At 41.1% G+C, this 143,761-nt stretch overlaps 7 protein-coding genes across 12 annotated transcripts in view; 3 read left to right on the top strand and 4 right to left on the bottom strand.

Moving 5' to 3' along the window:
- The first annotated feature begins 7,477 nt into the window (after positions 1-7,477).
- PKD1L2 (polycystin 1 like 2) lies at positions 7,478-40,538 on the top strand. The gene is given in 43 exon segments (XM_042877276.1): positions 7,478-7,727; positions 8,280-8,444; positions 11,399-11,584; positions 11,745-11,855; positions 12,287-12,434; positions 12,649-12,878; positions 13,526-13,930; positions 14,564-14,662; positions 15,408-15,465; positions 15,581-15,687; positions 16,307-16,514; positions 17,221-17,341; positions 17,591-17,732; positions 18,211-18,411; positions 18,630-18,775; positions 19,487-19,681; positions 20,478-20,603; positions 21,902-22,084; positions 23,013-23,137; positions 23,948-24,074; positions 25,173-25,307; positions 25,941-26,166; positions 26,551-26,744; positions 27,151-27,381; positions 27,575-27,676; positions 27,873-28,051; positions 28,548-28,694; positions 29,199-29,398; positions 29,547-29,773; positions 30,369-30,585; positions 31,248-31,455; positions 32,229-32,460; positions 32,879-32,990; positions 33,310-33,450; positions 33,838-34,023; positions 34,860-35,187; positions 35,594-35,727; positions 36,113-36,240; positions 36,543-36,703; positions 37,105-37,315; positions 38,063-38,164; positions 39,234-39,365; positions 40,223-40,538. Coding segments are annotated over 43 exon segments (7,392 nt in total). The 3' UTR covers positions 40,349-40,538.
- A 327-nt stretch (positions 40,539-40,865) lies between these two features.
- GCSH (glycine cleavage system protein H) lies at positions 40,866-47,380 on the top strand. Its single transcript, XM_042877148.1, has 5 exons — positions 40,866-40,986; positions 43,738-43,817; positions 45,020-45,083; positions 46,535-46,666; positions 47,251-47,380. Exons 1-5 carry the CDS (start codon positions 40,866-40,868, stop codon positions 47,346-47,348), a joined length of 495 nt encoding a protein of 164 aa, XP_042733082.1. The 3' UTR covers positions 47,349-47,380.
- Positions 47,381-56,603: 9,223 nt separating this feature from the next.
- PPP1R3E (protein phosphatase 1 regulatory subunit 3E) lies at positions 56,604-58,187 on the bottom strand. The gene has a single exon (XM_042877147.1). It carries the CDS (start codon positions 58,185-58,187, stop codon positions 57,234-57,236), a length of 954 nt encoding a protein of 317 aa, XP_042733081.1. The 3' UTR covers positions 56,604-57,233.
- Positions 58,188-67,015: 8,828 nt separating this feature from the next.
- ATMIN (ATM interactor) lies at positions 67,016-81,057 on the bottom strand. 4 transcript variants are annotated; one of them, XR_006180195.1, is made up of 6 exons: positions 80,887-81,057; positions 76,255-76,380; positions 74,935-75,134; positions 71,996-73,966; positions 70,146-70,183; positions 67,016-67,752 (listed from the first exon to the last, which is right to left on the bottom strand). XR_006180195.1 is itself a non-coding variant. In XM_042877146.1 (4 exons), the coding sequence occupies exons 1-4, from the start codon at positions 80,914-80,916 to the stop codon at positions 72,136-72,138; spliced, it is 2,187 nt and encodes a 728-aa protein (XP_042733080.1). In that variant the 5' UTR covers positions 80,917-81,057; the 3' UTR covers positions 70,867-72,135. The 4 variants fall into 4 exon arrangements, 1 of the variants encoding a protein (XP_042733080.1); XR_006180194.1 differs by having other exon boundaries at positions 67,016-69,407; XR_006180193.1 differs by having other exon boundaries at positions 67,016-70,183.
- Positions 81,058-81,906: 849 nt separating this feature from the next.
- CENPN (centromere protein N) lies at positions 81,907-89,508 on the bottom strand. Of its 2 annotated transcripts, none has more exons than XM_042877144.1 (11): positions 89,471-89,508; positions 88,764-88,945; positions 88,379-88,424; positions 87,637-87,693; positions 87,239-87,315; positions 86,669-86,845; positions 85,935-86,036; positions 85,372-85,423; positions 84,809-84,921; positions 83,369-83,492; positions 81,907-83,094 (listed from the first exon to the last, which is right to left on the bottom strand). In XM_042877144.1, exons 2-11 carry the CDS (start codon positions 88,932-88,934, stop codon positions 82,979-82,981), a joined length of 1,035 nt encoding a protein of 344 aa, XP_042733078.1. In that variant the 5' UTR covers positions 88,935-88,945; positions 89,471-89,508; the 3' UTR covers positions 81,907-82,978. The 2 variants fall into 2 exon arrangements, with proteins under 2 accessions (XP_042733078.1, XP_042733076.1); XM_042877142.1 differs by having other exon boundaries at positions 89,463-89,508.
- Positions 89,509-89,645: 137 nt separating this feature from the next.
- On the top strand, positions 89,646-99,952 carry CMC2 (C-X9-C motif containing 2). 2 transcript variants are annotated; one of them, XM_042877294.1, is made up of 5 exons: positions 89,646-89,742; positions 93,140-93,269; positions 96,655-96,726; positions 97,518-97,634; positions 98,734-99,952. In XM_042877294.1, exons 2-5 carry the CDS (start codon positions 93,189-93,191, stop codon positions 98,806-98,808), a joined length of 345 nt encoding a protein of 114 aa, XP_042733228.1. In that variant the 5' UTR covers positions 89,646-89,742; positions 93,140-93,188; the 3' UTR covers positions 98,809-99,952. The 2 variants fall into 2 exon arrangements, with proteins under 2 accessions (XP_042733228.1, XP_042733230.1); XM_042877296.1 differs by lacking the exon at positions 97,518-97,634.
- Positions 99,953-135,056: 35,104 nt separating this feature from the next.
- CDYL2 (chromodomain Y like 2) overlaps positions 135,057-143,761 on the bottom strand; it is a 56,776-nt gene continuing 48,071 nt past the window's right edge. The window contains exons 5-7 of the mRNA XM_042876910.1: positions 141,981-142,191; positions 141,094-141,237; positions 135,057-139,427 (exon numbers count right to left, since the gene is read on the bottom strand). Of these exons, the coding sequence (XP_042732844.1) occupies positions 139,269-139,427; positions 141,094-141,237; positions 141,981-142,191 (514 nt within the window). The 3' untranslated portion in view covers positions 135,057-139,268. The remainder of the gene's footprint in view (positions 139,428-141,093; positions 141,238-141,980; positions 142,192-143,761) is intronic.

Below are 143,761 nucleotides of genomic sequence, written 5' to 3' on the forward strand. Positions count from 1 at the left end.
TAACCTGGGCTATTCTATTAACTCACAAAATATCGCTGCTGAACAACGATGAGGTTTTTTTCTTTAAGTACAAACAGTTCCAGAGCAAACTGAGCAGCACACCTTTGAATTAAACACCTGTTTACAAACAGACACTATTATACATTCTCCCATATGTGACCTGATTCCACCTGGTTGTCAGCTCCTTGAAGTCTCTGCGAAAGTATGGCAGGAATAATTAAGTAGAAGGGGGATTTTTAACTTCATGCATTTCTTTCAAGATAAGGTACTTAACTGAGTTCAATGTTGTTAATTTTAAAATCCTCTAGGAAAAGAATTATTTCAATATAAAGCATGTGATTGCGGAGGAAATCACAGGCTCCATTGAACATGAAGGATAAAAAGATTCTTTGCACAATCATATATTATGCAATTTTATATGAGGTTACCCTAAAATCCGATTTTTTTTCCTGCTAAATCACTGTTGTTCCCAAAATGTTTGAACATCCATTCCTAAGTCTAATAGATCACTTATAAATATCCACACTCGCTGTATTGAAAACACCATTTCTGCCACAGGTGACTGCTCAGACTCCTGTTATACACACACATTGCTCTTCTCATCCTTACCCCATGTCTGCCAATTTATCTTTACCTTGAGAAGTCACCAGGACAGCATGCCTTTGTCACCATTTGGAAAGCACTGATGGAAACAAGTGATAAAAAAATCAGAACTGCTAACTGTGCAATTTTCCTCTTTTTACACTATTGTATTAACATCCAAGTATTTATTTACAATTATAATGTGTAACCGCTGGAGGAAGGGGGTGTGGATGAGGTGACTTCTCTAATTTCATTGTTTCACAGTGTTCCTTCTCCCTTTGCAAAGATGTGTTTGATGGGAGAGCATGGAGGAGGTTACAGAAGTCCATGTTCTAGAGAGCATAGAAACCTTTTCCACTTCTCCTTATTCTCATCTATTTTGAACAAGAACAAAGAAGTTCAGTTCAACTATCAGAAGTTCAGTTCAACTTCCCTTAGAGCTGAAGTTCTTCGTCAGCACGAAACTGCATATCCTTATGATGAATCTGAGACTGTTTCCTATTAATATTTCCATGTCTGCTTTTTGGTTTTGGCTCAAAACTCCTATACAGAACAACAGAAAGAGGTTAGAAAGGGAGCTGCTGCCTTTAGGGGGCCTATAGAACTAGAAGCCCTCCTGGATTTTGGAGAGACTGCCTATCTCTGATGTTGGGCTTACCAGACACATGATAACTCACACACCCAGTATTTTCCAGACCATCATAACTGTGGGCAGACTGTGCTGTCTGCATGAAGAACAGATGGTTTTCTGTAGTGTGAGATTTTCGGCATGTTGCTGAAGCTGCTTAATGGAATAGTCTGCACTGAAGGAAAGAAGTGAGAAGAGGGTAGTGCTTACTTTCTGGCTGTATAAATAGTTGAACATTTGTACAGCTCAAATTGTTAGTTAATTAAGCTTCTTTTATAACAATAATGTAATTGCCACGTGTCTACCTTTGTACTTTTGGTTTGCTTACACAAGAAGCAAATCAGTGCCTTTTGAATCAGGGAGAGACCAATCCTATTCCTGATCTTGATATTGAAATGGAAGTACTTATTCAATTTACTTTAATCACAACCTTTTCATTATAAAATTCAGATTATAGTTAGAGCCCATTTACAAAGGTCAAATTACCTGACTACATCTTTAGGCTGTGCTAAGAACTTCCAACTAATAACTGTTATCTATTATTACCAAATAAAGGCTCCAGCAGTAAAGCTGATAGGAACTTAGGGCTGCTCTTGCTGAAATCATACTGGCTGCTATCTCACTGTACCAGGAGATGTAAGCTCCAACATTCATCTCTGTTAAATATTCTCTTATTGACATCATCTCATTTCAAAAGACGTATGGCCAGCACCACTGAGGAATATTCCTCTTGTACTGTCGAAGTCCAATTGCAATTAATATCGTTTGTGTCAAACAACAGTAGTTTCCATACATTGTTCAGACTGGGCTTTGTTTGGATCAAACTAATTATTTTTACTGGTTTTGGTGATTTTTTTTTTTTGTGAAACTTCAATACATTTTGTAATAAATAAAACATATATTTTTTTTTTACAATAGCATGTACAAATATTACCAGAAACACTGATTTAATCATTCAGATAAGAACATTCTGTAACTGAGCATTAAGACTCTTCAAGCACTGAGGCACAGAACTGCTGCCACAACCACACTCGTACCTAACCAGACTGAGCTCACCCACTTATTATAATGCTCAAATATTCAAATGCCCAAACATTTAAATGTGAGACATTCAAATAAGTAAAATATCACAATACCCACATAAACTTTCTCATCATGAGACTTTCATGACCCTACCTGCACTTATCATCATCCCAAGACTACCTACATGTTTTGTTATTTAAGGACACAGTTAAGCAATCTACACTCAGATGTCACCTGACTAAAACAAGAATGTAAAAATACATGTAAAAAGCTTTTTACTTGTTCAGCAACATGTTCTCAAGTGGGCCAACTGCCAGTGTGGAGGACAGCATTTTCATCTTTGACTGAAGCTGTAAAAATAGTGTTACAGGCATCCAAACTGAGAAATGTTAATGTTGCTGCACACTGTCCTACCTTTAACCTACTGCACATCTTTGGGACAACATCAAATCAAAAGTGAGAAAGAACTGGTTTCTGGTTTCAGTCAGGTGGCATTTATTTGAGTGCAGGCTGCTTAACACGAAAGCACTGTCCAAACAGCCTCTGGGACCTCTTCTCAACACGGGGACTGTGGGGCTGATCTCTTTGGTAAGGTTCTTTGAAATCTGCTGATGAGAAATGAAAATGTGTAACACAGCTTTTTTTCCATGTTCTTGTCCAATAAGCTCGGAAATATTTCGTGTCAAGACGGAGCAAAACAAACAGAAGATGGACGTAGGACTGCCTCAGAAATCTCTTGTGCTCACAGAAATCTGAAGAGATTGCAGAGATATGAGTGAAGTTGCAATGGCTGTAATTTATATCTAAGCCATTTTTTTGCCTGCTAAGTATATGTACTAGGAAAAGTTCAGCCTATTTGTATCTACCAGTGTTAATGTTTTACCCAGATAGGGTGCCTTTAATCACTATTTCTTGCATTAACACACACATCTAAATTGTGCCACTTATGATAGTAAGAACACATGAGATGTCAGCAGATGTTTCAGATAGCTCTGTTACTTTATATGTGAATTCAAGTCTAACCTTAGCTATCAATAGCCCTAGCCTGATTAATGTTCTTACGGGGCACACGTTTACTCTTCTTCCCAATAGTCCAGATTCTGCTGTGGACAGCAATAAAACATAGGAGCTATATGTGAGAGGGGGAGGTATACATGCATCAACTGCATGGCAAGCTAGGAAGCTGAGCTACTAGCCCTAAGGTAGCAGTACATGCTTCTATAAGGACACTTCTCAGAAGACCTCCAGGAACTTATCCAGACAACAGCTATGCCAGAAGGTAACCTGTAAACACAAATTATGTCCAACTCAGCAGCTCCTGAATGTAGTCCAGCTTATCTGCACTCTGACCCTATCATTCCAGGTATGCATATCTAAATTAATCATTGCACCCTATAAAGATAAGAATTATTTTCTGTTTTTCTTAACCAGATAAGATTACAATTGGCAAGACTCACTGGGAAGTTCACTGTTACCACATGGAAAATTAGACATTAGAACCACAGCAAAAACAAATCCCTTTGATTCAGCAAACAAATCAGGACACCCAGCCCAGAGATCAACAAGGAAGGAGGCCTGATTGTGACCCACCTTCTAAAAGCAGTTGATAGATGGACTCTTCTACAGCACTCTGCGGATATGGAAGATCTATGTGTCCATAAGTACTCTTCTCCGTACCTTTCCAGGCAGTCTGTTCCATACTCATTACTTCCTTCTTGGGTAATAATGAAACAGACCTTTTCAAGAAGCAGTTTGGCACACGGTGGAAGTGCATATGACACAAAGTCTAAACTCAAGTTAGTGATACCTGAAAATCATATTTTTTCCTACCTAAATGGCAGGGTAATGTAAAATGGTTTTCCATTTATATGATGTTCACAGAACAGAGATACATTTCTATTTCAGATAAAATCTATACATTACACCCAGTAACATTCAGGAATGTAAAGATGGGATGTCCTATGGAGAGTAAACTTGCTCTTCCTTCAGGCAAATGAACAATGGCCAAAACGAAGAAGGGTGTGATTTATCCTTTCTTACTGGCAGCTCTTCACTTCCTTAACTCTTCCAATCTAATTCTTTCTGGCCTGTGGGGGAGGATTGTCAGGCTGTCTTGCTGGGCTGCCGTGGTCCTTTGAAGCACAGGATGATGTGAGGCTGCACTGGGGTACAAATCAGGACCACCACAAAGTCAGTGTGGACACCACACCTCTCCTTGTCTGTGCACCAACAGCACAGTGATACTCTGGAGCTCATTTTCCTCAGAAAATCCCAGGGCTCGCTGTAACATTTCTGTGGAACATGAAAGGCTTATTCCAACATATGCAACAGAGCTCATAAAAAAAGGAGTTATGTACAGCTTTATCACAGCTTGGAGTGAGGGTGTGAAAATATTGAGAAAGCTTTGTCATTAATTTCTAGTCGAAGCTTGCAAAACACAACTGTTTTGTAAGCCTTATATTTGCTGGACAGTGTTTTAGTTGGAGCTGCTGGTATGTAATATGTGCTATAAAGGTACACAGCCTTTCAGGTGGACAGCTACAACTGAACAGAGATGAACAAATCTCAGCACAATGGGAAACTTCCACAGGGACTTCTGACATTAAGAAAACTCTATTTAAAAATGTACTTCTTTTGAAGCAGAATGCAAACAGCATGTTTCCTACAATATGAAAAAATCCAGGAGCAACGTTTATTTGAAATTAAGTCATTTTTTTAGTTAGGAGTGAAAAAGGCTTTCAGGATTTTTTTTCCTGAGGAACCTATTTGCTAATTTTGGTGCTATTAACAGATTTTTTCTTATTTGTAAAAGCTTTTCTCTTCTTTGTGGTAAGCAAAATAAATGGCCAGACGGATTTAATGACACTAAAATGCATGAAACCAAGACACTGCAAAAGAGACAAAACTTTCTTCCATTCCCCATCTGCTGCAGGCAGTTGAGGAGTCATTTACTGCTAGTGTAGGTTAGGAAAAAAAAATCATCAAGCTGTAGAAATTGCTAACAGTATGTTCACTTGAAGAGCTTGGCTTTATTTGTAGATATTTCCAAGCATTGCTCGTCCTTTCTGAGGCCTGTTTCAAAATCCATCAAAGTCAGAGACAAGATTTCCATTAACTTCAATTACTTTGGAGCAGATCCACAGGGGACAGCCTGTGGCACCTCTGGCATTTGTAGCAGCGTGTTCATGTATTCAAGTTTTCAGTTGCAGAGTCAGAACTGGATGATGCTACAGAATTAATCCATCACACATGTGAGTCAGTGGCACTTACTGGCAATGCGGTCTGTATCACTGAGTCAGACACATTTAAGGACAGTCTCCTTCTTCATCCTTACATTTCTCACCTATGAGACCAAAACAGAAGGGCTCTCTGTCAGCTTCTCCAAAGACAGGCAAGTCAGCATGGCCCAAGGAAAAGCAAGGACTCTAAAAGGGAATGTCATGAAAACATGCAGTGACATATTTCTCTTCTCTCCCAGGAAAAGGGATGTGTGGACAGTGACTGGGCCAGATACATCAGACAATTGGAGTACGGAGTGGCCATCCTCAGAGGTGGGAATCCCAGACTGAATATTCCATTCTCATCTGCCACAACAGCCCTCTTTATCAATCAGAGATTAATGTGGGATCTGGAGCAAGGGTTCCATAGCTGAGACAAATCTCAGTTTTCAATTGCAGTGGGAGAGGGGGCATCTCCCACTAAAGCTCAGTGATTATCCTTCCCCCGCACGACATTTTCTTTCCCTTTCCTCTCCTATTGTCTCATCCAGTAAACACTTTCCCGCAAACTTTCTCTTGAAAACCCTGACCATAATTCTGCTTTATCCAGCTGAGAAAGGTGACTGGAGTAAAGGTCAAGAAAGGTCTTCAGGCTAAAGACCATTCTTAAACATTTCTTGGATACAGTGCGCACACATTACTCTGCAAGAAAGCTGTAAGAGATAGAGCTGACTGGCACACTGCATTGCTTTTAGGGTGACAGTGCAGTGCAAATAGTATTTCTGCAATGTGGGAATTCAAACAGAGATCACTGCTTCCTGCACCTCTGTTACGTAGCTCCTAAGTCCAAAAATAAGCATGTGTTCTTTCACTGTCAGGCTATCATGGCATAAACTAATGTTAAGATCATCAAATTCAGTGGAGCTGATACCAAGGACAGAAGGATCACAGTAGCTACAGATCCTTATTTGTGCTGTGTTTCTGCTAATCCAGTGGCTTTATAAATCCAATGGGTATCTTTTGTAAGGAAGTTCAGAAGCACTGAGGGATTTCAGCTCTTAAATGTTGCTGAGCTGGCTTCACAAAGTCCATCAGCAGTCAGTGCAGTGTCCACATAAGGCTCCCAACTAGCTTTGGTGATAAAGGCAGTATTTACATTTTTCCAGATCACTATATCAACTTCCAGCTTTCTCTTCCACTTACCAGCAGGTATGAGGTAGCTCTGTATAGTTAAGCAGCTTAGCTTTTAAGGGCTGATGGGAGCATTTCATATGGGTGTGGAACTTTAAACAAACACAACAATTAGGTCTACTTGGAATAGCTGAGATTAACCCTGGTGTATGTAAACAGGTGGGCAGGATGAGTATGATACAATAATTACAGGCATCACATTAGTCTCCAAAAGAAGTACCTCAAACAATCACACTAAAAGAATAATAATTACTAAAAACAAAGCAATTCAAAACTATTAAATGTATCTAGAGGAACACAGTGTGTTTTCCCATCTAATGACTTCTTGTGTTTCGCATTTTCCTTATTCTTACTGTCGTGTCTCTGTTGTCATTGTAAAGACCTCTGGCTTTAATGCTCATACAATGATATCTTTGATGGATAAGCTTTATCTCACTTTCACATGTGTCCAGTAACAGTATACATCAACTTTATCTTCTCTGCTCAAGAAGAAAGCAATACTATCATATCCTCTCTTCAAACTGACTTTACATGGAATGACGTTTATACAACAGGCCTCACAATGGCCACTGCAGTGATTTAGTACCAACATTTGGTGTGTGTGTGCACAGACACAATCGCCATTATGTAGGCCATTTGTTCCATGTACTGCTGCAGCTGTTGTTGCAAACAAAATAGAGGAAGGAGGAATACTGATGACGTGACAACTCAAGCTTTTGAAAAAGGCAGCAAAAAGAGCGTTGATGTGATAAGCACAACCGGTGCCACACCGGGCACTAAGCTGAGAATGTGGCTTGGGATCACAGTTCTAATTTCTCTTGCTGTATGTTTGGCTATGGAGGAGGCAACTGAGGAAGAAATCCCTTGCTCAAAACATCAGCTAGCTTTCAACCACTCATGCTACGAGTTTGTTAGACTGCAACGTACATTCACAAGTGCCCAGAGGTGGTGTGAGAGAGGAGGGGGGCACCTTGTCTTTATTGAAAATGAGGAGACTCAAGAATTCTTGCAGAAACATATTGCTGAGGATCAGGAATGGTGGATAGGACTGATTTCAGACTCCTTGCTGAATGAAACTACTGACGGTAGGTGATTTTAAAACCTTGTCTTCTTTAGAACTATCAGCCTGTGATGCTTACCTACCGTGACAACAAATGCAATCTATCCTACTATAGATGTCTGCTGAAAAGCCACTGTCTTTTGTTGCTGTAACTTCAGATTTGTATTAAGATATTTTAACTGTCCGCTTCAATTCTCAGTTGTATGCTGTCACCATTTGCATTTGATCTTGCTCTTGTGTAAACACACATTAGATCAGCTTGCTGACCCAGTGAAAAATATGTGCTGGGTTGGTTTTCCAGTGGACAAGCAAGCTAAGCATCATGCTGGGAAATACTGCAAGATCTGATGCAAGGGAAATGGTGGAATCTTGAGGCTGAGAGTTTGGGTGGAAGCAGCAGTGTCTATTTTAGTGGTTATGTCAGATTTCATGTAAAACTAAATTGAAGATCTCTATTCAGACAAAACTGCCTTTCCTTCAGTAGGAGCGAGGATGCAGATTTGTTCTGCAGACTCTGACTCTTTAGTTGTTTTCCTGTGGGAAATAAACACTCAGGAAATGTATATTTTGTTGACAGGGTCAATTATTTGGCTGGACACCTCAAATGTAAGCTACAGTAACTGGTACAAGGATCAGCCATCTCCTTTCTCATCTGTGTGTGGATACATCCTGAAGAATGCCAAGTATCAGTGGGGTGTGACTGAAAACTGCAGCCAGGAATTTGACTTCATTTGTGAGTTTGGTAAGATGGAACTAAGAAGTGAGCTTACTCTATTCACAATTGTGCATAAATTGTCTTGCTTCTTTCAAAGTGGCTGAGCAACAACCTGAAGTTTATTAAAAGTGAGCAAGCAAAAAACCATACAAGCCCAATAGTGCTCTTTTTCCACTTCGTTGGAGATCTGACCTGAAGGAAAGAAGAATCCTAAAATCACCGGGTTTCAGAATGGTTACAAATATGAACTCACCTACCTATGTGATTGCTCTTAAATTCCTAATCATAAATATGGGCCAAAGCAAGCCCATCCAAATAATTTCCATTCATCACGGAAGCAAAAATACAGCCAGGCTTCCAGTGATACTTGTTCTAGCAGTCTGAAGTAAGCAAATGTGAGAGCAAGTTTTTCTTGTTTCCTCTCAGATCCTTCCATCAGTTGAAGTTCAAGGGCTTCCCTGGGCCAAGGATACAGACAAGAGCCTGTTCTTCCTTGTGCTCAGACTGAAAAAGTATGGTCATTGCATCCCTTAAACTGCTTGGAACAAACAGTCCTGGAAAGGAATGCTGGCAGTATTATCCCATTTGACATATAGATAAGAGGGGAATTTGTGTTTCTTGCATTTTGCACATAAACCAAGTACTTTAAACTGTAACTAGATGTAAGGTCACAAGCACTCGATGGCAAGTCTGGCTCTAGACTCAATTAATACAGTCTTCAAATCCAATATACAAGTACAGGTTACCACAAGCCATAGCAGGGCTATTGCAATGGTCTGACATAATTAACGAGTCATTCCATAAACAGCAAAATGAATAATGCTTTGTTTCCTGTCTTGATCTTCTGTTCCATATCCCCACCCCATCCTTCTCCCCAGTCCCCCTGCTCACTCCTATATCCCCAGCACTTCCTGTCTCTCCAAATACTTCTCCCTCTGTCCCCATGGCTCTGCAGCAGCTTCAAAGCATCAGCTGTACCTGCTGGCCCTCACCATAAATTGGGGTATAATTTCTACTCATAAGAGAGACACTGATGCAGTTCTTTCTCTTTCATCTAACTATTGGTTTTCGTGAATTTTTAGGGTTTATATCTATACATCAAATTTGGCTGAAGATGACTAACATTAAAAATGACTGGGGGAGTGGAAATTGGCAGGCAGTACAATTCCTTCAGCTGATTTTCCTTGCAAAAACAGATTACAATTATTTTTTTCCATTACAACCACGGTAGACAACTATCTGTTTTTAAGGAAGCTACCGTCTGTTACCATAGGATCTGACTTAAAGCCCATTAAGTTCAATGAGAGCTTGCATTATTGAGCAACAATGCCCTGCCCTACATCCATCTTTTCATTACCAAGGAAACTGAGAACAGATTGAGGTAATTACAGCCTTGTTTTCAGTATCTACAGCCTATGTCCATTAATGCACATACATGTTTCAATAATAATGTAGACTCCTCTTTTACTAGCTTTGCGTGCAAGGAATTTGAACCACAACCCTAAAGAAACTGGGACTACATTCTATCATTAATTCCTCTGGGTGCTGAATGTTCAGAAGTTTGTGCAGCCTCACTGCTTCAGTTTGCCTCTGTAAAATGGGCATAGTGATATTTAAGTCCCTCACACCCAGGTACGGTGAGGCTTGGTTCACACCAAGTATGAAACTTCATATGAAATGGGTAGGTAGCTCCTATAGTGGTATCACTATTTGAACTGAATCTCTCTGATTCCTTGTAACTATGCACATTTGATGACCTGAGATATATTTCTAAAAGCATCTAACCAGAGACAGCATTCTGCCTTCATTCTTTGACTCTGTTCTAGAACGATGTGTGCTTCTCAACTTAAGCAGAAGTTTTCCTAAGTTCAATTCACTGCTCTTATTATTTCACCCTACCAATTGGTGCTCTGTGAATTAGGAGTCTGCTGTAGTAAAAGTATACATATTGAACCAGCACAAAGGAACACACATCTGGTTCTATGCATTTTCATATGTAGATTTACTAGGACAGCAAATACTATGAGAACTCTCTATGCCAAGTAAAGAACAAATAAATGGAAGAGATAATAGCCTGTATTATAATTTAACAGCAAATTATTTTCCAAGCTTATTTAGAGAGCTCTAATCTGTAAACTGATCATGTTGCTATAACTACAGCCAGGCTTAGATTTAGCTTTAAATAACAGTAGCAACAATTACTGCAGTGTGCAAATACTGGCTCTGTTAATCAAGGTGCTTAAGGGGAATGATCAAAACAGCAATTGGAGGACAATGTCTTTAATCCTGAGACAGCTGAAACAAAAACATTCTTTTGCAACACTCTCATGTAAGAGCTTTTCATCCTCCTCTTCAGGTACTACATACCCTGATTGCTAAAGGATCCCAAGAAATCTGAAGGGTAATTAACTGCCACAGAATAACCCAAGAATGAGGTGTTTGCTTTTAGAAATATGACCTTGCTCATTTGAACAGTTCTGCTGAATGGAGTCCATTGAATATCAGAAAGGAATAAAGATGTCTTTGTGACAGAAATGGGATCAGGTCCTGTACTCTATATGCAAACACTTTTCTGATGCAATTACCTGAATATCATGCAAATCACACACTGCCACAAGGCTTTCTGAAGTAAGATGTGATCAGAAACCTGCCAGTACTGGAGGTCAAACAAATGCTATATGTTTTTCACAAATGTGTATTTACTCTTTTCAATGGCAATATTTTCTTTTATTAAATATTTTTTTTTATCATCAAATTTTTGTTTAAAGTGGTAAAAAGCATAAATCTATTCTTTTGGATTTTAAAAATGGAAAAGTGTTTGATGTTTTCTTCTTTTTTCCACTTTCAGTATTGCTTAATTTAAGAGGGAGAGAAGGAGAGAAAGAGAAACAAAGGGGGAAAAAAAGAATATGCAGGAGAACTCCATAAGATTTTGTTTTTGAAATTCAGAAAGTGAAATCAGATTTTTTTTTCCCTATTAGAAAATGGCCAGAGCATTGCTTGTGATAATTACAATGCCACCGTACAGTGTGGATCAGGAGAAGTTATTCAGATTGGAGAGTCATCCTATGGAAGGAAGACCCCTCACTACTGTGTATTGGAGACTCCTCCCCAGAATGACACGGAGGAAGAATGTAGCTGGATCAGTGTCAAAGAAGAAGTGGCAGGTAGTGTCTTATGGCATGGAGGTTTGCTGTGGGATTTTGTCTAGAACTCAGGAACAAGATACTAATGCATTTCTACCTTTGTTTCTGTGATTGTCTCTCACCTAAATTATGATGGCTACAGAGAAAAACACTAATCCATATAATATAAACTTCCTTCCAGGACAGTGTCATGGTCTCCAGGCCTGCCAGGTGGCAGCAGATGGCACTTTCTTTGGAGATCCGTGTCCAGCTTCTGGCAGCTACTTGTCCATTCAGTACCACTGCAAGGAGGGTAAGTGTGAGAGGGCTGTCAGTATCAGTACCTGCTCTTCACTAGGCTGTAGCACTATGAGTGTAATATTTTTCTCAAAAATCTCTGCTCCATCCTCCAGCCTGGAATGTTCTTCCTTAAACACTCAAAATATTGAAGACATAACAATGTAATTTCTCTGTTCTTACTGACAGCTCTAGAGGGTTTTTGATAGGATAAAAAGCCAGGAAATCCATACACATAAAATACACAAATAAAATTGTATTCCAACATGAATATTGACCAGCTGATATGGAGAAGAATCAGCTCCTGATCACTCCACTAATGCATTCAAATTGACAGCAGTGTCAACTCTGATTTGAAGAAGGCCAGTTCTCACCAATGCATGAAAATCAACTGACTTAAGCAAGAAATGTAGACAAAATGGCACTGAATTCTGTCGTGTTTTACAGGTCTGCAGCTGATTGTAACAGACACATGTTTTATCTTTGAAAGCATCACAATCACTTTGAACTGGCTGCTCTCTCCATACTCTGGCAACCTTTCCTGCATCATTAGCACTGGAGATGGTCACACTGTGGATCCTTACTACCCTCTAACGTAAGATATATCCTTTATGCATCATCAGACAAATTCCCTGGATAGAACAGAAAAATTAAGGGCGTTGTTTTAGTGTGAAGAGCCTCGTCCACCTCCTGAGTGCAGGAGACATGAGTCAGGTCAGAAATTTGACAGCTGTGACTACTGCTGCCACATAAGGCTGGAGACTTGCCAGGACAGTTTTCCACAAGTGGCCATTCTCTTTCTGTTCTAGACTGCTCAGCAATGTCACACATAGATATGCATCTCCTGGGGAGTTTGTTGTTTTTGTGGAATGCAGCACCAGCGAATGGCATGTGACAGCACAGAAGCGGGTGATGGTTCAGGACAAGATGGATGAACTAAGCATTACTGGCTGCTACAGCCACCACGAGTCTGGGAACGGCTCTCACTGCCGAACACTGTATGGAGAGTTGTTGTGGATTCAAGTTGAACTCAATGGAGGTAAGGGTAATTAGTCTGTGTGGTTTAAATAGCAACCTAGATACTAACCTAACCATGGAATGGAAGTAGGATTTTCATTACAGAAAACACTCTTTTTTTCCCCCTCTAATTGTTGCCTTTCTGCAACTGAACGCTCCAAGCTCTATTGGAGGGATTCTTTCCCAGAGGGATTACACCACTTTGAACATAAACATAAACCTTTTTCCCTCTCCACAAATCTAACAAAGCATGACCTCGACTTCAGTCACATGAATCGACATGGAGCCAGTAGTAATATTTCTGCATTTGAAGTTAGGAATCCACAGAAATGCCTCTCCAACTGAGGGTAAGAGGATTTCACACTAAGCAGGTCATATTTGGTATTGTATATTTTGTTCTCACGTTGGGCTCCTGGAATTTGCATGTTTAAAAAGTTAAATTCAGTAGCACTTGTATTCTCTTGACTGCCTTCATGCTCACAGCAGAAAATGTGACAGACTTCCATAGTGAGCCTAGATGGGCACAAAAACACTTGAAAGTGACTTTATCCAAAACAACTGCATTGCTGCAGTATTGTTATGACTCTAGAAATGCTTACATTTTGTATGAAACAGAATGGGATTGCCTATTATGCAAGCTGTGAGAAATTTCGATCTGTCTTTTTACAGGTAGCGGAGTGACCTACATTGTAATAGCAAATAACATGACTCTTATTGAGTCCAGGGCAGAGGAAGGAATTGCCCCTCACAACCTGACACTTGGCACTGCTGCTCAAGAGCTGCTAGGCCCTGGGGTACATCAGCTGGAAATCCGAGTGTCCAGCAACACAACTGCACCAGAGATCTCGGAGAGCATCGCTGTTCAGTTAATTGAGCCAGTGTCTGGTCTTCAGGCTGTATTAGCTTCTCACACGCTGCAGCTGGGGGAGAATTTGGAGATAAATGTCTCTGTGTCTCATGGTGCCCCAGCTAAGATGAGGTTTGAAGTGGTTGGATCAAATGAAACTCATGCTCACCAGGAAGACTGCCCTCAAGGAGAACCTCAAACATACATCATTCCCATGCACTCTGAAGGTACAGGATGCTGATTTATGTGTTTCTAAGATGCTCCTTTTTGTTCATATATATAACTTTGCAAGTTTATACCTCATTTCACACTATTGTGATAGAAATTCTGAGGAGTTCTTAGCACTCCTCAGAAGGAGAGGAGTGCTAAGAAAAAAAAAGGGAGCTCCATCCTCACCTGCACATCAGTCTCCAGCACATAGTTTTTATTGGACTTAGGAATCAGCTTTTTAGCATTTTTTCTTCCCATTATTAAACAATCAAAGCCTTTAAAACATGGGACTAGCAAGATTGTCTTTAAGAGATAACTCACTGGCAGAAGACAAAAAAAAAATCTCCTTCAATGAATTATTCAAATTCCATGCAAAAGCTGGCACACCAGAAGCCAATTATGATTTTGTTTTATGTTTTAAGATTTTCAACATTAGAAGCTTTCTTGGGCCTCCTTATACCCATTTGAACATCCCATCCCCTCAGGTAGAAAATCTCAAACAAGACAGCTGCTTTCCTAAGTGGAAAACTCATCAACAAACAAACAAAATTAACCAAGAGAAAATAATAGAATTTTCTTAATGAGCTTTATATCATAAACGTGATGGTCCGGTCCATTGACATACTAGTTTGGACATTTGTCTTTCCTAGGTACTTTCCTAGTGAAAGTGGTGGCCATGAATGCTTTCTCAAATGTGAGTCTGGATATTGGGTTCATCAATGTGCTGGCCAACAGTTCTCATAAAGAAGGTAATTGCACTAATCTGACAGTGCTGGTTTTGACCACACGTCTTTTTGCAATCAGAGCACTTCATGGAGTGTTTATGGTTTGCATCTAGTAATTTCTTCCTTTCCAGCAACAGTGCTGAAACTTTTGAGGAGGCTTCTTCCTGATGACAGCAAATTCCCAGGCTTTGAAGTGCTCATTAATTAGCACTACTCTCTATGTATTACACATTGCACATTTGCTGTTTGTCCTCAAGTTTAATTAGTGCAGTGCATGTCCTGGGATATACTTAGGAAATATCTGTATCACAGCAAATCACATCAGTTGCTGTCAGTAAACATTTCTAGATGGCAAGTCCTTACATTTACAAAAGCAGAATATAGCAGGAATAAAGTGACTTTAGAATTAATCCCATTGAAACCTTTCCAGTACTTTCCCTCATTTCTTCTTTGTACATCAGTTATATTTCATTACCTCATGTGAATTTCATCTACACCATTATGACTGAAGAATAGCAATGATCTTACTTACAGTATGTGACTATCTAGTTAGAGTTCCACCTACTGAAACTAAATTGCTTATCACAATGACTATTTTTTGTAACAGATCCTGCAAAAGAAAAAGACACCTCTAAAACAAATACCCGAATGACCAAAGTAAGTATTATTTGAAGATCTTTCTTTAAAATTGAAATGCATTACATAAGAGTTTGGGAATATTTAGCCACATGTCGTTCTTCTATGCCATCTGTTGCAATTCCTACAGCAGGTTCTCACACGCTACCACTGGTTAAGGGAAGAGCATTTAAACCACAGATGCACACAGAGTGATCCGGTGTCTAAATTTTCAGACCTTTTTCATTTATTTATGAAATAATGTATGTGTTTATTCATGCCATTGTCCTAGCTGGTATATTTACTTATTTTTTAGGGTCACCAAAGAAAAAACAAAATACATATTAAACCGAGTCGCCACGTGGATCCTTTCACAACTATTACTCTTGGCTGGCCAGATAACAATGATAATTCCAGTTTCCTCTGGTCCTGTGGTATGTGAATTTCCTGAAGTTTTTCCACCAATTTTTATTTCATGAGTGACAAACTTACTGTCAGGCCAGACCAAGTTGTGATACACTGACTGATGGCTTAGTTTCTGCCTGGCATTAAAAGTTTGCCATTCACTGTGCATGAAGAATGCCCCTGTACCTTATTCTGGCTTTAACACCCAACTAATCATGTTATATAATGCTGCATGGTACGCAGTTCTGTTTTTTTCCCAAAGATAGATCCGAGGTTTGAATTTGTCAGGATCTACCCATCCTAAGCCTTTACTCTCACAGCCAAGAGTTAATTCCAAATGACTTACATAGTCAGGTATTTGAAAGGTATATGTCTCAATAGAATAGCAATAGTTGGCATCAAACACGATGCAAAAACATTTATGGCTGAAAACTGGATTTAGAGCGCCCGTGTTCTGTCCTCACATTTTTCCTTGATCTCTTATATAGTTACAAATAAATCAGTCTGAACTTTGGTTACCCCCTCTATAAACTGGGTTAAGGAAACCTGTGGTTCTATAAAGGTCTTTGAAACCTGTACCAGGTAAGACCCTTATAAGTGACGTGGGATGTTATAACTGTTCAAGCTATAAAAGAAATGTTCATGCAGGAGCTTGCTGGCCTGAATGGGATGAATGTGTGCAGCACCGGATAATCCTTACCAGCCAACAAGAGGTGCAAATCCCCCCTTCCTGCCTTCCTCCTCCAAAGTCAGCAGTGACTGTGAGGGTCACAGTGCGAAGCCACGGGAATGAAGAGAGGCAGGACGAGCAGTGCCTCTATGTGACTGCAAAACAAGATCTACACCTAGAAATCAGGTCTGTTCTCAAACTTGAGCATTCACTACTTGATATCACTACACAAACCTAGTGCAGGACCACGTGTATCATTATTAATTACAATTATGATAATTTCTTGATTGTTATAAATTTATTTATTACCATCAAAGGAATTAAAGAAAATGGGCCTAGCTGCATTTTTCCAGGCTGTATTTCTGAACATAATCCCTTTATAAACTGAATAATATTCTTCCCAAAACCACTTTGGCATTTTAACCCCCTCTACCTTTTATCAGCTTTGGAGATTTCCATATGCAAACTTAATTGAAATGATGGAAATGAAAGTAAAAAATAGGTCTGAAATTCCTACTAGACACCCAGAGACACAATAATGCTTTAAAAAATCTGGTCTTTGGGAATCTGGGGCCTCACTGAAGATCAATGGCATTTCAATGATTTGTTAACATAATCCTTTCAGGAGGTTAAACAGAGCTAGGATTTACTTGAGAGCTTGAATGAACATAAAGAGAGTGTGGATTCTGCTCTTCAGTCAGTGCTGAAAATAAAAATGAAGGTTTCTAAAACTCTTGCTGCAAAATGAAGTATTTCACTATTTGTGAGTCACTTGTACATATATCATGGGGATTTTGCAGATGTTCATTAAACAAGGTTAAAACAACTGACATCGAGGACTGCGACTTCTCATCCAGTTACTACTTGTAGCTACTGTCTTACTTCCCTACAGGTGTGAGGCAAACTGCAAGCCAGTGAATGCTAGTGAGGAAGTTGTTTTGAGTGTGTCTGGACAGAAGGACTCCCAGGACATGTACTATAACTGGTACTTAGATAACACGTTCCAAAGCAAGGTGAGAGCAACAGATTTGTCAGAAATACTACCAATAAGCATCTATTAAGAGGAAAAGCCACACAGCCTCAGAGTGGTGCTTTATCATAGGGGAGCTTTGGAAATCAGGGAAGACCAAGGCGTGGTGGTGCCGTGTTTGGGAGCGGTTATAATAGCATCAAATTGCCACCCCACTTCTGCAGCCCAGCTGCAACAGAATCACAGCAAAGAGCCTCTCCTGTCATGTTTTCTTTTCTGTCTGGCTTTCCAGTCTACACCCCTCCCTCCAGCCTGCAGCCTGACTGGTTTCCGTCAGAACTCTTTGAATTTGCTTCAAAGCAACACATCCACGTTGATAATGAACAGCTCCTTCTTGCAGACGCATGGAGAAGCTTTTCAGATTAAAGTAACAGGTAGGGGCAAGCAGGGTTTGTTAGACTGCTTTGAGATAGTCTCTGCCACCATGACATCATACAGATGTTACATACAGGTAGCCTCGCTGACAAGCAATTCTACAAGTTTAGAGGTGTTACTTTACATATGGGTTCCTTAAAATAATTAAGTTTTTTCTGGGCTGTTACATGGCAGGACAAATTCCGTTCTCTCGCTCCAAGCTGTTAATAATTTTGTTAAGGCTCATCTGAAAATAACATTATGTTGAATACTTGATCAAATGATGGAATTTTAGTTACAATGCAAAAACTACTGTGCTCTTAACAGTTCTTCTCTTCTTATGGCTGATTCAGTAATGGGATTCCACTTCTGATTAGGCCCACTGTTAGGTTTGTGGAGCCTGAACAAACCACATCACTGCTGTGATAGGTAAGATGTCTGCAGATCAGTGCTGCCGCAGCACGATCACTGCTGACATTGTGCTCCCTCCCCTCCCAGCACTGACTCAGCGTGCTTACGGGGAACAAACCTACCTTGTCAGCACCGTGCCTCCGCCCCAGGTCCCCAGCTGTGCTGTGTCTCCCAAGCAGGGATCTGTGCTCACCGCTTTCACAGTCTCCTGCAGCACTCCATGCTCTGTGGATTCGTGCCAATCAAGTCATAGCACACAGCTCAACTACTGCTTCTATCTGAACTCAAGTAAGTCCTGAGGTGAACTGTTTGACTAAGTGCTTCTTCACATTTCTGGCAAGCACTGTTACTGCTGTTAGTAAGAGCAAAGGCACAGCCTGCTTCTGCTCTTTGTCTACATATAAGCCAGTCAGGTCTGCACGATGCAAACCCACAAAGCCCTGTTCTTAGATAGCAGGAGGTGTCTGTGTGATGTCTGTTAGGTAACAACATCTTTCCTATTTCAGATTCTCTCCTTCACTGTGGCCCAGACCCTGAACTCTTCCCAGTTTATCTCCCACTTGGAGAAGAGGAAAATAATTTCATTTTACACGTGACAATTACTATTAGCAACAGTTTTGGTGATACAGTTCACACCAATGCTTCGGTGAAGGTACACACAAGAAATACTTTATTTCAAGGTGTTCCAAGTTGATGTTAACCTGTGAATCGCTTTTGGAACTTCTTCCCATTTTGTATTTATTATATGTCTGTGACTGTACAATAATCGCCATGTCCCTGTCTAATTGAGGCTATTCTCAGTGGACTCAAAGCAGTTGAGACACTTCCACTGTTCTTTTTCCAGGACAGAGTTTTAAAAGATGACCTATTTGGACATTGGGTAACAAAAGCTGTATTTAGAGAGTCTGGAGTTATTCTCTAGTAGGTCCCAGAAAACTCCTGCTTTTGCCTGCCCAGCAGATTCCTATCAGGCTGGTAGAAGTCTATGCCTTTCCCCATGCTTCACATCTTAAAACGACAGAAATTTGTCATAGATTGAGAACTGGGTGTTTTCCTACATTTGGACATTTCTAAAGATGTCCCATTGTATTTTAGAAAGCAAAAAACATTCTATAGGGTTTTAACAACAGCACGAATCTGTTCCATCTGTGCAAGTCCATGACTTCAGCACTTAGTTAAAGGACCCAAGAAAACAGCAAAGCTGTCTGGAGAATTTAATACAAAATAAAACACACAAAAAAAACCCAGTAACATAGTTTTCTGTCCCATGCTGACTAGGCTGCCAATGACATGATTGCAGAAACTGTTCAATGACAACTACAATTGTTAGCGATGTTAAGAGCGTATCTGATTTCCTCATCAGGTTATACAAGCAGATACGATCGATGGGAACCTGACCCTGCAGACCATTGTATCTGAGAAGGCAAACACCATCCTAAAAGATGGGAACAACAGCATGAGTCTTTTCCAGCTGTTTAAGTCAGTGACTTCAGTCCTTAATCATGAAACCCAAGAGGAAAACTTTAACGTATCTTTACAGACAGACACACGAAAAGAGGTGAGCTTTGTTTTCTTGCAGTACAGTGCATTATAGTGGACTCTTTGTATTCTTTGGCAACTCTTAAGTAACAAAAATCTCATATATCAGCTCTTCAAATCAATGGAGGTTTCAAGTTTCTGGTATCCATCTCAGTGTTCGGCACGGGTTTCGGCTGTTAATCACTATTTGCCCAAGCAAAAAATTTGTTTTATCATCCATCAGTAAAGGAACACATTCACAATTCTTACTGCAATCACTTAAACTAATTTGGATAGTCTTTTTAAACTTACAGTTAATTTGATTTTGAAAAAAAAATAATAAATTGCCTTTCCTCTAAAAATTTCCCCTGGAGCTCTCGGTAGCAAGTAATTTTAGTTTATTCCTTTCAGCTACAAGCTTATGTTTCAGATACAAGCTTATATTTGCACTGTGCTTTGCATGCTCAGGTGAAAAGATCTAGATAAATGCAACGTATCCTTCAGTTATGATTTATTATTTGAACATGGCTCTGCTTTCTCAGGAAGTGGAATTTATGTGGTAATTCACACGCATCTGAGAAGTAATTGCTCACTCCTGATCTATGTTAACTGTAGAAATTCTCTGTGTTGGAAGGAAACACAAAACTCTTTTGGTTACACAGCTACTAAAGCAAGTGGCACCTTCTCAGCAGACCTAACATCCTTTCACATGATCCTTGAGGAGTGCTATTCTACCACATATTTCACAGCAAGCCTGGCTGTCAATATATAGCACTATTTGCACGGTCTTAATTAGCATCTTAATCTTTCACCTAATTACCCCTTTCCATTCCAAGCTCCGAGGGCTAATGCTGGCAACTCTCTCTGCTGTTAATGTAACATCAGTACAAACTGCTCTTAAGATGTCAGAAGTACTGAAAGAAATCACTTACAGGACTGAAGAGCTGTCTGTCTCAGCACAGGTAAGAAGCAATTCGTCCTCTGTCTCCATACACTAGCAGTACAGACTCTTTTGAACCCTTCTAACCTTGGAAGAATGTCAGTGCCTTACAGTTATCTGTTCTTTGCTCATTTCTTTTTATAACTGTACCAGCATGTATGTCTTGACCAGCAGGGAATACATTTTACTGTTTTGAGTAAGCAAATCTGGAACCACAAACACTGACTCAGCAGCCACTGCAATCCTATGGTTATATCCTATAACTGGCTGGCTATGACTGGCCAGCCAGTTACATTCTCTGATACATCTTAAGATGGAAACCTTAACTTTCAGTGAGCAGGCAGCATGGCAGGAACATGGCAGCACAAACAGAGGAACCAAGCACAAATGTTAAGATTGGCCTTGCAAAAGTGTTCCTTGAGTCTTGAATACAATATGACATTAGCAGATAATGCTATTTGTGTTTAAGGAGTAAAAAGTTAGCACATGGAAGAGCAGAATAAACTGTCACTGTGGAAATTTTACAAATAAACTGGCAATGAGAAAGTTGTCCTGATTTCTGGTACATTATACAGCTATAGCCAGACAATGGCCTGGGAGCATTTCAGCAGTATGTGTTTAATTTCAGCAGGACAAGAATATAGCTCAGATTCAGCATTCATTGTACAGGAGGCTGCTATGCATTTGCAGACTGTGGGAATGGACGTGTACAAGCCTGCACTGAATTTGCTTGGCTCTCTCACCCTGGGCTATTATGCTGGCCAGTGCTTTCACAATCACAAAGCAATCATTAGCTTTGTTTGGGCACAAAATAAAAACTGTAAGATTCATTCTCGTTTGGCATTTAGCATAGCACAAGGCCAAAGGTATTACTTGCTGATGATCCAGCAGGCTATATGGGAACTAAGATTGAAATGCACATGCATTTGAGTGTGGTTATATTTTGGACTCATCACTCTGAAGCATAACCTGATTTACTACATTACTGTACATCTGAAATGTACCCTGGCCCAGTGTTTGAATGATAAGCCTCTTTCAAATATTATTCATCTTGTTTTTATGGGGTGAATCTGCGGAAGCAGGCTGCGCTTTTCAGCTCTGTATTACACATTAGTATGCTATCTAGTATAGTACACCATGTTTATTAGTGTTTGAGGTGTTAGCCCAGCACAGGTAATTACAGTAAAACAGCCTTAGCCATAAATAGTCCCATGGGATTACTTATGTTGCAATACTCAGTAAAAGACTCCATGGCACAATGTGTTGCTTTTGTCACTGGTAGTAATAAAACAGAGACTTCTCCACTGATTTCCCATGCAGGTGGAAGCCAGCAATACACTGAAGGATGTCAGCGCTTCCTTGCTCACTGTAAACACAGAGGACAGCAGAGATGATCAGAAACTAACGGATGCAGCCAGCTACCTATTTAATGCAGTGAGCAATGTCCTTCAAGCCTCCACACAAAACAGAGCCACGAACACTACAGTGTCTGAGGCAGAGCAGGTAATTTTGATTCACCCCTGTTTATAGAAGACTGTGGCTGAACACCTACTTGCTTCAGAAGATTTTAAAGAGTTTTGCTGCCTCGCATTTTTAAATTGGCATCGTGTGGGGCACAGGACAGTGCCCTGTAGAAGACAGGATCAGTGTTAAGGCCTCTATGGGATGACAAGTAGATGGATTGCAATAAATTTTTTCTCCAGATTTGGTTCTATCCCCTCCTTTTTCAAATTCCCCTCAGTTCAAGGAAGACTCAGGTATTCAGTATTCATGACTTGTTTCATTACTTCAGAGCTGAAATCTGTTCAGGTTTCTGCTTACATTTTTTCAGAAAGCCCACTCTGATTTTCTGTTCAGAATTAAGCAATGTGTTTCTTTTGTCCTAAGCCTTCCTATTTATACGCGAATTGTTTCCCTTTGTGTAACTCCTGGACTGAATACACTTTAGCTGTCAGTCCTGCAAAGGAGTATGATATAAATCTAACCTGAGAGAAAATGCTACAAAGTGTTCAGACTCCCCCAGGATAACACAACAGTAACACAGCTAGCAGGTAATTAGCTCTTGCTTTTCAGACACTAAAATGTGCAGTGAAAGGGCATTAACATACACAAACACATAAATGTCTTGCGTGAAAATGGTATCATGTTTGTAGTCTTCAAATTTCAGTGCACAGAAGTTCTAAATATTAGATTTCCACTTACTGTAAGACATTTATTTGCAGTATGTTATGTTTACATGAGAATTACAGAACTTGAATTGCTGACAAGTATAACTTTCTCTGAGATTCACAAAAACATCACCCAGTTTGGCAGTTTTATAAGACACAGTGAAAACAATATTTCATCATAAAAGGAACTAAGGGCCAATAATGAGCAACTTACTGATTCTGAGCAGCTCTGTTACATGTTCCCTCCTCTAATGCTTGTCTAGAGTTTGGTGTCCCACCAACTGCTGAATACAGTTGAAAATCTGCAGAGTGCACTTCTGTTTGGGAAAGAACCAGATGATGAACCCATGGTCCTCACCACTCATTCTGCCACAATGTATATAAACAGGTAACAGTAACAAATGTCTGTCTGTCTGTCTGTCTCTCTACCTTCCCCAACCACCGCCCCAAGCTCCTTATAGGCACCCAAACTTTCCTCAAATAGTCACTGCATTATCCTTGAAACTACCCGACCACTCAAATTAATGCTGCAGCATAATGACAACTTCAACAGCATGATGAAGTTGCTAATTAATTGTAAGAACAGCTTGGACCCCAATTAACTTCAGTAATATCATCTTAAAAATTCTCATGTTGTGCTTTCTTTGACCAAAGAACTTAATAGCAGCTGCTTGCCTTTAAAAGGTAAGTTCTTTGTTATTTTCCAAGTGGCCAAGCTGCCAGTAATACATGATATATGAAACTGTAACTAGATTGACAAGAGCAAATATAATCATAAGGAGCCTGATGAGCATTCTTCACTCCCAGCAGTCATCCCTGAGAGTCTGATTTTCATTCACATTTAACTGTGTGTAGAAATCAAGAACATGTTCACACCTGGACCAGGTGCACCTTTTGCTTAAGTACACCTAATTGGGTACAGCTTCACAAACAGATATGCCAATTGCACCCCTTTTCCTGATGACTGTATGATAGTGTTATGTGGACTACTACATCAGAGACAATGTGCTAAGATAGTTGCTGGCAGAGTCAGAAATAATTTTCCAGATAAGCTATACTCACAAAGTACTTTTTGAGAGAGCTTTTTCTCTGTGTTTGAAGTTCATACTATTGACTGTCCCTATGTTTGTTTGTTTTCTGAGTTTTTATTTTCTTTCTCTTTTTTTCTGTTTCATTTGTGTCCAACTGGACTGGATAGATTACAAACAGAAAACATGGATGGTACATCCATTAATATCTCCACTTCCAGCTCTGCCAGTTTTACTCTCCCAACTGCTTCCTCTCTTGGCATTTCAGAAGTTGATGATGAAACAGTGGATATAAGGGCAAGTAAACAGCTTTAATCTGACTCAATCTGACCTCCAACTTACATTCTTGGTCAAGCAATTTTAAGAGTCCTTTCTCCTTTTGCAATGAGTGTGCAAGCACACAAGTCATCCCTCCAGTCATTTTTGGTCAAAGAAGCTTTCACTTATCTTAATTGCAGGAAGCTGGCTGAGCAAACTTAAATTCCCCATCCCCTCAGCCCCTCAAATGCACTCTTGCTTTAAACTTGCATGGTTAGAGAAGGTGATGGAATCAATGCTAAAAACTTATTTGCTGTCTGTTTACATCTAATGCTCTGGGGGGTACGTAACAGCTCAGAGTCCCTTCAACATTCAAACTAATAGGCAGCAGACCTTTTTCATCCCAGCTAGAAGCAAATGATTCTGAGGCACTCAGATCCTGCAGGAGACAGAAGGTCTGCAAATGTCTTGATCATAGCAAAACTGTGATCCGAGTTAGGAGATTTTGTTTTTAACCCTCAGAGCAATGGATTGCATATTACTGTGGTGTTTTTATAAGAAATTTTCAAAGGGTTCTCAGATTAATTTCACACTCTTGTGAAACTCCTATAATACTTGTAAAACATTTTTTTTCATTGTGTCTTTTCCAGTTCTGCCAAAAAACGACCAGAACCTCCTTATAACAACAGCAATATATCCACCTGAGTGTTAGGAGAGGCTTGTGAATCCTCTTATTGAAATAATGACTCTGACACACAATTCCACGCATTGCTATCATAGTAAAAACAGATTTTTTGTTTCTAATTCCAAGAGGAGTGACACAGGTTTGATGGAGCTTCTTTCAGAAAGGCTTGTGCAATTGCATTTTGATATCTGATACCTGAAAAACAAAACAGTTCCAGTGAATGGAACCTCACACTGTTGTATACAATCTGCATTTCAGAATCAAAATCACTTCTGGAGTTGTTTGGCCTATCACAGAAATTAGGCATGTATTTAAAACTGGACTTGGGCTTCTTTTGAGTACTGTTTAAGTCTGAGGTCGAGAAATTTATTTGGTCTATTCCCCAATTTAATTTTTAAGATAGTGAAATACTAACAGTAATTCAGAGATTGTTATTAATGTCTTGCTAACAGATGGTGAGCTTTGCCATGAATCCCTTTTTCTCCAGTGACACCAGTTTTGACATCAGTGGAACAGTGGGAGGTCTAAGTCTTACTGGTCTGGATGGCTTGATCATACCAGTCAGCAATCTTAAAGAAAACATTGAGGTAAACTCACTATTTTCTATCCCTCTTCTCTCTTCCTTCTGTTTACAAGCTGTCTTGTATATTACTGTCTTATTTGACTACAAATGGTGGAACTGTATTCATTTCAATATATAATGGGTGTGTGCATTTGTAATGGAGTTATTTTTGTGATATGAAGAAGGAAATGACAGCTATTTCTTAGAAAAGAGATGATATTCAATTAAATGGTTGTGACAACGATAACGGTTGGGGAAAACCATTCCAGATTACAGTGACCTTGAAACACAATGTGATGTCTGATTCAATACCCAACAACTGCATGCTCATATTGCTTACGTTTGGGATTCCTAGCCCATTTATAAACTGACATCTAGGCAATTCATTTATGTACTTCATGTGACCACTATTTCAGTAATAATCTCAGCTTTCTGACTGAAGATCACCGATTTTGTGATGAATCTATACAGGTTGGAAAAAGACTTTTCAGAAGTTAGCTGACAGTATCATGAAAAAAAATTCAAAGAAAATATTTTTGACAGCCATACTTATAGAAAAGATTATCTAGTGTGTGGCTGTCCCTATAGAAACTCACAGTGCTTACAGATAAGTAAGATGCTGGTCTCTATTTGTATTTGTCTTTCTGTTTAAAACCAGATAATATTACCAAGGCATTCTGCACCCCAGGAAGATAGAATTCAGTTGAACCTGAGCAATTTTAGCATTTTCCAAGTAAACATCACCTCAGAAAACACATCAATAGTGATTCAGCTGGAATGTGAACAAGACATTCCACTAATACTCTACTTAGGATATGGTTATCGGCCAAATGAAACTAACTATGACATGAAAAGTCATCTGTTCTATAAGAAAACTGCTGGAGGTAAGACAGCATGTTAGTGATGAGTTAACTTTTGCATTCTGGGCTTATGTAGCCAAAAGACTTCGCCCTGTACATGTTCACTACTGGGAAGTTGAGGGCATTCAGTACGGATATCATGGAGTGCTCACCGACAAATTTATGGGGTCATTATGACCACAAATTTGCAGAATGAGCCTGACATCTAATTGGAAAGAAACTTCTCAAAGGAGTTTCAATTTATTGTGCTTCAGGAGCACAGAGTGGGATGCTTTGAACAACGAGTTGCAAAGGATTATTTGGTACCTGTTTCTTTTATTTTGTTCAGTTTATTTATTATATGCAATATAGCTGTATTCAAAATACACATTTCCACATGTACATTGAAAATAAATATTTTTGTTCGAGGTGAAACAAATACCTGGGTTCTTAGCCCTGAAGAACTCATTTTTGGAGAGGGAACTTACTATTTGATGGTTTCACAAGACATGGGAATGGATTCCACTGTCTATGACGGGCTAGCTATAGCTGTCACTTGCTTTGCATCCTGCTGTGTATTTTGGGATGAGCAGCAAGGGAACTGGAACAGCTATGGATGTCAGGTACGTAGAGAGAAATAAAGAAATCTTTATATTATATATGCCAAAGTCAGCCTCCGTGATCCCCATTGAATTCATACCACAAAATAACATAATTCTCAGATGTTTTCGTAAGATGAAGAAGTGAGATTTAATCCACTATGACTAAATTTCAAATTGCATTCCCATTACACTTCTTGGGATGCACTCCTACATAAAGAGAAACTCAGCTGTTCAGACAAGTTTGTATCATATTATTAATGCCTTTTTCTGGCTGGACATCAGAATTAATATACCTAATAACAACTTGTTCCTGTACAGCAGTTCTCTATACTAACTCACCATTTTCAGCACTGTCTTCATTTGTTTGGTAAGTTATCCAATACTTTGAAACAAAATCTTCTATCCAGAGTTTTTTTCTGGCTTTCAGGTAGGACCAAAAACAAATTCTAGAAGCACACAATGTCTCTGCAACCATCTGACCTTCTTTGGGAGCTCCTTCTTTGTCATGCCTAATGCTGTTGATGTTAGCAGAACTGCACAGCTATTTGGTACATTTGTGGACAACCCCATCGTGGTGACCACAGTAGGATGTATCTTTCTGATATATGTGATTGTAGTTATTTGGGCCCGAAGGAAAGACATCCAGGATGATGCCAAAGTAAGTCTTGCATTAATAAAGACTGAAAGTATGTAGGCCAATTGCCTTTTTGACTGTCCTGCTTTAACACAAGTCTTCATCTAACCCTAACCCATTCACACTGTTCGGAAGATGATATGTTCCTACCCGCAGCTTTAAAGTATCTATACTTACAGAGCTGCTAATGCCCTGTTTGTATCATGTCACTCTGCAGGCAAAAATCACAGTGCTGGAAGACAATGATCCCTTTGCTCAGTATCGTTATCTTGTGACAGTTTTCACAGGACATCGCCGTGGGGCAGCCACAACCTCCAAGGTATCAGCTGTACTGTGTAGTAAGAGGGCTTTGCACTCATTTAGAGAACTGGAGCAATAAAGGAGCACCCAAGCTATTGAACAGCACAGCTCAAATGCAACTTCTAAGCTAGACAGTGGGCAGAGTGTGTCAGAGGAATAATCACATATAGGATTCTGAGATGAGTGATCCTTCATTTCGCTATCTTACTCTGCAGGTGACACTCACTCTCTATGGCCTAGAAGGAGAGAGTGAGCCACATCATCTAACTGATCCTGAGACACCAGTGTTTGAACGTGGAGGAGTGGATGTTTTCCTACTCTGTACCCTCTTTCCTCTAGGGGAATTGCAGAGTATTCGACTGTGGCATGATAATTCAGGGGACAATCCATCCTGGTAAGTGCATACAAGGCAATAATAAAGATTCAAAAATATGTTTACAATGACAACTGCTTTCCTTTCCTAGCACTTGAAGTTATTCTTTCTACAGTTCTAGAAAGTAAGGACTAGTTTCGCCTTTATTTTTTTTCCCCAGATGAATAGATCATATCATGGTCTAAACTGCAGGACAAGGAATACTTCCCATATGCAGTTTATACTACAAATTGATTCTGAGTTAGTGCAAGACTTTCATCAAACATGCTGCAGAAAATATTGCATGAAACGAAGGCACAGTGATCAGATGGGAGCTGTAACATGCTCTGGATCAGGTCACCAACCTAAGTATTCAGAAAAACTTTATTTTAGGGCACTCTGATGTGTGTTCTGTGCCTCACCATTCAGACGCAGCCAAAGAAGTCAGAGGTCAGGCTTTGTCCTCCATAGTTCTGCTGAGTCCTGAATTTCATACTACTCAGTTACACATGACTGTGCCCTGTATGTTTCCCACCAGGTATGTGAATCGAGTATTGGTACATGACCTTGCGTGGGACCAGAAATGGTACTTCCTCTGTAATTCCTGGCTAGCAGTTGATATTGGAGAATGTGTCCTAGATAAAGTGTTCCCAGTAGCTACAGAGCAAGACATGAAGCAGTTCAGGTAACTTCTATTTTATGCCTTTTTACTCCTAATAACAATCAATCTAGAGAAGCGAGTATGCAAACATTAACTGTCTAGACAAAAAGAAAACAGTGGGGTGTTTCTACTGCTCTGAAAGGGCTCAGAATGAGGAGAAGAAGAAGGATGATTAACAGTACCTGACTATTACCCTAACGGTTACATCAGACTGGAAATACTGATGTTAAAGAGTGCTTTAATGAGACATGTGGAAACCCAAGCATCTTGTCTTCAGTGTAATTTCCCTAAAAATGTATATAGAAACTGCTCGTGATTATCTTCACCACCATGGTGTGGCCAGAAAGAAAGTACATGAGAAGCTATGACCATTCTATGTAAATCAAGCCATGATATTTGATTTTTTTTTTCATAGTTAATATGTCTTCTGACTATGCCTAGCATGAACAGGCCAGGACCCTGAAATACAGCTTTATTCTTTCCTCTCCTTCCTAAGCATTCATTCAATTTCCCCCTCTTCCTTCCCAGCAACCTGTTTTTCATGAAGACCTCCAAGGGTTTCCAGGATGGGCACATCTGGTACTCAGTTTTCAGCCGCTCCCCACGAAGCTCCTTCACACGAGCCCAGCGCGTGTCATGCTGCTTCTCACTGCTGCTCTGCACCATGCTGACCAGCATCATGTTTTGGGGAGTGCCAAAGGATCCAGCTGAGCAGAAAATGGATTTGGGTAACAATTGCTTTCATTACTTGCACAGGAAAATAGAGAGACAGCAGAATCTAGAAGAGGAACAGTTGAGCAAATGGACTTTTTCACAAGACAGATCTGATGGCTGCTGAGGTTATTTTTATTCCTTTGGCCTGTTTGATCTTGACAGGTAAGATTGAGTTCACATGGCAGGAAGTGATGATCGGCTTTGAAAGCTCCCTCCTCATGTTCCCCATCAACCTGCTCATCGTGCAGATTTTCAGGCACACGCGACCCCGGCCAGCCATGCAGGGCACAGAGAAGAAGCCAGGAAAGAATGTCCGAGTGTCCCCAAGCCTATCTCCCGCCCCACAGGTCACCCCAGCCATCTCGCTCACTCCAGAGGCTGTAACAAAGGTAAGCGCCTGTGGTTGCTTCCCGGTGGGTCCTGCACTGCCCTCTGCTGTCCTGCGCTACTCGACGCCTCCAGTTTAAGAGCAGAAATCTTCCTTGCCAGAAGACTTTCAAACTGCCCGGCACGATGAGCCAAATGTGCTCTGGTGCAGAACGCTCAGTTACTCACCTATACTGCCATGGGATGAGCAAAGGGTTATCCACTTTCACAGTATATTCCACATGTAGGGAATCCTCAACTTCAGCAAGATCAGCCTATGTACATTTCATCCCCTTGCACAGTGATTAAAATCACTGTGTTCACTGAGTTCAAAGCAAACATCAAGCAAGACAATGAAGAGAAAAGGTATCATAGACTCTGTCTTCCCCAGCTTAGGCCCACAGACAGGTCAGCTGCATTACTGAATCCTGAAAACTGAATTGCTGAACTCATTGAAATCTAGCTGTCATATCCAGCTGTTATATCCAGCCCTATAGGATATGCCATCCTTACCCATTTTAGCAATAGATGCAGCTCCCAGCCAGTGGCACCTCCTGACCACATCAGCTTAAGTCACTGCAGTCTGAGTCACTGTCATATTGCTGCTGTCTTTTCTAGGACATAAGAAGAATTGCTAACTCACTCTTTAAAGCCTTGAAGGCTCCATCACTGACCTCAGTATCAGATCTCGGAAAATCAACTAACATCAACATGCTTTTGGCGTTGGTTGAACATGTCATTTGCCAGCAGAATAGAGCTGGGCAAGAGTTTTATGATGAAAACAAGAAGAAGGATGACCTTGTAACTGTCACACTAGGTCCTATGGATATACAAGGTAAACAGCTTAATGTGACACGCTTACTGAAACCTTTGAATTGAAATTGATAGTGACTCTGGATGGGATGACCCAAGCTTTTACATTCTGACTCAAAGGCAATTACAGAATCACAGAACAGTTGAGGTTGGAAGGGATCCTCCAGCAGAGTCAACTGGAACAGATTGCCCAAGATTGCATCCAGTTGAATGTTGAGTATCCAAGGATGGAAAATCCATAGCTTCTCAGAGCAACCCCTCCATGGTGTCCAATCACACCAATACAAAAGTTATTCTTGTGTTCAGATGGAATTTCCTAAGTTTCAATTTGTGCCCATTGCCTTCTCCTTTCACTGTGCACCTTCTACCACCCAAGTAAATACACTGAAATCTCTATTTCTTTTGCTGTAGAATGAAATGTTAGCTAATAGCCTTATCAGTATCTAATTATTAACTATATATTATCAAGACCCACAAATATCAGTTTTTTTGTCCCGTTTATTTTCTTCTTGGCCTTGTGCTGCTGCTGTTCCTTTCAGTCCAACTTTAACTTAGGCATTGGTTTAATTTCAATTAAATAATGTGAGCGAACAATCCCACTGATTTCACGAAGACCTACTTCTTTTTGTCTTTTCCATGAGCATTCAAGGATGGAGAGTTCAAAGGTAAATTCTTTTCCTGCAGAAAAAACAAGAAGCCCAAGTCCTGAAAAGAGAATCTGTGAGCGACTGAAGTGCAGCGATTACAGCCGCTGCTTGTACATGCAACTCCAGCAGGTAGAGATGGAGCTCGAATTACTGGGGCCCCATAAATTTCAGATACCTCAGAGTTATACTCAAGCAGTTCGGCAGGTTCAGCACATGAAGAACCTCCTGCAGAACCAGATTTGCACGTCAGCATCCATCACTGAGAGGTAACCTAATTCTCATTCCATTTTCGGTGTAAGTAAATTCAGGTCATGAATTCAAAAGCGGTGAGTTGAAAATAATTACTACTTAATATGTTGTAGATAATCATTATAATAGCTGTAGAAACATGCCTTACTATTATTCTATTGTAGGAGCAACAAAGAAATTTCAATGCAGTGAACTACACATAAAAGCAGTAATGACAGATCCTCACTCTCTGTCACTTTTGCTTTCAAAACTGAATGTTACAGTGCAGTGCTACATGGCTGTAAAGTGCTGAAGATAATCACTGAGCTTTGGAAGTCTCTCTGGTCTCTAATAATGCATGGGGAAAATAAAATGAATAAGCAGGCAAAAAATATTTCTGGGAAAGCTGATAATTAAGTAGAAAGAACTGAAAACAATACCACTAATTATCTCTCTGACCTTTGTGGTGATCATGAGATGCATCCAGCACCTAAAGGCACTCATGGTTGGTTTTCTTTCATTTCTACTGGAGTTTCAATAACGCATGAGAAGCAAGTAAGACCATTGTATTTCTTTTTATTTTCGCTGGTGTCTGCACACTTTCTCGTATCTTTGCCTGCTGTACTTTTTGCCATCCATATATTCTGTGTAGTTACATTAGCTAAAAGAAGAAAACAGCTAAAAGAATTTAAATCACAAAATGTTGCCTATAGTCACAGAACCTGAAGAATGTGATTTTGGTTTCTATTCCAGTGCTGAATGATTTTTTCTCTTCTGGTTGATTCTGAAGGTGGTCACTGACTCCGAGCTTCTCTGGTGATGAAAAGAAAAGTTCTTCTTCAAAAGGGCTGCCCTGGTGGTTTGTGTTCATTGCTTGGTTCCTTGTTGCAGCCACCAGTGGTGTATCTGGGTTCTTTACCATGCTCTATGGGCTGCATTATGGTAAGGAGAACTCCATCAAATGGCTGATCTCCATGGCCATCTCCTTCTTTGAAAGTCTTTTCATCACTCAGCCCTTAAAGGTGAGATCCTCAGAAATGGAACCACTGGCCAATATGAACTCATTCTGCTATCATTACAGGAAAATAGTACCTTTAAAAGAACCACAGGATTTAACATCTGAAATTGAAGTCGTTTTGCCCTTAAAACAAAAGCTAACATGTATTACAGAGTTCTGTTGTCATTTGTTGGCATTACATTAGTTTCATCTCTCATTTTGGTAGAGTTTAATAGTAGACGAGGTGACCAAAGAAGATATGTCATACAACAAAAGCAGTTGAGTTAGGGTTTGTGCACTGTTTATAAGATTCAGCTGCACAAGTTGCACAAAGCCAAAGGACAGTTGTTCTTCTACAGTAGCTGTACCCAAAGTGGTGTGTGCCAAACCCTGAGCTTCGTATATTAATGGGCATGCCATGAGTCTACAGCTAATTCTTGCAGGTGCTGGGATTTGCTGCTTTTTTTGCTCTGGTTCTGAAGAAGGTGGAACATGAGGATGAAGAAAACACTGCCATTGATGGACCTTTACCTGCACCAGGTAACTGTCTGTAAAGTGAGAAATTATTTTAAAAAGTGAAACGTTCTCTTAGATTTTTGAATGCTTTATGCACCAATATGTGATTCATAGTGAGGAATTCACTGGTTACCTTTATACACCTGAATGGGCAGAGAAAGACACCTGTACCTAAACCTGACACGCTGCTCAGGACCTCAATCATTCCCCAGTGCTGCCTTACCACACTGCTTCTTTAAGTGACATCACCTGAATTCTTATGGGAAAGCATTAAGTATTCCCTTACAGTGGCCAAAGTGAAAAGCAGGATACAAATGATCTATTGACTGATTCCAGGCATTATTGCTCTCACCCACAGGTGACTCAAATCCTCTCTTTGGAGCCCGACGGGACAGCAGAAGCAATATTTACCAGCCACCTCCTGCAGCTGATGTCGAGAAAATGAAAATCAACTGCATGAAGGAGCAGAAGGCATTTGCCATAATCAGAGAAATCCTGGGTATTACTCATATGTAGTTTATCTTGTTTTATTCAGCTGTATTCATCAGGACTTTTACATCAGTGAAAACATTAAACACAAAATTAAGCTACTCATTCTGTTTAGAGCTGTCATTATTGCTAATGTTCAGCCAGCCTCCATGCTTATTTTCTCAATCACTTCCCAGATTCCTACTTGTGTTTCAGATGTGATATGCTTAAACTGCAGCACTTTGACATAACTTGTGTAAATTCATTAGCACTAGTCAGTCAGATTCTTGCAAAGCATCTCTTTAACCTAATAAGTGGTGACAGCAGTAATCATTCACACAATCTATTTGAACGGCAGTTCAAAATTCTGAGATCACATATACTGACTCTTCTTGTGTTGGTTGTTTTTTTTTTCCAGCCTATCTGGGGTTTTTATGGATGCTGTTACTGGTTGCCTATGGGCAAAGAGATCCCAATTCCTACTACTTAAACAAGCATATTGAGAGCACTTTTTCAGAAGGATTCCGTGATGTCTACAGTTATGAGGATTTTTTCACGTGGGCAAAAACTACTTTAGTAAAAAATCTTTATGGATCATATAAAGGTGCACAGACAGTTTTGATATCATCTTGATTCACTTCAGCTTGCCAGCTTCTGAAACATTATCTTTTATATCTATCTCCAACTTGTACATGCATATTTGACTGGAGGAAGACACTGTGACTGTGTAAGACTAATGTGAATTTTCATAAACTGAATACTGGTGGATAACAAAAGCCCCACATCCCGACCCCAAGTACCACCTGGCCTGACATTTTCATTATCTTTAATACAAAACTCAAGTTTTGCACTGAGTTTTTTGATTTTTCACATTTTACATTACCCATTCCAGGTACATGTCTCAGTTTCAATTAAGCTTCTTTCCATCGCTAAGAAAAAAAGCAGAATGGCAGATAGATGGTACTATAAAGCTTTCCATCAGGAGAACTCTGCACTGTCTTAGGTCACTGTGAAGGATAATTACACAACATCACTATGTTTCTATCTGTCCATACCCATTAATAATATGAGCCATGTTCAAGCTCACACTTTAGAGCACCTATGAGCATACAATGGCATGGTTCACTCTTGGACATGGCACTACCAGCTGTGATCAAGTGTGAGCACTGCACGCGGGTACTCTGCTCCAGGCAGGTCTCTTTTCTCCGGCAGACCTCTGTTTCCTTCTCTATAAAGTCAGACAGGTAATGATACTAAACTGTTGTCTATGGATGTTCTCCAAGAATTCAGTTTAAATCAACGCAAGCACTATTTTGCTTACAGTATTGTTGTGGTTTTTGTTTTTTTTTTAATCTATAGGAAAATGTTAATGCATATCAGAAGGATAAATGAAAAGAAGAAATATTAATCATAGTTCTGTCTTTTCTATTTCCCATTTAGGGTTCATTACAGATGGGAACTCCAAGCTGGTGGGCAGTGCTCGAATTCGCCAAGTGAGAGTGAAAGGAGCCACCTGCCCTATTTCAGCCACCCTCCAGCGTGTGATTCAGGAATGCCATGCTCCATACTCCCTACAAACAGAAGACACATCAGACTATGGAGAACACTGGAACACTTCGGTCTTTGATATCTCCTCAGACTTGAGCTCAGCCTGGCATTATCAGAGCCAGACCAAATTGAGAGGGCAACCCGTCTGGGGCAAACTGGCCTTCTATGGGGGAGGGGGATATGTGATTCACCTGGGAACTGATCCTCAGAATGCCTCCAGGTAAAGCTTGCATCCTGGTAAAATATCAGTGAATGTGCTGTAGTTGACAATGGTGCTCTTTTCTCTGTTCTATTTAGGATTAATCTCAGATTGCATTCTGAATTTTGCTACTGTGGATTATGCTGAATATTGAAGATATTACTGTGATGACTTCAGTGTACTTTATATTCTTATAATCTTTCTCCATGTTAGATAACAACCAGATCAAAAATTATAACCTGTTTTTCCTAATTGCATGCGTGGATTCCATATTTACATAGCTGCAGAAGTACATAATGCTAAAGAAGTAGTAAACATCTTACCTTGGGTGTGCTGCTTCTCTATGAAATGATGCACTTCTATCCTCCGTGTGATACAGTGTATGATACTGTATGAGTTATCTCACTGGCTATACATTTTTTGGCAGAATTCTCCAGTACCTTTTCAACAACGTTTGGCTGGACACCTTCACAAGAGCAGTGTTTGTTGAATTTACAGTCTACAATGCCAATGTGAACCTGTTCTGCATTGTAAGCCTGATGTTTGAAACCAACGCTTTAGGTGAGAACCTATGCCCATATCAAACCACAAAACTGGGCTCATTTTCTTTTCAGAATGAGATTCAGATTTATATCTGCAGTCCTTCCTGTTTCAGTTAACATCTGTAGTCTAATCCAAACTCAGTCTTGCTGGGATTAATATCATACTGCCACACAGAAGGGCATTAGCATCCCAAAAGCCACTGACTGTCCGAAATTTGAAGAAACTTTCAAAGAACATTTACAGGGCTACTCCTACAGTCGGGCTTAAATCTCAGTATAACTGGATTCAGACTGACACTGATATGAATGTGCATATGGAGCTCTTATTAATGAACTAAATTGTTTGAATGAAAACAGAAGGATGTAATTATTACAGCACTGAGCTGACCACCGTTATTTTCCAGGGGCCTTTTTCACAAGTGCAGTGCTGCAGAGTGTCCGGCTCTACCCGTACACCAACAGTCTTCACATTTTTGTTGTTGCTGCAGAAGTAATTTATTTCCTCTTTATCGGGTACTACATGATCGTTCAGGTGAGATACACTGGAAAATCCTGCTGACAGCATTACCTTTTGTCTTTCATTTGTGAAAGCTTTAGCTCAGTAGTTGATTTCAGTAGTGCTGCTGCTGACTCGCACCAGTGGAAGATGGAATCAGATCATGTATCTTCATTAAAAAGCAAGAAGGTGACATTTTGTTTGGCAGGAATGTCAAAGATGATGAGAAATTATGATGTGCAGAAGTCTGCTTTATTGTGGAGGACAGAGACCTAATCTTGAGAAGTTTACTGTATGACACAGTGTTGGGCTGCAAAAGTAAGGCTCTGTTTTCACAGGGAAAACTGATGAAGACTCTGAAATGGAGATATTTCCACAGCAAGTGGAATCTCCTGGAGGTGGCCATTATACTGATTAGCTGGAGTGCCTTGTCAGTGTTTGTGAAGAGGACAATCCTTGGGAGCCGAGACATCAGCTACTACCAGGAGCACAAAGAGGAGTAAGCAATAACCCTAGGAAGAACTAACTGAGCTCCTAGTTCCCTGGCTGCTACAGGACATCCAAGCTAGTAAATCATCTGCTTTATTCTTTACCATCAAGAAACATAGGGCAGAGGACAGCAATATTTAACACAAATGGAAAATAATAGCATCTGCTAGAAAATGGCCATAGAAGAGCAAGCTCAGATAATCACAGGATAATTTAGGGAAGCAAAGCACAGTCATGTACAGCTGAGCTTTTTGTGTGCACACAGCAGGGAGCAGAGACAGAAACAGCCAAGCAAAAACTCAAGTTAGCTCTCCACTGAAAACAAGTTCAGAGTGACTGGCTTTTCCAGAATGTATGCATTCCCAGGCTCCTGTGTGATGGTCTAATACATCTTTTCTTTGTTTCTAACAGCTCTGTAAGCTTTAATGAAACAGCAAGAGCCGATGCAGTTCTTGGCTACCTGATTGCTTTCCTCGTGCTTCTCTCCACAGTGAAACTGTGGCATCTACTGAGGCTCAACCCTAAGTTACACATGATCACCTCCACTCTAAGGAGAGCATGGGGTGATATCTCTGGATTCATCACTGTTATTGCAGTCATGTTTCTCGCCTATTCCATTGCTGTGAGTATGACTGTGGTTTCTCTTGTCTTCAGTCTGCACTGAGGAACTGCCAGGTTAAATGAATTGTTTCTGAATGGTGAGAGCAACGTGTCTTTGAAAGGTAAAACCGAATAAAGCTGCCTGTCTAAACCTTACGTTAGAAGACTGGATTCTAATTCTTCCATATATGCGAAGGCAGTTAAAATATCCACCTGCTTCTTTCTTTGCAAACTGAAATTCTGAAATTCAGTACAAAAATCAAAGACGGAGACAACAAACAAACCAACAAAAAAGGATTTTCTGTGTGTCACAGGTGTAAAGTACACAGCAAAGTACAGGAAAAGTCATTTTTTGAGTAAAGCTCAAACTGGGAAGAGTGCACAAAGTATGATTTTCTGTTTGTCTTCTTTTTAGGTGGGAAATAATTATTTTTATGCCTATCATAGTAAAACTCAAGATGCAAATAAAATATTATTTTCATTCTAATGAGATTAAATAATTATTGGTCTTTTTTAAAGGTTTTTTTTCCCAACATAAATAATTCTATGGTTCTTAAATCCAGGATAAAATGTCTTACAGCTCATGCACACCTCTGTAGACAAAGCAAACAAACAAATAGAGAAAAAAAAAAATCCAGTAGAGCAAAAAGACAAAAAAGCTTCATGGCTGACGACAGACTGGAAGAGCTTTCTCTGAATTATCAGTCATTGGCTGATTTGCAGCAAGGACTCTGATTATGATGCAAGATATGCCTTCTTTCCTTTGCAGACAAACTTGATATTTGGCTGGAAGCTCTGCTCTTACAAAACTCTCTCCGATTCAGCAGAGACCATGGTCAGTCTTCAGCTGGGAATCTTCAACTACGAGGAGGTACTCCCTCTTGATTTTGAAAAGTTCATCACAGTGCAATTAACACCTCAGTTTTCATATATGCTTTGAATCAGCAAATAGAAGGACTCTTGGTTAGTGCTAGACATGAATTGTATTTTGCAAGTGCCACAGCCTCCTGAAGGAGCCCTCATTACTCGTTCAAGCAATAAAAAAAGCAGTGAAATATATCTCCCATCCCACCCTAAACATTGGTAGATTCATAATGAATATTTCATTGAGAAAGCTGCTTACATTTTAACTGGATATGTTACTTACTGACTACAGATAAAGTTTTGAGCAGTTTTCCTTAGAGCACTACAGAGATATAAATATGTGAGTGATGTCCTGGCATTTACTCTGAACATGCACCCATCGCTTCTCAAGAAAGACAACACCTTCCACAAGGGATCTTCATTACATTTAATTTGTTATTACTGACTTTTTCACTGGGTTCTTTCAAATATCCTTGGAATGACTCTCTATGTTTTCAGACCACGAATCCAGCAGGGTAAGATCAGTAATTGGGCATTATGCTTTTCAGCTCTACATCCATTCAAGTAGTTAATCCCAAAAATATACTCCTATGTTTTTTAATTCCTATGCAACCCTTACTTGATACGTTCCGTGACAGTCTGACTGGACTTCTGTGTAATGACATTTTAAATAAAAGCACACAGGGATTTTATTTCTGCTTTGAAAGCTGGGACTTGACCGAGCTGCAGCTGGTACTTATGTGGCTAAACAAATTTCCAGGTTTGTCAGCTTTCACCTCAAATTTCCATACCAGTGCATTCAAATGCAAACACTTAAAGCAACAGCAAAACACAGAGACTGCCCATATTAATGTTTCATATGTATGAAATATTTCATCTCCTTTGTACAATACAGTATTAAAGCCCTAAAGTAAAAGGAGAAAATTTATCTATATACATATGATATATAACTATAGCGTTATTTATTACCCACAAGGACTTTCAACGGGACAAACTCCTAACTGTGTGATAGCTGCTTGTACATATGCTCCTTTTTAAAAATCAGAATGTCATGTCTTACCTTATTAATCCTACAGATCTTGGACTACAATCCGATTTTAGGTTCCTTCTTAATTGGATCCTGCATTGTTTTCATGACGTTCGTGGTGCTGAATCTCTTCATTTCAGTGATTCTGGTTGCTTTCAGTGAGGAGCAGAAGCACTACCAGGTGTGTTCATCTCAGCTCTCCTGCCGTTCCTTAACGTTTGTTGTGCAGAGCTTACTCATGGCATAGCTATTCCACCACCCGATGAAACTATGTAAACTCGGTCCTACTTTTAAGAAGTCAACATTTACTCATAAAGCATGCTTCAAATTTTCCAGAATCACACTGTCCATTCCTGTTCAGATGAGTCTCTGTTCAGACTTTAAGAACTGTAGCCTGGCATTCACATACTAAATCCAGAGCCCCAGCTCCATTGGAATCATTACCAAAACAGCTACAGAATTGATGAGGACTTTACAGCTCATTTTAACAATGTCACCAAGCTCCTGATCTGTTCAGGTATTGATAGCATTCTGTGAAATCCAGGTTGGCTATAAGGAAACATTTCTTCTCAGAAGGAGTGGTGATGCAGTGCCACAGCTGCCCAGTGAGGTTGGGGAGTCAGCATCCCTGGAGGTGTTAAAGAGCCATGGGGATTGGGCACTGAGGGACGTGGGCAACGGGCAGGTAGGGGTGGGTTGATCTTAGTGGCCTTCTTTGACCTTAATGATTCTGTGGTTCTATGACCTGCACAGCAGTCAGCTAGTGAACTCCAGGCTCCAGTAGCAACATTTTCACAGCCTTTGACAGAGTCAATATTTCTTCAGCAGCATGCACACCCTCAGGCTACCTGAGACTGTTTGGTGAATGCAGCTGCATGGTGTTCGGCTTTGGCAGCGATCCGTGCTCTGCCTAGAGTAAAAATTGATCTCTATGGTACGGAGTGCAGATCTACTCCTGCAACTCTCTCTACCTCCAGCAGGAGCTGCATCTGCTCCTGGCCTGCCCGCCTGTTGACTGATCTCTTGTCCTTATTTCAGGCTTCAGAAGAGGAGGAAATCGTGGACTTAATGCTCATGAAACTTTTCGGTTTCTTTGGGATTAAATGTAAGCAGGAAGAGAATACGGGCTGTAACGATCAGCCAAAGCAACCCGTCAGCAATTAGTGGACAACCGTAACGAAAAGCTGCTTTGTTAGCGTGCAAAAGATCGTACTTTGTAACTGCCAGCTGTAACGGCCACTTGGCTGTTGTGCTTCTGACTAGAACGCTGTACGTAGCCTTCAACAAACTCTTGCAGACTGATGCTTTGTAGCTAAAAACTCGCACGAAACGTGAAATAAAGCATCTCATGCGCACCGCCTGCGGGCTTGGCACCTGTAGTGATTCAACACCGAGCGTGCGTCGCATCGCTCGGCTCACGGCGCTCGCTTTCTGCCCAACATCCCTGGAAGATGGTGGTGCAGTCAGCCCGGTGCCGGCCCCCAGGGCCGTTATCTCCCAGGGCAGCGCAGGGCGGGCAGCAGGGCGCACGGGGGCTCCACGCCACCCCGCTCGCTGCAGCCGGACGGCTCCGCGCCGCACCGACACGGCAGCCCCGCCCGCCGCGGGGCTCCAACGGCCGCCTCCGCCATGAGGCGGGAGCTCAGCGCGGCGCCGCCCCCGCCCGAGGCCGCCGGCAAAGATGGCGTGGTTGGCGTTGCGGCGGCTCGGGCCGGCCCTGGCGCCGCGCTGCTCGCGCCTCTCGTTACGGCCGCGGCTCCCCGCGGCGCGGAGGCTGGGCACCGGCTCGTTGCTGCTGTCCGGTGAGTGCGGGAGCGCCGGCGTGGGCCCGGCGGCCGCGGGGAGGTGCCGCTCGTCCTCGCGCGGCGCAACTCGGCGCTCTGTGAGGAGCGCAGGCAAATCGTGCGGGTGCCCCTGCCTGCCCCGGGCGCGCAGCTGCGCGTTACCGCTGAGCTCTGCGGCCGGGCGCGAGGTCTGCCGGGGCTCCTCTGTCCCGGGCGCGGCGCGTTTAAATAGCGGGCCTGGAAGGACACCGTGCACAGAAGCGCTTTGTGTTGTGTTTTAGCTGCCTCGTGCAGGCGGGAAGGGCAGAGCTGCCCAGGCAGGGTGCCTCAAGATGGCTGGAAGCAGCAGTGCTGTGCCGTGCTTCTGGCAGAACCTCCGCGCTGAGCTGCTGATGCGCTCCCGATTCCCGGTGCGCAAAGAGGAGCGATCCCTCGGCGGGCAGCAGAGCTGAGCCGTGCCGGAAGGGAAGCCGGGATCGGTCTGAGCGCTCGTGTGCAGCCGCTGAGGTGTGGAGGTGTGCGTGTGCCGTGAGCTGCTGTGCTGTGTTCGTGCACTTGAGCAGCAGGTGGTGTCTCGCAGGTGTCCGTTGCCGAAATAGAGGCAGGTCTGAATTTAGGATGTGCTCGTTAAGCTGAAACCAGAGCCGTGCTGAAATGAATGAAGCTAGAGTACGAGGAGATGCTCTGGTGGCAAAGAACGCTCGCGGAAGAGATTTGCTGTGCTCTGATATTATTTATGAATATATATGAGCATATTCCTATACGATATATATATTCATCTATTTTGATTTCTCTCATGTGCCAGTCACGTAAGCTCAAAGTTCGAATTTTGAGATTACTTATTAACTCTTTCTCATTTGACCTGAACTTTACTTACCGTGGGTTTTGCCACATGGTTAGAATTTCTCATTTTAACCATTTTCTGTGTGAAAAATATCCTACAAGAAGCATACATGCATTTCAGACTGCTAAGAACGTGTCGATTTCTAACAAAGCAGTGAAATTTTTATCTCTTGTCTTTTTCTTCCCTGTAATCTTGCCCTTTAAAACAAATCTTACACAATATTATTGTCCCACATAGAAAGGTGCTGGCTGGCTCCTCTGTGATGTGCATAATGTTAATTAATGTTCAGTGGGGGCTTGAGGTTCTGCGTTCTTCTCTGTTCTCATGGTTCATTACTCATTTCCAATCAAATCCCTATTACCTGGGGGTTAATGCATTGACCTAAAGCGATTTGGTTTCTTCTGTTCATTAGAACATGTCCAGAGACATTTATGTAGATATTAATAACATTAGATGAAATTCTGTGGTCTTTTTATTATTATTTGAGCGATGCTGCATGGGAAAATGCATTATTAGCATTTTACTCAGTCTGTTTTGTGTGCTCTGCTTCTGTATATTGTGCTGCCACAATAAATACAAATGTAAAACTTGAGCCGCCATAAGAGAGAGACCATTTTACCTCTTCCACACATTCAGCTCTTGTAATAGGATTACTATAACTGAAACATCTCAGAATGGTACTGACTTAGTGTGAGGATTTTAACAGACCTGAAGTGAGGATTTCTGCTTTTTGTCATATGCAAGCCTAAGAAATAAGGCTTTCTGGAAGTTGAATTTCTTTAGGGGGTGCAAGGAGCCCAAGAGGATTTGGGACCCAAAAGGAGGGCCCAGCTGCGCTACTTTGGCACTTATCTCCCAGGAAACTCTGTTTAAGTTCTTCCCCAACTTGTGGAACATCCCCTGTGTGATTGGAGGGGTGCAAGAAGGGAACGTGGAGAAGAAATTTAAAAACTGAAGAAAACCCAAAGAACTGCTGAGGAAAATTGCATGTGAGGAGCAGGACAAAGCAGGCTGGAAGCTCTTGGTGTGATGTATCAGGAAGAAAACTGTTTCAATTTCTTCTTTCGAATATAAAAATAACTGCTGCTGGTAAAATACAGTATGAGCAGCCCTGAGTCCTACAGGCCTACACTGTATGCAGAATTGCAGGATTGCTGTGGAAAAGATTTAACAGTCTTACATACGCACATGTTAAAACTATTCAGAATGAGTGTTGTTCTAATAGTATTAACAGCAAATTCTCTTAGGTAACTGTTTCCTGTTTGAATGGCCCTATTAATTTCACCTATACTTATTGTGCCTGATATTGTATATATCAATGATGACATGAAATGGGAGAAGTAGACTGGAGAGGAGATGTCAGGGCAGGGAAGGGACTCAGCTGCCCGGAGCAGACAGGCTGCAGCTTCACCTGGTGGCTTTGTTTCATGTGTTGAATGAGATGCTGCAATGCTGACACTATTTAACTGTCATTAACGCTGGCCTTCTGCCAGCAGCTTCATTATTCCTGGGAAAGAAGCACAAAAATGGCTCGGAAAGACCTGAAGGCATCATAGAAAAGCTTGTTACTGTGAGTGAAGTAAACATGTATGCTTTGGATTTGTATTTTACATTTGAATGAGAACTATTCACTTTCCCCCCATGGTTGATCAGTCTGTGGATGATTGCACCGGAACCAGGAAGGCTGTCAGGCAGAACCCCACAGTGAGCTGCTGCTGTGTCACTACGTGTGTCCTGAGCAGAACAAAGTGCTTCTGCAAATTGCATTTGCTGTTTGGAGTATTTTCCAAGGGGGGTGTGGGGAAACAAAGCACCAACCTCAGGGGAAAGCAAAGCAAACCAGCAGGGTTTGTAACTTCAATGTATTGCATTTAAGCCAGCAACTTGCCACTTATTTCTGAAGTTTCAAGTTTGTTTCATTGTAGCCCGCAAATTCACAGACAAGCACGAATGGATATCAGTTGAAAATGGCATTGGAACAGTAGGAATCAGCAATTTTGCACAGGTATTGATCAACCCTCTCTTTTCCTACCCAAGCCTGCAATATTTACTTACCCATACTCTTGTCCTTGCTCTTTGGATAGCTGCTGTTGTTTTATTGTTGTAATTGCATATGTAATTGCATTTTTGGACTTGGCACTGTCACGTTATTTGAGAAGTGCACGTTGTTTCAGCATTCTGATAGATTCTTAATCGGTTTAGATCAAGCCTGTGGAAAGCTGAGTGTGATGGAAACTTAACGGTCAGCTGAATTTAAAACTGCATTTATTACCACAGTTCTGTAGGCCTTGGGAGTGTGTGGCTGTAGTAAGAGGCTGCCGTGCACTTTTCAGGTCAGATTCCACTTGAACGTGAATGTGGTGCAATTCCTCTGGCTAAAAAGCTATTCCAAACAGAAGTGTAACACAGTGTATATTTCTCAGTATAAAATAGTGGAGGTAGGGGGACCCTTTGGAGTTTTGTTTTGATCTGGTGCAAGCATGTGATTTGGAGTAGCCACAGGTAAATTCAGGACGGAGATTTACTGCACGTGAAACTTCTAGCATGGGAAGTTAGCAATGAAGTGGAATTAGTGTTAGGACAAGCAGCATTTCCTGTAATCTGCTTTCTGTAAATGCCACCACTGCTCCGTCAGATCTGTGGGCTCTTGTGAAATATGGTACCTTTGCCACTGAAGAGGCAGGAGCCTGTTCCAGTCGAGCTGATTCTTCTGGTGGTAAGGCTCCTGTTCAGTCAGGAAGGACAGGCTGTATGCTTACAGCTCTTGAGCTGCCACTGGAGAGGAATCACTGCATTTGATTTCAAGTGACATTTCTGTGCCTTGTGCCAGAGGGATAATTCCCTAAAACTGTTGGGAACTTTGTCCATCACAACACGTGCTGTGCTGGCTGGCGCTGAGAAAATAAGCAGATGCTCCTCTTGTTCTGCCTGAATAAATCTGTAGATACATGCCTTGCAGCTCAGCCTGAGGGTTATTAACATCATAATAGATAGCAATTAATTTGCCATTTGGGTCACTATAACCTAACATTTTGGTTTTCTTTCAAGTTAAGTGTTTAAAAAGTGAAAAATGCACAATCTTTAAATAACATCTGCATTTACACAGGGAGGTGACTTGTTTGCGTTGCTTCTAGAGTTACTGTGTCAGATAACTCCTACCTACGGTTTCTTTATTGTAAGCTTTGATGCATTTGTTTTTCTTTTAAGGAAGCATTAGGAGACGTTGTTTATTGTAGTCTTCCAGAAATTGGGACAAAATTGAATAAAGATGGTAAGTTTTGGCTCTAGTTCTACTTCTAGCTTCTTATCAAAGTTGAATTTTATTAAGTAATCTTTATGTTTGTTAACACCATTACTCATCTGGATGCAAAATAAAAGCAGATATTTCTATGAATAGAGATGACAGCTTTCATTTCGAAGTCTCTGAATGCATGCTACCATGCATGATAGCAGGAAGTATCTACTTTTCAAGATCTTTATTTAAAATCAAACATTTTTAGATATGTTTTTTGTAATACTTTTACCTATATGCTGCTTTAGAACACATTTATGCTTAGATTGGACTTAGCAGTGTTGAGGCTGGCTTACTTGTGATTTTGCAGTTACGTATTTCATGTTGTAAAACAATGAAATTTAACTGATATCAAGCTCTAACTTTTCCATGAACATACACTCAGTAATTTCTGTGTATCAGCTGTATCAATCCAACATATCAATTATTGCCCTCTTAATCATTCAGGTAGGTAATTTTCTGTGTTAAAGAGGTGTGAACATCAACGGGTAGAAAGGAAAAACCTGTCCCTGTTTATACACAGAGCACTGAGAAAAGATTGTCATTAGCTTCAGGCATTGCAGAACGAGAGTGTAAATGTACTGAGGTGAAGCAGCAGTTTTTCTTCCCATCCTTCTGCATCAGGCTGCTGAGGCCACAGCTGTTATTGTCACACTGAGTGGTGAATGCTTTACAGAAGTTTTCTGTTTAGGGTTCTAATTAACCAACTTGTAGCGTTATCTGAAGGAACTTCATTTCCACTTCTCTTTTCTACCACTTGCAGCACTACTCTAATCCCAGGCTTTCCCAGAACGTGCTGTTCTCTGTCCCCTGTCTGCTGTTCTGACTGCTCCACGTTCCCCAGCCTCTTTGTTTGCTTATGGTTTAGAGCTGCTCTTGTCTAATGCTGCTCCAGGCCCTGTTTCCATAACTGCATATGAAATAGAAAGGAGAGCAGAGCAGCTGGGTGGTTCCGGTACCGTGCTTCTGAATACTAATGAGTGTTTTCCAGTGAGTGCAATGTAACAGCTGATAGTGCTGCTGAAGAACAAGCCAGCTCCTCAAGTTCTATTTTGTAACCAGATTTGGCATTAAAAAGGTCTACACTGTAAATAGAAGGCTTATTTAGAAGTCTTGCAGCAATAGTTGAATGGGATTCCTTCTAACCCCGCGTCAGACCATGCTGTAGGGCTTTAGCCAATGAATTAGCCAAACACAAGAAATTTCCGTTCCTCCTGTAATAGCCAGCTAGCCAGTGCTGTGCCACTTCCCTGCAGGACTCAGTGCTGCTGCTCAGTGATACTGAGTTGGCGACTTCCACCCTTTGATAGCTTTCCTCCCTCAGTGTCAAGGCACTGCTGCACAGACAGGTCATCGCTGCAATGTCTGATTGAAACTCGAGTGCTCTGTGAATTCCTCTTAAAAGTGTGAAATCTTGTTCTGTATTTCAGATGAGTTTGGGGCACTGGAAAGTGTGAAAGCTGCTAGTGAACTCTACTCTCCTCTCACAGGAGAAGTGACTGACATTAATGCTGCCCTTGCAGACAACCCAGGGCTCGTCAATAAATCTTGTTATCAAGATGGTAAGATGTTTTTATCTTTCAATACAGAGTGCCACCTGGATGCTGGCAGTGTTGCTTGTGATCACAGATAGGTCTGTCATTCCTAGTTCTTCAAATTTAATGGTATGGAGGCTTAAAATTGAATATGTTGAATGTAGTTCAAGCCCAATAAAATTTATAGCATAATAATAGTATTGTAGTCTTGCCTTTGCTGACAACTTCATTGCAGTGTGTTCTTTCCAGAGGTACTGAGGTTTAGTTTAAATCTGTTTCCCTTGGTGATATTTTTCATTCTTGATTCTGTAACAACTCATGATCCTGGGTGGTCAGGCTCTTTTCCTTGACAGTCCCTTCCCAAAGCCACTGTCAGAGACAGTGCTGAACTAACCCCTCAGAAGGCACCTTCAGGTTATTTGTTTGGTTTTGTTGTTGTGTTTGCTTTTAAAGTATTGCAATGCTGTTCTGCTGCAGAGGAGGTGCCCTTAATTCTAACAGTGACAGAGCTCTGTATGAGTGGTGGGACTGCTGTTCCTCGGCGCTGTCGTGGATGAACCCTTGGTGCAGGCTGTTTGCAACTGTTGTTCTTTTTAACTTCCAAACTGCAGGTTGGCTTATCAAGATGACTGTGGAAAAGCCTGCTGAACTTGATGAACTGATGAGTGAAGATGCTTATGAGAAATACATAAAATCCATTGAGGACTGAGCTGGAATAATGAAATAAACCCGTATAAAATATTTCACTGTAGTCTGTCATCGATCACTGAAGTAGAGAATATTGAGTTTTGACAAGCTGAAAAGTATCACTTATGTTCACATACACATGCCATAAATAATTGCAGTGATAAAATGTTTAACATGTGCACACTTGTAAGGGATTTCTATTTTAGACTGCTTGATTTTTATATAACTTTGGGATACAGAAAAACCCAGTGGCTCCCTAACCTCCTAATACTTCGACCTAGTTATAGTTGCAAGAATTATGCCAAAAAAACTACCACCAACTACCTCTTTGCATGATTATGTTGGTTTTTTTACTTCTTTACATAGTAAAATGAAGAAGGAAAACATAAAGAACTAATAAATTCAAATAATTCTGCCTTTACAAAGGTATGCTCCTTGTTTTCTGACTTACTGCGCTTTCTTACCGTGCAAAACTCATGCACTGATCATTTAGCTAGGTTCTTGAGTGCACTGTTTAGGCTGTATTTTCTTTTGTCTGGACTAAGTAAACACTGCATGTGTCACAGGGAATTCTACATCACGTGCCTATCGTGTGATCAGTAGCACTTCAGTAAATAATGCAGTCATGTGTGCCTTTAAGATCATGGAGGCATGCTGCTATAATGAGGACAGACAATGAATGAATGAAACTAAAACTTCAGTTTTGCAAACCAGTAAACTAATTATGTTAGACTTGACCTTAATGGCTCCACAATCGCGTAGTCGACGTTGATGTGACTTCTAAAGGTTTGAGTGGTGCAGACCTGTGTCTTACAAAACCATAATAGCACAGCAGAGGTTTGGAGTACAGCTTTTTTTTAAAACATGATTTTAAAACGGTGATCAGAAGCCAAGCACAAATCAGGAGAGAAAACCAAGTGCCTCTCAGTTGCTCTGAAGGGAAGTAGGGGGATATTAATCCACACAGGGTGACACAGGTGAAATTCTGTTGGAGGTTTGATGTATGCTGTTCAAGCAGAGTTCCTAGCTTTCCAGTCATCCCACAACCTTGCTGCATCCATCATCAGGAAGAAGCTTCAGTTAGGCCAGCATGCACTGGTTGGAGCCCAACTGCAGCAGCGTAAATTCAAAGTTTGCCAGCATTGATCTGTAATGAATGCCTTTCTTCAAAATAAAATGGGGTGAGTGTATTTTATATTTAAACTATGACTAAATGCTGTGTAAATTGAGGGAAAAATTAAACATGCTTACCAGCATGTTCCTACAGAAAATGAATAAAGGAGACACTTTTTTTTTTTACAGAATAACCACTTTCTCTGTGGCTTTTTATGTCCTGATCCTCAGAACTTAACACTCATAAGTACTGGATACTAAATATTACAGGCCCAAAAGATGACTTTTATGGGAAATCATGATTTCCATGTTTCTCCCACAACTAATAATTATGTCTCTTTATATCATAGGAGTAAATTATGTCATCACATCTCCTTTCTGTTTCACAAATACCAACCCCTTTCTGTTTCACAAATACCAACCCCTTTCTCTCTCAGATTATCTAACACTATCATATAAGTTCAACTTGGATTTTTTTTCAATCCATATTTACTTTGGAAGGCTTTTATCTGAAAAGACTGCATATCTCAAAATTTGCTTTTTTTTCCACAGTGAATTGCTGCCTCTCCATCTGAATCGTGACCCATTGTGCATATGAGTGCAAATTATCTGTTACTCTGAACAGAGAGAAAAATACAAGCAAATGGTATTAAGCTGGAAAAACAAGACCACTTAAATAATAATAATTGGTGTTTTGAGGTGGTGACATTCCAGTACTGCTGTCTGTGTAGATTGTTAATGTGACTTTTCATCACGCCATGTTAAACAGGGGTACAAAGCACTGTTATGCATTGTTAGCAAGCTATCATCTAATTTAGTAATAAAGATGAAAGGTTAAATAGTATGCTAGGTATAATGCTAACCTAAGCGCTGGAAACATGTTTGTATGAAAATATCATTCTAATTTGTCAGGAGCCTGTTTTGAACACAAAATAAGGACAATGTGAACTTCACTGCCATTAAATTAGCTGTAGGACAATTACCTAAGCCTTTCATGATTACATTAGGAGCGTGGCAGATCTCAGTTTTTAATGCTCCCCTTAACTGGGGTCTCCAGAGAGCTGCTGTTCTGCAGTCAGGAGTCTCTTTGCTGCTGCTTTGTACTGATGGGTCAGGAATTGGGATCTTCCTGTAGGCTGGTTCCTCAGCACTGTACCAATAAGTGTTCCAGGGCGACCCTCAGCTCTTCAACTAAAGACACAAGGCTTTTCTGTTGCAGTGCAAGAGCCAATGGAAACATCAGCACCTGCATTGCTAACCTGGGTGAAGAGAAGGAAGCCTAAGAATGGTGTCTAATGGAATGGTAGCACAGTTTCCAGCAGGTGGAACGGAGCGTTCCAGGCTATCAGACGGCTACAGGGCAATCTCAATCTTATCGTTCTCAAAGGAGGAGTTGTATAATTCACCCACGCGATGGCGCTCAGCACGTTAGAGATGGAGCAACGGAGCCGTGCAAGCGGCCGGGTACCGCAGTGACTCAGCTGCAGCGCCAGCCGGCTCCCTAGGGCAACTTCAAGGCCTGAAAACACATCAAAATATTGAAAATTGTCACAGGAAATGTTTACAGGCACTCCTCACAGAACTGTACCACTCATTTTATCTTGCCCATCATCCTGCCACCCTTGTCAGATTGTTGAGGTGAGGCATTTAGCCTGAGTCTTCAATTTTATACCAAGTTCCAAGTGTGATGGCTCCCACTAAGCCAACAGCAGCCTGCTCAGTAAGCCTGCACACAATGCTCTAGATGGCACGAGCCAGAGATGAACTGTAAGAGCAGCCTAGGAGTGTCCTCAGTGTGATTCTGCTGCACTTTCCCCAGGCTGCTTGGGACACAGCCCTAGGGAAGCACTCCTTGGCAGGGGAATGCAGTCTGTGGTATCTGCACTGATACTTTCCCTTACAATATTGACATCCCTCTCTTCCTGACAAAGCATAATTCAGTCACTTCAGACCCAACCTATTTTAATGCGGTACAAGCATCTAACATCCCCTGCTATTAGGCTGTTTTATTTGTCATTTGTTTATAGTGTTCAATTATTCATGCTATTGAGTGGCTTTCTCTCAGAGGCTATTCTAATGGAGGTACAGCAATTCTACCTTTCACTAGCCATGAAAATCAATCCACAAGCTACGAGGATGAGTTAGCACTTGGAACTCGTGAGTACTTCTGCTTTTCAGCCATCACGCTCTCCCTTCTTCACTGCAAGGGGCTGGATCAAGAGAAAATGACAGAGAACTCAGTATTCTTGGCCATTCCTGCCTGTTCCAACTGCCCCACTTGTGCTACAGCTACCAAGGCAAAGTCAGCTCAGCTACAACTGAAATGTTTTGTCTGCCTTCCATTAGACTAAGGAGCATTTCTTAAATCAGGTTGCTTGGTAAATATGTTAGCCAACGTAGAAAGATGATGTTTAATGCCTTGGAAGGAATCTATCTACTTTCCATATTGTGGTCACAAGGATCACGTCATCCACATGTGATCCTGTGTGATCCAAAGTCGTATTTCTGATACAGAATCTAAGTCTTGAAAAGAGACTTCACAGTTGGCACAGCCAGTTCCTCCTCCTTCCTACCTATACCTGTGCAAGTGAAGAGCTGTAAGGAAGAACAGGCAGTCATTCTGATGTCAGAAAAAGCGTATTTGGAAGAGTCCTTAAGCTTCACCTAGCTGACAGTTAAATAGCCTCAACTCTGCATCACCACTGGAGGAAAGAGTGTGTGCTCCTTACAGAAGCAGCTCTACCACAGTTAGTGCTCAATATACACCAGGCTTAGAAACCCTCCTCCTGGACCAAGTGGCCCTTCAGCACTAGAAAACTGAAACTGTTATTTTTTGTGCAATAAAATAATTACTATTCACATATCTCCTACTTTCCTGCTATGAGAGCCCCTCTTTGCCCTCCTGCAAAGAGGACAGACTGTTGTTTCCATACTAGCACGGGGTTTGGCAGCTGAATGCTCAATTGCACAGAATGGTTCAGTGCTGCTGACCACAGCAGTGCTTAGCTGGGAAGGATTAAAACCACAGGCAGTTAAAACACAGGCATCCCTTTCTGGACTACAGGCTGCTACACTGCCTTTATCTGCAACAGTGCTAAAGATACAAGACTATAAAGATAGCTACACGCACTTATGCCAACTGATAATCTCATCTTATCTTCTTGAGAAGTGGTTATACTTCAGCAGAGCAGATGGCCAACCCAGCTCCACACTCAGAATATTCTGAATGGAGACCTCGGAGATTGCTGTTTGTCTCCAGGTAGGCAGTGCATCACCCCCTGCACGGACAGAACAGAACAGAATTCAGACCCTCAGCCAAAGGAACTCACAGCCTGTCCATTAAAATACAAGGTTTTATATTCACCACATGCTCACAACTTGTTTTCTTAACCTTTAATGACATCGAGAAGCTACAGGTTTATAAATAGATGTGACAACCAGTGATTAGATGCCATTTTGGTGGAAAATAATCTGAATGCTATAAGGCTACGTTACAAGGCATTATTTAAAAAGTTGATTTTGAACTTCCGGTGATATTACGTTATTTTCACAAACATTAGAAACAAACATTACTTTGCGAAGGATCAACACTGCAGAAGAAAGTGCAACCAAAAGGAACAGAGCAGTGACATTTAGAACAAACTCTTTCGTCAACAAAGCCCGTGTAAATCAAGGAAACAATAAAAGCTCACATGTTACACTGTCTTGAACAGACAGCAACTCCATTACCAAGAGCAGCAGTTCAACACTATACTGGAGGAGTCAGGTTTGTTGAAATGGCTTCAAGACAAGTAACTTCTTGCCTGGCAGTCAGTTTTCCTGTCCCCCACATGCAGGTGTCTGCACCCAGGCACAGCTGGGGTGTCCTGGCCTTTTGAAAATACACAATATTCTGCTGCTCAGTGCTGCCCACTCAGCCAGTTACACGGTGCACACAATTGCTGGGATGCGGCAGTTTGGAGACGGGACTCGACAGTAATCCAACAGTGCTGGGCCCACTGCTTTTGAAGGGCTTTAAAAACACACCTGTGAGCTGTCTGAGAGGAAAAGTACAGCACAGTTTGGTTTGTTGCTAAGATACAACATTTGAAAACATGATGGTAATGCAGTGCTTCCTCCTGGAAGGTGACACGGAGTAGAGGAAAGCACAGTGTACGACCCTGCATTGCACGTCCATGAAATACTGTCTTGCTACTGCTCCTCAGACTGTGCTTTTGGTTTAGGGAAGTCAGACACAACAGAGCCTCAAAATCTAACACTACTTCAGACTTGGTTTCCTTAGTGACACTTTTAACAATATTCTACACACAACACACCAACACAGCAATGATACCAACCAAGTTTACCCCTAAAAAACCAGGTGCACGGTAATATTGCATAGAAAGGTCTCCTTGGTAGAAATGCACTGGGACTAGGGGGGATTTCCTGCCTTGCTAAACAAAAGCACATACATTTCAAAAAGCATATCTCACGTTTGACACTTTTCTAGCTATATTCTTTGGAATTGCTAGTGCATATGTTATTTCAAGCATATTTTATTCTGCATGCTACTATTTGATATTAAAAGAGTAAAACTGGAAGGAAAGCTGTTTTTCTGCCTCCCCCCAGAACGGAATGTAAAGTAATTTTTCAGGTTGTTGCATAAAAATAAAATCCAATCCTTCTCAAAAACAGAAAGCTCCAACACAACAGAATAGCTGAAGGAAGAGGATATTCATAAAAGACAGGACAATCCTGGGTTAAAAAAAACTGCAAAATAAGTTACAAGCAGCATTCAAGAATTGAGTAAAGAAAGAGCCCACATTCACCTCCTACCTCAAACTGTACATGACTGTAGAGCCTTAATTTTGGTACTCCACCATATTTTCGTTTTGGTAGGCAATCCTGCCACAGTCAGCACGTGGACACATGGAGTGCGTATGGGAGGAGAGTTAGGGGGAGCCTGTCAGAAGGCCATGCAGCACAATCACAAGGTAGAAGTCATTTTCTTCAGCTACTCCTTACAGTGAGCACTTGAATCCCAACGTACAGAGAGTGCAGAGAGATTAAGCCCACCTAAAAGTTGTAACTAAAAGCATTATGCAGCATCAGAGAAATCACAGGAAAAGCTGTAAGGATGATCACATCTACACAACTACATTCCATAAAAAACTAGAACTTCTGCTCTCAATAGAATATATATATTTAGAACATCTGTGTAAGTGGTAAATATATACAATAAATATATTTTGTTATACTATCTATAGTCACAGTTTTTTTACCCAGCGACATAATTTTAGAGGTATACCAGGAAGATGTGGTTCTGACAGTAAATTCTGTCATAGTAATGTAGGAAAATACTATCAAATTCTTCTGGCTGCTGCAGATAACAGCTGAAAGTGCTCCAGGAATTAGAATTATTATATTTTTAGAATTCATTTCATTTGAATAAGAAAGCCATTGGCATTCTGTGGGACAGTTAAGGAACAAATAAGATTTCTTCCTAGGAAATGCTGAAAGGCACGTAAAGATTCCAATATAGATATTTAATAGCATTATATATTAAATATATTTAATAATGCATTAAAAAGCAGATTTGGAGCATTCTTGTAGCTGATGTTAAAACACAGAATTAGCAGATGCGTGCCTGTTGGTGCTACTGAGAAACATTTCACATATGTGTGAAGAAGTCGTGTCTTTATATGACCAGACATCTGCTCACTGCAGTGATCCACCGCCCCCCACATGTGCTGGAATAACAGTGTGCATTTACTCTGCTACTGAACGACACACTGAGGCACATGCATATGCATCAAGAAGTTATCTGCAAATGGTAAAAGAAGGAAATGATGAATTAACCTGAAGAAATGCACATGTATTGACAATGAATGTGATGTTTCAATTCTTGTCCTTACGCTAACACAGCCAGCGAGCTGAAATTTGGTCACTTAATTGGTTTGATTCTTGTTGGGATTTGTACTAATTGGGTAGATTTCAGAAATACTGCTGTAAGAGGCATAGAATTGCACGCAAAAAAACCAAGCAGCTCAACTGTGCAACAGCAGACATGAATGTCTATGGGCATACAGAACAACTTACTGCAGGAGGGATCACCGCACTGCACATGAAATAAGATGGCACATTCCATAAAGCTACGACTCTGCACAGTGAATGACAGACATCTCTGTGTCACCAAAGACACCAGTGATGAGTAACTCACTTAGAAGTGAAGCACACTACCTAAGGGTTGTTGCCTTGCCTACACCACTCTACATCACTTGGAGGGGAAGGCGGCGTGGGCTTCAGTCAGACCAATGAAAATATTTGATATTTTTGTTCCAGAAGAAGTCTGGCTTAAAGACAATTCGCCCCCCCAAAAAAAATTCAAATATTTTGCTCTGCCTCGCACTCAGTGCACCTGCACTTTTTTTTTTTTTTATTTTAAATCTGCCTTGAGAATAAACTGATGTGATAGAAGTGAAATTGTGTAAGCAAAGCAGTGCACCTTTGGCATGTATTGCTGAGGAGTTTCTATTTAAACACCTCAAACTTGTTCCACAGACTTTGCCAGCAGCATCCTCTGAGCCACCTGGGCCACCCTCGAGGCTTTCAGAAGTCCCTGTGTGCCTCCAGAAGACTTGGTCTTTTACTGGAGTTACACACATGTCACTGATAATCTGCATTCAAGCTCAAGCCCATAAAGCTACCCACAAAATTTAGAGCTGAAGACAGGCTGAGCTGCTTCAAAGCTCAGGAGTCTGCTTTGCAAAATGCTCTTCTGGTGTGCTACATCCCACAAAGATTTAATATTCAGATATTTATTTGACAAAGGGGTTAAACCTTCATAAATAAAGTTATAGCTCTGGTTAACCTCCACTGCACAGAAATTGCTTTTTCCCCACAAGCAACAGCATTGGGATGCTCCAGAATAAGTTTCTGTTTAGTATGTGGGCAGAGAAGGCCAAGAAAAAGCATTTAGGAAAGCTACAGCAAAACTGAAGAGATGTTTGGCTGTATTCCCACCACATCTCAAAGTGCTTCCAAACAGAGATAAGTCCTTTTCCTTCTCTCCAGCATTAAGGCTCTTACAAAAAGCTAGGTTTAAAACTAAAAGACACTTGGGCTTTCATGAGAAAGTACACCACTTAATACGCTTTTATCACAAACTAAGACCTAGTTCTGCAATTCTATCTTTATAGACAAATAAACACACGGTGTTACTTTATTACAAGATCAGGGCCTTAATATTCTAACACGTGAGATGCTCAGTAGGTCCTAGCAATATGTTTCTTTTAAGACCAGAGGGATGGGAAAACTTGGTAGGGAACTAAAACCAAGCTATGATAATATAGAGCAGCTACTGTCACTGTGATTTTCTATTAGGCCAGAAAGAGGTCTAGAAGAATTAAAGGAAATGCTCTTTTCCCATCATGTAGACAAATCTTTTTCTCCAGAGTTCATCAGTTCAATTGTTCTGACAGCACCAGGAGACATAAGTGCTCCCAAATCCCATCCAAGTCAAAAGGTTCCATGAGAACTTGACACCAACCATGCTGTCTGAGATACTTACTGAGATACTAACTCAAAAACACATTAGAATTAACAGAATTAATGTCATTCCTGAAAAACCTAAAGAAGATCCAAAATGTTCAAGACTGCATCTTACAGCCCTGCATGAGATCATGTCAGAGCAGGTCCAGAGGACGGCCACAAAAACACTCCGAGGGATGGGACAGCTCTCCTATGGGACAGGCTGAGAGCTGGGGCCGTTCAGCATGGGGAAGAGAAGGCTCCAGGGAGACCTGAGAGTGGCACCTAAAGGGGCTGTAAGCAGGAAGGACACAGACTCTGTAGCAGGGTCTGCTGTGCCAGGACAAGGAGAAGTGGTTTCAAACTAAAAGAGGGGTAATTTAGACTGGATATAAGGAGGAAGTTTCCTCAGTAAGGGTGGTGAGGCACTGGCACAGGTTGTGCAGAGAGGTGATGAATGCTCCATCCCTGGAGTCACCCAAGGTCAAGCTGGATGGGTTCCAGAGCTGTAGGAGTCCCTGTTCATTGCAGGGGAGCTGCACCAGATGGCCTCTAAGGGTCTCTTCCAAATCAAACGATTCTATGATACCAACACGAGTTTTGCCACTCTGAGCAGTGACACTTCAGAGGTCCCTCTCCTGCACGCAGACACGCAGACACGTGCTGAGCTCCTGGAGGGCAGCACCGGGCAGCACAACCTGTGTCCACTGCCTCAAAAAGCAAGCTGGAAAAAGAAAACCCTTCACTGCTCGTACCAATCTAAAGCACAGCTTTGAAGGCAGAAGTCAACGTACTCTGCCATCCCAACGTTTTTACTGATACACTTATTTTCATATGGCAAGACATGGCTTCTCTTCAATAGGTCAGAGCTCATCCAGCTTTGTGAAATCTGCCTTTTTCCAGAATGAGGGAGAAGAAAAACGGGAGTGTTTTCCAAGCACTCCTGCACCGACAGCTCAGCTGAGGAACCTCAGTCAGACGGGAGATGGAAATCAACCCGCAGGGCCGAGAGCCACCGGCACGGCCGAGCTCCCGCCACCTCCGGGCGGGGCGGCTCCACCGCAGCGTGACAGACCCTCAACCGCACAGCGCCGTCTTTCAACGGCAGCACTTTCCTAAATACGCTCGAGTACGCCGAGCGCACAGCCCACACCCGCCGCCCGCAGCCGGACGGCTGTCCGGGACACAAAGCACACGTCGGTTATCCGCAAGCAATTCCAAGCGTCCTCCGCCGACTTACAGCGCAACGGCGCGGCGCGGGGCGAGGCCGGGGCCGCTCCGTCAGTCAGATGAAGTGGATCCAGGCGCTGCTGTCGGGGTCCTGCGGCGGCCCCGAGGCGGGGGAGCGCGCCCGGCCCCGCAGGCGGTAGTTCGAGCCGCCGTTGTTGTCCCAGTACTCTGCCCCGGCCACGCGGTAGCGGACGGCGAACTCCAGCGCGGCCTCGGAGCCGGCGGCGGCGGGGCCGAGCGGCAGGTGGAAGGCGAAGCGGTCGGTGATGCCGTCGGCCGGCCCGGCGGGCTGATAGGCGGCGGGCACCTCGCCGCAGCTGGCCCAGCGGTCGAGCGTGTAACGCACCGACACGGCCTTCTCGTAGGCCAGGTTGAGGACGCGCACGGCGCCGCGCAGCCCCGCGGGTTCGCAGCGCACCCACTCCAGCCTCACCTTGTGCTGCCGCACGCGCTCCGCGAAGCCGGGCCCGGCGCCGGGTTGCGGCGGGAACAGCGGCTCCAGCGGCGGCGGCAGCGGCCCGAACAGCACCGGCTCCAGCTCGCCCAGCACCGGCGGCTTCCCGGTCTTGAAGAGGTCGGCGCGGCGCGGCGCGGCGGGCGGCGGCACGCGCGGCAGGTCGGCGTCGCGGAAGTGCCGCACGGAGATGAGCTCCAGGCCGAGCGAGTCGGCGAAGCGCACGGTCTTGCGGCGCGAGGGGCTGTGCCGCGGGGCCGGCCGAAGGCCGCGCTCCCCGGGCGTGGGCAGCGACTTGGCGCGGCGGCGCTGCGTGGGGCTGGGCGGCGCGGCGGGCGGACGGGGCTCCCGGCCGCGGGGTGGAGGCGGCGGCTTCTCAGGGGCCGCGTCCCGCGGGGCGGGCGGCGGAGGAGCGTCGCCGTCGGGGCTGCGGCCGCCGCCGCAGCGCTCGGCCAGGCTGCCGTAGAGGCAGGCGCTGCAGCTGAAGTTCCGCGGCAGGTAGAGCCGGGGCGGCGGCGCGGGCACGGCGCCGTGCAGCGAGGCCGCCTTATCCATGGGGGCGGCGGCGCTCAGCGCTCGGCGCTCGGCGGCGGCCGTTCTCCCGCGGCCGGTGCCGCTCTGCCCCGCGGGCCGTGCGGCGCTGCGGCGGAGCCGGGCAGGGGCGCGCCCCGAATCATCCCGCCCCGCCGCTGCCCTACTTCCAGCACCGCGCCGCCGCCTTCTGGGTCTTTCCTCGAGGAGTTCAGCCAGGGGGAGGAGGAGGAGGCGGCACAAGCAGGGATTCCCCGGCGGAGGCGCGGAGGTGCATCTCGCGGCGCCGTGCTCCGCCGAACGGTGCCAGAAATAGCTGCGAAAGGAAGGAGCGGAGCCGGGCTCGGGCAGATTAAAGGGGCCGATAAGAAACAGCTGGCTGGCAGCTCGGTTCTCGCAGTGCACATTTAAAGGAAGAAATCCAACTAATCCGCGATAATGCGGTTACGGTGCATCTGCTGAGGGAAACGGACGCGCCCGGCCGTGCCGCAGCGCAGAGCAGCCGCCGTCACGGCACGAAGGGTGCGAGGCGCGGGGTTTGGTGCGATGACGGCCGGCCGGCGCTCCAATGAATGGCAGGCGATGAGAAACGGAGCGGCGCAGCGCTGCGCGGAGCTGAAATACCGCCCGGCAGAGCCGCCTCGCTCCCTTCTTTCCGTAATCTGGTGCTCGTTTTTAATTAGTAAATTGCATTAAAAACAGTGATCCTGCCAGAGGCTGAGCCTGAACTGTGCGGACGTGTAATTCTCGCTTAACTCCTGAGCTTTTCCACCTTCGTCATTCCGCCCGCGGCTCTGTGACCGGCGATGAGGGTAACGGTGGGAGCAGCGAACCTGACGGAACCGAACAGCCGCCAGAACACGGGGCACAGCTCAGTGTTGGCTCGCATCGGGAATATCAGCTTCAATCCCTTTCTTAGGAAGCGTGAAAATAATTGCCAGGTTATTTCCAATGGATTCCAAATCTCCTTAGAGACACATAAGCAAGGAAAAATTATGCCTTGCAGTGTTAAATTTGACACCATTATTGTTATTATTATTGGTGGCTAACGTTAATTTCAGTTTAAAACCACTAAACAGAACTTCGTGTATTACACGAATATGTAAAGTCTTTGTATTTTTAAACGATGGTGAGACTATGATAACTAATAAGCTGCAGTGGCTGAAAGCTGTACAGGAAAGGTGTTCAGTTTTGTCTTTGTGGTGTAGTGCCGACAAAGCTGCTTGGGCTCATTTAGCTTCTGCTGCATTTCACACAGTGGGGATGTTCAACTTCCCCCTTCTGGTAATTTTAGTTGCTTCACTACTTAGCATAAGCTTGTGTCATACTTCTGCTTTTTGGCTTTTTCGTGTCTCTCGTTTGCTTCACAAAATTCTAGTAATATTTCATGAAAAAGGAAGGAAAGAAACAAGTCCTTTCTGGACTGATGACTGTAAGCTACAGAGCTTGTGTGACAAAGCTGAAAAACGTCCATTCCCCAAAGTTAGTAAAGCCAGGAAAAAAAATAAAGTTCCATGATAAGAAAGCAAAAACCCAACGTGTTCAGCTTTGGACTGGTCAGGTCAAAGCAGTGTGAGCTGCAGAGGGGCAGCCCTATAAACAGAGCCATACCATGAGCTGCTCAGAAATTTGGGTTGAGTTCAGCTCTTGCCATCATCAGCTGAAACCTACTTGTAACTTTTGCCATCTCTTTTTTTGCAAAGGAAGGAGTAGAAAGAAAATAAATGCATGGCCACTATAAATAATTTCAGAGACAATCCTTGTGGAGTAAAGCTGAAAGAAGGCTTTTTAAAGGCTTCTGAAAATTGGGAATTAAATGAGACTTAAATAATGAAAAGCTCAGTGTAGCAGCTAATCCTACAGGTGCTCAGGTTTTCACCTGCAGTTTCCCTCACACACCTCAGCTTCTCACAAACATCTCAGCCTTGTCTTTGCTGGGCACTGAAATTTACCAGATGTGCACAGACAGCTTCTCCAATGGCCTTGTGCTGCTATGGGTTTGTAACAGGAAGGAGCAGACACCTTCATTTCTAACAGGAAATGATTTCAGCTTTGCCTGCTGTAAATATTTGTGCACCACGCTTGAACTCTTAGAAGTGAGCAAGTGCTACAGCATGAACAGAAACTGTGCCTTAATATATGCAGTGGTAGCCATACACCACCCCCTCTGTGTTACAAACATGTACGTTTAAAAGTTGAATCTGTCTGCTGTTTTACAGCGCGTTATGACAGGGATGTTAGCCAAGGCTCCTCTGTGAGTGGGAACGAGATTAGTTCTGCTGTAGCTTCAGCCCCTTCAGCTATCATCTTTCCGCAGGAAAATAGTACTTTTATGATGAGACAGTTTTGAAAGTTCCAGCAGGAGTAGACCAGTTGTCATGTAAATGCTGGAGCTACACAGTGTTGCTCTATTATACTGTAAGAGAACCAAAAGGTTTTATATTATATTAGGCATAGGAAATGGCAATCAGTCTGGCACTGTTGGCATCCTTTTGCACATTTAAGGGGTGCAATCATAGAAAAAAATGTTCTCCTAATAACGCTGTCCTACTCACTTTCTGCAGACCTTCCAGCTGATACAAGCAGCTGAAGACAGCCTCTGCTCTGCTGCCTGGCATTGCCTGGCCCTGACACTTCTACAGTGCCAGACTGCATTTCAAGTCAGCCCAATGCCTGAAAGCTTCCAGCTTCTCATCTTGCCATTCAGTCCTCTATTTTATTATCATTTAAACAATTCAGAGAAAAAAAGGCAGAACTGATCCAAATCACAGAGGGCAATGAACTGAGCTCTCTTCTGCTGCATTTGGCTGTTGTCCCGACTCCAGGTAATCTAGGAGAAAGCAGATGCTGGTGCTGGGGAGCACTGAGCAGAACTATGAAGGAACCATTAACAGGGAGAGGAGTGTCTGTGTGCTGGGGCTTATCCAAAGTGGCCATTGTCACATATCTGCTTCAACTTTCCAAAACAGGTTTATTTATAGCAATGAGAATTGTGGAGAGAGAAAATGGATGTAAAGATGAAGAGCATTATGATTACATCAGCTTTTGAGATGAAGCAGTGACTCAATGCGTGCATTCAAAAGGTTGGCTTCTGCTCTCATTCAATTATTACCCTCACCTAACCAGGACATGTGGTCATTATCTCTGAAGATGTAAGCTGTACGATGCACAAGAGTTTATCCAGGATGTTTGATTTGAGGGGTTAGTGAATGATTTCCAAGGGACTGCATGTTCTGATGAACAGAGAGGTGACAGCTTGGAGGGTTACTCTGCAGTTGGGAAGTTTGGATTTAAATATACACACATATATATATATTACTTTAAATATCAGGATCCAAAGAAACCTATGATAATAAGAAAATGGAGTTGTAAGAGTTTACTTCAGTTCGTGACCTTGTGAATCTGCCTTCTGTGTGCCCTGATGGAGCTCTACGCAATTTTATTAGCTAAGCGTTAACCACCCCTCCAGACTCTGTGATTGGCTTTAAGGCTTTGGGAAAGTGTGGGAGCTAAAAAAAGCCCCAGTTAAGACTGCAGTGGAAAAGCAATAAATAAACAAACAAACAAATAAATAAATGAATAAGAGACCTATCTTGTTCTTTGGAAGTGAAAAACACCATTCATTTGTAGTATTTTTTTCTCATAGAAGTAGCTGTGTTCTTTTTAAAAGGATTCACAGAATCACCAAGGTTGGAAAAGACCTCCAAGATCACTCAATCCAATCATTTACCTACCACCATTATTTCTCACTAAGCCATGTCCTTCAGTGCCACACTTCAGTGCAAACCCTTCTTGGGTGACTCCACCACCTCCCTGAGCTGTTCCAGCTCCCGACCAATCTTTTGGAGAAGAATTTTTCCTAATATCCAACCTGATTGCTTGTTTCCAGCACAAAGTGGCAGCTGGTAAGGTGGGATTCCTGCAGCCTGTAACATGGCTTGTCCTGGACAAAGGGAGTGAACGCACTTTGGGATGCCTGTGAATCCCATCTCCTGGTAGGAGTACTTGCGGTTCCATCCTGGTGCCATGCTGTGAAGGAGGCACAGGACCAGTAGTGCTCGCTCATGATTTTAGAAACTAAAATACATTCATCACATGATTCATTTCCATTTCCTGTATTTTTCCAATTTATTATCAGTTGGTCAGGCAGTGATCCACTGTGAGAGATGATTCCTTACACTGCACAATTCACTGTAAGATCTCACTATGTTTTCTCCATCCCCCTCACAGTTTTTCTTTCATTTCCTATCTGGTCATTTCAGATCCATTTTTTCAGATACACAATTCTCTTCCTATTCTTAATACTCTTCATGCTCTCTGCTTCCTTCAGGTGCTGTCAACAACTTTCCCCCACCTCCCATCCCTCCTGTTCCAGGCCAGCACTGCCTCCTTTCCTCACACAGAGGCGTGGGTTCCGTCAATTGTCAGAAGCACTCCTCAGGCTCACTGCCCTCCAGGCCCACTGCCAGCCCCTGGCACTGGGGGAATGCAGGGAAGGGGAAGCTCAGCCATGCCCCCCTCATCCCTGGGGAAGCTTCCCGCCTTTTGCAGAGCTGGATGGGAAATAACATTTTTTTCCTCTTTGAAACAATTTCATGGAGGTGTGGTTGCTAATCAGTTTTACACACAGTGAGGAGAAGTTGTATGACCCCTCAGAGAGCAGTGTTGACCTGTCACAAATAAACACGTCAGAGGTCAGAGAGCCTGTTCCAGCTCAGCATAAAACTGAAAATCCACATGGAAATGTTGTGATACTCTCTGCTCTATTTTTCAGTTCAGAGCTCTTTCAGAACACGAGGTAACTGGATAGGAATGACATCTGCATGTTATTTTGTTCTTAGAAGAAAACTCAAATAGCAGGAATGCTCATTTGCATCAGCAAAGACTATTTCCTCTACATTTTTCTCCTTGCAGTGCTCTGGACTGCCTTAGATTTATCCTTTCTCTATGACCAGGTGCACGGCTGGGATAGAACCAATCCACTCGCCTGCTTTCAGTTGCAAAAGCAAGTCAAACTTTAAGTCAAACGAAACTTCCAAGTGCTGCTTAGACACGTAGGACAAGTAGACACCTGCTTAGACACTTAGACAAGTGCTCCTGTTCTGCTCAGACATGTTGCCACCTATTGACAGAAGTGCAGATCAAGAAGCCAAGACCACAAAACATTAGTTGAAACCAGAAAACAAATTAAGTGTAGATGCCACCACCAGTGATACCACTTCAGGAAGAGATGTCGATCCATTCTACCAAGTCTAATTGCTGTTCTACAACACATGGCATTAAAACAGTAATATGGAACAAAAAGGGTGCACTCTGTTCAAACCTAGCAAGGTGAAAAGAGCCTGTCAATAAAAGCCAACTGTATGTGGAACTGAGGAGCTCTGAACAATACATGAAGCAATAAAACCCCAGGCACTTGATGTGCTTGATCCACATGACTTGGAATACTTGACTTCAAAATCTTCACAAATACTTCCACCTGTGAAAGATGCCACTCCCAAGGACACTTCAGACCCCTCTTGGAAGAATAAAAGAGGCATTATCTCTCCGAAGGTGCTCAGTGGTACTTCAGTTGATACTGCTTCCCGTAGCCATGATGCTAAGTGAACAGAGCAGAAGGATAAAAAGGGAGCCGACATCATGAATGAAAAATGAGGGGAAACGCAGCAATTCATGAACTACCACAATTCTTCTCAAGCCATACAGAGCTCACACTCCTGCAAGAAGATCCTGAGCAGTTATCCTGGGACTTTTCTCCCTGTTAATTTCCTGTTTAATTTCCAGGAAACATGTAAGGAATTTTTTAGCAGTAGCTCTTGTCCTCCCTGCTGTTCAGTCACAGTGCCACAGTTACCCATTCTGACAGAACAGAGACATCCTCCAACAAGCCATTCTCTTCCTTTCTTCGTCCCCATCCCTCTCACTTCCCTATAGGCAGTATCCTTTCTTGTGCTGTGCTCCATTTACACTTGTCAAGTCCTCTCTTTTTCACTATGTAGAAAATTCAAACATGTATGCATCTATGAAATGAATAACATTAGTAGCATAGCCTGGAAGGAAAAATAACAGTCTCCCATTCAGAGAACAGAAAACATTACTATTTCAGTGAGAAAAAATGAAAAATAAATGGCGTTAACACAGTAAAAAACACGTTCATTATAGTGATTGCAAGTTGCTCTGCAGATGGCTAATAAATTCAAGACAACAGAAAAAAGGTTAAAAAAAAAGGTTAAACATTGAAATTAAAATACATATTTCCCTGTTTTCCAGTTCCTCGCCAAATAAGACTATTTTGCTGAAATCTCTGAAACAGTCAAGTATCTCACAGATTAGGAGTTCTTACTATAATTTGATTCATAAGCATGTGTGAAAATGGATGTAAGTCACAGCCAGAAAATACAGAGGACATAGAAAAATCTTTAAGCTCTTTCTCTTGTATAGAACGAAGATCTATGTTGAGATTATGATTGCACTTGCTTAGGGTACGGGTGATTTTTTTATTGTTGGAAGAGCCCACAAATAACTAACATAGCTCTACTGTTGTTTCATACGTAAAAGGTTGCACAGAGATGCTATCAGGTATGAACCAAGCACTCCCAAAATACTGGTGAGCAGAATTGCTACTGACATGCCTTCTGTAAGCATGGCAGTGGTAGCTTGGAGACTCGGCCCAGTCAACCAAGTTAACAGGAAATCAATTAAAAACTGATTACAATTTAGTTTCCAGCAAGTCCGCTGCAAGAAACACTGTTTCCAGGAGGGGAACATTTCTAGTTTACTGAAGCAAACCTTCCTTTGTGCTTCCTTCACACAAGACTTGAAAGAAAGGGATAACAAAATAAATGTAAGAATTTGCCAAGAAAGGAGGGAGGAAAGTAACAGAAGGCACCCAGAAAGGCTGCCAAGTAAAGGCTTAGAACATAAATTCACAGCACGTGATAAGGCCTAATTAAGTTATGTGACCTTGAAGACATTGGGTTCATCTGCCACAGGAAACAGCAGCTTCTTGTTTACAATCAGATTCTCTCAGGAATAAAGCCAGTCCTGTCCAGGGAAAGGAAACAAACTTAATTGCTAGATCAGCTGGAAGGGTTTCCTGTATTCAAGGCACTAAAAAACAAAACAAAAAAAAAGAAAGAACTGCTGATAAGTGTAAGAATACAATGAGACAACATGAGACAACACCTGAAAGTTAAATCAACACTTTATTTATATGTCCAAACCTCTCAAGGACCAATTCCACAGGACATATCAAATCCTGGAGCCAGAAAGAAAACTTGCCTCTCCCTTCAGTTGTTTTGATGGAATGCAGTCAGCTTGCGCAGATACAATTTCTTGAGGCAAAGGAAACTCAGAATCTACATGCAAACTGATCAGCAGTGCTTTTACCACCAGCGGAAGGAATAACAGTAAATTCTCATCAACACCAAACAAGAAAGCATTTAAAAAATGGGTGGAGCTTCCCTGATTTCTGAACAGCCATAATCTTCCTTTCAGGCTTAAGAGTCTGTCCTGCCTTCCAGACCATCTCGACATCTTCGAAAGCTTCACAAGAATGGTCTGTTTGAAGTGTCTGACTGCTGTCTGTAGGGCAGATCTGCTCCGTCTGAATAATAAGCCTGAAATAACACCACTAAACTCACCAGCGTCTCATTCCTGCAACAGGAATAGCCTGTAACTTCAGCAAGGACAGTCAGTGCCTTATGCATCTGATTCTTTCAAAGATAACTTTAAATGCTCTAAAGAGAAATGCATTCAGCCTCCAGGAAATACCTTCCATCCTTTGCTACCACTACAACTGAAAGCTGCATTGTGCAAATAGTGACCTCAGCACGTAATAGCACTGAAAGCAGCAGCATGGAACACCACAGAGTGTTTCAGTAGTGACTGCAGCCACTGCAATGGTACAGCTGAGCTTTCCATCACACAGTGTGTGCTCATTCATCTTCTCTGAACTAATATGCGAGTTCACAAGATATATAAGAGCAGAAATCAGCATTCTGTATTTTCCAAATAACAGAAAAGGTTTGGATCATTATTACTAAGCACAGGGCTTATCCAGGAGGGGAAAGGGACAACTATCATCCACGCTCCTACTCCATCTAGTCTAGCTTTTTAAATTTTAATGGTATTAAAAGTTACTCTATGCATTAAAATATATAGCAAAATAATATAAGCTAATAAAAAGGACTGTAATTTTATTGTAGGATATTCTGAAAGCTAATCATCAGAACATAGTTAATTTCTGCTTAGGACTCTTGAAAATTACAGGTTTAGGTAAGAGTGCTGAAAAGCACCAAGTAATCCTCCTGGCCCAAGAGCCTCTTGTGGAAAAAAAGACTTACCAAGGAGCAGAAACTGCTGCAGAGGTGCTCCTCGTGTGTACAAGATGATTAAAGGCAGATTGAATTTTGCACACATTAAGTCTGAGATGAGCACCACTCCTCCAGCCCAAATGCTGCTGGTCAAAAGAATCCAGCCCAAGCTGTATACACCCAACTTGGCACAAAAACTCTAAGCAAAGGCTCACTTAAAGGAAAGAACCTCCCTGATGGTTGTTTCAGATTCATAAAAATACAGCATCTTCTGATTACATTTGTGTTGTATGTTTTAAGTTCCCAGGATTCATTGAGAAGTAGAAAAACACAGGAAAACTTAAGTTTTTCCTGCCTCTGGAGATGAAGGACTGACATTGTAAGATTGCTGTAAGTCACAAAAACTACCAATTCAAAAGAGAGCTGGCTTTCCAAAGATAAGATGTTGCAGAGCAATGGGTGGTACTTACTAACAGGCACTGTATGCCCTGCTCATGCCTCTACAGAAGATCACAGCAGAAAACAAAAGGCAAAAACTGATTGAAATTCACTTTATTCCAAAATATGTATAATTTACAGGACTAAAGAAGTGCTTCATCTGTGAACACAAGGTTTCAATACTTGTGTGAATAATTTACTAGTAGCTCCGTGTAACAGTTCAGTTTCCAACATAAGGAAATATGAATCAGTATTTTGGCACAGTTTTTTTTGTTTTTTGTTTTTTTGCTGCATGCATTGATATACTTAAATGTTTCACAATTGTTAGGACAACATTCCTTCTTTGGGACTGTCACTCGTAAAACAGGTATCAGAAACAAATACTTGCTCTTCTCTGCTTATTGCAAGTTTATTGGCTTAAATAGCAAGAATCAAACATGAACAACCTTTGAAAACCAGATTTGCCTGCTAGAGCCCACCAGTGATGAGAATATTTTCAGGACATTTCTCAGCTTTATTAACTCACACATGCTTTGGGAAAGGCTCAACCATGAGATGCATTACTCATCATTCTAAATAGTTACAAGTTTAAACTAGATCAATATCAGGTTTTGAATTCTGTAAGTTGAAAAAAAATATGGCTACTTTCATACCTAGCTTTATTTTTACCATAAATGCACTCGCAAATATCTGTAAAATAGAGTACTGTCAATCTAGCTCTGCAAGTGCCTGAAGCATGCATGTAAAGCATTCCTCACTGTGAAATGGCTACAGCAGGGCTTACTTCATCACAAGCCACCCATCATATTCCACTGCTAGTTACGTTGAAGATACTCCTGAAAAACCAGCACATGAGAAAGAATCAGAAGTGAAGGACTTCTTTTAACTAGAGATCTGCAGCTCAGTCAGAGATTTCCACTGTTTCAGGCTGTCTGATGACGTTTTCAGTAAAGAGGAAGAGTCACACACATGAAGACACACATCAACCTGACTGCATGGCAACGCAGAACTGAACAATGTAGTTCCTTGATGCTGTTCACTGCACAGCAATGGCACTTTAAACAAGAAAATGCAGTCGTGCTCTAACCAGTAAATCCTTTTAGCACCCATTTTGATTCACATGAACCACAGAAAGAAACAACAAATCAAATCAAGACCCACCGCAACAAAAGGAACAGAAGATGCACGTTTGCACCATGCATTGAAGCAGCTTGCTGTTCAACAACCCTATCCTCATAGTGTTCAAGTGGAATTGTTACGGAGGTCTGTTCACAGTAGATCTATTTTGAACACAAGCATAGCAGCACCTTCAACCAAACAGGAATGAAAAAGCTCACAACATTAGAAATATTTTGGTGTGAATGTATTTGGAACTGTAAATTGTACATTGAGATGATGGTAAAAAAAAGAAAGAAAGAAAAATGTCAAAAGTAGCCAAAAGGAAGCTGTGCAAACTGATAATAAAGGCAAGTAAGTTTGGTTCACCTCTGAGTTGTCATTTCAGTAACATTTTGCAAGTTTAGCACCTTACATTGATTCAGTATGGTTCTACTGATCTTACTTATCCCACATTTGAAAGGTTATTAAAAAAAAAGTCAAAATCAAACAACCAAAAAGCCCTGAAGACCCTAAGATCCCAATCCTGCCAATGCCTACATCTCTTACCCAGTCACACAGAAAGATCAGTTTGCATCTGTCTCAGCACGTGAGGGTGTGCTACCAGGATAAAGACTTAAAACAGTGGAAGGCAGTCACCTTTCTTTGTTCTGTTGCCTCTACACTCTCAAGGTATATGGCTAACAAGGAAATTTAACCTTTTGCTTTCTTTCAATTGAGAAAAGATGTGAAAGTGAGTCTTGAAATAAAATATGGAAAGGATTGTTAGTTACATGCATTAAGTTACAGACCCTGAACTGTTTAAAACTGGAGGTTTTTTTACAGCTTTTAAAGTTAAATAGCTGCACACATCTTTTTCCTTAAGATTTCACATCCTTTGGAAGGGAGAAGTTTCTAGACACAAACAGCTTCACATAGCTAGATTCTGGAGCATTAATACTTTAAACTAGCAAGATCTCTTAGGCTGCCTTTAAGAGCCAGAGGAGGACTCCCTCCTTTCCCAAAGCAGAAACAAGCATTTACAGCCACGGTAGTGGAAACGGACACAAGCCTAACTCCAAAAAATAGAAGAAACTCTATTTACTCTCACACAAACAAACATGTAAGGCAACAAGACATGATTTAAGACAGAACTCTATTTTTTTTCTCTTTTTCTGAGGCTGTTTTGTGCTTTTCTTAGAATGTGTGTCCTACGTTTTCTTGGAACACAGTTAACTTTTCTAACAGTCAGTGCTCTCCCAGAAGCCAAAAGTTTCATGTACATCTGTTCAGTTTTGCCCACTCACGCACACTAACAGCCAGTGGGGGATTACAGCCATCAGTTGACCAAACACAGATGTAAAATTGATCTTTTCTTCTTTCCAGAGAAGCTGCACTGAAGAATTCAAGCACGGAACTTAATGTACACACAACTGTATTCTTCTTAAACAGCACAAAACTAAATTCTGCAAAGATAACTGTGACTTATGATTATCCTCAGCTATCTGAAGAAAACTAAGACACTGATATTTTGAAATTGTTTAAAACAAATTGGATAGCATAGCTAACAAATTCACCTTTCCTGACCAGTTCTTAGCAGAACGCTGTAGTCTCAGCAAGATTGAAATTACAGTAAACTAAATGCAGGAGGAAGGTGTTTGGTTTTTTTTTCTGACATCGTCTGATGGACCATGAAGAATTTGGAAATAGCCTGACCAACCACAGCAATTTGTCAGACTCTACAGGTTAGTGGAGCACTATCTTTCCCAGAGACAAAATACTGGACTTGCTGAAGCAGCGGTTAAAAGACAGTGGCATATCTCAGACTTTCTTCTTAAATACAAAAGAAACACACAGGTCTACCACTAATTAGACTAATTAAACTACTAATTCAGTTTTAGAATAGTATTTACACAGACATCCAGATCAAGAGCCAGCAATGGCAGCGTAACTTAATTAAGCAGGAAATGCAAAGAGCAAGCACAAGTAGTATTAGTATCACTTCCAGATAAAAGTCTGTGCTGAAAGGTTGTGGACAACCTGATGTTACTTTTCATATAGCAGCTCAAATGGCAGTGGAGGACACAGAGGAGAGAATGAGCAAAATAGTAAGTCACTACTGACCAATACTTACAATAGAGTCAGAGCCTTGAAAATCAAATCAGAGTCAAACTGCAGAAAAAGGGAGATAAGTATCATTTTAGTACTACCAAGAAATAGCTCTCAGTGAAGTTTATTTTGAAAACAATGGTCAAAATAGTCCATTACCCATTTAAAATCAATTGTTTCATTTTTAAGAATAAGCAATATTGACTAATGATATTTTGGACCAGTTTTCAGTAGCTTTACTGTGGGATTCAGCAACTAAAACAGCCTGATTGCAGCCTTTGCGTTTTCACAAAAATATTTAATATATCCAAAATGAAGGACATACGCCACCAGTGCAGGACTCTGATACTTATCAGGTCACTGTGTTGACTTCAGTATGGCAATTTAAAGAGCGGCAAGATAAAATCAAAAGGTATTGCTCATTTTCAAGAAAACAAGCCAGCTGTGTTGGGTGAGTAACTGTGACTGTACTCCCACATCCTTGAGCTGAAGATATGAAGCTGTGCACAAAGCATAGCAAGTCTTCAAGAACTGCAGCTTGGACAGCCGTTAGTGGTGGGACGCCTAGCAAACACACAGCCAGTACCTCCAACAACAGACAAGTAAAGCCCAGGAACATGACATAAAGATGTTCCATTTTTCAATTAATGTAATAGAAACTAAAACCCGTCCAGGACAAAACCAGAGGCCTACATTTCTGCAGGCATTACAAGAAGATAAGAATCAGTTAAGGCCAAATTCCAGCATACATTCACAACTGGCTTTGTTTTTTCCATGTGAATACATCTGCTACAAGCACAGTACGAAGGGTAAAATAAACATACAAAAATCCAAGAGGTCACATGTTTCTCTTTGACAGATCAGTCCAAGTTTTTGATTACACTCAGAAAACTTTCCAAAAGCTACAGGAACCACCTGCTCCTGACCAATGTGCAAAAGTAAAATACATCTTTTCTGAAGGGTTTTTGGGAGCACATCTCCCAGCTCTGTTGTATGCAGGTGAGTTTGCTTCAGTTCTGGAAGCATAAATCCAAGTACAGGAAAAGAAGTATTTCACAGAATTCAGTTTCTCATCCTTGATGGTTTTTGTTTAGGTAGTGGAAATATAAACCATTGTGACATTTCCCAACTTACATCTTCATAGGAAATAGAGGACTTTCAGAGAAAACAAACCATCCCAGTTTCTGAGGCACAAACATTGTAACATTTGTGTCTTACAGTCTGAAATAATTCAAGCAAATCCCTTCTGAAGACTTTACATTACTTTAGTCCCATTCATGACACGGGCTAAAAGGACATTGGAACAATTTTCCAACTGATCATGTATTCTAAGCTCTTTTTCTACCCTTCAAAGGGCATCAGTAGCACCTGGGAAGAACAACTACTGTTTTCTACATGTTCTGTAGAAACCATCAGCGCTCCGTAATTCAAGTCTACATGTATCTATGGCTGCTGGACGGGTGTTTAAGTTGCAATGTTCTGAACAGGAGAAAGAGCTGTGAAGGCATAAAGGAAAAGACAGTACGGCTTATTATGTTCACACCAGATGAAAAATACAAGCTACCAAAAAAAGTAAGCAGAAGTAGCTTACACTAAGAGAATCCTCCCCTGCAATTCAGGGAAGCATCTGAATTGGACAGGCCAGGTTTTGGTCTAGCACAGTGGAACCCCATACATAAGCCAGAAATAGATACACATGGGACACTTTCAAAAGGTTCTTCAGTTTAAATGAAGCAGTTTGTAAAGAAGATTGAGCAAAAAACATAGGCACCACAAACTGTTTTTTTAAGGTTCAAATGTACATTAGCATGTTATGCCCCCCCTCCCCTTTATGCACAGATAACTTATGTTGAAGTTACATTTTCAATTTAGTACCTTCAGCATGAAAAGTCTTTTAGGCCAACCGCACACAGTAACTACATTCAACAATGCGAAATGGGTTACTTGGTCGATGCATCTCTCCCACCCCAATAACTTAATTTCAAACCACAGGAAACAGTTCTGTCACACAGTACTCAATGACTGGGCTTGTCAGAGCTCTGAAACAAGGAGCACAGCTCTTCACAGGTCTGCGTCTCTACTGAACTGAACTGGGACTCCATTGTATTCCAGGCTAAGTCAGCCAGAAGAAAGTCATCCATTGCTGTCTGTGTCTCGTTGCTGGTAAGGAATAAATTCCCAAGATTCTCAAAGCAGCTATCCATAGTCTGTGTTTCAGCACTACTGAGCTGGACTTTGCTTTCTATGCTCTGGTTGGGTATGTTTTTAGTGGCAGGATATACTTCTGTCTGGGTTTCTGTATCTGAGGAGTCAGTGCTCATGGAGAAACTAGACTGCTTCAGAATACTTCCTAAAGGCAGATGGGTATTGCTGTCCAAAAAGAAATTCAAGTCTGTTTGTGTCTGTGTATCAAACATCTCCAAACCTAAGAAGTTAGAATTTCCTCTGCAGCTGTATGATTGAGTGGCACTATCTGAGAATAAGAAATCAGTTTGAGTTTCAATATCTAGTGACTCCAAAACTGGCTCGGAGGGTAGGGTACCAAGCTCACTCTCTTCAGTCTGAGTTTGGATATTGGACGCTGAAAAGAACTCTTCAATGTCAAAGTCTATTCCAGTGCTCTGTGATGAACCAGATGGCAGATGCGTGTCAGCATTAGAACTAGTCTCAGACAAAAGGCCACGATTATCCAGTGTCTGGCCAGACATGTTTCCTGAAAAGATATTTTCCAGATCACTTAGCAAGTCCATTGTCTGAGTTTGATTATCCATCGTATTTTGAGGTGGAAGTATATTAGCCTGGCTACTGAAGCCAATAAGAGATTCAGACTTCACTGTGTCTTGATTGAGGCTCTTGCAATTACTCCTCTGCAGCAAGGTTTGATCTATATTTGTAGCCATTAAGTTATTTTCTGGAAGTTCAATTTGAGTAGAACCATTATATGATGAATGAACATTTTCAAAGATGTCACTGCACATTACAGCCTGGTCCATTTGCACTCGTCCATCGATAGAATCCTGCGGCCTACTGGTTTGAGTCTCTCTAGAAATGCCACACGTTGGAAAACAAGCCTGACTAAAATCATCAGTCTGAGCAGCTATGGACGAAGTCAGTTTGGAAGCAGGCAGTAATGTCTGTGTCTGTACGCTGATGGGTAATGAAACCTGTGAACTAAACGACAGATCTGTCTGAGAACAAGAAGATACAGAAGAATCGGGAGTCCAGGCTGCAGCTGGTACAAAATTTGGAGAAATATAAGATAAGTCAGTCTGTACATTTATTGAAGAAATTTTATTCTTGTGACAAACATTCCCCAGCTCTTGTCCTGGGCTATTTGATGCAACCTTATCCAAGTTAACTTGTACACCAGTACTTACTGCTTCGTTATCACCAGAGTTTGTCACTTTTGAAACTGGCATAGTATCTTTAAATACAAGTGTTTCCGCCTCCAGTGCTGGAATCAGAATTCCCACAGATTGAGGCAATAAATGAACAGTACTTACAACTGAACCTTGATTATCAACAGCCACTACAACAGGCTTGACAGAAGAATCTGCTGCAGATACATACACAGGCAAGTGAGCAAGCTGCATCACTGGAAGTTTAACCAAAGCCACCTTGGGCTTTGGCAAAAGCATCTTCGGTGTACATTTTGGGTGCACTTGCTTTGTGAAGTTAGAATTGCAGGAACCTTCAAAAGATGCCACTAGTTTCACTTCAGATGATTCCAGCTCCTGAGTCCCAGGGTTATTACTGTGTGTATCCATGAATGCTTTATTTGCTTTCTCTGACAACTGCTGATTATGTACAGAGGTTTCCATTTTCCTTTTCTTACTAGGAGGATCCCTGTGAATATGAGATCAATAATTTATGTTCCCTTCAAGCACAATACATCTGCCTTCCATTTTTTGAGCCACTGCATTGCAAATATTAACTCAAGTCCCAGATGAGGCTGTATAGGACTAATCCTGATCAAAATAAAAAAGATCTCCATGAACTTCTGTTTTGTAAAACTTCATGTCTTGCTCTCCCATTAAAAAAAAAAAAAAAAAGTTTCTGCTTTTATGAAGATCTATGTTCTAAGTGGAGATTGAGACTCAGAGGCTTTCTCCCCTTTAGATGTTAAACACTGATCTGAAGGCAGTTATGCTGTGATTTTGATGCTAGCTCAGACTGAGCATTGACAAGAGGGGTTTATGAAATTGCTGTCAGGTAAAGGTCTCTCACAGAAAATGAGGACACAATTAATTTTTGTGTAAAGGAGCAATAATTTTGCTGCAGCTGAACCTCCAAGGAAGATAGGGTATGCCTCAGGAAACAGATTGCCCTTTATGAAACACAGGTACACCTGAAAACAACTATCAATCAAAACATGCATTAAAAAAAATAAATCCACTTACAGTAGCAAAGTTGACTAGGCTATACAAGAAAAACTCAATTGCATTGCACACCACCATTACAGCTGTAAGCACTTCCAAATCATCTCTACTTCCACAGAACTGTAAAAGCAGTTCCAACAAGAACCACAAACATTTATGCCATGCAGCAAAGTGTCATCAGTAACTTGCTGATGGAACTTTTTGGTTTACATACAGGGAAAACTGATGGTATTGATTAGACAACTGTCCTTGCCTGAAACAAAACAGAAACTGCTAAGAGCAACAGAACAAAGAAATGGCAAATTGCTTTATAGCTAAAACAATCTCAGCTAAGCTCAAACACTGTCAACAGAAAGAAGACAGAAAGCCGGTACATGGGGGACAGAGGACTCAGGGTAGCATACAAGCAGCAGTACTTAATTGCTTCAATTTTACCTGTGTTCCGCAGGAATTTCATGTCCAGTTCTGTAAATATGAGACAGTAAAGCTGGTCTGCTGGCATAGGGACACCCACAAGTACACCGGAAAGTCTTGCCACAGTCCTCTATATGCCGCTTCAAATACCATTCCGTACCATAGGAGTTACTACATTTGTCACATTTGTGCTTCTTTTCAGCGTGCATCTTCATAAAGTGCTACAATACACAATGAAAAGTAAACATTAGCCTTCAGCTAAGTCACTTTTAGGGAAACAATATTTGTATATTTTTCTTCAGTTGTTAAACAGCACTGAGAAGCAGGATTAAAGTCTTTTGAAATGTCTCAGTAGTAAAGGCTGCCCAAGATGGCAGGCAAGAAGTGGAATATAACAACTAATGAGACTTTATTTGCACATACTTTGTGTGTACACAAAGTTCATGCTATGTTCAGCTCTCCAAGCTACGAGAATGAAGTACTGGGAGGCTCCTGATCATGTTAGCTCTGTATCAGCAGCTTCCACCACTTCAAAATGCAGTACCAATTTATGTGTCCTGATAAAATATGAATTTTCTTATTGTTCTTGTCTTACTGGCTAGAGGTTAATCTTGCCAAAGAGTCTATGCTGCAACATGTAGATCCTCTTGACAATCTACTACTGAGCAAACAGTATCAAGTCAAACAGGACAACTGCAGAGCACCAGAAGAACTGTTGCTTCTCATCTATGGCATTTATGCAGCATTCATCTCCTATGGTCCAGGCTTCCACAGCTGACCAACAGAAGTATGTTTTTTGATTTTTCACAAAGAAATACATTTTACGTGTTTTCTTAATCAGATGTCTTGTAAGCAAATGTATTTTGATAGTAAAACAAAAAAAATGTTAAACCTTGACCACTGGAAAAAGCATTTTAAAAGCCTCTGCTGCATTTCGAACTTTCATTGTTTGCTGCTGATTTTTTCCCCTCTCTGATCTTTGTCAGCCTTACTAATTTGCGGAGAGCAGCTGTCAATTTTAGCAGAACATACCACCATCTGCCTCATCAAAAGCTTCAAGTCCTCTGATGCAAATTCACCAACCATATGCCCACATGGAGCTTCTGCACATGTAACTCCAAGCCCTGTATACATGCTGAGGACTTGCTCCTATCTGAATGAGAAAGCACACACTCTAGAGTATCACAGAATCACAGAATCACCCGGGTTGGAAGGGACCCCAAGGATCATGTAGTTCCAACCCCCCTGCCTAGCAGGGCCACCAAACATACACATAGTATGTAGAGTAAAGATGGCCTGGAACAAACTGGTATGATATTGATCTGTAGGAAAAAGGAATACCTGTTTTACAAGAGAAAATTGGGAAAATGGTCTGTTTGGTCCTCTGGGGCAGCCTTCAATAGGACAGCAGTAGAATTTCTGTGGAGTTTTCAAACCCTTCCTTATCGGTGCATTAAACTTTCCATCCTAAAAAACAATAAATTGAGAAGCTGACAACAGTTCTACAGGTTTGTAATTAAAGGCAGCATTCAGAATACACCTCAACTTTGGCTCAATTATTTTACACACCTCAACGAGTTGAAAGCACTTCACCAAGCATATGGGAAGTTCTAATGGAATTTTCCACCTCTATGGATACTATCTTGCAAATTCATCAAAATTACTGAGTGAAATCATAACAAGCTCCATGAAGTACTGGTACTGTACTACCTACCTCCTCCAAGATATTTGCTCAAGGCTGCAAGATACACCCATCTATTATATTATTTGAGCCAGGAAATGAAGTTATAAACCAAAATTCGTCCAGCCTACAAAACTGACAGCTGGTATGTCAGTTCTGGAACTCCAAACATGAATTTACCTGTGCATTCCAATAGTACGATACATATAAAAACACAATAAAAATATACCACGAACCTCACAAGAATTATCACACACACACAACGAAAGAAAGAAACATTAAGTGGCTCAAAGACAACCACAGAAATACCTATAAAAGGGACACACTGACGGGAACATCCAAATTATTCAACAACAGAGAACCTATTGCTACTGAAAACACAGCCACAGAAACCAGTCAAGACACATGTATAACCTAACCAAAGGAGTCTTTGTGGAAATACCAAACGACTGTATTACCAAAAAGTTAAAAGCAAATTACGAGCAAAAGCTGATGCTCTGGTTACCTGGGAGTCTCCTTACACCATGAGCAGGAGGCCGACCCAGAGCCAATTACAGCAGCCTGCAGTGGTTTCTCCAGGTTCTTTGCTCAGACAGGAATTACCAGCACAGACCTTGTTTGAGATCTGTACCTGATTTTCCTCAGTATGATAAGAGTAGAAGGAAGCAGAAGTGGTGAGATGTGGAAGCCATGGCAGTGACTGACTCCCCAGCTGCTTTCTTTGGGCAGAACTCCAGCCTGTCATGTTTGCACAGGTCAGACCATATGCAGGACTCACAAAGTGCAATAGGCTCAGGTGAAGTAAACAGCTGTCATTTCTCACACTAAATCCCCACTACCAGAATAATTCTGTCAAGGGGGAGTTTTCTTGTAACGCTGTAGCACTTCAAGCAACTTCCTGGTTGTGCATCAGCCTTTCCCATGGACAAGCTATTCAATAGCAGACCTGTTTTATCTCTGCTGAATAACCACTGTGAAATCTGGTTGTTACAGCCCGTTTGCCTGCCATTACACTCTTTAACTCCAAATTTTTCCAGAAACAATTTCACTAGATGCAAGTCTTCAAGCCTTTGGGAGGAATAACATTTATCCCTTTAATCAAAGCTGTATTTGTTCTCTCCAAGTGCAGATGAAATCGGCAGGCTTAGTAAGCAGCAGTTTGAGTTATTTATTCAAAGCATGCTACATTTAACATTGCAATCCAATAAATGACAGGGAAATATGTTCAGGCACTCAGCAGGTATACCACAGCCAGATTTTAGAAATGACTTCAGCACTAAGATGTGGAATAATGCCAAGTGTTATCAAAACACATAAACATAAGTAAGACGACGCAACAGCTGGAACACAGATTTTCCAGGTGCAGATCACAACAGATCTGTTGTGACAAGTTGAGAGATTCCGTATGCATACCAGTAGCCCCAACCAGACACTATCCTTGTTTTGACTTTCTTCAAAGCCCTCCTGGCTCTACATGGTTAATCGCACACATTTCAGGCATTCTCACAAGTCCTTTCTTTGTACAACTGATTTTATTCCCCGCATTTCTGCAATGCCTACTGACAGCTTTAGTGGAGGCATTTGTTGCACTAACACCTCACAGCACAGCCAGTTGCACTGCAAGGAACACTAACACTTGGGACTTGTACCAACAGCAAGGAGGAGCAGGCAGCAGCAGTCTGTGCTACAGATTTAGCCAAGGTGAACTTTGTGACGTCTGGCTTCCCTGAAGCAGGTTTATTCTGTCTGCTGGATTAACCTAAAACGGCACCTTACAGTAGACTACAGGCAAGCATTCACAACATTCCTGAAAGTAGGAGATGATAGCACTGAGAAATAAGCCCACTTTGCTTTAGCATAAGAACTATATAAGAACTAAGTGTAACATTTGCATTGGGTCACCTACCCGGAGGGCAAGCTGCACACTGCAGTGCAGCACTGATGGCAGTCTCCTTGTTATCACAGGAATCCACTGAATCCTCTCCTTCACATTAATTCCTCTAGATTCATTTTTAAACTACATAGAAGTCTTCCTCTTCTCCCCATAAAATAACACAGACAAAAGACAGAAGCATTCAAAAGTTTCTAAGCCTAATATATTAAGTGCCAGTTTCTAAATTAAATGTCACTGTTCTCATGTTTTCATTGGCTCAGTTAAGCCAAGAAGCCAGAAAACAAACAGCTAGAAATTAACATTTCACCATTTCTTCTCTGGTAGGCCAAACAAGCCCATTTTTTTTTAATTTCCCTTCATCAGACACACCTGCCATTTAAAGTTGTCGAAGATTCCACGCATCTTTGGTGTTTCACCTTATTTGAATCAGATTCTTACCCTGCCACAGAAAGCCAATATCTTTCTGCAATATTCCATGCCTGTCCTTCCCACAACAGCACTACTCTATCAGTTACATCTGCGAACAAACAAGTTTCACAAGTGTTTCCCATCTCAACTACTTCTGTTACAAACCAAGACTGATCAATTTTCTGTTACAGGTTCACAAAAGAATAATAACACTACTGCATGTAACTCTGTTTTTACAGGCTCATCTTGCTTTCTACATAAATACCTTCCACAGTGACAACGCCTCATTGTTTTTGTCATCAAAAGATCCTGCTGTACTACTTTTATTAATGCAAATTAACCATGCCAGCCTCCCTTCTTTTCAGAATTACTACATTCCCCAGTACCTCCTTACTCTCTCATTTGCTAAGCTTTCAACTTTACTTTCAATAATTCTTCATGTTTTGCTGACAAATGCAGTCTACTAAACTATTTTTCTGCCCAAGGAGGCTGTGGATGCCCCACCCCTGGAGGCATTCAAGGCCAGGCTGAATGTGGCTCTGGGCAGCCTGGTCTGGTGGTTGGTGACTCTGCACATAGCAGGGGGTTGACACTAAATGATCACTGTGGTCCTTTTCCACTGAGGTTGATTCTATGATTTTTGTCTTGGGAATCAAATCTCTCTTAAAGGGAAAAATTCCTGTATTAGTTTAACTCCATCCCCCTCTGGAGACACAGAGTAACAAACTTATATTTTACTTTAGTACTCTTATTCTCCCTTTCAAGATGCAGACTGAAGACACGCATAACACTGAATATGTTTTACCTGAAAGACAACATGGAAAATTTGATCTCCCTTAAGCCGTGGTAATATTCTCTCTCAATGACAACACTGGAATAAGCCAGATGTTTCTGGGAAGCTGTATGCAACCTCAAACTGTATGTTTCAGTACCTCCCCAAGCTAGATTTAACAGAAAGGCACATGAAACACATTACAGTTACACAGGGCACTAAGAAGCCAGCTCAGACAGAAGCACTTCCTCACTCACCTTAACTCTGAAACACACTGCTGCTGCCCTCACAGCATCAGGGGGCTGCTGCAAACACTCAGACCCAGTTCAAAACTGTCTGCTGAGCCTGAAGGCCCACTTTAAACTTCTCTTGTACCTCTACCCATAAATACATGTATGCAAGGCATAATACATATCAAGACAAAAGTTGGTGCGTATTGCATTTCTATTCAGTTTTTTTTACTTTTCACTGTTTTCAGATAGGACTTGTAATGCTGAGATTCACAGCAAGTATCCTCGAGATCATTTCCTCCTCCTCACAAATGATGGGCTGAAACGCGCTGTCTATTCCTTCCTTTGCTATTTCTGTAAACAACAGTTAATTGTTCACCCTCTGTAGCTGCTTCTTCCCAATGCAGCCAGGAATGCCGTGCTCATAGTTCTCCAGGAGTGGCATTCACCCCCACACCCCCTGCACGGGGACTCGGAGAAAAATAAGCGCAACTTGCTGTCAGGCCACCCTCAGTCACCCACCCTCCTCCCCACACTCGCTGCATTTTCTCCGTAGTGCCGTGGCAATGAGTGCCTCTCTCCAAAATGGCACCCACAGCTTCTCGTGTTGTCGCTCACCGGTATTACCGACAAGTAAAGCAGACGGATGACCCAGCAGAGGCAGGGCACGGCCTGCACACTCTGCCAGCCGCTGCCCATGCTGCGGGTGCACCTCCCAAGCCATGGAAAAACAACCGATACCCCGAAGGGAATAACAGAAACCGAGTCCCGAACTTTGAACTGCCAGCACAGCGGCACGTAACGGGTAACACCCCGCACACTGCTGCGGTGCAATCCTCCACAGTCCGCCCGACCTGCGCGCACACCGATGCATTTACACATGAACCCGGGCACGCTTCTTCGGGGGGATCTACCGAGACGCCCCGCGATACCCGCTCCCCCAGCAGCCCCGCGGGTACCGGCGGCCATCACCGGAGCCGGGCGGTACCTGGAGCCGGTGGGCCTTGCTGAGGTGCATGTTGAGAGCCGGGCTGTTGGGCAGCACCTTGCCGCAGCCGGGCACGGTGCACAGGATGTTGGTCCTCACTTGGGACAGCTCCGTCACCGAGGGCCGCACCAGCTCGCGGGCGGGCGGCGGGTCCCCCGCGGTTGGCTGCCCCACGGCCCCGCCGCGCCGCCCCGCCGCCGCCATGTTGCTGTCAGGTGCTCGCGCCCCGCTTCCGGGGGCGGGAAAGAGGGGCGGGGAACGGCCGGTTGGTCACGGAGCGCCCGCGGCGCAGCTCGAGTTACGCGTCAGCGGTGTGAGGAGGGCGCTTACGGCCGCGTCCTGGTGATCACCGCCGAGCCTGTTTTCCCTCTAATGCCCGTATTTAACTGTGATGCAGAATTTTGAAGCTTTACAATAAATCCCTCCCTCGATTTGGGAGAGCACGTCAGGAAAAGCGCAGCACAGACTGAAATGCCTACTAGAAGTTTGGTGGCACCGATTCCTAGGGTGCAGTGTGAGGAACAAATGGCCAATCCTTCACGTGTACAGACTGCAGCATCTGCACCAAACCTGGGCTTGTTTCAGACCCCCAGTTCAGCGCTTGGCAACACTGACACTGAAGTCGCAGGTGGAAGGACTGAAAAAAAAAATCTGTCATTAAGCAGATAGTCACAGAATCACAGGATTGGAAGGGACCTCAAGGATCATGAATCTCCAACCCCCTGCCACATGCAGGACCACCAACCTCCCCATTTAATACCAGACCAGGCTGCCCAGGGCCCCATCCAACCTGGCCTGCACACCTCCAGGGATGGGGCATCCACAACCTCTCTGGGCAGCTCTTCCAGCACCTCACCGCTCTCTCTGTAAAGAATTTCCCCTGCCAGTCCTCGAGTAACTTCTTATGAACCTCTTATGAACTTCTTATGAAGGTAGAGAGAGATGCTGAAAAAAATAAATCTATACACTAAGTCATGCTTCAGAAAATAAGGCCAAACAAACTTCTATAAGAGGTCTTAATTTACACATTTATTTACAGTTTGAAAACAAAATTAATTCCCATACAACCTCTCCAAACAGTTATACTTTGTCATGAAGCTTTTTCAAAGGACTGCCTACCAACATATCATACAGAAGGCACACACACAATATGCGTCCAGGTAGCAGAATTAAGAAACAAGCATTTGCTTGACACTTCAGTGCAAATTAATCTCTTAAAATAATAATACAGCCAGTTACATAGAAATATTTACATAATTACCAATTACTATTTACCAACCCTAGAGAACACCACTGCAAATCTGCTGTTTGCACAAGTGGATGCTGATATCTTGCTTCTGCAATCTTTGTGTCCCTAAGCTTAAGAAACAATAATGTACAAAGACTGCAGAGACCACATGTTGAATGAAACAGACATTCTAAAACATAGACTACCTCCAAAGAAAACCATTGCCAGTGTCACTGTGTTCCTGTCAGCTGGTATTTTATAGGATACTAATATCAGGAGATAGAATTTTAAAAGTTTAAAATATTTATTATTGGCTGTCACAATTGTTGAGTGAACTCTGGAGCTGAATAGCCGGTAATGCTGCATGGAAGTTTCTTACTGATGCCTCTCAGAGTCTCTTCTCCCCTACACCCTGCAACAGTCTTTGAATGTAATCTGCATCTACAAAGACAAAAACACACCCGACCTGAAGCAGAGTGGTAGTTCCACCTATTTGAATGGGGCTATTCACGCGCTCAGAATGGGCATGTGTTGTGTTTCACTGCTGTCCTGCAGCTGAAATAAGGACACCTACGGTTATGACAGTAAACTGAACAGATGTCTCACCTGTCTGCACCAGGCTTTAGCATCTAACAGCAAATACAGATAAAAGTGGTCATCACATTTAAACTTTAAATAATCATGATTTCTGTTTAAAATTCACTAACAGTGTCCTGTTAGTTTACGAGGGCTAACCTGAAGCCAGAAATAAAAAAGGGTTTATCAGAGAATAAGGCTGTTTTTAAAATCTGTTTTAAAGGTGACTGGATTAATAGCAGTAATAAATGAATCACACATTTTGATATAAAAACATTTCTATTTAAATTAAGGGCTTACAAAGCTTCCTGGATGTAAAGACTTCTTCTCTCTAATTTTAAAGTAATTTCTAGCTTTTTGTGGAATGCATGTAAGTAGTGGTGAAAGTGGTGCATCAGCCAAACCTGTAGAGACAAACAGGTAATTACAGCTTAACTCAGGCAGTATTCACCTTTCACAACTGTCACAAAATTGAAAACAGAGTTTGAATACCTACTATTGAAAATTAACAGATATATATTTACACATTAAATTGTACAGGTAACAATTTCATTCTATTTATTTCTTTATATTTCCCAACTGTGCAGGTTCTTCTATGCAATCTACAAGCAGAATGTAAAATGATTAAAATGTTTAACTGTGGATTTTTCCTCTCTTTTACAGAGTTGCACTACTTACCTGCTGGCGCCAAGGATTTCAGTGATTCTAAAAGATGTGGACTAGAAAACTTGACCAAACATCGGAATGGCTCTTTTTTCTCCAAAACATCCCATTTAGGATTACTTTTAAACATCGTCTCAAGCTGTTAAGATAAAATTATCAAGCATTATGAACAATGCATGTATTTTATGTACTTATTATTCACATTAATATTTATAACCATAGAATCATTAGGTTGGAAAAGAAATTGCATTTTCTCTGACATGATACACCCTAGAAGAACTGTGCAGCCATATGCCAAATAGCCTGTAGAACAATGAGAACAGTTACAGTTGTAATGTTTCGGTTTGGTTGTAATAGCTGCATTTAATCTTCAAAGCGAGTTGTTGTCCTCAGCTTTACTTCTCTCTAAGTAGACATCCACCTGAAAATTATTCTGGAAAACTCGTATATAAGTATATGGTGAATTTTAAAAACACATTTTCTAACACTGGGAGTGGAGAAATTTCAGCTACAATGGCTGAAATCTTTGAATTTAGATACTTCATTTCAGAATTACAGCCTAGACCCAGAACTGCAGCTTCTTCCTCTACACTGGCATATATGGACATTTACACATACACATATGCATACACATATATGGATATTATTTCACTTAAGATAATCTCCCAATGACTAACTTACGTTCAAGCTAAAAATGTTCTAACTGATAACAGTTGAAAATGGAACTGGCTATTGTTCTGAATGCTAGAATATTTTCAAACAAGCATGATTTAACTTGAGTTCCTTCTTCAAACTGAGTATTGTACTAAAGTCATTGTAGCCAATCTGATAATAAAAATGTATTTTACAAGTTCCAGCACAATATATGTTTATGGGTCTACTGTTATCTCTGAAATGATCAGTTAGGTCTGAACAGGCAAACTATAAGGTAGGAGAAGAATAACTTTTTTATTCCTTAATATTAGCATGATTCTAGTTGGAGGAATCGTTCGTTAATAAAATCAGAGGGTGCCACCATGTGGTAAACAGTTCTCTGTTGGAAGAGGCAGCCAGGTCAATTACACAGTAGATCATTGCTATCTCACAGAATTCCCAACACATCTGCTCATTAGAAAAAAAATAATGGTGTATCATTAAAATCTTGTGCTATATGTGACATAATCTTCAAATGTACTTCAAGCAATCCTAATTTCTTATGCCTCAAAGCAATGCTGTTTTATGTCTAGCTTTGTTACAAAACTAAGTCCATGCGCTGAGCTCATAAGGGCAAAGGACTGAAATAAGATCTGGTATCTGACCAGATCTCAACGCAAACAGGCTTCTTAAAACGAGTCTGACATTTAAAACGTCCTCTCTAAAGTTTGAAACAATACCATCTTCTTATTTTCAAGTTTATGTAGCTGTAGCTCTATTAAAATTATAGAAAAACAAAACAAAATTTGTTGCTTTCACTACCTTATATTGTGCAAAGTCAAGTTTGGGTTGGGGACCATCACCAAAACATTCCTGATTCAGTCTGTGTATTCTTTCTTTGTCGCTTCTGTTTTCATCATTTATCCTTAAATCCACTGCAGGGTAGGGAGAAAAAAAAAAGAGGGAAAAAAAAAAAGACAACTCTCAGCGAGTACAAATATTGCATTTGTTGATCAGATGAATGCCCAAAAATAATTCGGAAATAATAATTTCAAAGTTTCATCACTATCTGTGTTTGATAAGTTAACTGGGTGCATGACATATATTTTCAGTTCTTACCAAGAGAGAAAACAAGCTAGAATGATAGGAGACACTGATCGCTACTTATTTTTCGTTTCACAAGTGCATTGAACATCATGAGGAAGTGCTCATATCTCCTAGTGACATCAATATTATCCATGGGTGGATAATATGTCAATATAACACATGCATTTCTTATTATGAATCTCATTTCATAAGGCAGAAATATACAGATACACATTTTTAAGCACAAATCTTCCAAGTAAGGACATTCACACTTGTATTTAATTTAAAAATACACATACCATTTTCTGTGAGTACATTCCTTTCCTGTAGTGGATAGTTGGTTTGGAAGTTCTAAACGAGGAAAAAATAAAAAGGAAAAAAAAACAGTTCTGCTTTTAGAGGCTTTAGCTGAAAACAGTTTTCTATATTTCTTTTCACTTTGTGTTCTGAAAGTGACTGGTCACACTTCTGATAACTACTAGACTACAAAACCCAGCTTTATTCTGAAAAAACACCCCCCATCTTATGATACAGCCTGTGGATGAACAGAGTTAAGTATCCATTCTAATACCTCCCCAAATATTACTCTAAGAAACAGTGCCAAGAAGTCCCAGGAGTGAATTGGAGAGCTGCATAGACTGAGTTTAAACTTCCAGGAATAGTAATAGACACTAGGTGGCATATCAAGTAATTACATTACTACTGTAACGTTACCTTAAGCAAATCTATCCAACTCAGTGGTTCCATACCACTGTAACTTGATAATCTCTGAAAGAGGTGAATTTCCTATTGCTAGGGGGTGAGAACTAGGCCTGAAATAGAAGCAAGACACATCTTCAGATGCACTTGTGAAGTGGCTCACCTGGCTGTACCTCTTAAACACAATATCTTTAAGGGAGTTTAAACAATGACTTCGAAGCTCCATTTCACGGATGTCATGGTAATTGGAAGCAACAATCATTGCCTTGAAATACAAATTGAAATTGTTTTAGTATGAGTGTTAATAATCACCATGGGTACAATAGAAAAACATGTAGTACTTCTAGACTTTGAGATGTTTTGCTTCACAAGAAGCAACAGCTATTTAACTAGCAGGGTTTTCATGGTACCGCCCACAGTCTGCAACATGAACACTAAACCATGTCCCTCATCACAACGTCCAAACGTTCCCTGAACACCTCCAGGGTCGGTGACTCCACCACCTCCTGTGCAGCCCAGTCCAGTGCCTGACCACTCTTTGCAGAGAAATAGTTAACAGTGTCTTAATGTTCTTCAACTTCTATTCAGTTGAAACAATTTAGTTGATATTGCCTAACATTTGCGTGAGGAATTAGAATAATTTGAGATCAGCAAAAATCCTAATAAAATGAATTTATTTGTGATGTGACATTCTGAAGGTCACAAAGATTGGGTTTTGCACCCCCGGCTTTTTAATTTTAAATAAAAAATAAGCAAGGTCTAAGGGGAAAAAAAATCTAAGCTAAATTAGAAAACTGCATTAAGAGACTCATCTTTACATCTCCTCTTCAAAGCTAAGAGAATTAAAAACCCAAAAGACTGTGGTGGAGTCACGGTCCATGCAGTTTAGTTTTCTACCTGACACAGCAGAGGTAAGTTGCTCCTAAGGGTGGAGGCAGAGATGAAGACATAAGGAGTCTGGGAGTGGTATACAACATAACTGGTTTTGTACTGGTTTGGCTTTGTATAAGGTGTTCCCCAGGCAATTCTAATCCAGATTGCATTATCCTCGTATTCCCTAAAACTGATGGTGACCTGAATAGAAAAAGGAAAGCTTTGCTTTAAACACACATTCACACGTCTGGAAAAATTAATACATGCCATAAGCCTCTGTTCACAAATGCAATACTGCTTGCATAAGTACCAAATCCCATTAGTATTATCAATAAGGTAAGGATTATCAATCAAATTTCCACAGGAAAATGAAAACCTCACAAAATGAAGGTTCTGGGCTCTAATATGACTTTCATTTTACCCTTCCAAAGGGCACAAACTTCAATTTTTATTTTTTCTATTTTTCACACAGTTCTTACCATTCCCAAGTTAAATCTATTTTGGTTTTGATGCAGATTGTAAGAAAAAAAACACCTTGCCAAATATATGGAAAATCTATTGATACCCAAACCCAACACATCCAGACATTCTTACATTTATCAAAGCTGACTGAATTTGTCTTCTAAATTTTTTTTTGAAATCTCTGAAGTCAAAGAAGTCTGTTTCTTCCTCTGTTAAACAAGAAAATGAAGAATTTAATGAATTCAATCCCCAAGAACTGGTTCAGCGATGGCTTTAGTTTCACTGAAACAATATTAAGAAGAAAAAAGCTGACACTGCATAGCATTTTTAGGAAAGTTGGATATTAAATTTGAGTCTCATTATTGCTATGCATATATTTATATGGAAAAGACGATTAGAAATTATTAGTTTCTAATAATTGCCAGAAGAGTTAATCTAAAGTACTCAAAAAACTAATTAAAGATTAATCCATACTTAGTAAATTGCTGAGAGTTATACTAGAGAGACTGCAGCAAGGAAAGGAACTTTACCTGTTTTGTTCATATGGTAGACACTCCACGCTCTTTTGTTTGGATAGATGTGGTTGTCTAGGGAAAACAGGAATTGCTCAGAAACAATTGAATATTATCAAAAGGTAATTAAAAAATCATTTTACGCTACTTTTATAACCAAGTTGTTTAAAGGAGATTACTTCTGACAATGTGATGTAATTTATTCAGCAAACCTAAAAGCAAAACGGTTTTTATTAGAAGATATAGTTGCTTAATTAAATTACAAAAGATCTTCATAACAAAGGATATCTCTGAGGTTCAGTGTTTAAAGAAACACTTTAGCTAAAACAACTGTCAGTCTAAATTCAAGCAGAGAGGTGTAATAATCATGTTGTGAATTAATATCAGAGCTAAATTTCCACCTGGAGTATTTGCAGGCAGCTTTTCCCTATGGCACTTCTCACTGCAGCAAGATGTCAGGGCTCAGTGTGTACTGGAGATGAACATCTCTCTCTACATTTATTACTGTACTCTGGATGTGACTTACAGAAGGTGACAGCTATTTAGAATTCTAAAGAAACAAACAAGCTCATGTTGATGAAGAGGTTTTGGAAAGAAAAAGAATTAGTCAGATCCAATAGGATTAATGTCATCTTTGTACATTAAGTGCATCCCTGCATCACTATGGTGCCTGCCAGATAATTAAAGGAGTTACCAAGTTACTCAGAAAAACAAAACAAAACAAAACACTTAGATGTTATTTTCATTCATTTTTACTTACAGATGATGTCTAGGAGGGCTGCTTGCTTTATGTTTGCAGAACTTTCCTGGAAGGAAAAATGACAGTGCATTGTGAGGCTCTATCACACACAGAACACAATCATTGCATATCCCAAGCTGGAAAAGGACCCATAAGGATCATCGAGTCCAACTCCTGGCTCCACACAAGACCACCCAAAAATGAGACCATATGTCCAAGAGCAATGTCCAGATGCTTCTTGAACTCTGACGGCTTGGCACTATGCCCACTGCTGAGGCTGCTCCAGTGCCTGAGCACTCACACACCATTCAGCAAATGAGAGATCCCAGGACCGGCAGCTTCAATCACTAGGCACTGAAGTCCAACACACGGGTCACCAAGAGGCAGGTCCTGAGGAAAGGATTACCTCGCAGAGCTGGGCGACGCTGTGAGAGATGCTCTCTTTGGTCTGACGGAAGTTGATGGTTTGTAGCTGCGCCTCTGAGAGAAAGCCCCACTTCTGCAGCACTGCCATGATTTCATCGCGGGGGATTTTTAGCACAGTCCTTCGGATATACTCGACAATGACCTCATCCATAGTGAGGACACCTGGAAAGTTGAGATATCAAAGAAGTCGGACCAGCACATAAGCCAGCTGGAGGTGTTCAAGGCCAGATTGGATGGGGCACTGGGCAGCCCATCTAGCCCTGGCCTAGTATTAAATGGGGAGGTTGGTGTCCCTGCACGTGGCAGGGAGTTGGAGATGCGTGATCCTTGAGGCCCCTTCCAACCCTGGCCATGCTGTGATTCTGTGAACTGCTCCCTACATAGTAGAAAAGTGCAGAAAGCCGCCCCAGGGACAGCCGGCAGAACGCGGCATCATTCCCTAGCGTGGCATTAGCGGAGGTTCCACCACTGACAGCACCTTACAGTGCTTCCTGCAGTAACAGCCCCCGCCCCAGCTCCTGAAGGCAGCCGAGACCGTGACCGACCGAGGGGCTGAGAGCAACAGCGCCGAGCGTTCCTCAAGAAATAAGGCCAACCTAACACCCCGCAGCCCTCGTCCCACACACCAGAAAGTCATCTCGCCCACATCCCCGCGTTCACAGCACAGAGCCCCACTCACCGCCGCACCTCAGGCGGTGCCACCGCTGCCACCGTAACACCAACCCGGCAACGCGCCGCGCCAACCGCCTCCCGTCTTTCGAAGCACCCAATCAGACGCCGCAAGTTGCCCCGGTGCAAGAGACGTCCAATCACAAGAGGCCCCGCCCCTCTTCCCCGCCCCTTCTATCTGAGAAGACTTCCGGCTGGGTATGCCCGGGCACTTCCGGTGTCCCGGCGCTGTGGCTTGGGGCAGCTCTGCTCGGCCCCGACTGGCTGGGTCCGTCCTTTTTGGAACAGAAGTAAGCTGTGAATAAAAGCTGCTCTTGCGAGAAGAGCACCCTTATGCGGCTGGAGCTGCTCTACAGCGGTAGCGCTGCAGTTAGTCTGCAAAGGGAATGGATCTGTGGCTCTCAGCTCGGTCTCTTTCTATAAGGGCGTTTTGATGTGTTTTGTGAAGAAGTGCAGGGTCTTTTTATGTGGGAGAGCTCGGATGGTTGGGGTCAGGTGTGGTGAATGTGCTGAAATGCCTTTTATACGAGCAACTTTTGAAATGGAAAATATTTGAGCAACTTGGCTTAAAAAAGCCTTGAAATGCATTCTACTGAAATACGGAAAAAATCATTGAGGAAAGCTGTTGCCTCGGTTTAAACGTTTATTTCAGTTTTTTCCCCCATATGGAAATATTAAGTGTTAAGCTAATTGGTGAGCCTGAAAAATCAACCAAGCTTATTTCTCCATCTGTGTCAGGGAACTGATTGGTTCTTATTCATGGGAGATTCTGTGAAAAGAAGAAAGAAACTTCCCTGTATTCCTGGTGTGCTGGTCCTATGCTTCATTTGGGAAAGAAGTGGGGATGTATGAAACCCCTTTGTTCTCCGTGTTCTCACCTGCCACAAGGAGGTCAGGTGGAGAAGCTGGCAGATAGAAAAGAGCAGCTGTCCTAACAGACATGTGAATGAAGGGCTTGCCCTGCTCTTTTTGGACAGCCTTTTGGTTTCTGTCTACTGCTTCAGTACCTGTGGTTATCTTGTGAATTCCATAGTGCTGATAGTTTCCTTTTGCACATTAATATTTGGTATTTCATATTGATATTTTATGTATTGACCAAGTGTGTAAGTAGTTTGCTAGGTTAGAGACAGCTGTTCATACTTGTGTTTAAAAGGTAGTTGAAAAGAGTGACGATCTTTCTCCATGTCTTCAGCCTTCAGAGGCTAATAGAAATTTGCAGTTTGTTCTTATAGCATTTCACCTAAATCATTTAGCTATATGTATGCTGTAGTCTTTAACAAGGCAGGGAGAGTTGTGCAAGCTGCAGTATCTCCTATAAAATACATGAAAGGGCTGAATGCTCTTGCACAATTCAGTGGTATGTTTGTGCAAGAAGTTCATCTTTTCCAAATATTTGCCAATTATTAATGTTGGCTTAGCATTCCACAGTCCATTTTTGTCTTTAAATAATTCCAGTGTTTTCCTAATGTTCTACTGTACTGCTATTATTTCTTCTACCCAGGTTTCATGTTTAACTTGGTGTTCTTTATCCAGCAGTTCTGTTCATATTTCTTCAGGGCAGGGCAGTTTATATTGCTTTTTCTCCTCCTCCCCCCCTCCCCCCCCCCCTTTTTTTTTTTTAATAAATATTTTTTTCATGCATAGAGTCCTTATGAGCTATTACATAAAATTCTGCCCATGTTAACTTAAATTCTAGCAAGATGGTGACTTGTTATCTTTATTTTAAGTTAAAGCACTACTAAAAAGAAACTGAGGAAACCAATAGCCCATTCTGTCCTTTTTCATGCATACTTTTGTTATTCTTTGAAACCTTTTCATCTACCCATCAGCTCCCTCTGGCAAAATGATTTTAACCTTCTCTGATCATTTGTAGATGACAGACTCATCCAAACACAAATGGGGATTTAGCACTGATAACACCATTCTGTCATGAACTTCAGAAGTATCTAAAGGCTCCAGTTGGGCCTCAGTTTGCTACTTTGTAGTAAAACGTTTTCTTTTTTTTAATGTTTGCTAATTCATTGTAGACTATGTGAAGTGAGTACCTTCTTAGGCAACTGAGCTTGCAAGATTTTAATGTGCTTGTTTTATGAAAATTAATTCAGGTGGTCGTAGAGCTGGTCACTCTGTCCAGGGAATGCTGACTCTAGTGTGGTTTCCAACTTCTGTGTGAAGAGTACACACAATGTAACGTACTTCCAGCTACCGTGGGGGAGGTTCTTGAAAGAAATGACTGGATGTGTTTGCAATGTCATGCAGAATGCACCCTCATGGGTCTCCGAGAGCTTGTGAATTTGTTTAGAATTCTAAAATTTTATTTGCTTGTGGGAATGTAGTTCTTGTTAAGCAGAATATGTGATTATGAAATACAGGGTAAATGAGCTTAGATAGCTCTTCAGGCCAAATATATTACTTGAGTATTGTAGGAATAGTAGAGTAGGTGAGAGCTGCCAGTGCTGCAAGAGAATATTGGGAGTTTGCAGTTGCTGACCACTGCCAGCCAGAATTTAGATGGCTGAGCTGTGGAGTGTTGAAACAACGATGGCTACTGAGCACAGATTTTTGCCTGATGTACTGCAGGTAGGAACCTGCTCTCTTTTGGAGGAAGGGCAATGATAAAATACCAGGTAAACGAGCTGAAGGACATCTACTGAACTTGTTGACAGCATGGTTAATACAAGGAGAATTTAGTCGAGATGAGCCCATTTGTCCTAGTATGAACTGGACTTTTCTTCTTCCCTCTCTGGTGCAATAATCTTCCACAACAATCAAGTCATATTATTTCAGCCATTGTTACATGGCAGTTTCATCCTTTTCGAAAGAGATGTGGAAAAAGGCTTCTGGGAATGTTTTCTTTTTTTAAGTGAGACGTTACATAAAAAAAATGTTTCTAGAATGAAATTTGCTCGTGCCCCATAGAGCTGTACAGGGGAGCACCTGGGGGTCCTGGTTGACATGCAGTTAAACATGATTTAGCAGTGCACCCTTGTGGCAATAAAGGCTAGCAGCATACTGAGTTGTATTAAAGAAGTGTAGGTAAGTGGTTACTGTTCCACTCTCCTTGGCACTCTTGAGGACACAGATGGTTTGTAAAGCATCATCAAAGCTTTGGATGGAGATTTTTCAAAAAGCACACAGATAACTAAAAAGATGCCAGTCCTCAGAGTGTTGTAATGAAATATCAGGGTGCTTCCTGTTCCTACCCACCTGTTTGCAGAGAGTAGAAAGAAGAAAAATACATATAGTAGAATAAATACATGTATATCATAGCTATCCTATATCGATTGGAACTAGATGTTCTTAAAGGTCCCTTCTAACCCAAACAATTCTGTATGTGCTGTAATATATAATGCATGTACTAGAATGAAGAAAACTGAAATAGGAGGATGAAAAGATAATCTGCAGTTCAAGAAAGGTTAATTCTCCTATTGTCCCTTAAAAGGAAAATCTCAAAAGCATCCTTAATGTCCATAATCACAAATAATTTAAACTCATAGTTAGTATTTGAGCTCTACAGATAAGGAAGAGGCACATACTGGTTCAATTACCTTAAGTGCATATTATAAATTATACGTATTGTTGCATTTTGATTCAAAATACTGTTATTATAACACTGACACTATATGATAATTTCTTAAGTGATCAACTTGAACTTTTATTTATACATTCATATTTTAATGTTGGCAGGTGGAAATTTTCTCAGATTCTTTCACTGCTAAAATCATCACTACGTAAGATGCATCCAGACCTGTCTCCTCACCTGCACACTGAAGAATGTAACCTCATTATCAGTCTGCTCAAGAAGTGTCACAAGGAGGTAAGGAGTTCTGAGCAGAGGAAAGAGTGGGTGGGCTGGGGAAATGAGTGGTGAGATTATCATACAATCATGGAAAAATCTCCAGTAGGCAGAGCAGCCATGGAACAGAGCTAGTATGTTTACACTGGTAAAGGTATCTGACAACTGCATGTAGAACTTTGCCAGTGATTTCAGTAGGGAATAAAATACACCTTAAAACGTCTTGTGTTAGAGCTTTACAATGGTGGGCTGAGTTGAAAATTGAAATAATTTTTGCATGTTTTAGCCTGTGTGTTTGTTGCTCACAGAATGTTCACAGCACTACTGTACACCAGCTGCCTGCAGTGCAGATACACTATATGTATATATCTATATATGCAGGTATGCTGGTGTGCCTTACACTCCATGCTTGGAGAGCTAAATGTGAATTAACATTTGAATATTCCTAGTAGGCATGTACAAAGGGATGTAAAATACCTAATTATCTTCAGGGAACTCAAGGCTCTTCATTGCTGTGCTACAGAAACTTCATCTCATTCATTCAGAGGTTGTTTTTTAATTTGTTCTATAGTAAACTTCTGGACATAACTGAGTCAGCCCCTGAAATGTAAGTTATCTGCAGCACTGGTGCATTACTGTTAATTATTCTTCCAGTTCTCTCAGTTAATGTAAATAGATGTTCTGAACACACGTACTTTTGTATCAAGTTTAATTTTCTAGTTTGCTCGGGGACAAAAGTATATTTGAATGTTTAATAGAATTCAGTGGTTTATACCATCTCATGCAATCTGCAGTATTTTCACCTCCGTGTTCAGCTGTGGTTTATAATTTTTCATAACACAATTATCCATAAATTGGAAGACAAAACATATTTAGCCTTACTTTTTCTTAAGAATTCTGAATTTTTCTTTTCCAAAGCGCTTACAGAAATAAAAACAAGGCTGACAATATGTGAAATATGAGTGAAGATACTTAGTGTGAAAGAGACGTAACATTTTTTGAAGGTCTGGTTTTAAAGTAGCTAAACTAATGTTTAAAAAGCTTGTGTAGTACCTGATTTCTTATAAATTTAAAATGATAACAATGTAGGAAGCAGAGTTTATAACTAAATTTTAGTATTAACAAGTATACTGTACCAGGCTTGTTCAGTACATTTTCATCTGTTAGATTGTACTACAATGTTTTGAAACGTAAGCAAACTGGAATTGGTCAGCGGCATTCATGGCGTCTTTCATACGGTCGTCTCTGTTCCTATGCACTGTGTAGGTACCTTAAACCTAAGACGTGCAGTTCTTGTGAAGAACAGAACATCACCAAGCTGAACTGTAACTTATCTGACTACCTTGAGTTTAGTAGAGAACAAGAACTGAATGCTGTACTTGATTTCTACAGCAGCGATTCAAAGTAATCTGCTGCCTGTTTGACTTACAAAGATTTTGGGAGCAGCAGTAATACATTCATACACGGGGTTCTATTTTCTCATTCTGGTTTGCAGTTGGTCCCTTTATGTGAGGATGGACTAATTTTGTCAGTCTTAAGCTTATCTATGAGTGCATATTTGTGCTTCTCAGAACAGAGTGGAAACTTTCACGCTCGTTTAAAAGGATCAATAATTTTTGTTTAAAATTAAGGTAGATGTACTGAAATTGAAAAAAAAAATCTGAAGAGTTTGTGATCTTAATTATAGTATTTAGTGAGTATCTCCTGTTTTGTAAAAATACCGAAGAACCTTCATGTGTAATTTAAATTAATACTGAGGACAAAAAAGCCTTATCTTGAATTCCGTATCCTGTGTTTGTGTTTTCACAAAATTCAGTCCATTTCTGATCAAGATCCCACTGGTTACTTTAAGTCTTATATCTGGTGGAGAGTATCTATGGTTAATTCTTATTTGATGTCATTTTATTTTTTTTAACAACTCTGCTCTTGGGCCAAGCACATGCCTTATTTTTATAGACAGCTGCTGAAAGAAATGCATATTGTCTCACAGTCATATTGCTGTAATGGGAATAATAACTATTTTTGGAAGACAGATTCCTTTTTCCTCAATCTGAGCTATAAACAGTTGACAGTTTAGGAGTCTGGCTGAATAAATGTGGATTCAACTCACTGTATCAGTAAGAGTAGAGTTAGCTTGGAATGTGGAACGCTCACTTTGAAATCGGGCACGATGGTGTAAGAATAGAATAAAAAGTTAAATCTGCATAGCTAAAATAAAAACGTTTTAAAAGCAGATTCAGCTTTCAGTAAAGCAACCCTTTATCCCATGCAACTGCTTCAGTGTCATCTGATGCCCTTTATAAAGCAGAGAGATATAAACAAGTTAATTATAGCACTGCCATAGTTAAAGACTATGACAGACATTTATTAACGCACACTCCCAAGCTCAGCCATGTTCTGCTAGCTGACATCTACCTTGCCCACTACTTGAACTCTTACTAGTGTTCAGCTTGTCTCTGAATCCGTCTAGCTGCTCATCAACCGCGGAAATATGCATTGGTTTCCCTGATGCAAACTGGGTAACACTTAGCTATGCATCTAGTCTACAGCTGAGCTGTGTCACAAAGTGAATACATTCTTGAGGTTTGGAGAAACTTTACTCCCCTCCCCCCCATGCTAGTTCTAACATTTCAGTCATTTATGTCCAGTGGATGCATCTTCTGGCCCCACAGCACCTCACATTTTTCGCATAGCTGGGATGATGAAGTCCTTTGCCTGTAGGTCTTCCCACATCTTTCTAAATTGCAAATGAGTTCAGAACACAAAGATTTGTGTGTTAGTGAAGCTAGTGCTAAACGAAATTTATATAACTGAGTCCTTGATCAACCAAGTGTATGTTCTACATCTAGACTTGATGACTTCAGTGTAGGTATTGTATTTCAGTCTGATTTTACAATATGGTGAGTACCTTAAGCTTTCTGCAAGAGCACAGAATCACCGAATGGCCAGGGTTGGAAGGGACCTCAAGGATCATGAATCTCCAACCCCCTGCCACATGCAGGACCACCAACCTCCCCATTTAATACCAGACCAGGCTGCTCAGGGCTCCATCCAGTCTGGCCTGCACACCTCCAGGGATGGGGCATCCACAACCTCTCTGGGCAGCTGTTCCAGCACCTCACCACCCTCTCTGTAAAGAATTTCCCCCTGACATCCAACCTAAATCTTTCCTCCCTCAACTTAAAACCATATCCCCTTATCCTGCTAAGATTGAGGTTATTCAAATGAGAAGTAGCTCTAGCTCCTAGCTACACAGTAAAAAAAAATTAAAGCATCATTTTCCACAAAAGAAGTGGAAAAACAAGCTAGGATATATTGCAAAATGCAAGTGTCTTTTAAGAAATGTAGGGGTTTGGAGGAAGAATTTCTTGAATTGTTGTTCTTTTTCCTTTCCCTAATTTACTAGCACAGTGTTCTGAGGTTTTTTGGCTATTGCAATGATATCGACCGTGAGATGCGGAAGTGCTTAAAGAAAGAGGTAAGAAATAAATTTAACTCATTAAATAACTAATAAAAGGAAAAAGTCCGTAGGATAGAAAATGTTGTTCTTTTACTAAGCAGTACAAATCAGTGAATAGACTTTGATATGTAAGCCCATTCTGGGTTGGGCACTTTGGACCTCATTTATATGTTTTTGGGGGGATAAATTTAGCAGGAAAATCGCATAAATGAAGCTTGAAATTGAAATGGTGCTGAGACCAATCTGAGGTAGGAACATGCATCTCTCTACTTTTGGCAAGATTTGGCCCTGAAAGTAATAACTGGAATCACAGAGGGTGCTGGTAAAGGCAGTATTTTCCTGTGGAGATGTAAATGTATGTGCTGACACTTTACAGTGTTTTTTCTTTTCAGATTGAAAGTCTTGAAATAATTGCAGAGTACAATTCTGAATGATTACTTCTTGCACAAAACTTTGTTAAATAATAGTTACTTTTTGAATCTCTTAAACGAGATGGAAGGTTTAGATATGTCATTACAAATAGTGCAGTTTGGATGGGTATCTGGCTTTAACAAATAACATGGACTATATTTGGGTATACTAACAAAATACACGTTTTTTAACCTGCATTTAGTACTGCAAATAAGAACTGTCACTTCAAAGGTTGCTTCTGATCAGAACAATTTGGGTCCCTCTTTACCCATCTTCCTTCTATTTCTCTGTGGGAATTAATTTCATCTACTTGTGTCAAATACCATTCCCCTCCAAACTGTAGCAGGCATTTGGAAAACAAGTTTCATATAACCTTATTTTTCTTTCTTCCATTAAAGCTATTACACTGTAATGACTTCTTGAAGGCTATGTTTCTTCACCTGAAAATCTGGCTACACTGCTATTCTATTACTATGAAGTCTCTGTTCAAAAGTCCTGTGAGAAGCTGTTCACAGGTATAGAATAGATACAAAATAGGCACAGATGAAATTGCTAGAAGTCCATTGTGTTCTACATAATATCATAGGAGAATTGGTGGAAAAACAAATATTAGCAATATGGCATGGGGAAAAAAAATTAAGCATTCTGTTAATGTTAAGTGATGTTTCATGCCTTTCTTTCAGTTGTAAAACAGTCAGTATGATGAATGAAACACTGGAAACTCTTTCCAAAATCCATCTGCTTAGTAGTCTATTACATTATGTAGGGAATTGTGCATTTGTGGTTTCCTTAGTCTTTCATATTAATTATTAAAAAAAATTAACAAATATATGCTCTAAGCTAAGAGTTATTTGCATCTCCTGACAAATCTGTATAGTTTTTTTTTTCATTTCTTTTTAGCCATTAAGAAGGTTTCATTTTTGGCTCTAATGAAAGATTCTTCAGTCTTCAGACTCCAGCTAGTGCAGGAGCATATTTCAAAGATAGGCTTCACATTTGAGATACACACATGAATGCTTTCTTGATGTTGTTCACAATGGAGTTCCATTTCTTTTATTTTTTTAAACTGTACAAAAAATTATCCTAACTCAACCCATATTTGCCTTTGTTCCTTTCATCTTGGTATATTGCTTTATCTGTGCATATAATTAATGACCAGGATCAAAAATAGACCAAGCCTGTGATGACAAATTCGTATTTCAGAAGGCAGGCACACATGTTAGTCTGCATCTTTTAAAAGGAAAAGAGCCTGATCAGTGCTTTAGAATAGCATTAATGCAACTTTTTTTCTAGTTTGTGTGAAGTGTAGCTGTCAAACTTAAGATGGATATGTAATTAACTTCCTCCACAAGATTAATGGAATCTTTCTTTATTAGGATGTTCTAATACTCTTTAGCTTAATAACCTCTAACTTAGAAACTTGTGTTTTAATAAAATAAATGTTAATTTCAAAGTAGAAATGAATGGCTATATAGATATGAGGAACTACATATCTAACATTAGTTAAAGATACTGTTTCTGATCCTGAGTAATAAAGGCTCTGTATGTTTCAAATCTGACTTATCAGTTTGGTGGGAATAGCTGATCTAATAATTTCCCTCCTCTGTCTTCCAGTATGAAGAAAAAAGGGCCAGGAACAAGGAGTTGCGTCGGAAAATAATTAATGCTCACAAAAACTTGGAGAAGTGAGCTGTACCATACATGGACAATTGCATCTCAATAGGGACACTCACTTGAAAATTGACAGAATATCTCTTTCAAGTTGCCAATATTCAACCTGTGGTTTGTGAAACGGTGGAAAAATAAATGTACCTAAAACATACTAATTTCCAGAAACGTAAACTGAATGTGGGAAAAATAAACTGATTGCTCACAAGTTAATTTTTGGCCTCGAAAAGGCACCTGTTGTGACAACTCTTCATTCTGTTATAATTTTATTATGACTATTAAGTAATGATGTATCAAATATCAATGTGTGTGGAGTATTATGCATTCAAAGCTGCAGCATTCCCAATCCTGTGTTGAGTTGCATTTATTCCTTCACAGTTAGTAGTTTCTCTTTCACCTTTTTTTCCTCGCAAAATGCTGAATGATTTATTACAACACTATGAAGAGTGAATGAAAACATTGTTTAAATGGATTACTATAAATGAATTTCAAACCAATGTGGCTTGAAATTGAAGATGGCCTATCAAGCAATTAGTGGAGCTCTAGTATTTTTTGCTGAAGCCAAAATGACGAAATGACCATTTTCCATTGAGAACATTAAGAATTCCTCCTGCCAACTGTAAGCGCAGAATAGACTGCCGTAAGTTAACTTGTTTATCATACGTGATGCAGATTGCTTTAGAAACCCAGAATGGAACTTTTTCAGAGATTCTAAAGCACTGCCTTGATTTATACTGAGTGCAGTCAGAGTCTGCTGAGCGCTGCCAAAAATACCAGCTAAGTTGTTCATCTACGTTTGCTCGTACAAAGGGGGCGTCAACTCATGATTACTGCTGTTGGACAAAAACTCGGGTTAGAAAATGCATCTTGTCTTTCAGTTGCTCAAATCAATGAGCAGTGTGCTAGTCAAGCTGCCTTGTTAGCTACAAGTGTTGTTCTGAAGTGTCTAACTGCAGAAAGTTCTGAACGTGTTTCTGAATGCCAAGAATTTCATGAGGATGCTGTGTTGGTTTATGCAGCAGTGGAGCTGCTTTGTTGAATGTCTCTTGGATTTCCCTTTTGTTTTTTTTTTAATGACTTTTCTATTTTGCTTAGCAAAAAGACTCCTTAAAGTAAATTTTTTTGAGCTAAATATAAATAAATCTCTTGAAGCTTTTTGAGGAAAGAGTGTCTACTGTCAATGAATGCAGCAGTCTGTGTACCAATGCTAGTTCTTGTAACAGTCTTACATTTAGTTCTTGCATCTGTTTTGGAACAAAGCTGTATTTTGAAAGATTAGTTAGAAGTATTTGACTTGTTTTTCAATACGTGGATGGACCCAGTAGTGTTGGTAAAGCTTGACTGCAAAGGTATCCATGTAGAAGGGGAGAGTTCCACGAAAAACTGAAACTATTACTGCAGTATGTTTTGATGTGCTCTCTACTTTCTTAGGATAAATAAATGGTATGTTATGTAAATTAAATGCTCTAGTGGTTGGAAATGGTGCCGTTGGTGTTATAAGGATACTTTTGAAGAGGACTTCATAGTGGAGTTCCCAGAATGGGAACTTTGAATCTTTGACCCTTCCTTTTGTGAGGACAAAACATCTTAAGTAAGATTTGGTGTTGCCTGGAACCTATAAATAGAGAATTGTCTTAAAGATTAGGTTGAGAGGCTAATACCTGAGTGTAAAAGCACCGATGCTTTCTTTTATTCTTTTACCAGATTCTGTGATTCCAGATCTTTCACTAAATAGCAATAAAATAAGAACTGAAGAGATGCATAACATTGTGAGTATGCAGTTGTACTTCCAAGGATCAGTGCATTTAACAAATGAAAGCCCAAGTGTTGTGCACTGTTCATGACTTTATTTTCTCTTGCTGGGAGATCAAATGCTGACATCTCTTCCTTCAGAAGAGCCTGCTGAATAGCATAATGTACGTACGAAAGAGCGGGGCTAGCTCTTGCTCTAGTGTTAAACTCTGACTGTGAAGATCATTGTACTGGTGCTCAATTCTACTAGGAATAGCTTGGAACATTAGTTACCTGTCAGGGGAAATTAACATGAGTTATACTGCAGTGAGTGCTCAGTGGCTAGCTTGCTGTAAATTAACTCAGCACACCCTTCATCTGCAGCGCGTGCTCTGGTGCAACATAGCTTGCTGTGCCTCACAAATGTAATACTGGAGCAAAAGCAGCACCTATTGCTTAAGTGTTTGTAGCTCCATGCTGTTACAGAGATAAAAATTCAGTGCATCACTGTCTACCTTCATCCAGTTGAACAGTTGTCTTTCTCCCAGCTGATAAACTGGGTATTCATACAGTTAGGGTAACCGTTCCCAAACAGCAATGAATGGACTTCTACAGGCATGTGCAATTTCCTGAAAATTGGGGTGTACTAAAAAGAATCCCGTAAGAAATGCGGTTTTGATAAACACTGCACAGGAATGATTAATATGAATAGCTATATAACTGAAGCATGCAGCTGAAAAGTTAGAGTTATGCATGGTGTGAATCATTGTAATGAGTATTTCTGATGTTATTTATATACTTTGCTAAAGCTTTAGACAGGTATAGTGATTTAACAGGCATTTCTTAGTGTTGGCACTGCCCATGTTTTAAAAGAAGGCATGGCATCTAATATAAAATGATATATGTGGGGACTTTTATAGAATACATAAACTGATGTAAGCAATGTGAAAGATTTCAGAATCTGATGGTTTAAGGTTAACAATTAACATTTGTTCTCAAGCAAAGGGGATGCTGTGCTCGCACCAAGTAATGGATTGTAGGCTTAAGTTACAAATTCTGTATTATTAACATTCACTGAAGTGAAATATCATGGAAAATCCTAATTGTCCCGTTAGATTTGTTTATTTTATAGAAGCTTTTGCTTGTAACTTGCTAATTCTGATCCTACCGGGCACAAGGCGCAGCAGGGACCTGGTCCAAAACGTGCACTGGGGCACCGTGAGATCAGCCCTCTAACACCATGCTTGTACAAAAACCCTGGATAAAAACTTCTTAGCCTTAGCTGCCAGCAACCTAGGGCCACGTTGCTCTGAATGTAAGTACGCACTGCTCCAGCACTGGGCTGAAATGGTCATTTCCCGTCTTGTCATCACTCTGCTCCCTCAAAGTTACGCAGTTCTTTCCAAGCCGATGCGCTGAGCAGCAGCCGCGGCCATCGCTGCGGTTCCCTCCGTGCACTGTCCTTCAGAGCCCCGCGGGGCGTTCAGTTAGGGCTGTGCGGCTCAACCTCTCCGCCAGCCAGCAGCCCGGCACCGAGGGGCTTTGTGGTGGCTGCACGGGGAACGCATTGCTCATAAACCGGCTCACTGCACAGCCATCCCCGTCCCGACATCCATCCCGCGCCCGGCCCGCTCCGCTCCGGCGGCGGCCTCGCTCCACAGCGCCGCCTAGCGGTCCCGGCGGGAAGCGTCACGCCACGTGCAGTGGCCGCCATCTTGTGGTGCCCTGCTGTCCCCTGCAGCCACGTGTGGGTGCCGGCGTGGCTCTGCGCCTCAGGTAAATGCCGTGGTTTCCTCAGTGTTTTTTCAGGTGTTTCATTCCATGGAGCATTTCTGCGGCCCTCTGAGTGTGCTCCAATAGCTCCATGTCTCTCCTGTACTGGGGACTCCACACGTGAACGCAGTGCTTCAGCTGAGGTCTCACAGTAGAAGGATCTCCTCCCTCACCCTGCTGGCTGCCCTTCTTTTGATGCAGCCCAGGACAAAATTGGCCTTTGGGGCTGAGAGGACAGAGCTGGCTGATGTCCAGCCTGCCACCCACCAGCGTCCTCAGATCCTTTCCAGCAGGGCTGTTCTCTGCCCTTTTGTCCCCCATCTTGTCCTGACAGTGGAGGTTGCCATGACTCAGGTGCAAGGCCTTGTACTTGCTGAACCTCACTTGTTGCACTTTTTCACAGCTATGTATTCGTGTAGATCATTCTGTTGTATTGTGCTTTGCTTCATATTTTAACACTGCTAGTAATGAACATGTAAAGTATTTTGTGTGTAAGTGATGTTAGTGAGGCAGCCGCGGTTACAAGCAGCCCACAAAATCATATTCAATCAACGTTAAATATGTTCTACTTAATAGTTGTCTTTGGGATGCTTGCATTCCCAATTTAATTTAAGCTCTGCCCCGTTAGGGTTTCCAAAAACCTCAGAGGGAAACAAAAATCAAATCCCCAAATGAGTAATACTGAATGGAATAACAGATTGTTCCTAATTGGTCCGCAGTGTCTTCACTGAGGTGAATCTACACATGTGTGGTGTGCGACAGCAGACGGCCCAGACCTGGTTGCTGTTCACTGCTGTACAGTTTGCAGAGGGCACTCTTGGAGAATGTGTTTTGAGATACAAGTAGTTTTCATGATCAGAGAGTTCTCTTATTTTAACCAGGAACATAGGAGAGGCTGGCTGATTATTACATTTGGTGTGAGAAAAAAGGTTGAAATACTAAAAGGTTTTCTGGGAAGCCTGTTAGCCCCCGCTGAGATGCTGCTATGCTGCTGTTGGTTCTGTTTTGCAGAATGGCCAAGAATAGATAGTGTGAAGGCTAGCGAAAAGTAGCACCAAGGAAACCTGAAACTCTCATCCAGAGCTTCTTGGTGTGCAAAATGGAAGGTCTTAAATCATCTTGTAGCTGTCATGAGTTTTTCGGTGCTGGGCTTGTTCGAGAGTTCCTGTTTCTATGCTTGAGGCTGTGTTGTGAGGGGGAAGATCACGTAGTGGAGCTAAATCTGGTTGGGAAGTTGCATATTAATGCAGGAAGTCATGCATCAGGTGGAAACCAATTACAGTGTCCAATGTTCACCGAAAATGTTCCAGTGTCTTCTCATGTGTTAGAAGATACTGCATACAGAAGTTATGTATTACTTGTTATACTGGGGAAGGAGAAAGGACGTGGCTGCAAGTGAAGGGGGAATTGTCACTTTCAGCAGGACAGCAGGTGGAGGGCATTGTCCATTCGCAATTATCTTAATTGGATCAGGTTGAGTATCTGGGGAAGAACTTCAGAAGTTCTTTACTGGGATTTATTTGTAGCTTGATGCGGTTGGTATTGTTTCTGGCTACAGACCAACTGGCCTGTTTTAGCATATTGTTATGCTGTTCAGTTGAAGCTTCCTTAAGTCCTTACACAAAAAATGATAGTGATTTAAGTTATGCCTGGCAAGTGTAGGTCACATAAGCCTTCGTTTATATTGTGCCCTTTCCTTGGTTGAGTTACCTTCCATTTGAGGCCAAAAGACTGTACAGCAGTTCTTGTTTTATGTGGGTTATTAGGAAAAAAGAAGAGGAAAAATAAAGGCAGTGTTGTAGGCTTTCTAAAATTACTAGTGGTGGTCATGGTCCAAAGCTATGTTTGAAGTTGGATTGCACATGTATGCTTGTGTATGTATATTTGTGTGTATAAAAATAGGTACAACAGTAAAAGAAAGGAAATGGCAAATTTAACCACTACTTCAGCACTTTTCTTTAAATAACAATAATTTCTTATCATAAATACACATATTTCAATTGACTAGCAATGACAAGTAATGCAAGTTATTTTTGTTCTTGCCATAAACACTTCAAAGTAATTATGGTTTACTCTCCAAAGTTAAATCACCATATTCTCATCTTCATTTCAGCTTCCTCTGAAAGTGGTGATGAATAAATACTTTGACATAGCCCCTTGGGTTCTGTGGTGTGTTACAGAAAGGCAGCATTTAGTAGACACAGACAAAAATAGCCTGGAGAAACCTCAAGTTTATCAAGACACTTAGATTTTAGCTAGTGATGGATGTGAAACAAAATCATGGACTTTTACACATCTGTGAGCTGAAGTTCAGATTCAGATCTGTTTTTATTTTACAGCTTCCTCTTATCTCTGTAAGAAGAACCCAAACCATAGTTTCAAGCTTCTCATCCTAAGGATGAGATGTGTGGGCCTGAAGCTAAACCCAAATTTAGATGTGTGCTAGTTTTATCTTTTTCTTTTTTAAAGAACCAAAACATGAAAACTATTTTAGCAGCTGGCTGTTCAGTGTTCTATCATAGCTAAATTAGGATTCTTAATTTAAATGTAAAATTGGTGGTTAGGAAAGGGAAAATCACAAGATGCTTCCCTGAGACAGGTGGCAGGTGGCAAGTTTGCACACTATTTTCCTGGAAACTTACACTGGGTCACTTGATCTTGACTTGAAAACTGGTACTGAAATGGTAAGATATTATTGCTGTTGAGCAGAGACTGCTTGCAACATAGGACAACAGTTACATATAAGGTTCATGATGGAATCAGATTAGATACACTAGACATTTTCTGTTATAAGCAAAGTATGTAGAGGGGATTTGTAACTGCAGCTGGTTTTCTACAGAAATTGTATTCTGTTGCATTCTTTTCACAGCAACATGTGAGATTTCTTTCAATTAGATACTTTTGAAATTGATTTAAAGACAATGTTCTTTTTATTTTACAAACAGACAGTTGAGCCTGGCTAATGGTTTTGTTTTGCATGTTTGTGGGAATTAATTCTCCATTCTGAGTCCACTTTTCCTAGGTCAGCAGCTAGCAGTGAGGAACATTAAGTAAAAATAAAACACCTATTTTTAGTTCAGCTACATAATGTTCTATTTATAATACTGAAATTTCAGCTAGTACCTGCCCCCTTCCAGTTCAATGAACTCAACTCTTATGTTGGCCCTCCCTGCTCTTTTTTCACACCTGCCCCACTTGATTCTTTTGCAGTTATTTGTGTAGGTCTGAGGATGCTTTTCCAGGAGGGCTCTTAATTCTGCACAGTGCTGACAGCTATCAATTCAAGTGATTTTACTTCCTTTTGAAGGAAAGGCAAGTAGCAGCTACCAGGGGATACTCAAAATTTGGCATAATTCACTTGGCTGAATGGAACTCTCCAAAAAAGAGACAAAGAAACAGACAAACAAAACCACAAACCCTGCAGTCATAATGATGTATGAGTCTCTGCAACACCTAGATAGGTTTTTCTTTCTTGTTTCAATCCCTCATGGCTAGTGAAAGTGAGAAACTTTAACTTCATTTTCCTCTGGGTGATACATGATGGTCACTTTTTGTTTCCCCTTTTATTTTGAATAAACCTTAACACAGCTCACAATACTAACAAAGAAGGAAGCAATCGTAGAATGGCTTAGGGTTGGAAGGATCCTTAAAGATCATCCACTTCCAGCTCCTCTACCGTGGCCAGGGTTGCCTCTCTATAATCACTGCACAGGGCCCCATCCCATTGTCATCTGCAACTTAACGAGGGTGAACTCAAACCCCTCATTGGGATCATCAGTAAAGGTATTAAACAGGTAGAAACCAGCCCCAGTATTGACCCTTGGGAAATAGCACTCGTGGCCAGTCGCCAGGTGGATGTAACGCCACTCACCAGCACTGTCTGGGCCTGGCCATCCAGCCAGATTTTTACCCAGCAAATAGAACACCTGTTTAAGCCAGCTTCTCTAGGAGAATGCAGTGGGAGAGAGTGTCAGAGGCTTACTAGTGATAGGATGAGGGGAATGGCTTCAAAACGAGAGGAGATTTAGGGTAGGTGTTTGGAAGAACATCTGCTATTTAGAAGGGACATTGATAAAAATGAGTTGAAAACCTCAGTCTAGCTGAACTCTGGGGTTTTGCCAAGTAAAAGATGGCCCTCAGCATAAGACCTCAGAAAAAATGCATTTGTGCAAAGGCAGTTTTTAGCCTGTCCATGGCCTTGTAGATAAGGCAGTCACTGTAAGAGCAGGAATAGTTCCAAAATACATTTGTCAACTTGGAGAGTTAGAAGGAAATATTAACCTGCTACTGGGTGTTCTGCTGCCCTCAGAGAAGGCTGCATTTGGAAATACCACTCTGGTTAAGCCGAAACTAATGCAGAAAAAATTCCATTTAGAAGAAATCTATGAAGCCAGATAGACCCTATAATTCACCAGAGACCAAGAATAAAAAATAATAAAAACATTTTTATTTCCTCTGTACAATGTGTCTTGCTTAGAAGAAATGAAATTACTTGTAAAGCTACTGCTTTTCATCTGGGTTGAGTCATGCTAGAAACCGATGAGGAGTCGGATGGGGGTGGCGGAGGAGGGAATGCAATTCTGGTAATGTGAAGACCTTGTCATTGTGTGGCAAAGTTTGGATTTTAAGAGCCATCATTTGTGCTTCAGAGAAATTTTTGTGCAGTGTGTATGATGCATGGTACTGGATGTACTGTGCTGGGTTGAGTTGTGCTGGAAATGGAGTGGATGAGCAAGGAGTTTGCCAGGCATGTTGGCTTGTTCTAACATAGTTAACAAAGCCTGATAGCTGGAAGCATCTGTGCTTGGGGAGAGCTAGGGGCAAAATAATGTAAACCTACTACTTCAAAAAATGGACAACAAACCCTGTAACCCGTACTGCTTCACAAAATTTGGTGGTAGGGGTACAGAGCGCTTCTTATAATCAGATTCCATTTATAAACAGCTCCATATTGCAATGAGATGTCAGGTACCTTCAGAACAAAAGCAAAAGATAATGTTTCTGGGTGCTCCATTTCATCTCCTGTTTTGGATACAGATCCAGAGAGAATTTCTCCTCAGAAATAACTCAGTGTTTTGGGTTCATTTATTTATTCATTCATTCATTCATTCATTCATTCATTCATTCATTCATTCTTTAATATGCATTTTTAATACCAGAAGCAATGATAAATGAAAAACAAATGAGGTATAAGCACAGGGGAAAGTACAAACCTTACTTCTTCATTCCTAGACTTTCACCAGTGGTTGGGAAAAACATTCCTTTTTGGAGAGAAGGGCAGTGGTTGGAAGGAGGTTAGATGGCATAAATGTGTAATTGTGTTGTTAGATTTAGTATTGCAGTGTCTGTGAGGGAAAAGAAAGGTGGGTTTGGGGGGAGGGTAGAGATCTGTGGGAGGGATATTAGAGGGTTGTCAGTCTGTGCTTTGAGGAGAGACCACATAGTGGACAAGGTCAGCAGAGGGGCTGAAAGAAAATGTGGAAAAGTGGGAGGGCAAGAAAATGTCCACTGTGTGTGAAGGGAGGAGGAGAAGGAGCAGATCAAAGCTGAGTGTAGGTCTGGATAGGACTCATCAGGTGTAGAGAGTGCAATTTAATGAGGGGTGGGCAGTTTGTTGTGTTAGAGATAGTGGTGGAGCTTCGCAAGAGACAGGAGGATATTGAGTCACAAATGTAAAAAGGCCATCGTGCCTGTGATGGCTGTGTCAGCAGGAAAATGCATCTCTGTAGACCTTAGGTGGAGACTGTGATGATTACAACAGCCTTCTGAGCAAAGAAATTTCCATTTTTAACTTTCTTTACCTTTTAAAAAGTTCTGATCATGTCTTGTAACAAACATCCTCCGAGTTATTCATTAAATGACTAATATTCTTGCACTTTATACAGTCATAAATAACATGTGGTATATGTGACCATTCCTGGCAGAGCTTCAAACTCTGTTTCTGCAAATAAGCATTTGTTTGCTTTCTACTTAATAATAAGAATCCAGGCATGAAGACACCATTCTGTAGCATTTTTTCAAATACTTTGAGTCTTTGCTCCAACTCATTGCATTTTCCCAATTTTCTTTTTTTTTAACCACAAACACCATCCTCTTTCCTGGTCTCCCATCCTCCATTCACCTTTCACTCAGCAGAATCCTTTCCAAAGCACTGAGTGGGTCTGACGCAAGTACAAATATGTTAAAAATAATTTTTTAACATTATGCCATTGTTCTGTTTTTCCTGAAGATTTTTCCCCCCCCTTTGTTCAATCCAAACCTGTTTGATGCTGTCTTCTTAGCTTAGTGGTACACAGCATATAAATTTAGCATAGCCTTTCAATTATTTCTGCATGTTTAATTTCAGTATCTGTTTTACTTCATAAACTTTGGAAAGAGTTCCAGACTGGTGAATATTTTTACACCTGATACATTACTTGCTTCTAGAACATAAACACCAATTACGTTACAGATATATCTGTATTTCTGAATAAACATCTTCATTTAGAGACTGGCTTAAGACAGGAGAAAATTAATATGATATAATACCCTTCTTTCACGTTAGAGAATACTCTGTGGAGCCGGTGATGGCTTCAGATTTTATTGGAATGAGGAACAGTTACTGTTTTAGAGCATAAAGTGGGAATACATGAGTTGCTTTTGCACATGTGCACTTGTGCCCAGTGTCTGCTGTGGATGAAAGGTTGTGGCTGACAATAGAGCCCGTGTGTCACAACAGTTTGCATCCCTCTTTGTTTTTGGAAGGTACTCAGAGCAGAGTGTGGTTAAAAACCTTTGTCCATCAGCAGAATATTCACAAGAATAGATGGTAACTGTTTATACAGGTGTGTCTGTGTTCACCTGTTTCTTGGATGCTAATGGAATAGGCTGGTTTTGTTCCTTGTGAAAAGGGGCTGGTGCACATCTGTTGCATTGTATTAAGTGGTGTGCCAAATCTAGCTCTAGAAGTTCCACCAGGGAGGCAGCTGATACACTGCTTTTGGTTTATTTGGTGAGTGTAACTGGCACTTGGCTTCAGATTTTTTTGTGTTAAAAAATCATGATTTTTTTTTAAATTTGTGTTCAAAAATATTAATAAGATACAGGAGAAATAGAAATTCTATTTGATACTTGAATATGTATGAGGAAGAGAAGACTGTATTAGGAGCCAGCTGCAAATAAAAGTCTTATTCATGGGAAATTGGGAGCACAGTTCAAAGAATAGATTTAAGAAAGTCAGCAGCTAGAAAAAAGTGTGTGGTGAGTGAATACTGTGCTAATAATGAACAGAAATACAATCCTGCTGCAGCCAGTAATAACAGAAAACATTGTGACCATCTTCCTCAGAGATGGAGATACCAAAGCAGAGGTGATGCAGAATTTTAGCTGATACAAAGGAGATAAGGAGATACAAACTGGGAGGAATTCATTGAGGAATTTAGAACAAGTACCTTACAGAGTGTGAGCCTTGGCATCTGCACTTCTGCTTTGTGGTGATAGAAATCCCACCTGCTGAACCAGAAAATGATTCAGAAAAGGAGATCCTAAAAGATTGGGCTGCAATAATACGAGCCAGAGCATATGTGGAGCTGGAGGTGGTGCTTTGCAAAAGGCACCAGGAAAACAGGTATGCAAAACAGGCTAGGTGTGGTGCATAGAAATCTGAAAGCTGAGGTTTCGTATACCTTGCTGTTGCTGCTTTTGAGCTTCAGGGACTGTTCTAAAGTGAGAGAACTCTTTTGGTAACTGCCAGCCCTTCTGGGTGTTCTTGAAGGCCCCAGAGAGCTGGGTTGGCTGTGCGCAGTGAGGGAGCAGAGGCTGTTCAGCTCCAGACATTTCAGTAAACACACTGACAGAAGAGAATTTAGATGAGTGCTATAAAGACCTCATAACTCACAGTAATGCTGATTTGAAAAGCAGCTTGGGTCTTGAACCAGTGAAATTAGCACAGCTGATTTGAGCTAGCAGTTTATTGATGTAGAACAGCTCATTAACTTGGTAATTGTTTAAGTATGGAAACTTTGAGGAACTTCACGTTTCCACCAGCCAAGTTCCCTTGGTGTTCTGATGTCTGCTGCTATCTCTCTTGAAAAAATCTCAAGGAAATGTAGTGGCTAGAACTGCCATTGTGCTGGAGGTGTATTGTAAGCCACAAATTGAGCATTTCCATGCCCGTCCTGCCTGACCTGGGAGCAGCCTTGGAACATGAAGGCACTGATGGGTTGGTTGGTGATGCAGGACCTAGTAGTTGTCAACTCATGCTTTGATCTCAAAAGGTAACAAAGTGCTGCTGCAGAAGAACATCCAGTGGGTTAAGCTGGCTTTTTGGCTCAACAGTTCTGCTCCATCTTGGTTGTCTCTACAGACCCTTTGCCACCAATTCATGCTTTGCATTTGTGATGGTACGATTTAGCTGTTCTCATGCTGGATGTTCCCAGGTTCTCCTTTTTGTTTTTCCCCTTAGGTAAGTAGAGAAAAGCAATAAAATGAATAGGTGTGTATGCCTCCTAAAGCAGCTGTGGAAAAATCCAGTTGCTCCATCAATTTGAGTGACAGCTTTGGACAAGAAATTATCATGTTTATTTTCCTCCCAGTAATCTTGCTCACTGTTAAAGGAGAGGTGAATAGATGCTGTTGCTCTGCTGCTAATGCTCACAATGGCACAGAATATTAGCTCTAAGTAGGTGCGTTTTTGAAGTGAATGTTTTTCAGGCCTTGTCAGGGATTCGAATCTGTTGGCTGTTATGGTTTTGGTTGCTAGTTAACATATTTTATTTTTTTATTCTTGAGACCTGTAGTTCATCAACAGGTGCTCTGTGTGTTTTGCATGCTGAAGACTAATACAGAAATAGTACTTACATACAAACTCCTATTTGTCATGGTTTTGGTTTGAAGTGAGAAGTGACCATTGATTCCAAAAATTGCTGTCCTGTTCCAAAACAGTTAAGCTGAATTGTGCAATTTATTCCACGTAGTCATAAAATACTTAAAGTAGATAAAGATCCTCTTCACCTCCTGCTCCTGTCAAATTCTCTGTTAATGGTGGCACATTAGGAAGAGATTAGCATGCTTCTCATTACTTCTTTACTGCTAACATAAAGCTGTTACCCTTGATTAGGATTTACATAAAGCATTTCTAGGGAATTATTCCTGATATTTAGTACCTTGAATGTGCAATTTTCAGGTGTTCTCACGATTTCTAGCCTTTTCTAAACTCCTATAGTTTTGTCCCTTTCCACTTTTTTTTCTGCATCTCCATTGCTGTATATAAACATAAACACAAATTAAGATATTAAGTAGCTTTGGATAGGCAATGGAAACTCTCCTCTGCTGCCTGACCATTTGAGAATGATGCACCACGTAATGATGCTGCAACTAAATCTTTCTATGCTGACATCTATTTTGATGCGTAGGGAGACTTCAGCCACCTCTGAGTTTTTGTTTGGTGCTTTTCCTTTGGACACGTTGCTGTAATTCTGGACAAGGAGGGACAGGGGCCCATTTTAGACAGTCAGCACAGTTTCCCATGAGGGAGTGTTTTTGCCCTCCCCTCAGACACATGCTCATCTTACTGCTTAACCCTTCAGACAGAACCTTTCTCGGGCAATGGTGTGTTAGGTGCATAACCACAGCAGCCAATTCTTGTAACCTTTCTGCTCTTAAGAGGTCCAAAACTCTTATTGGGTCTTTCGTGCCTTGGCTGCTTGTCTTAATGCTGTTCTTTCCCAGCGTATCTGTAGTACTGACTGTAGCAGCCATTAGGGCATGTTGATGAGGTCACTGTAACTGCTGCCATGCTGAAGGAGCGATGTGTGCGGCTGTTTGTCTGCAGGCCAGTCTGTCCCCTGCCCTGCCTGCTGCTTCCAGCTGCGCGGAGTACCGAGCTGAGCTGTTTTCTTTGGGTGGTTGTGCATGATGCTTAATTTTTCCCTACTTCTCCCTGAGCTGGCAGTGATTCCAAAGGCAACAAAACAGCTCATTGACTGTCATCCAGAAAAAAATTGCTTTGTTTTCTTTATTAAACTGTGAGTTTTTAAGACAGAGACTAGAATGGGCTTAGTTCTAGTAAGTTAGAGTAGCCTGGAGGGCTTTTTGTGCTGTACCAGCAATCTCCTGTGTACCAGTGGCAAGCATCCCTACTGCAGTGTAAATCGCTGGGTAGCTCAGCATACCTTTTATTTAGCTGCATATAAATAAACAGCAGGATACTTGAAAGAAATAACACTCCAGGGAAAACACAATCCTAGTGCAATTAGAGCATTTCTATTTAGATAATTGAACTGAAATTATAAGCTTGGATCTAATCCTCAAAGGATACAAAAAATTGGCAGTTCTAGGATGATCTGCTTCTTTCATTCTTTTTTTCCTGCTCAGCACACAGGTATCTTTGGTTCTCCCTAAATGCCAATTTCTAATTTTTCTTTTTTTTTGTCTTTTTTACTACTATTGTGAGAATGATACTGAAAATTCCAGAATAGCCAAGGATGCCCTGGAGATGATCTAATCTTTGAGAGAATCTGTGGAGAGGAGTGATAACAAGCGTGGTAATATACTGCTGCTGGAAAGAAAAACATGACCTCATGCAGTTACAGAGGGGCTTACCCTAATTGTGAGTGCAGGCAGGGTGGTCACCAGGGAACTGCTGAGACAGGCAGTAATCTCTATAAACAAGTGTTTACCTCAATGAGACTCTTCAGACCCCTTTTCTGATAAAATCATGCTTGCTGTGAATATTTTTCTTATGTTTTGAAGTGTGGCTTGGTGCTAACATAAGGAGCTAGAAATAAGGTTTTATTCCTGGCTCTGCCTTTGGTTTCAGATATGTTTGGGCAGTCTGACTCTTTGTTTGCATCTTTTCCCATATCTATATAGTGACAATTACCAGCCACAGGTGGATTACGTTGAGTTACTTTGCATACTTTATTTTTGGTTTCTTTCTTTGCTTCTCTGTTTGTATATATATTTTTTGTAATCCTTCCAGTTTGTGTCAAACTGAGACCCTCAAAAACTAGAAAATTGGAGCTACAAGGGGCTTCCCTGTTAGGCAACTCATGAGAATGTCTGGACCAGGAAGAGAATGTTTTCAAATACCTGTGTGTAAAGAAAATCTGCCCATAATCCATTTTACTGCTTTGTTCTGTTGTTTTCTTAAACATTTCCTCAATTCCCTGTTTGCAAACCATTTTATGAGACATTTTACACTTGCAGTTTATAGAAACGCTGTCTTGAACATCTGCCAAAAAGTAGATTTGTAAGGATGGAGCTGGAATAAAGAACTTAGAACATGTTGCAGCTCATAAGATTAAAATCAGAAGTTTTAAAAACAACATTTCAACACAGATTATTTATCGAAAACGGTTGAGTTTATTGACAAAGCAAAATGTGAAGCCAGTAAAGCAGCATATGAAGTGCTCTTGCTGATATTGGAAATTACCTCTGTATTTGTGTAAGGAGATTCCAACTCAGAAAAGTCAAATGTTGCTTTGTATATGACTTAAAAATACTTACTGGTTAGAGTAGTAAAATATGCCTTGAGATTATTATTATTATTATTATTGGCATGTGCAGTTTCTTTCTGTATACCCCAGAGCTCAGATTTGTTTCACAAACACATGAGAAAATGGGTATGTATCCATATGCAGTTTCTGTGCACTGGGCTTCTTCCTCAGCTCTTTAACATTTAAAGGAAGGAAAAAAGCATGGGTATGAAATTATGGGGGCAGTTTGAGAAACTGTTTTTTCCTTGGTATGGGATTGTGTCATTCTGCCTCGTAAATCACATCCTCAAAACATCATTTACTTCTCAGTCTTACTTTTGAACAGGAAATATTCATTTAATCTCTTTTTGGTTCTCCATCTCGTTCCCATCACTGAAGAACATCTTTCCGCAGCCGCAGAATGGCAGTATGAGCTCTGCACCTTTTTTACGACCACTGTGGCTGAGATCCTCGGGGGTTTCCTCACCTGCGTTGTACAAAGTGCTGGGTGCAGGAGGAAGAGATGGAGCTGCTTCTTTTCCTTTCTACCACAGAGTGTGATGATATATATCAGTCTCAGCCTAGCGTAAAGCTGATACAGATCAAGTTTTTATTGATCCGCTATTGGTAAAGCACAGCAACAGCCTGCTCAGTATTCTCCCCCTTCATGGTCTGTTTGACGCTCCCAAATGGGCACAGGGTAAAAGCCACAGCAATTGAGGATTATTCTGAGCTGAGGAAATGCTTGTTGACAAATTTCCGTGATTTTGCTTTTGAATCATGCTGTTAGATCAAGGCACAGCAGACTTAATGGCTGATGAAGTCATTCGCATTTCTCTTTGTTGCTTGTGGTCTGCTGAATGTTCTTTTATACTACTGCAGGATGCAAGTTTATGAAGTTAATGTGTTATTATCAAAGCCTTCTACTGTGGCCATTATACACCTCTTTTTTTCTCCTCTTTAGCAGTCAGCCATCTGCAAGAGCTGTTTATTGTATCCAAATGATTGTGATAGTGCTCAGCTGGAGTACAAACAATAGTAGAGCTGGTTTCATTAGCAAAGGGCATGCCAAATCAATGGCCGTGTCCGAGTCCTTCATTCCTAAACTTGTGTCAGTACAGTTCATGTGGAAGGGTTAAAGTGGTTAACTTCTGATTTACATGAGCTCAAGTGAAAGCAGATACAGGTCTATGGGCTGACACAATTCATGTTAACAGGAAACTTTGTGGTACTGCCTAACTTTTTTTGTTGTTACTGTGACAGTGAATAAAAACAAGAGTAAATAGCAAATTTCAGTATGTACAGTAGGTGAGAAATTGAGAAATCTTACAGTAGCAGCCCTAAATTAATACTTGACTGTCAATTATCTTCATTGTTTTCTACAGAGACTGGCTGAATGTTTCTAATAGACACAGCTATATACGCACGCTAGTTAGAAAATATTGTTAACTTTCTCACTGTTAAAATGCCCTTCGCTATTTATCCCAGAGAGCAGTAGAAGGGGTTCCCATGTAACATTTTCCTTTCTGTAGCTTTTCAGAGATTATTTAAAAAAACAAATCCCATGAATCTGAGTTTAGACTCTAGATTGCTTCATTTCTGCAGGGAGTGCTCCACAGATGAAGCAGGTGTTCTTGTGGGGTTTGTACCTCATTACCTGGGGAAGTTAATTGGTAGTGCAAACCCCACAGAAGCATCAACTTCATCTGCAGACAGAAGATACCTGAGCTGTCCAGAATAGCCTCATTTGCTGGTCTGAAAGAGAAAAAAAGAAGAGACTTGTGCATTTCCCTGGTGTGAATTTATTAGGGTGTGTCATTTGGTGTTGTCATTTGCTGAATCAAATGATTCTACTTCGTGCATTACTGAATGCTGGCAGGAATCACATCTACTGTGTCACCTCAGGCTGTGCTACCCATCTGCCTGTGGCTTTTAGCCTGGGCACTGCTTGGAGCAGGGACACTGAACGTGGCATTGAGGAGCACTTGTATGGAGTGCTGCATGTGGATGTGCTGGGAGGGAGTTTGCCACTAGGACTAGCAGCTGGCTGCTGTGTGCTGTTACGTTCCTGAAAATGCCTGTTGAAGATGAGGGGATTGGAGGGCAGCAGCTTGCTGGATGGGATATGTGGAAGATGGGAGGCAGGAAATTGGAAACAGGAAACAAAAGAGTTTTTTGTCGTCATGTATAAAAGGCTGCCTGATAACAACAAACCTGACTTTCTGTATTCATAGTCTTTTCTGAAATATAGCTTGCTTCTCCTTCAAAGCAAACTGAGAGGAGTCAGAATAGCAAGGCAGAGTCAGTAATAGAAAGTGACATGAGTGTAGGAATGAGTGGCATTTTGAGGAAACCCCTTCATTAAGTATGCATTTCAGTGATTAACCTAGTGAAGGGTTTTGTAATCTTACAGCAAAGAAGCAGAGGAGGAAATTCTAGGCAGAAATATTTGTTCTTGACCAAGCAAGCAGTGTTTGGTCAAAGTAGGCTGTTATTATTTGGATAGTGAAGTAGTCTCAAAGCCACACTTGGTTTAGTGCTTCTCATTGCAGCATTAAAAATATCTAGCTTCTGTCATGAAGAGCTTACAAGGAGGTACGGAAGTATGTGTGTAAAGGAGGAGCCTTCCCTTCTCAGTTCACGTCTGTGCTGCATACATCAGACCTGGTGTGTTCTCCTTTATGTGCTGTTACAAAGCAGATCAGTCTGGCTTTATCTTCTGTTTTAAAAAAAAAAAAAAGATAATCTTGGACTGTTCTGCACAGAGCAGTTTTAGGAAACGGGTTAAATTCATCCTCACAAGACTTCCTCAGAATGCATTTAAACTTTTGTTACTTTTTCAGCTAAAGAGCCATGCCAGTTGGTGAGATTGTTATCTGCAGTGGGCAGGGAAATTGAAGAGCTCTGAAGGTTTTGGTCTGAGCTTGTTACCCTTGTGTTGCAGAAATGCAGCTGCCATAGGTGAGGTGTAAGTAGCTGTAGGGTAAGAGTGGTTTTGAATAGCGTTCCTAACCTGTACAGCAGCTCTGCTATTTGGTTTTGTTTCCACAAAGACGACACTGCACTAATAAATGCTTTTACATACACTAAGACACATGCAATTTTTTTAACCAAGCATGCACTAGAACACATAGCGTTAATTGCAGGACAAATGTAGTCATCCTATGCATAAGAAATAAGAGTAATTTTGAACATGACAGTATTATCTGTTGTTCTCCAGTGCAGAGAAACTACGTATATTTTCTACACTGACAGAAGCAGCAACAGAAGTTAAAACATCATTTCTGAGGTTCTATAAACCAAACTGACTGATGTGCTGTCTGCTGAAATATACGTTGCCTCAAAATTGATGTTGCTGTTGGTTTGGTTTTTTTTTTTGTATGTCAAAACTTTTAGTTATCTATCTTCTTCAAAGAGAAAGAAGAGGTTGGGGGAAAGAGATTCCCAGCGTCTGCCCATAATGAAGGATTCTTTTTATTCTGTGTTTCAAATATTTCTTTATCAAAACCATGCCATTCTCTGAATTGCTTCTCAAGGAGGAAACATAGTTTTCATCTTTGAAGGCAGGAACTAAACAGCTTGCCCCAGAGGGCTTTAAAACTAATAGCAAGGGTGAACATGCTTGTAATTATTCATCCTGGTGTTTTAGGTTTGGAAAATGCAACGCAATCTGAATCATCTTTCTAAATTGCTGCACAGTAAAAGATTTTCTTGTTGTGAGAAGGTTAGGAGATAACAAACCTAGTACAGAAGATGACCTGGGATGCTTTAAGACTTTCTTGCAATATAGTTAAAGTTAGTTTATTCTTTTCCAGGCCATTACTCTGGACAGAAGGACACGTAATATTTCTCATTAAGTGAAATGAATTTGCCATTCTTGTCTCTTTTATATATTGAAGCTATGAAGCCCTGGCTGCTTCATTACTCCAATTCAGAATAAACCAAGATTTCAGTTTAAGAAGGCATTTCCCTGCTCTTCCCCTTCCCCAGTTTTTGCCTGTTCAATGCAAAGTCAATTATTTACCTGTTTAGCATCCAGTGATAGTGAAAGGAGTCAGTGAAGTGCTGCTCATTGCATGAGGGGAGGAGGAGCGGGTTGGAGGGGTGAGGGCAGTGGACACCTTTCCAACTTTCATTAATCTGGATTTTTCTGCTGTGTTCAGAGGAAGGTCTATGCTAATCTTGTTTGTTTTGCCTGAAGTGGTTTTCATGCAGTTTAAAGGGAACAGCCAAGAACTGCTCTGAAAGGCAGTAACCTCTGCAGCTGAACTGCTGATGAACATCTGGGATTAACCTTTTCCGCAAGAACGACCCTCTGCAAAGTGGGTGTTTATCTGTGCCTTTAATTCCTTCTCTCTGCAGGGCTGAACTAAAAATCTAATACAAGAGGTGCCTTTATACAACAGTCTTAGATATCATTTCGTGTTCAAAGCTTTGCATGTTAATTTCTTAGTGTCTCTTACCCTTTTGTGTTTGGCTGATACTGTATTTTAGATTATTGGAATACAGAGCACAGGGAGGTGGGTGCTACTATGACACGTCTTGGGAAAATATACTAGCTCTTGAACGTACTGTTAACTGAAGGATTAGCAAAGTTCTTATTGTATAGTTGCAAGAAAATATTGGCAAGATACTGCTTTTTATTTTGCTTTTTTCCCCATGGGTTGAATAACTTCTTGAGGAGTTAATAGCTGCATCTTCCTTCTCTTCCCGTTTCTTGATCAAGGATTTGCAGTAGGATGAAGCAGAGAAGAGCTGGTGGCAGAGGTTGTGTTTTGCAGAACTGCCAGTGTGGTGCCCTTAATTGTTAATTAGGTATCGATTAAGAACGCGTGGCATTGTCTTAAGAGGGAAGATGAATTCAAATGAATGGTGAGCATCCCTGTCAGCCCTGTGCCACTACGATGCAGAGCAAACCTGTTCCTGTTTTTAGAGATTGGGAGCAATGTCCTTGCACAGTTGTAAACAAAGTATGCTCCTTTATGGTGCGTGGGCTGTGGGAGTACAGTGTGTAAGTCTTACACTGTGAATTCTTGATCCTGTGAGAAGGCAAAGCAGTCTGTTACGAAAATTCTTATTTGGGAAAATGTCATTTCAAGACTTAAATTTGCAGGAAACACATAAACCACACTTGAGGCAGGTAAACAATGTGCTAAGGTTTTCTCAGAGTGGTGGGGTCACCATCCCTGGGGTTGTTCAAGGAAAAAGACACGGTTAGTGGGCATGGGGATGGGATGACATCTGGACTGGGTGATCACAGAGGTCTTCTACAGCCTTCATGATTCCATGGTTCTGTTTGTCTTTGCCATCCTCTTTGTTCTGTTCGTTATTTTCTTCTTGAGAAAATACCTTAACATGTCAAGAGCAAAACGCTTGGAAATTAAAGCTTGGGTAAATGATTGTCTAGTACAGAAGAAACTGACGTTAAAAAATTATAGAAGGAAGTACATTTTAGTGAAGTAGACTCTTCTGTGCAGATCGTAGCAGCTGAAGTTGGTTATTTAGCCTTTGGGAGAGCTGGTCATAGTTTGTGGTGGAAAATTAGAGATGGTCTAGAATTACAATAAAGATCAGCTGCATCTTCTGAAATTAGCAGCTTCTTCCTGCTGTTCTGCTCTTCTTAGGGTTCAGTGCCTTGTGCAGTGTGTGCTGGAAGACCTTTGGAACAAAGACATCCTAGATTTGATATTGTCTCATGACTAAGGGAGAAAAAATATTTCGCTTTGCATGTATAACAAAAAAGATTCTCCTTGTGTGTAAATTATTACAGCTCCATTTAGCTAGCAGATATCTATGTAAAAACAAAATAAAATTAAAAAATACATTACAGATGTACATCCCACCAGAATGATAATATTTGAACAGTTTGTGGGGGAAGAAATAACCACTCCAAGTATTGTATTTGAGCACCTGCATTATACTGGCTGTGAAAATAAGGAAAGTGTTCTCCTGAATCATGTATTGGTTTTAAAACTGAGAAGCCTGGTTTGGGAAATTGATGTGATCTCAGCTTCCTGCTGTGTTCACTCACACCTGTAGGAGAATATTGAGTGTCAGAACTCTCGGATACATCAGCGTTGTTTCTGGCAGATGATACAGACTGGTAAAAACCTAGTATTGTTTCTTATAGATCAGTAGCAAATGATCTGCTGTCACTGTCATCTGCCCCACCTACCAACTTCTGGAGTAAAAAGTAAAGAATGAATTAAGTAAATATGTCAGCAGAGCTGCATTTCTGACCTTGTAAATGCTCTGAACATCTCAGATTCCTCTCTGTGTATCAGTTTGAATGTTAGTGCCTCCTGGTAGATCCAATGGAGTGCAACCGACTGAAACATGAGGGTTGGGATTCATAGTGAGAACTGCTGAAAGACATGAGATCAGAATGCAGGAAGTTGGGGTGTGTCAGCAAGGAGAGCTGATGTACACGGGGACTGAGGAGGCGACAAGAAAAATGGTCTGAATTTTATCTGTGGTTATAGGATTGCTGCAGAAGTTGTTGCACATGAATGCATGCACTCACAGCTGGTTTTTAATGTACATGAGCAGTGCACATCTTCCGTTCTACATTATGCTTCCTCCTCCTCCTCTCAGCAGCAGTGAAAACCCTGCTTGCAGTTGCTGGTTATGGCCATGTATGGAGGCAGTAGTGCAGAAGCCAGGCTTTCAGTAATGAATACACGCTTATCCAGCAGTGTGTGTTTTCCAAAGTACTTAGAGTTCAAAAAGAGTAAGTTATTTTTGGAGTTTTCAGTGTTGTTTCATGGTTAATTCCTTTTCTGTAACAGCAAGAATTCATCTGCAGTTCTTGCTCTGCATGGAGCTGAATGAGGGGGATTGTAAAATAATCTCCATTAAGAAAAGTTGTGTTGTAGAGGAAGATCTGCTGTGCAACCTCATTCTGCAGCGTGGTTTGCAGCGCTTGGAAAATGCATGAATCTGAGTATGTGCTGCCTCCATCAAAAAGCTGAAATTCGTGTTGCTTTGCGGTTTGTTTTAAATTCATACATCAGCTGAGTTTAATCTTGAGCATAATACCCCTTCTAAAAATCTTTTGTGCAAGCTGTTGAAAGAACATTGTCAAAATGCAAGAGTGAAATTTGTAAATGAACTTTCTGTATGTTAAATGGCCACCAACTTGGCTTTTTTTTTTCCAGTGACTTATGCACAGTATTTACACTGAGCCATGTATACAAGCTGATAAATTCCTTCAGAGGCTTTCTGCTCCGCTGTGTTTGTTTTGCAATCATCATTTCTTTTCAAAATGGTCTAAAAAATGTGAGTGCTGTTCCCATTTTACAGGTAATGAGCTGAAGCAAAGCAAACTTAATGACAGTTTAAAGTAGCTCTGGTTGCCTATAAACAGAGACTCCTAGGACCTGAATTATGTTTTTTCCACTGCTACGTGGTACATCATATGATCAGGGAATGGCTCCCATTGCAGCTGGTCAGCACTCGGAAATATCCTACTAGGATCTCCACTCAGAATTATGGAACAAGTCTGATTCTAAAGATTTTCCATCTGTGAGGAAAGAAAGCAGAGGTGGGGGTGAAATCAGTTTCCACTATGCAGCATTTAGGTGTCCTAACATGGACTTCCCTTTTTTCTTGCTGTTCCCTCTGCTGCCCATCACATTTCAGATGTGCTTGCAGACTTCAGCAGTGACATGGGAGAAGTCAAAAGAAGTCAAAAGAAGCCTTTTTCTCCAAACAGGCTAAGCCGTGTGTGTGAACCATCCTGAGCAGAAGGCAAAGAGTAATATGGAATTGCATCATCCAGGCCCGTGTCATACTACTTGTTTTCCCAAGTACTTGTTCTGCTGGCACCACGTATGGTGCTTCCCAGCTTCTTTGTGTTCCCTTCCCCTTGTGTAGTCTTATCTTACCAAGCGTGTTTTAATTCTCTTCCCTGCTTATCTGCTGTTCTCCTCCATCTAGCCAGACTACTGGCATGAACGTTTCAAGTCTGGCAAGGACATTATCAACTGAAAACAGAGTTGCTGTGCTGTGCTTTACCTTGTTGGGGCTGCAAAGCCGGGGGGATTTCTGTAGCATAGCTATAGCTTACCAAGCTGCTGCTGTGCAATACCCAAGCACGTTTTTGTGAGAGAGGCTTTGTTGGGCTTCATTGTAACGATTTGTTGACTTAAAGTATAAAGCAAATAATCAGGCTGAGAACCCTTCCTAAATGGGACCACAGTAACCTTGTGTAACCTCGTACTACTCTCTGTGATAAAACCTCTGCAATAGACAAGCTTGCTCTGTGAGCTCATAGCCCAGTCTGGTGGCTGGCCCTGGAACAAGAGCATTTAACCACTTAAACAAAGCTGCTCTTAGCTTAGAGCGAGGAAGACGAGTTTGTTTCTTGTTTCAAGGTGTGAAAGATCCAGTGTTCATTGCTGAGCCAGTTATATGAGTTACGTGTGAGAGTCTCCTGCATACAACATGCCAGTAGATCGACTCTATGTGTATAAAATAAGACAGTTTAGTTTAAACTTTCACTATATTTATATCCTTCTATTTTCTTGAGTGCAAAAGAATAGCCAAGCATTCTTTCTTTTATTATTTAATAGTACCTATGGAGAGGTTTTATTGTGTCCTTTATATCAAAATTTGTGACTGGAGAAACAAAGGCCTTGCATGTCTGGCCACTGTACAGCACACACCTAACTAAGAACTGTAGCCTTATTTGGTGACACAGGGCAGAATTTTTATTTTATACAAATGTCCTTTGGCAATAACTGCTGACAGAGGTAACAACAGAAAATAATGTTACTGTAGTGGAGGTTAATGTTTCAAATCTGTTGACTGTGTTGTGGCACTAGTGACTTTCTGCAGCTGTCTGCAGAGACCCCAAGGCATGCTTACGGTGCATTAAGCAGGAATTGTTTTGTGTTTATTTTAAAAGTCTTAGGAAAGATAGAGCACAAAAGAAGAGAAACTTGTCCATGATCTGTCATTTCACTTGCAGTATATGCAAAACAATCTGTAGCTTTTGTTTCCCTTTCCTGGAGCAGACTGCCTTTTTGTTGTGCACTTGCAAAATATGCAAGTAAAGCTGAATGTTTGTAGTCTTAGGTTTTAGTTTGCAGACATTTCTGTTTGTATGTGTAAATGGGGAGCACTCTGTAAGTCAGAGAGTTGAGTGCCCCATTTTGAAGACATCTTGATGGTAAGAACACCCATGTCTCTTAAAGGTAACAGAAAGGAGAGAGATGACTTGAACCGTTGAGTTGTTGAAATGAGTTATTGGAAGGGTAGAAATGTTGAAGGCTGTTAATAGCATAACTTTCCTTCCCCCACATGAATGATGTATTTTGTAATAAAAGTATGTTGGGAAGAATGAGTAATTGAATGAACTGTCGTGTCTCCTCTGCCACTCATCAACTTGTGGAACCACGGGTAGAGACATTGCAGTGATCTGAGCTGTGGGGCAGCAGATGTGAAGCTCACAGCTAATGTAGGACACTCACTCAGGAATCCTCACTCAAGGATTCCTGTAGACCTCACAGAAAGTTACTGCTTGTGAATGGGCAAACACGGAAGGCTCAGTAAATAAAGCTGCATTTGAGTCTTGCAAGTAGTTCTAGCGATATTCAGCCCTTGATTTATGCAGATATTTTCAGTTGTATTTTTCTCAAGTGTAGCTTCCATCGTAGGTCATACTAAAAAAGCTGCAGTTATTCAGTATCATAGTTTAAATAGCTTAATCTGCAAGGAAGTTTTGAGGTTTAGAATGACAGTCTGGACGGAGTAAGTAGTTTCTTCTAAAAGTAACTTTCCCTGGGTATGATGTATTTTAAAGTGTGTTTGGTAATGAATGCTGTGGTTAAATTAAGACTTGCATGGTAATCTTGTTTTATAAACTCATTTCTATTCAGCAGACTTTTTCTCATCTTAGGAGATGATCTTGTATGACTTTAGATTTTGAACCAGACTGCAAAATCTTTCATCTGTCCAAGCTTCTTATCAACATTCAGCCCAAACAGTATTTTCTGAGTGTTTTTAATATTCCTCAGGGTCACAAGCCAAACCACATCACTGATCTCTTTGGACATTCTGTTCTCCTGAGCTTCAGCCTTTTTCATTCTTGCGGCCTCCTTCCATGTCCCTGCTTTTGCTGATGTTTCCCAGAGAGGCCTCCCTGCTTTGGATAAGTTTTCTTCTGAACTGGGAACTGGTTTTGCCCTTTTGCAAAAGAAAATTTGTGATTCCTGATAATAGAGATCGCACTCATTTAGAATTAATGGAATCACCATTTGGTGAGGAAAAAGTATTGCTTTAGTGTGTCTCAAATGAGCACATCGTACCTACATTTGGGGCAATGTTTCAACGTGTTCACATGCTGAGAAAACAACATCAGTGTACCTATTAAATCTAACAAAATTTCATAAGTAGAAGTTTGATTAATTCTAATGTTTTATAATTTTCTGCTCTTCTGAGAATCACTTTTAAACAGGATATTGATTCTGTTTACAAAAAAAAAAAAAAAAACAACAAACCAACCAGTTTATTAATATAATATTGGAACTGTGCCCAAATGGAAATATGTACTCCCTTGCAGCTCTCTGCCTTGTGTTGGAGCTAAATGCTGAGGTTCACTCACCACCTCCAAATAGTCCTTTATTGTAAAGAACTTCTAGAATTTCTTCCCATTTTTTTTTTTTTTTTTTACTTTCTATATATCCTTGGTAGATTTCCCATAGAGATTACATGATTGATCTGCTGAGGGTCTTGGCCAGTGCAAATTAAAATGTCGAGGTTCTCAGCAGGAGATCCCTAGTGCTAATCCTGACCTCTGGAAAGGCGCCTGAGCTTTGTTGTTGGTCTGAGACTACTTAGAGGCCTGCCTTAAGAGAGATCTGTAGACAGCGTTTGTGCAGAACGTATTATTTATTTGCAAACATAATTGTCCAGTGACTAATTTCTTAGTCACTAAATTCTGCATTTACATACATTTCTATTTGCACACTCCATCTCATCTGTGCACAAGTGGCTAGTCTGTGCAATGTTTATTTTTCAGAGGAACCTTCGTACTCGGAGAAAGAGAGTCATGCGAGGGCAGAGCGGTGTGCACATATGGAACAAACATGTCTCTCCATTCCCCTTTTGCGTCTGAGCTTTTAAACAATCTATTCTTATTTTCTCTCTAAAGCATGGCTTTGGAACTTAGCACAAGAATTTGGATGGGATTCGAGACTCATGGTGGGGTATAGTGCATAGTTGATACAATTTGGCTTAGGTGTTTTCAGTGACAATACCTAAATATCTTTGCAGTTTGAGACTAAAACCAGCTCCTGTGTCACACCGCACGTTTTGCTGGAGGAGAGAATTGAACCTGGATTGCAGCCTTCCACCATCACAGATCATTTAAATTCCATCATTCCTTGGGGTTTTAGAATTAGAATTCCAGTATTTTCAGAGGAGGTTACTGACTAAAGGTGAGGAGCCATCCTTTCTCTGAGATGAAATCTCTTTGGCTCAAGGTCCCTAATTCATTTGTCTTCCTACTGGTCACAGAACAGCATCTTTATATTTTTAGAATCAAATGTTCATAAAATCAATTATGTGGTACCAGTAACTGCTCGTTTGGTTGTTAAAGTCATTGTGCACTTTGTGAACACTCAATTTTCAGTATCCTTGTGTGGCTATAGTTATTTTAACCATTGTTGTTACCTGACTTTGGAGTACTTTGCAAACTAGTCAGTGCTTTACTCTCTCCCTCATATTTAGGCTGGGTCCTACTTCACCTGTAATACCTTTCGTAGAATCATAGAGTCACCAAGGTTGGAAAAGACCTAAAAGCTCATCCAGTCCAACCGTTCACCTATTCCCAATAGCTCCCACTAAACCATGTCCCTCAACACAACATCCAGCCTTTCCTTGAACACCCCCAGGCTCGGTGACTCCACCACCTCCCTGGGCAGTCCATTCCAGTGCCACTGTGCAGGCTGCCAGGGGATCAATAGACAAAGTGAGTAATTCCACAGTGCAATCATGGAAGAAACATTGTATTTCCCCTAATTATCTGTGTAAAAAATGCACTCAGCTATCCTGTTGTGTAATAAAGCCCCATTTTTGACGTCATCATTTTTTATGCTTTGCACTGTTAGTTTCTAACTGCTTTGTTGCTGAAGTTGTTTAACAGTTCTCTAGTAGTTGTAACAATTTGCACTGTTAACCCAGGGTTCTTTTTTTTCAGCTGTTGTCTCCTTGTGCCTTAATTTTCAGCCTCAAAACCTATTTTTAAATCTGATACAAACGTATTTTGTCTCCTTCTGTTTTGTACTGATCTCAAACACCTCCCTCTACTGTGATGATTGAAATAAATGAGTCTGTGTGAATGCTAGGTATACTCTGATAAGCAAAACTGGTGTATCTCCTGTCTCTGGGCTTGATGCTATTTTCACTCACGTTGGTAAAAATAAATAAATAAATAAATTGTTTTTAGTACAGCAAGGTCAATATTACATTTCCCTGTATCTATATATACAGCTGTGCATTTCTGATAGTCAATTTTCCTTTGTATGCAACAGGGCCTACTTTTTTGTATTATCACAACATCTTGCATAATTGAGCCAAGTCTTATATGGGATCAAGCCTGTAGCACTGCATGGTGTTGTGACCAAAGTGCAGGACCTGACACTTGGTGTTGTTGCATGTCATCCCTTTGGCCTCAGCCCATTGATCCAACCTGTTCAGGTCTTTCTGTAGGGCCTTCCTACCCTCAGGCAGAGCAACACTTTCCCCCAACTCGATGTCATCTGCAAACTTACTGAGGATGCGCTTAATTCCCTCATCCAAATCGTTAATAAAGGTTTTAAACAGGATGGGCCCCAGTACCAACCCCTGGAGGACAGAGAGGTATCTGCAGCAGTGGATATATAATGCCTCAGGAAATAGAGCCGTAATTCTCCTAAAAACGTCGCATAAAACTATGCAGAAAATGAACTTGCAACTGGCTCTCAAATCAAGGCTTTCCCCTGTAAAACCTGAAGAGCTGAGTCTGTGGGCTAAATGTACATAGGGGATGTTGGTCTTACATTGGCCAGCACTTAAGGACTCCCAGCAAGGCAAAAAGTAACTATTCAGCATACCAGTGGCAGTGCTGCTGTGTGTGCTGGTACATCTGGAAAGCAAGCTGCAGTGTGTGTTGTGCAAAGGGAGGGCTGGACGGTGTGGTGGCTGACTGCAGATGGATTTGGGCAAAGCAAGGTGCAGAGCTGAGCAGTAGCAGATGCAACCTAATCTTCATTTCTTGGCTGGTGCTGCTGCTCAGCGGTCTCCTTGATGACTCAGTTACGTGGTGAAATCAGCTTTCTGAATCCAAGGGAAAAAGTGGCTTTTATGGCAAGGGAAGATTCTTTCTGGTAATCTGTTCACAAAGTGGAATATTAACCTGCTGCAAATCACTCTTCTATAATATAAATGTCATCTTCCTTAATGTTCAAAGTGCAGATTTTACGCAGTAAAAACTGGGAATTCTTGAAGAATAGAAATGTTCTCGTTTCAAGCATTAATTGAGTTATAGAGTGAGCACCTCACGGCAAGCAAGAGGGCTTGGCATTATGTTCTTTGTTGGCTGTAATTCCTTTTATATCCATTGAAGATGACCTATTTTTCTAATGTTTCAGGTAAGATTTTTATCTCTAAAATGTGCATCATTCTTCTTATCAAATGAATGAGGCCTTCTTCCTATTTTAAAAATGTCATTATTTCTATGCATATAGCCTATGGGCCACTGCTTTCATCAGAAACCAAACCCAATCTTTGATGTAGTGTGTTTATAGATGATATGCAGGTAATGCACAAGCAAAACGAATCTAAGCCTCCACGAATCCAATCTCTCTATTTTGGAGTGTGATTTGATGACTTAATTCCCAAGAAAGAATGTTTCTGAACATGCAAAGGTTAGGGATGTGGGAAAGATGACCGTCTGAAAGCCATGTCACTGCCAGCATGTTCCACATGTGCCTCAGTGGTGTGCTGTTATCAGCTGGTGCTCACTAAAGCTGGCAACTGTGTGTGAGCAGAGTTTGCCTGAGCACTGGGTAAGCTGTCTGCTGTCATAGTGGTTCTGTGAACACTACTTAATATTTGATTTAAGAACAGTATTTTTCTGGAAGCTGGGCTCACGTTCACTGCACCCTATTGTTAATTAGCCTTACAGACACAAACAGCTCTTACTGTGGAATGTGAAGGTTGTGTGAGCAGCTCTGGCACATGTTACAGTGTTGGATATTTATTGCATTTCTACCACAAGTGGCAAACTCCTGTCAGCAGAAAGAGGAGCTGACGGAAAATTAGAATTTCTCTCTCCTTATTGCGGGTTGTTATCTTCTGAAGATAATATTATAAGTACATTATCAACATTTTTCACTCTGGTACATTTTATTTAATTTCTGCTATGGTTGCAGTTTTGTGGGACAGCATTTCAACTTCATTCTTATGCTGGGTTTTTTTCTTTTTTTTTCCCCTCTGGCCTTTTTATCTTCATTGACACAGTTTTCAGTTATAACTATTAGCCATTTCGCGAGGCTTCTTTTGCTTCCTGCACGTTTTGCTTACACACAGAGTTCCACCTCCCTAACCATATCTATCCATGGCAAAGCGTTCTGGTGCCTCTGCTGCCCCATCCACTCTGGAACGGAATGCCATACCTCTGCAGTGTGCTGCTGGGAGCAGCTTTCTGCTGTGTCACCCCTTGCCAGTTCAGCATGTGGCCTTCCTGACAAGCTCTTCCTTGTTGGTTTTAGATTGTGACTACACAGAAGAGCTGCTGGCTCCACGGCTCCTGTGTATTTATTTGTTCTTGTGTTAAGAATAGGAATAATTTTTTTTTTCCATTTATGATGCAATTTCCGTCTATTTACAGTGGAACTTTCTGGTGTTCATGGCTGCCCTATTTGAGTGCCCTGAATATTTCTAAGTTTTTCTTTTCTCACCTGTAGCTCTTGTTAGGGAAGTGGAAAGCCTGCTTATAAATAAGAACCTGCCTGGGCGCTGGCTGCTGTGTAGTGGCCATTAGAATCCTTTCTGTTTTTAAACTGATTTGCATAATGCATGAAAGCAAAATGCATTTCATTGCAGAATGTTTTTGCACTTTTTTTTTTTGTAATTATGTATAATTATAGTGGTATTTAAATACAACCTGACTTAAGTTTTTATTAGTACTTTACTGCTTAATTAACAACTGTTGCTGAAAACAGTCTCTGCGCTGAGATTCATTTCCACTTAAGCATCCACCCTGATGGAACGTATCTCCCCATTTGAAGGAATAAATGACATTTTGTGGAATGGTTTTTCTTGGTTGTTTCTCAAAAGTGGGCTGCTTATTTAGTGCTGAGTATCTGAAATTATTTAAAGCAGTCTGTGCTTATGCTTTCTGCATAAAAATTGCAGAGACATATAAATGAAATTCTCACCAATAATTCACATTCTTATCTGTGTGAAGAGCCTGCAAAGAGCAAGTTTCCAAGTTGTAAAGTGTTTGGACTCTTCTGCTGCTAAATCAGCAATTGTGGTGCCACTTCTTGAGCCGCTTCATTCCGTCTCTTTCTGTCCTGATTTACTCAGTGTGTTGTAAGCAGTAAACTGGGCTAATCTGTAGGTGTTGTAATTTCCCAAACTGAGGTATGCATGCAAAGAAGTTGTTTGGGGATAGGAGTGCGAGAATGGGCAAATAATTTTCCATTTGTAATTAGTAGATTTTTTGCTTAGGACGTTTTTTTTAATGGAGGAGTGCTGGTACGTGAAAGAGTGCTCTGGAGAGTTGTGTAGCTGCAGGATTTCTTGGAATTAGTGCTGGGGTGATGCTGGGAGATTACTCAGGGCTTTCTGCACACAGGAAAGATGTGTCATGATTTCCTTCCATAAACTGTGAGCATAATTCTGCAAGCTGACGATCTTTTTCATTCCTCTTCCCTTATGAATTTCTGATGGAGGTGTTTACCAGAATCCACTGAAGTTTTGCTTTCAGAACTGAAGTTCTGTGGGACTCAGTTCTGTTTTCACATTTGTATAAGCTAAATGTGAGCTGTGAAAGAATCATCCATGGCAAATTACATGGGTTTCCCTTCAAACTTATGTTTTGGTGCTATTTCTGTATTTCCAGTCCATAAGGTGGTGGTGGAGGGGAACGCAGTGTTTGAAGAGAGAACCTTCTTGCTGCTGTGCTCCTCTGTGGGAGGCTGCTGCCTTTCAGATGTCCTAGATTTTTATCACCTGGTTGAGCTCGTATTCAACTCCAGTGTCTCTCTGGTGCAGATTCAGCTGTCTCCTCTGCAGCCTCTTCTGCAGTTGGTGACATCTGGAGGAAGGAGGCCTGGGGCAAAAGTCCTTCCAGCAGGGCTTAGCTGCTGCTGCCATCGCTGGTGACTTTCTCAAAATGTTGGTCTTAGACTTCACAAGGGCAGAGGAATGGGAGAAAAATTCCCTCTGGGGAAACTAACTGAATATTTCCATGCTGTCATACGTGAGCTGCCTGTACTAAAAGTTCTGCTCTGAGTTTCACAGTTCAGGTTTAATCCAGGCCAGGAGATCCACTAAATCATCTACTAAATGGATATCACTGGCTGTGAGTTGAATTCCCATACAAGATGGCTCAAGCCATGGAGTTCAGCGATGCAATGTGTGAAAAAGTCCCTCATTTGCGTAAGATGGAGCAGCATGAGGCATGGCATGGCTAGCTGTTCTCAGCCTCTAACTGGAAGCCATCTCTGTTCATTAATGGGATAGCTGGAAGTCCACAGCCAGCCTATAATCACCCTTAGCTAACACTGTGAAGATAATAACTAGAGGCTTTTTTCTCCCCTTCCACTCCCCTCCTCCCCAGGTGTCCACTGTGGTTATTTACACCTGTGGAAAGTGAGTAAGAAAGTAGGTATAAAATGCCACCATACTGGTTTGGCAGTGTTCTACTGCATTGTAAATGAGTGCTCAGATTTGCAGCTGGAGGACTGGGGCCTCTTTCAAGTCTTTTTCATGTTTTTAATCCTCAATCTTTGTATCCTTTTTTTTTTTTATTATCCTGAATAGCATATCTGGGGTGAGGTTGCAAAGTGATGCTTCAGTGGGGAATTTCTTAAGAGGGATTAATTTAAAAATGATTTAGGAAATCTCATGATTTCATCAAACACTTCACAGGAATACTGTGAAGCAAAGCAGCGTGCACAGATACTGCTTTGGGAGTATGACGGATCAGCTGAACTGTGTTTTCATGAGGAAAATGTGCTCCTTTTTTTGTCTGTGCAAGTATTTGGTACTGTGGGTTATAATGCCCTCATGAAAATCTTCTGCACTCAGCCTTGCAGGGCTGTCAGTGGCAGTTCTGTCAGAAGAAGGGCTGTAGGGTTGGACTGATACATGTTCATGAATCTCTTTTCCACCACTTTGCTGATTGCTATTTTCTTAAGCGTTTCTCCTAAATTAAAACTGCTTCTGTAAGTTGGAAGAAAATTGAGATGTCTGCATGCGCTACTGAAAAAAAAATATATGTATACTTTTTCAATGGGGTATTTTCATTCTGGTCTTTAAAAAGTGTTCTCTGGAGTGAGGGTTAAATGCATTCTTGACACTTGATTCCCTCCCTGGCTGCTGACTCATCATTTCGTTGGCACACGGCCACCGTGCAGTTGTGCAGTGTGCTTACCGAGCGCCTGCATCGCGAATGGAGCGCTGTTGGATTTTCTCATTCCTGACTGGAATGGTTGGGATAGCTTTAGCCTTTCAAATCAGCCATAGTGCAGTCTGTTTCTTTCATGTTTGGTTTAGTCCTTCAGTAGGTTGTACCAGGAGTGGTTTTACTTAAGATCCATAATGTGAGGAGGACCTGTGTCTGTATTCTGTCCATAAGTGGAAGATGAATCCTTTCAGATATGCTGTGTGTTGAGGTATTCCTTTCCAATAGGCATCACATTAACGTCCAGGAAAATACGTCTGTCTTCTATCCTGGTACATGTAAATATGGGAAGTCCTGTTTTTCTGGTCTGATTAAGCAAGGAGCAGTGTGGTGCTAGAGGTGGTACACGCATCATGATCACCTTGCCCATTGCTCTCTTCGGGTGAGCCTGGCCACTGCTGTAAGAAACTCCCAGGTTGCTCTATGGTTAATAAATTACATGTCATTCTAGGAGCAGCCCTGAGCCAGGGAGTGATGAAAGGTCATTAAGGCAGGAAATCCCACAGTGGGCCAGACCACTGATATTATTAAGGCTTGCTTTAAGGAATAAAGGCAGGATTAGGGTGCAGCGGTTGTTGAGTGCAGACCCACGCTGCAAGCAGTGGGAACGCTGCTGCCTATCAGCACAGCTCATTTGACCTCTACCCTTGGAACAGCAGGGAATCCCTTGGCAGCTCTGCTGGCAGGAGGTTTGAGTTGTTGCTCATTATGAGCCTAATGGGCAAAAAGTGGACTTGGAGGGAATTGCTTGCCAGAGTCTGAGTCCCTGATAAACAACTCACTGCAGCTGCATACAAAATAAACAAATGAGAGGCTAAGATAATGCAGATCTTGAATAATTAGGCATGGGAAGAGTTTTATGTGAATGCCTTTATCCATTTAATGAACCTCTTGTACCAAGTGCATACCCTGGAGCCCTGCAGGCAGCACAGGTAATCACCAACCAGAAGGCTGACAGGACAGCAGTGTGAAACTGCTGATTTTTTTTGGGAGCATTAGAAATTGTAGCACTTATTTACAGACACGTCAGAAACACATTTCTGGATGACTGTGAATAACTTACTTCTAGATGATAGTAATTAACTTAATCCTAACAAGTCAAGATTGCAGCTTAGTGTTTAAATCATTTTTCATTACAGAAACTCCACTGTTAGATGCAGCAGTTCAAAAGCCTGTTTCAGACATGACTCTTAATTGCAAGGAGCATTTTCATTTTGATAGCTGTGCACAAACGTATTTCCATGGCCAATGAAGGAAGTTCCACAGACGTTACACGGTCATCTGGAACCCAAATCGGTAAATGGGACTGGAGAGCTGCAGAAGGTTAAAACATAGAGTACTGTGTCTGTCAGTTCACAGCTCCGGTGGTGTGACCTGGCCTTGTGGATGAAGGCTGTGCCTGTTACGTGAAAATGTGCTTGAGGACAGGTGGAATTTTAATTGCTGGGATTGTTCCTGATTCATTAAGTAGCGTTATTAGTTTTGTACCAAGTTTGGTACGGATGGCATTCAGTAAATGTTGCTATGATAAAAATTGTTGTAGGTTTTAAGATAATTAACACTCTCACCCCCCCACCCCAAAATGAGGGCCGTTTTCTGATAACACGTAGCTGGAGATGATGCGTGTGTTTAGATATTCCCATGCAACCAGTTAGAAGCAGAAGCCACGTCCTTATGCTAGGACAGACTTTCCACAAAGCCTTCATTCCTTCTTCTGCACTTCTGGTCTTTGTTTCATGCTCTGTGTTAATTCAGTTATTCCCTACTAAGTGATAAACTGTTTCTTCTTTCTGAAATGAAAATTCCCTTCTTTCTGCCGTGGTACTTTTTGACAGTTTCAGGTAAAAATTACCACGTCAGGCCAGATGGGCTTAATAATTGGTATCCAGCAGAGCTCTGAAGGGTCCCATTTTTATTTTACATCTGTAATGAGCAAATTCTGTACAACTAAGAGAATAGTATGAATTGAAGTCGAGTTATAGCACAATTTAACTGGTTTGAATTCGGGAGCACGTTGTTGCTCTGTTGTTTCTTAGAAACTTGAAACTGTCTCCATGCTTTGAGAGCAGATTGTTCTAAGGATAAGTCAGATGTGAGTTGTAAGCAGATGTGTTAGATTTTATTAATTTTTATGATATTCTGAGGGGTTCTCGTGAAAAATAAGGCACCAAGGTGGATGAGTTTCACATCTTTCTCCTCCAACCACTGCCTCCTCGTTCAATCTCCGAGTCCCAGCTTACTCTGAATGCCTCCCACATTAAAATGGCAGTCTGCTTTTCACATCACCTTTCACTTGCTGTTTGTTTCAGAGCCGCTCCTTTTCTTTCCATATGCAGTGTTGTTGTACCTGTCTGTTACCAGAGCCCAGAATGAGAAGTGTTGTGTTTTAGATCATGAGGTATTTTGAGCTGTTTGAATGCTTTCTAGATCTTGAATTAGATTGATATCTGCCCATTCCTTTTTACATGCAATTCATAAACTGTTTGCTTAACTTTATAATGCTGCTTTGTATGTACTTTCTTATTGTGATCCTCTTTTTGTAGCTTGTTGGCACAAAAATTTATAACCACAAGCATCAGCACTTTCCTTGCTAAAACAGAACCTGAGCCCATAATGTTTGTGTAGTTTTTCTTAACTTTGTGTAGATTGTTTTGATTTTAAAGAATTTACTTTCCTTTCAAAATGATTTATTGAAAATGTTGGTCATCTATGTTAAAAACAAAGCCTTATCAATGACATGTTTGGACAAGGAAGGTGTCGTACTCTGCTTGTTTTGTGCTTACAGTCCAGCATAAACTCCAGTAAATTAATTCCTGACAACAGTCATTGTCATAATTAATTGGATTTGTTGATGGTGAAGTGAGACCAAATTGCTCAATCCTCTGCTGCAAGTAGCTGACCACAGTTACTGCTACCACTGTCTGCTACGTTAGAGCTAACCAATGTAATTGCTAGAACATTGCTGTTGTCCTTTTAATGAAGTGTATGTCATGGTTTGAAGTCTTGCTGTGTGTGTGGGTGCTTTGGATGACGCTGGCTCCCTGTAAAAAATACCCTTCCTTGCTGCCCCAGGAAGAAGTTTCTTAGTTACTCTTCCAGTCCTGGGAGATGCCTGTTGGTATCAGTGCTCAGGGCTGTGTACAGGCAAACCAAGGGGTTCTGGGCTGGATCCAGGCCTCCCTGTCTGAAAGCACTTCAAAATCCTCTTCTCTGGAGCCAAAACACTCTATGCAGCAGCTGGTTCAAAGCAGAGATGCTTTAGGTGGTGAGTGCATGTCGTCCAGTGGAATTGATTGTAGTGTAGGTGTCCTAGAAATGTATTTCTAAGACAGTCCTTGGTGGTTTTCTTGGGCTTCATAATGAAATGATAAATTGGATTGGTGGTGATGAATGATCGCAGAGATTACTTATTGCAGCAGCTTCCACTGCCCTGGCTTGTGCCATTAAAAATAGTGTTAAGTTTCACTGCTCTTTTAAGCCGCCTGCTGTATGCCTGCTTTGTTTGAAAAGGCAGAAGTCCATGAATAGCTTTATCATATCTAACACCAGATCATGTACAATGTTGGTCTGTGGCTGCTGCTTACCATATTCATTCTGATTATGTAAAACTGAAAGCCACTGCATTGAAATGAAGTTTCAATGTTTTTATTCAAAGCAGCTTCTCACAATGTATAAATACTGCATATTAACACACATGAAAAATACAACTTCTAAGGCACCCAGAAATGTGTCCATACACTAGTTACAGGACCATCAACAAATAAATTGTGTACAATTTGATCTAGACAGTCAATATTCGATATATCAGAAGATACAAGTCCCTCAGTACTGTACCAGTTTCAGAAAATATTTACAACACTGTGATATAGGGGTGCCTGTACCCTTATAATATTATAATATGTACTCATCATTACAAATATTAGAAACTGTTTTAGTCTGCTCCATGGCGTTCTGACAAAATAACTTAAGGGTCTAATTTGGGAAGTTCTACAATTAATTACTTGTGCAAGTTCTGAAAATAAATTTACATTGACATAATTTGTGAATTTTTGGTTCTTTGCTTCATCTCAGAGGTTTGGTAATAAGCCTTACCAATAGACATGCCATCCTAGCTGAACATCACTCCTGTCCCAATCCTCAGTGGACACGTCTTTTCCCCTTACGTTTGACACAGATGAGAATGCAGTGTTTGTAGCAGAAAGAGACTCTCTGATCTTCGGTACAAATGTCATGCTAGTTCTCTGGCTACGGAACTAACGCTTCATTAGAATAATGCAGTTCTTTGGTCCTTTGTTTTTATGGAAGGCATAATATTTTCTTTCCCTAAAAATCGAAGTCCTGTCTGTGAGCAAGCAAGCTAGTGAATGACTTTCAGTGTAGTATTTAAAGTAGCAGTAAAGAGATTTAATATGGCTTAAAACATATGGTTAATTGGGCGGACACAGATAACACATCTAGGATACCGAGTACCCAAATGTACTATGATTAAGATTGTCTATAAGTCTCTTATGTAAACTTCTTTAGTGTCTCCTAAAGAGTGGTGGCTTTAGCCAGATTTGACTTTTATAGACCCAGCCACACAAAGCCTGAGATTAAACTACTGTGGTTGGGAGCACAAATGCACAGTTTAAATATAACAAAGCCCATGCTGACAACTCCAAGTATGTTGTTTGAAGGAAACAACCCGTATTATCCTTTTCACAAGAAAAACTTAAGGCCCTGTACTCTGATTTGCTAACTTTCTTACAGCAATTAGTTGGGGAAGTCCTTAGTACTACATAAGCCATTATGTAGCTTTAAAGATTTCTTGTACCTAATGGTAAGGCTTATTCACAAATGCAATACATTTATAAATTACATTTAAAACTTTAAAGGCTGGCAAAATAATTAAAAAAATAACAAAATAAAACAAAACAAACCCCAAACAAAATTGTTTGTTTATCCCTAACATTAAAAGAGCCTTTTTTTTTCTAATTAAAAACTATTGGCACAAAACCATTTTATATTATAGATTAAAAGAACAGTTAATAGTAGTGAAAAAGATTGCCTAAAACGCATACCCTAACCTACCACAGAAATATAAAAGTTTATATTCTGAAAATATATATACTGTATTAAAGTTTGTAAGCTTATTCATTTAAACAGAAATGTACTGAAATAGTAAACAGAGCAACACTTATCTACAGCAAAAATATACATGCAGGACAACACAAAATAAATTGCTTACCTTTAATATCTACAAATGCAAAACTGTAGATTTTTAAAGATTGTACAAAACAATTTACACGAGAATAAAATAACATACTTAACAACAAATTGCATTTATCATTTAAATACTGTGAATATTAGTGAAGGTCCCCAGACTAATATGTACAGTACATCGAAATGTCTGGGTACCTCGTAAGGACAGAGCAAATCGATTCATCTTTAAATACTGGAAAAGAGGCTTCAGACATTATTATTACTCTTTTCTGGAAGGGAAAATAGATTTCATGAAAACTAGACTGTAGCTGTATAGATATGAATAATCAAAAATGTTAACTATGGTTAGCACTTGCTTTAATGGAAAAATAATTATAGAAAATGTATTTCAACTATTCCTTTGTCGTAAAAAAAGGTAAGCTACGGATATTTGAAAACTCAGATGAAATGATGCAGTTTAAAGGTCTAACAGCTTATCATTCTTCTTCGTTTGAAAATCTCATATAGAAAGCACACCTTCACATTGCTGAGCAGTTTCTCTATACTTATCTACAAAACCCAAGCACAGTGTCGAAATAAACTTCCTAATATCTTATTAACGCGTGACGAGGAGTTATGGCTCTCTGGACGGGAGTAAAGGAAACAAAGGAAATTGAGGAATCGTGGTATTTTCATTGCTTGTAGAAGTTTTATTATTTTGTTACGATTCTGTAGTCATCTGCTGGAGGCCTGATTGTGCAAACACTTGTGTGCGCGAGTGGTTCTCACTTGGTAACCCCTCATCTGGTGCAGTGCGGGTGACTCCGTGCACACACTGCACAGCAGGAGTTGTTGGTTTTGAGAGCATTTCTTGAAAGATGAAAGCAGGTTTATTAGAAGCCAGGCCTCGTCTTTTTAATGAAGAATTTCCACGAGAACATCTGCCTTTAGGGTGATCATTTCCTTAAAATTCAGTGGTACAATTAGGCCATAGAAACAGTGCTTCTAATTAGCTGTGGAACGAGAAATGTTATAAAAATGTGTTGAAGGGTTATTGTAACCACCTGTGAGATAATTTTGCAAAGGCTTTGTCGAAGCTTTTTGTGGAAGGGCTGTAGGGAGGAAAGCTCCCAGCCTTGTTTGCAGAGATTTAAGCCATGAGCTCAAGGATGGAGAGCAAGTGCACAAACTGCAAAACAAAAAAATGTGCAAAGCTTCTGCTTCAAGAGGCGGTAGTTTGGGCATGCTAAAATGGCAGCTGGAGTCACAGAGCATGCTTGAGTCATTTCCATATTAATTGCCTTACTAGCAAGAAATAAACGAGATCGATCCAGTGTTCAGAAGTCAGTCAGTGTCACTGAAAAGTACTAGGATCACATTCTGAAATAGCAGATTGGACTTCAGTCGTTACGTGTGGGCTCTGTATGGATGGCCGTACATTCTGGGGGCCAGATGGTGGGGGGGCCAGATGTGGAGGGCCGGGAAAAGCAACCCGAACTTCTCCCTCCGCTTAGCTCAATGCCTAGCACCTTGTATAAACTGTTGGCCCACACCCAAAGGCCTCCAGAGCAGAAATTATCTCACACCTGAGGAATCAGGCAACTAGACTAAGGCTCGTAAGGGTTTGCTTCTAGACTTCAGACCAAAAAGGGATGTTTAAACCTGAAGAACAGTAAGGTGCCACGGAACGGCACCGCTCACCCTGTCACTCACATCCGGCTAACAGGACTGTCGTAAACTTAAAGCTTCTTGTTGGCAAGCCCTTCAGTGCTCCTCCAGAAGGCAGGAAGTGAACAGGGACTTAGGGGGAATCTCACTAGTTCAGAATCCACTTTTTTTCCCTCAACCGTGGCGAATGAATGTGTTTCATACGTTTTTATACGATTTTACATGTACAGGAGCGTGTACGTGGCTGTTTTTTTTTGTGCCCACAGCATTCTGTGTGTTTTCTGTATATTCTTTGTTTTTCTACACATGTTGCTGCTCAAAGTGTGTTTGCGTTCCCACGTGATGCCATTAATTCAGTCAAGGGAAGTATGAAAATAAGATCTGTGATCAATAAACAGCTGAATATGAACACAAAATAAATAAGTTAAATAAATTCAACAAAGAAAAAAATCCTAGTAGTTTTGGTAAAACTAACTTTACATATTATACATATAAATTACCAGATTTTTCCATTACACTGTTAGAACTTAGCAAAAAAAAAAAAATCAAACCATTTCAAAAGCACGGTGTTGGGGTCTACAAAATATTGCGCCGACCCGGTTCTTAGATTGAGCCCTCCGTGTCCAATGCGTTGCAACAGCAGGAATAAGTTAAGGAGGACAGGCAAAAAAGATCCTTACAGATGGTGTGCCTTAGTGGGCCTCAGTGGTGCTTCTCAGCACATGGAATGTATGTTTCTGTCTGGATGAGCACGTGAAGGATGCAGCCCTCTGTAGAATATGTGCACTGAAGAAGCCTGCCTACATCTCGCTTACACGAAATCAAACCGGCTACAAGCAGCGTGTAGCTCACAAGGAAATCGACACAACCATATGCAGAAGGACACACTGTCACAAACTCCTCAATGACGCACTGCCTCTGCTTTTCAAACACAGGTAACGTTGCACTCTGTTCACAACTGGAGCGTTTACTGCTTAAGTTAGGCCAAGACATCAGACTTCGTAAATCTTGTCTTGCAAGTAGCTGAATAACGAATCCAGTCCTTTGGAAGAACTCCACAGCTGTTTCAACATCTGACACTCTTTCTCATTCACATCTTCAAGTCCGGATTTCAGGAAGCTCCGCATGAGGCATTTGGACTCTTCCAATACCTAAAGCCAAAATATCACTCAGTATTTATTATGAATGGGATAGAGTTATTATGGATGATGGTGTAAACAGCATTTTTTTTTTAACTGTGGACACCATTATACAACCTAAATAACTCATTTGGGCACAGAAATCAGAGCTGATTTACAGCCCTATCTCCAGTCGCAAATAGTGTCTCTAAGAATTAAGGACTTCTGAGGTTAATGCCAGTGTTTTTAGTGGGAATGAGGGATTCTGAAGTACCTTAGTTTATTGAAGGTCTGCCATGAAGTATTACCAGAAGGAGCCGAACGCCTTCCTTTGGAAATGGGACCCCTTGAAATTAAGGCGTTTTCTGTAAAATAATCTTTAAGGTTATAGAGGCTGGAAACCCAAATATGGATGTGCAACTTAAACAGCTGGTCCCCATGCATAATTTCATTATCAGAAGAGAAATGGACAGAAATGGACCTCTACTGCACATACTTTAAAGTTTATTTTCTTCAAAGCTTATAGAAGTGAAAAAGCACTCCCTGACTGTGTCCTGGAGGTAAATTTACTTAGCATAATATAAGCAGTCGTAGGAAATAATATTCCTATAATTCACTGAAATGGCACTAATTGCAAACAGTGGGCCCTGCACATATTTTCTCTGTGAACAAGTATCCACAGCAAATTTGGATGAGCTCATCACGTCCACTATTTCTTTGACTTCAGCCCGATTTGCATTGGGGATCTCAGAGAATGCATCTGTTCTTTGACAGTTTTAACTCTCATCCTTGTCCACAGATCCACTCCAGCCTTTCCAGCAGGACTCAGGTGAGGATTTTATTGACAACCAGTAATGGTGAAGGAAGGAAAATTTCACAGAAAGGCCCAGAGGTTTTCTCAACTCATAATACAGTTACATCAGCTTGATCAAATAAGCTTATGCTGCATTTCCAGGGTTTCATTCTGAATGACTTTGGAGAGATCTAATCTGTGCTTCATTTAATTAAAGATCTCCTGCGTCTCTATCTTCTCTTTTACAACAGATCATTTATATGGAACAGAGGGATATTAAGACAGATTTAGGCACAGGAAGTACTAAAAGAAACTGCAGCAATGTGCATCCAGTTAGTAGAGCTTTGCTGCAGCCTGTATCACCTTGCCATGATACTCTGTGACCAGACTGAGGTCAAATCCCTCTGTCTGAACCTCCTTCACTGTAAATATTCGCTGGCACCATGCTGCCCTCCTGGTGCACTGTGCAGGACGTTTTGCAAAATCAGGAGCTATGCAGGTGCAGAAAAGAAGGCAGAGTCAGCTGAAACATAGTAGGCCAGGACAGTGCAAAAGGCAAATTTATTTTCTTACTGGCACAGCAGGGATTTCCTAGTGTAGATGCACAGCTTCAGACTGTTCTGCCTTCATGAAAGAAACCTTTGCTAAAATTCCTTTTTAAAATCTGTGGCATGGTGGTTCTAGTCATAGACTGAATGTGGAGATGGGAGAGTGAAACAACCCTCCCTGCTCTGAAAAATGAAACTCCATGAGTTTGCTGATCCCTATCCAGATTTTGTATTGCTAGCCCTGTTCCGCAGGCACGGCTGTGGAAGCTGAGGACCTGCCTTCTGACATGATGAGCCTCAGGAGCACACCTTACCTCTGCAAAGTGCCATTCAGTCACAAAGCAGTGTGATTTCTTACCACTGCACTGCAGGACGCCATTTCCTTCACTCGGAGCATCACTTCTTGGCTAAATGTTGTTGGCCAAAATACTTGTGACACCAGTCCTCTGCTGCAGGCTTCTTGTGCTGTCAGCTTTCTCCCACAGAACAACATCTCGTTTGCCTGTGAAACCAAAAGATCACTTGTGATCTTGGGTCATAATTCTCCCGATTTTTTTTTCCCCTCATACTTGCCTGCTATTTTCAAAAATCAATTTACAAGTGGTCCACTGTATCTTTCCATATTGCAAAATACTTTACGAGGAGATTTGGTAGCTATTTAAGGATTGTGCAGTTGGCCAGAGCACAGCAAGGGTTTCACTTAAGAGAAATGTGCTGGCACACGTGATGAGTCTGTATTGCTGATTTTACAAGAGCAACTGTCAGTAATGTGATGTTATTGTGCCAAGAGAATAAAATACTTTGTGGAGCAAATTCTGCTTTGTTATCCTGCTAAAAACGAAGCAACTTTATGGGAATTACTGTGGATCACCTTTAGAGTAGTAGAGAACAGCATCTAGCTGTGTTATTGCACTGTCCTAACACAACACAGCACAGCACAGCACAGCACAGCACAGCACAGACAAGAACTCTGCAACATCATTCTGCTGAAGCATTTCTTCTCTTTTCTACCATGATCTTGAAAATCTTTTTTCCCACCTGTTTAAGTCTTTCCCGAATACAGCAGGTAGAGTTTATTGAATTCAGAGAAATAGGACATTGCTGGAATTAGATGAACTTTCTGTGGATTACATTTCCTCTTATGACAGTCCAGAGAAAGTTGTTTTCTGGTTTACATTTTATAGAGAGAAAGAAGAGCATGAGTTGAACCAAGGTTCTTCAGCAATTTGAAGTGGAAAACCTTACCAGTGCAACACCCAGAATTTGTGGGAATGTGTATGATGAGCAGCCAGCTGGAGTGAGTCGGATTGTTGCATATGGTGTCTGAAACCATGCCTTCTCACTTGCCCAAACGATATCACATAGTGGTAAAATTGAAGCTCCTAACCCAAGAGCAGGGCCGTTGATAGCAACCACAATTGGCTTCTTAAATTGAATAAAAGCTTTTACAAAATCCCTAAAATAAAAAATAAAAGAAAGATCTTGAATACAGAAGCACCACTTAGAAAAAAATCCCGAACTTAAAAGTATTTAATCTGAAAACAAATCAGAACCACTGGTGAACTCAATAAATGCCATGGCCCAGTTTTATGAGATCAGAATTGAAAGAAATTTTCTACTTCACGCACACAAATTTTCTCTTCTATTTAATTATTTAATCTTTCATAGTTCCTAGGATATTAATAAGTTTTGCGTGTGTTGTATATGAACTGAATAACTGGAATGCAGTGACTGTGATACTTTTTGCAGAGTGGTTTGGTTAGGATTAGTTTTACTTGTGGACCAGTGACTCACTTGTTGGTACACATCTTGCTTCTCAGTTTGCTCCAGAATGGTTAGTATGGATTCTGATGTTCTGGTTTGGCTAACTTGATGTATGTAATATAGTATGAAAGACAGGAGGCTCATAGGTATATTGTTGGGTATTTATGTTTTCAGATGTTTTCTTAAGATCGTATGTGAAAGGTTTCTGCAGGTCCCATCAGCGGGCTGGGAGACAGTGACTGTTCATGGCACAACAGCTGGAAGAACAACATCCACAAAGGGGAATCAGAGAGAAATAGAAATGTTGGAGCAGGAAAAGAGTAAGGCTGGTGATCCGTTGGGTCTTTGTTGCAAACAATATAGGCAAAGATGTAACAAATAGCTACCTATTGCCCACCTGCAACTGAAAGTGTGAGGCAATGGGGTCCAACGGGGAAGTAGATGTAGTTTGATTCAACTGGGAAATGAACTGGAACATGTTAAATTCTATGCGATGAGGAGATATTTTAAATAAGTCACCTTTCAAGAACTGTAGAAACACATCTGTTGAATGGAATAGCCTATACAGTGTTTAGGAAAAAAAATGAGTGTAATTGTAGGTAGATTATGGACTCGATCAGCCCGTGTACAGCAATTTATGAAGGCAAATCAGATGCTCAATTACTTGAGGAAAGAGACATAAATAAATGAAGTTCAAAACAAGAGCGGAGATTCTGTTCCAGGCCTGGGTATTTATTAGATCCGTAGTGCATTATTGCTGACTGATTTTAGGAAAGAACATTGCATTTTGTCAAATGTGCCTTTCAGGGAGTTGCAGCTCTCTCACTGAGGTCACGAAGACCTAGACGTGTACATGTGAGAACAGTAGGTGTGCCTTCCAGGTTAGAGCCCTGATTTGGCAAACAGTGAAAAACATGCTGAAGGTAAGTACTTTGTCAGAGTGGAGTGCAAGGACATTGGCTGTATTTTAAATGAAAACAATGAGTCTGAAATCACTCCGTACTGTGCTGTTCAAAGAATGAGTTCTGTTTTCCAGGCTGTCCAGTGAGGAATTGTTTTTTGACTATGAGAAAACAGAAGGGCATGGGAATAAAACAGAAGATCAGAAGAAAGACAAATAGAGTGAAATAGGGAACACTGTATTTATGTGTTCAAAATAATTTCATTCAAGAGGATGGCAGAGCTAAGGAGAGTTGTGGTTCATTTTTGTTTGCAGAAACAATGCTGTTCATCACTGCTTGTTTATGGGCTTGTTTATGCTT

This window comes from Lagopus leucura, unplaced genomic scaffold (genome assembly GCF_019238085.1).
Source record: "Lagopus leucura isolate 7727_CA_CO unplaced genomic scaffold, USGS_WTPT01 Super-Scaffold_100017, whole genome shotgun sequence".
Lineage (NCBI taxonomy): Eukaryota > Metazoa > Chordata > Aves > Galliformes > Phasianidae > Lagopus > Lagopus leucura.

Coding starts and splice junctions, on each gene's coding strand:
- GCSH (XM_042877148.1), top strand. CDS start 40,866: ATGGCGTGGTTGGCGTTGCGGCGGCTCGGGCCGGCCCTGGCGCCGCGC. Junction 45,084..46,534: donor GACAAAATTGAATAAAGATG/GTAAGTTTTGGC, acceptor TCTGTATTTCAG/ATGAGTTTGGGGCACTGGAA. Junction 46,667..47,250: donor TAAATCTTGTTATCAAGATG/GTAAGATGTTTT, acceptor TCCAAACTGCAG/GTTGGCTTATCAAGATGACT.
- PPP1R3E (XM_042877147.1), bottom strand. CDS start 58,187: ATGGATAAGGCGGCCTCGCTGCACGGCGCCGTGCCCGCGCCGCCGCCC.
- ATMIN (XM_042877146.1), bottom strand. CDS start 80,916: ATGCACCTCAGCAAGGCCCACCGGCTCCAG. Junction 76,381..80,886: donor GCAAGGCCCACCGGCTCCAG/GTACCGCCCGGC, acceptor ATTGTTTTTTAG/GATGGAAAGTTTAATGCACC. Junction 73,967..74,934: donor GAAATTCCTGCGGAACACAG/GTAAAATTGAAG, acceptor TCATATTCACAG/GGATCCTCCTAGTAAGAAAA.
- CENPN (XM_042877144.1), bottom strand. CDS start 88,934: ATGGATGAGGTCATTGTCGAGTATATCCGAAGGACTGTGCTAAAAATC. Junction 86,037..86,668: donor ACTTACCTCTGCTGTGTCAG/GTAGAAAACTAA, acceptor TTGTATTTCAAG/GCAATGATTGTTGCTTCCAA. Junction 83,095..83,368: donor GAAATCCTTGGCGCCAGCAG/GTAAGTAGTGCA, acceptor TTGTCTCTACAG/GTTTGGCTGATGCACCACTT.
- CMC2 (XM_042877294.1), top strand. CDS start 93,189: ATGCATCCAGACCTGTCTCCTCACCTGCACACTGAAGAATGTAACCTC. Junction 93,270..96,654: donor TCAAGAAGTGTCACAAGGAG/GTAAGGAGTTCT, acceptor CTAATTTACTAG/CACAGTGTTCTGAGGTTTTT. Junction 97,635..98,733: donor CTGTGAGAAGCTGTTCACAG/GTATAGAATAGA, acceptor TCTGTCTTCCAG/TATGAAGAAAAAAGGGCCAG.